This window comes from Netta rufina, assembly GCF_964035555.1.
Source record: "Netta rufina genome assembly, chromosome: 31".
In the NCBI taxonomy this organism is placed as follows: domain Eukaryota; kingdom Metazoa; phylum Chordata; class Aves; order Anseriformes; family Anatidae; genus Netta; species Netta rufina.
In genome coordinates, this window is record NC_140155.1 from 2,179,839 (window position 1) to 2,316,285 (window position 136,447).

Genomic DNA, 136,447 nt, shown 5'->3' on the forward strand with positions numbered 1-136,447 from the left:
GGAACCATGCTGAGGCCAGCTGGGAGAAACTAGGAACTTCTAGGGCCAACTGGGAGCAATGGGGACCATGCTGGGGGACATGGGAGCTTGTAGGACCATACTGGGGACACTGGGAGCTTCAGGCAGCACACTGAGGGAATCTGGGCCCATGCTGGGGTCAATTATCCCTTTTAGTGGATGAGGGAAAGGATGTGGATGTTGTTTACTGGAACTGTGTTGGGTCAAATAAACCCACACGTGGGTCAACGGAGAGCAACTTGTACCTGCAGGGGGCAGCTGGGAGCCACTGGGACAATTAGGATCAATCGGCTATAAACTGGGAGCAAATGAGACCATGGTGGGGCAAACTGTAAGCGAATGGAACCTGCTGCTGGCATACTGGGCATGCTGGGACCACGATGGCACAAACAGGGAGCATCTGGGACCAAACTGGGGGCAACTAGCTCAATGCTATAGGCAAATGGGAGCAACTCATTTCATGCTGGGAGCAACTACGACTGCACTGGGGACCACTGGGAGCAACTGGGATTTGCTGGTGGCAGCCAGGAGCATCTGGGACCATGTAGGTGACAGAGTTGGGATTAACTGGGAGTCAGTTGGGATTAAATGAATCCATGCTGGGGTCATAGAATCATAGAATATCCTGAGTTGGAAGGGACCCACCATAATCATCAAATCCACCTCCTGGTTCTACATAAGACCACCCAAAAATCAGGCCCTACACCTTGAGCTGCAGCAGGCTCAGGGTTGTGGCCACGTCCCTGGGGAACCTGTTCCTGTTCCCGACCACTCTGTTGGTGACGAGCCTTTTCTGAACAGCCAGCCTGAGCCTCCCCCGCAGCACCTCCATGCCATTCCCTTGGGCCCTGTCGCTGGCCCCACAAAGATGGTGAGGGGCCTAGAGGGGAAGATATATGATGAGCAGCTGAGGTCACTGGGCCTGTTCAGCCTGGAAAAGAGGAGGCTGAGGGGAGGCCTCATCGTGGTCTACAACTTCATCACAAGGTTGAGTGAAGGGGCAGGGGCTGATATATTCTCTTTAGTGACCAGTGATAGGACAAATGGGTATGGTGTCAAGCTGAGGCAGGGGAGATTCAGGCTAGACATCAGGAAAAGGTTCTTTGCCAAGAGAGCTGTTGTACACTGACAAGCTTGGGAAGAGAGGGAAGAGAGTGAGTGTGAAGGAGCAGCAGAGACAAAGTGCTACAGACTGACTGCAAACCTCATTGTCCCATTCCCCTGCGCTGCTCGGGGGGAGGAGGAGGTGGAAGAAGGTGGATGAGGGGAAGGTATCTCTGGTTTGTTTTCTTCTCACTTTTCCAGCTTGTTAGTAATGGGTAATAAATTTCTTTAATCTCCCTATGGTGAGTCTGTTTTGCCCATGATGATAATTATTGTTTGATCTCCTGGTCCTTATTTCAATCCTTGAGCCCTTTTCATCGCATTTTCTCCCCCTTTCCCTTTGAGGAGGGGGAGTGAGAGAGCAGTTGTGGTGGAGCTCAGCTGCTCACCTAAGTTAAACCACCACACGTGATGACCTCAGCCAGTTCTCTTAGTACTCTAGGATGAATCCCATCAGGCCCTATAGTCATGAATCCATTCATCTGGAGCAGCAAATCCCACACAAATTCGGGGTTGTTGGGACTTTATCGTTCCTGCAGTCATTGTCCTCCAGCTCAGGGCACCTGGGGTCCCACAGCCCAGCATCAGTGTTGAAGGCAAAGGCTTTAAACATCTCCGTGAAGTCGACGACCCTGTTTGAGCATCCCCATCAAGGAACAGACCAATGTTTTCTCTAATCCTACTTTTGCTGTTAAGATAGTTTAAAAAAAATAATAATCCATTGTATTGCACTTCACAGTACTGTCCAGCTTCAACTCAAATTGGGCTTTGGCCATAAGAATTTTCTCTCTACAAAGGCAAACAGTACCTCTGTAGTCCTTCCATAATGCCTGAAATCTCTTCCAGCAGACAGAAACTTTCTTTATTCACCTAAGCTCTAGAAGAAGGTCCCTGCCCATCTGAGCCAACCTTCTGCCATGGCTGCTTTACTGGGGCCGGGATCGGGGCTGGCACTTTGCCTTCAGCACCCTGGGCAAAGGGTGGCAGCTCTGGGCTCGGCACCCAGCCATGCCCCATTCCCTGCAGCCTCCAATCCTGATCAGGTCTGCTCTGCCATCTCTACACATTGTCCCATTGCTAACCGATTCCTTTTAAGATGGTTGGAGATGAATGAGTTTAGACAGTGTTTTTTCCTGGAGCTCTGCAGCCCTGTGGAGCACCTCAAACACTCAGACACAGCCCCAGGGGCGGAGCTGCTCCAGGAGGGTTATTGCAGCCAGGAACTGGGCAAAGGTTGGGAAAGTTGGGCGGAGCCTTGTACTTTCTGCAGCTCTGCTGGGTGCTGTGAAGTAGTCCTTCCTGGTGGGGCTCCCTGGGAGAAGAACCCCTGGGGGACTGCTTGCCCCCGGGGGGACCTCTCTCTCAGATGGGGCTCCCCTTGGGCTGCAGCCACCCCAGCCTCACCGGCCATGCCAGGGGCCTCCTGACTTCCCTCGTCACTCTGCTCCTCCTCCAGCTGGGCTCAGGTAGGACCCTGAGAGGCTGCTGGGGGCTCTCCCCCCTGGGCCGGGCAGACTTGCCGCTGTAGGGCAGGGGAGTGGCTGTGGGAAAGGGGGGACCCGAGCACACAGTTCGGCCCCCGATGAGTTTCACTTTCACTTTGGTTCTTTCACACAATACGGGTGCTGCCTTGGCTGCCCTTTCTGGCTCTTCTTCACCTGCCCGAATGCTGCAGAGAGGGCTCCCACTCCCAGCACACCTCCTTCTCCTGCACGTCCTCCCTCTCCCTCTCCTGTTTCCCCAGTGGTTTCCCATGGGGCACGGGGAACACAGCACGCACCAACTCACACACAGCTCACCCTTTGTCACTCACTGACCCTAAATTTACAATGGCAAAATCTCACCACCTCTCTGTGCCCTTCTCCATTGCCCAGCCCAGCTCACAGTGGAGGGACCAGGCCACCCTCTCACTGCCACCGTCGGGAAGGATGTCCTGCTGCCCTGCCACTTGTCCCCTCAACGCGATGCTCGCAGCTTGGAGGTCAGGTGGATCCGGGACAGTATCTCTGAGACAGTGCACCACTACCGCAATGGAGAGGACCTGTACAGGGAGCAGATGGGGGCATATGCCGGGAGGACAGAGCTGGCCAGAGATGGTCTCTCTGCTGGAAGCCTGGACTTGCGAATCACGAGGCTGAGACCTTCTGATGATGGCCGGTACATCTGCACTGTGGAAGATGCTGATGCTTATAATGAAGCAACAGTGACACTAGAGGTGTCAGGTTAGTGTCTGGAGTGATGGTTCCAGGGCAGAGTTTACGTGTCCTTTGAATGTTTCAGCTGTTTCACAGCATGGAGCTTGCCCATAGATGTGGAGGTAATATTTGGGGAGAGAGCTCCCTGGAGAGTTTTCTCAGTTTTCACTGGTGTTCTTGAAGACAATAATCATAATATTGTGAGGGCACTGGGCACAGGCTGCTGAGCAGCACCTTCAGCTGTGTCAGCAATGGGACCAAACAGCACATAGGGAGAATCACAGAGTCCTCTGAACAGCCGGGTGTCAGCTTTACTTCTGCTTTCTGTGCTGGGGGAGACCTGAGATGTTTCCTGGAAGTCTCGGGACTTCTTGACCCAGCACAGCATGGTGCAGAGATGCTGCCTGGAGGTGCTGAAGCTTGGCATCTGCATTTTCCGTGTGATTTGGGGACAGTGGCACTCTGCGGCCCTGCTCTCTGTTTCTGCCGTTGCCCAGGATGGTCTGGGGTGAGGGTGGTTGCGTGTAGTACCCAGCCCCTGAGCCCCTGGGGACATGGCTGTGCCGGGCTGTGTCGGGCATAGGAGCAGATGGGGTCTTTGCCTTCAAATGAATCCCACCCAAGTCAAGCACCAGCCACACGCTCTTCCCCCAGCCACAGGCGCTGACCCCCACCTCTCCCTGGGGGGCTACGAGGCCGGAGGCGTCCGGGTGCTGTGTCGATCAGCCGGCTGGTACCCGCTGCCGCAGCTGCTGTGGAGGGATGCTCGCGGGCAGCACCTGCCCTCGGTCTCCCAGACACATTCCCAGGACCGGGAGGGGCTCTTTGAAATCGAAGGTGCCGTCATCGTGACCGGGAGCGTGGAGGGGACCTTGTCCTGCGTGGTCAGGAGCAGCCGCCTCCAGCAGGAACGGGAATCGTCCCTGCACATCGCAGGTACAAATGGCACAGCCAGGGTGAGGTGTTCCTGGCCCCTGCTCTTCCCCTGAGCTGGGAGAAGTCTGGGTCTTTCTTTTCCACACATGGGCATGTAAAAACAGCCCTTTTCCTGGTGCTTTTTCTCAGCTCCCTTCTTCCACAACGCCCAGCCCTGGAAGGTGGCTCTGGCTCTGGTTCTTGTGGTTTTTGTGGTGTCCATTGGCCTGGGTGTTTATCTCTTCCGAAAGCAAGGTAAGCTGGCAGCGCAGGGATGGAGCAGAGGGAGGTGTTCTGCAGGGACCTGCGTGGGTGTGGAGCAGGGCTGAGCCCTGGCCCAGGGAGGTGCGTAAGAGGAGGAAGGGAATGTTCTCCTGGGGATCCCAAAGGCCTTAGGATGGTCTTGGGCCTCTGCCTTGGGCAAGGAAGGCAGGGGAGAAGGCAAGGGGCCTTGGGTGGGAGGCCAGGGAGCATGGCTGCAGCGTGGGGCTGGTGGCAAGGCGCAGCCCCCCTGCACATGTTCCCACCCAGCAACCAAGCTGCTCTGCTCACCACCTCTTCCTCCGCCTTTGCTTTTCAGCGGCACAGAGCCGAGAGCTGGGTGAGTCCTTGCAGTCCCTGCCCCCAGCCCCTGGGGAAGTGGTGTCCCTGCGGGAGGGAATGGGCCTGGTCTGGGTGGGCTCTGGGGGCTTGTGTGCTGGTGGCTCGGGGGTGCTGGAGGAGCAGCTGGAGCCTGGGGTGGGAGTGGGGAGTGCTGGGGCTGTGGCTGCCCTGGGCACAGGACACGGCCGGGATGGCTGAAAGGAACGGGGATCAAGGTGGGGGTGGGGAGTGAGGTGTAGGGCTGCCCTGCTCTGCACTGATGCATCTGGGACAGGGACATCCTCCACCCATCCCCATTCACTTCCCCGTGTGTTTTGGTGGCACGGTGCAGAGAGCTGCACAAGGGTCTGTCTTTACTGCTCCACGTACACAAGCCTTACTCAAAGCTGGGTCTTGCTCCCTGTTAGTCTGGTCCCTCCCAGTCTGAGAGCAAGACTGTCTGTGCCCATTCACCAGGACAAATAAATTTGGGGTCTAGCCATGGAATTAGTCATGGAATCTGAAACACTCCTCTCTGATCATGCATTGCTTTCGCTTTTCTTTTCCAGTGAGAAAAGATATAAAGATTGGTAAGACTCCTTTCATAAACCCAAAGATTTGGCATCTTTCCATGGCAGCAGCCACGGGCTGAGCAGCTCCCCCTCTCATCATGCCTTGCTTTTCTCCCTTTTCCAGTGGAACAAGCTGCAGAGCTGGGTGAGTGTCACAGAGCTTGGGCCCCAGGACAATGCTAAGGCGATGTGCAGGGGAGGGTGGGCAGCTGGGACAGAGCAGCCCAGGGCTGGCCCCTCACGCGGCCAAACCCACTGGGCACCAGCCATGGGCTGTGACCAGCTCTCCCCTCTCCTTCCAGCATGGAGAAGGTGTCTGCTGCCTCAAAATAGAGGTAGGTGTGCATTGGGTTGCCCTCTGTGGTACTTCTCCTGCCCTTGCTGGGCCATGTTCAGGAGCCAAGAGGTGCCCCATCTCCTGCCCTGTGGGGCAGCTCCTGGCCCTGAGCTGGGGAAAGCCTGCCCAGGGCTGAGCTCTGCCCCTGATGGCCTGGCTCCTTCTGTCCCTGCAGTGAAGGTGACCCTGGATCCAGACACGGCTCATCCCATGCTTGTTGTGTCTCTGGACAACTGCAGTGTGAGATGGGAAAACATATGGCAGCAGGTGCCTAACACGCCAGAGAGATTTGACTCATGGTGCTGCGTACTGGGCTGTGAGAAGTTAAGTGAGGGGAGGCACTGCTGGGAGGTGGAGGTAGAGGTCGAGGGAGAGACCGGAAAGAGTGCACGGTGGGCTGTGGGGGTGGCCAGGGCATCTGTGAAGAGGAAGGGGTTGTTCGACATAATCCCTGAAGAAGGGGTCTGGGCTGTGCGGTATCAACAAGGGCAGTTCATGTCTCTCACATCTCCTCGCACCCCCTTGTCCCTGTCCCTTGTACCCACGAGGATCTGGGTCTGTCTGGACTGTACCCAGGGGCAGGTGTCTTTTATCAACGCTGACAATGGGGTTGAGATCTTCACTTTCACAGCAGCCTCCTTCAATGGGGAGAGCATCCGCCCCTGGTTCCTGTTGTGGACTCAGGGAATTCAGCTGTGCCTGAGGGACAGCACCCCCCAGACCCCAGCCCCAGCCCTGGGGGGCTCCTGCCCTTCTCCAGCCACTCATCGAACACCTCTCCTTGGTGCTGCAGGAGCAGCACAAGAATGAGGGGCAGTGGGGCCAGGGGCTGCTCCTTTATTCCTCCCTGCTGCTGGAGGAGGGCTGGGATGCTGCAAGCAGGGGCCAGGCCCCTTGCAGCCCCTGGGCTCTGCCCTGCATGCGGCTTCTGTGCTGGGGCACAAGCCCTGCTGGCACCCACGGGTCTCACCCTGCCTCTGAGCCCCAGCAGGCAGCACAGGGGCTGCAGCAGCTCTCCACGCTCCTCTCCCCTCTGCTTGCACTGCTTGCAGACCCCAGGGCAAGGGATGTGGTCACCGTGTGCTGCTGGCCAGTGCAGGCCACCTTTGCCTCCTAGTTTGGGGTTGATCTTTGCTCTGTGCCTGGTGCTGAGCATGAGCAGCCTGTGGGGGCTCTTTGTTCCCTCCTCTGGAGCACATCAAGGCCCAGCAGCAGCAGGACTGTGTCAAATAAAGCTTTGCACAGGAAGATGGAGTCTGGCAGTGGCATTTCTTGGGTGCTTTCTTTCATGAGGCTTTGCTGCCTGGGAAGACATCTTGCAGCACACCGTCTCCTTGGTGTTGGTCCTGGGAGTCAGAGCCAGGAGGAACCAAAGCTCCAGCTGCCCCCAGTTCCCCAGCTGGTGCCACGAACCCACTTGTCCCAGTTGGGTCATGGCCCTGCCCTGGAGCCACCCAAAGAGCTTACAGCCTCCCATCACACAGGCTCTGCAGAGGCTGTGCCCACAGGAAGCATCACCGGCTCCTGGAAGTCCTCCTGGAAGACCTCCAAGGTGGTCTTAGCCTTCAGCCCTAGATCACAGAATCAAAGAAAAGCCCCAGTTGGAGGAAACCCAACAGGACCATCCAGTCCATCTCCTGGCCCCACACGAACCACCCAAAAATCAGACCCTGTGCCTGAGAGCCCTCTCCAAATGCTCCTTGAGCTGCAGCAGGCTTGGGGCCATGGCCACGTGCCTGGGGAACCTGTTCCTGTGCCCAACCACCCTCTTGGTGAAGAACCTTTTCCAAACAGCCCACCTGACCCCACCCAGTGGCAGCTCCATGCCGTTCCCTCAAGCCCTGTCGCTGTCCCCAGAGAGCAGAGCCCCTCCGCTCCCCTCATGAGGAAGATGTGGGCCGCCACGAGGCCTCCCCTGCGTCTCCTCTGCTCTGGGCTCAACAAGACAAGCGCCTTCAGCCGCTCCTTACACGCCTTGCCACACATGATGACCTCAGCCAGTTCTCTTAGTACTTTGGGATGAATCCCATCAGGCCCTATAGTCTTGTATGCATTCATCTGGAGCAGCAAATCCAACAGAAATTCGGGGTTTGTTGGGACTTTAGTATTCCTGCAGTCACTGTCCTCCAGCTCAGGGCACCTGGGATGCCACAGCCCAGCATCAGTGTTGAAGGCAAAGAAAGCATTAAACATCTCTGTGAAGTCGATGACCTTAGTTTGAGCACCCCCATCAAGAAACAGACCAATGTTTTCTCTAATCCTACTTTAGCTGTTAAGATAGTTAAAAAAAATAATAATCCATTGTATTGCCCCTCACAGTACTGTCCAGCTTCAACTCAAATTGAGCTTTGTCCATATGACTTTTCTCCCTACAAAGGCAAACAGTACCTCTGTAGTCCTTCAATAATGCCTGAAATCTCTTCCAGCAGACAGAAACTTTCTTTATTCACCTAAGCCTCTAGACAGGTGGAGAAGAACGAGCTCAGAGAGTGGGTTTCTCTGGATAGGCCCCTCCTGGGGACAAGCCTCTCATGCTGGCTGAAGGCCCTGGGCTGGGCACCCAGCTGTGATGGGATGGTGGTGCCAGCCCTGCAGAGCTCCCCAGACATTGCCCTAGGGGCACAGTTGCTCCAGGAGGGTTATTGCAGCCAGGAACTGGGCAAAGGTTGGGAAAGTTGGGCGCAGCTTTGTGCTTTCTGCAGCTCTGCTGGGTGTCGTAAGGGATCTCCCTCCTGGTGGGGCTCCCTGGGAGAAGAACCCCTGGGGGGCTGTCTGCCCCCCTGGGGACCTCTCTCTGAGATGGGGCTCCCCTGGGGCTGCGGCCACCCCAGCCTCACCGGCCATGCCAGGGGCCTCCTGACTTCCCTTGTCACTCTGCTCCTCCTCCGGCTGGGCTCAGGTAGGATCCTGCGGGGCTGCTGGGGGCTCTCCCCCCTGTGCATGCAGACTTGCTGCTGTGGGGCAGGGGGGATGCAAGCCCACAGCTTGACCCCAGCTGGGTTTCACTTTCCCTTTGGTTCTTTCACACAATATGGGCGCTGCCTTGGCTGCCCTCTCTGTGTCTCCTTCACCTGCCCAAATGCTGCAGAGAGGGCTCCCACTCCCAGCACACCTCCTTCTCCTGCATGTCATCCCTCTCCCTTTCCTATTTCTCTGCTGGTCTCCAATGGGACACGGGGGACGCAGCACGCACCAACTCACCCACAGCTCACCCTTTGTCACTCACTGCCCCTAAATTTACAATGGCAAAATTTCACCTCCTCTCTGTGCCCTTCTCCATTGCCCAGCCCAGCTCAGAGTGGTGGGACCAGGCCACTCTGTCACTGCCACCGTGGGGCAGGATGTCGTGCTGCCCTGCCACTTGTCCCCTCAACGCGATGCTCGCAGCTTGGATGTTAGGTGGATCCGGGACCATATCTCTGAGACAGTGCACCACTACCGCAGTGGAGAGGACCTGTACAGGGATCAAATGGAGGCATATTCTGGGAGAACAGAGTTGGCCAGAGATGGTCTCTCTGCTGGAAGACTGGACTTGCGAATCACGGGGCTGAGACCCTCTGATGATGGCCAGTACGTCTGCACTGTGGGAGATGCTGATACTTATGAGGAAGCCATTGTGGAGCTGAAGGTGTCAGGTTAGTGGCTGGGGTGATGCTTCCAGGGCAGAGTTTACGTGCCCTTTGAATGTTTCAGCTGTTTCACAGCATGGAGTATGCCCATAGATGTGGAGGTACTATCTGGGGAGAGAGCTCCCTGGATATTTTTGTCAGTTTTCACTGGTGTTCTTGAAGACAATAATCATAATATTGTGAGGGCACTGGGCACAGGCTGCTGAGCAGCACCTTCCGCTGTGTCAGCAATGGGACCAAACAGCACATAGGGAGAATCGCAGAGTCCTCTGAGCAGCCAGGCATCTGCTTTACTTTTGCTTTCTGTGCTGGGAGAGACCTGAGACGCTGTCAGGAAGTCTTGAGGCTTCTTGAACCAGGATGGCTTTGTGCAGAGACACTGCCTGAAGGTCCTGGAACTTGGCACCTGGGTTTACAGGGTGATTTGGGGCCACTGGCATTGTGCAGCCATGCTCTCTGTGTCCAGAAGCACCAGAGGTGGTTTTGTGGTGAGGGTGAGTGCATGGTCAGAGAGCATCCAGCCCCTGGGGCTGTGGTTGTCCTGTGCTGTATTTGGCATGGGAGCAGATGGGGTCTTTGCCTTGGAACTCAATCCCTCCCCAAGTCAAGCCCCAGCCACACGCTCTTCCCCCAGCCACAGGCGCTGACCCCCACCTCTCCCTGGGGGGCTACGAGGCCGGAGGCGTCCGGGTGCTGTGTCGATCGGCCGGCTGGTACCCGCTGCCGCAGCTGCTGTGGAGGGATGCTCGCGGGCAGCACCTGCCCTCAGTCTCCCAGACACATTCCCAGGACCAGGAGGGGCTCTTTGAAATCGGAGGCGCCGTCATCGTGACCGGGAACGTGGAGGGGCCCTTGTCCTGTGTGGTCAGGAGCAGCCGCCTCCAGCAGGAGAGGAAATTTTCCCTGCACATCGCAGGTACAAATGGCACAGCCAGGGTGAGGTGTTCCTGGCCCCTGCACTCATCCTGACCCAGGAGAAGTCTGGGTCTTGCTTTTCCACCTGTGGCAACGTAAACACAGACCCATTCCTGGTGCCTTTTCTCAGCTCCCTTCTTCCACAACGCCCAGCCCTGGAAGGTGGCTCTGGCTCTGGTCCTCGTGCTTTTGGCTGTGTCCATTGGCCTTGGTGTTTATCTCTTTCGAAAGCAAGGTAAGCTGGCAGCGCAGGGATGGAGCGGAGGGAGGTGTTCTGCAGGGACCCCCCTGGGTGTGGAGCAAGGGGCCTTGGGTGGGAGGCCAGGGAGCATGGCTGCAGCGTGGGGCTGGTGGCAAGACGCAGCCCCCCTGCACATGTTCCCACCCAGCAACCAAGCTGCTCTGCTCACCACCTCTTCCTCCGCCTTTGCTTTTCAGCGGCACAGAGCCGAGAGCTGGGTGAGTCCTTGCAGTCCCTGCCCCCAGCCCCTGGGGAAGTGGTGTCCCTGCGGGAGGGCCTGGGCCTGGTCTGGGTGGGCTCTGGGGGCTTGTGTGCTGGTGGCTCGGGGGTGCTGGAGGAGCAGCTGGAGCCTGGGGTGGGAGTGGGGAGTGCTGGGGCTGCCCTGGGTACGGGACACGGCCGGGGTGGCTGAAAGGAACGGGGATCAAGGTGGGGATGGGGAGCGAGCTGCGGGGCTGCCCCGCTCTGCACTGACGCTTCTGGGACGGGGAAGTCCTCCCCCTGTCCCTATTCACTTCCCCTTGTGTTTTGGTGGCACGGTGCAGAGAGCTGCACAAGTGTCTGTCCTTAATGCTACAAGTCTTGCAAAAAGCTGGGCCTCGGTCCTTGTTAGTCTGGTCGCTACAAGTCCTGGAGCAGGGTGGTCTATGCACATGCATGAGAGCAAAAAAATTTAGGGTCTAGCCATCTAGCCATGGAAGCAGCATTGGATTGAAAGTCTCTCCACTCTGACCTTTCATTCCTTTTGCTTTTCTATAGCAGAGAAAAAGGATGCAAAGCTGGGTAAGTCTCCTTCCCCAAAGAGAAGGTATTTGGTGTCTTCCCACAGGCATACTCCCCTCTGAACAAACATTGCTTTTCTCTTTCTTTTCCAGCAAAACAAGCTGCAGAGATAGGTGAGTGTCCATCCCTGAGCTGGAAGTATTTGCAGTGTAGACAATGGATGAGAAATTTTTTCCCTCTGATCATGGATTCCTTATGCTTTTCTTTTCCAGAGGAAAAAGATGCAAGACTGGGTGAGTCTCTCTTCCCCCCCACAACTGAAGTAATTTGGGATCTTTGGTTTGTAGCAGTCATTGATGAGAAACTGACTCCTCTCATCGATTCGTTGCTTTTCTCTTTTCTTTGTAGATGAACAAGCTGCAGAGCTGGGTAAGTCTCACTCTCTAAACAGAAAAAAAGAAAAACAAACAAACAAACAGAAAAAAAACAACAACAACAACAACAAAAAAAAACAGTGTCAAAGTGAGAGCTATGAGCACCACCTGTGGGCTGTAACCAGCTCTCCCCTCTTCTTCCAGCATGGAGAAAGTTTCTGCTGCCTCACAATACAGGTAGGTGTGCATTGGTTTGCCCTCTGTGGTGCTTCTCCTGGCTTCTCCTGCCCTTGCTGGGCCATGTTCAGGAGCCAAGAGGTGCCCCATCTCCTGCCCCGTGGAGCAGCTCCTGGCCTTGAGCTGGGTAAAGCCTGCCCAGGGCTGAGCTCTGCCCCTGATGGCCTGGCTCCTTCTGTCCCTGCAGTGAAGGTGACCCTGGATCCAGATACGGCTCATCCCCAGCTTGTTGTGTCTCAGGACAAGAGCAGTGTGAGATGGGAAAGTGAAGGGCAGGAGGTGCCTGACACACTGGAGAGATTTGACAATCGCTACTGCGTGCTGGGCCATGAAGAGTTCAGAGAGGGGAGGCACTGCTGGTTGGTGGAGGGGGAGGGTGAGAGGGGAGAATATTCTTGCTGGGCTGTGGGGGTGGCCAGGGCATCTGTGAAGAGAAAAGGGTGGATCGACATGAGCCCTGAAGAAGGGATCTGGGCTGTGCAATACTATGAGGGGCACCTCACGTCTCTCACATCTCCTCCCACCCCCTTGTCCCTGTCCCCTGTCCCCACGAGGATCTGGGTCTGTCTGGACTATACCCAGCAGCAGGTGTCTTTTATCAATGCTGACAATGGGGTCGAGATCTTCACTTTCACAGCAGCCTCCTTCAATGGGGAGAGCATCCGCCCCTGGTTCTGGCTGGTGCCAGGCAGTGTCCAGCTGTGCCTCAGGGACAGCACCCCCCAGACCCTGTCCCCAGCCCTGGGGCACTCCTGCCCTTCTCCAGACACCCCTCAAACACCTCTCCTTCATCCTGCAGGAGCAGTACAGGAATGAGGGGCAGTGGGGCCAGGGGCTGCTCCTTTATTCCTCCCTGCTGCTGGAAGAGGGCTGGGATGCTGCAAGCAGGGGCCAGGCCCCTTGCAGCCCCTGGGCTCTGCCCTGCACAGGGCTCCTGTGCTGGGGCACAAGCCCTGATGGCACCCATGGGTCTCACCCTGCCTCTGAGCCCCAGCGGGCAGCACAGGGGCTGCAGCAGCTCTCCACGCTCCTCTCCCCTCTGCTTACACTGCTTGCAGACCCCAGGGCAAGGGATGTGGTCACCGTGTGCTGCTGGCCAGTGCAGGCCACCTTTGCCTCCTAGTTTGGGGTTGATCTTTGCTCTGTGCCTGGTGCTGAGCCTGAGCAGCCTGTGGGGGCTCTTTGTTCCCTCCTCTGGAGCACATCAAGGCCCAGCAGCATCAGGACTGTGTCAAATAAAGTTTTGTACAGGAAGATGGAGTCTGGCAGTGGCATTTCCTGGGTGCTTTGTGTCCTGAGGCCTTGCTGCCTGGGAAGGCGTCTTGCAGCAGACCGTCTCCTCACACGCCTTGCCCTGCAGAGCCTTCGCTGTCCTCGTAGCCCTCCCTTGGAGGCTCTCGCACAGTTTCACGCCCTTCGTCTGCTGCAGTGCCCACAGCTGCACGCAGTGCTCGAGGCGAGGCCTCAGCAGGCCGAGCAGAGCGGGACGAGAGAACTGGTCCTAAATCGGAGCCCTGGAGATCCCCACTAGTGTCTGGCTGCAAGCCTAATGTAACTTCATTTACTCTAATCCTTTGAGCCTGACACGTCTGCCAATTGTTCACCCACCATATTTTGCATTTAAATACCACAAAGGGGCAACTGGACCATGCTGGGGTGGGCTAGAATCACACTGGTAGCAACTGGGAACTTCTGAGACTATGCTGAGGGTAACTGAGAACACGCTAGGGTCAACTGGGATGACAGTTAAGTCATCTGGGATTGACTGGGAGTGAAGTTGGAGCAACTGGGACCGTGCTGGGGTCAAGCTGGACATATGTGGGTCCATATTGTGGGTAGCTGGGACCATGGTGGGGCCAGTCGGGAGCAACTGGGACCTACTGGAGGCAACTGAGACCACCGTGGAGTGAATAGGGAGCAACTGGGACCACAGTGAGAACAATGGGGAACCACTAGGACCTGCTGGGGACAAGCTGGGAGCAACTGGGACCATATTGGGGGGCCAACTGGGAGCGTTTGGGACCATGCTGGGGCCACCTGGAACCATTTTGCAGGCAGGTGGATCCTTGGTGGGGGCGTCTGGGATCTACAGGGATCACACTGGAGCCAACTTGGGCCGCCTGGGACCACATTGTATCCTACTGGGATCAAACTGGGAGGGTAATTGGTGCCAACTGGGACCATTTTGTGGCCAACTGGGAGCATTTGGGACCTTACTGGGGCATAGTGGGGGCATAGTGGGGATCATACTGGGGCCAACTGGGAGCAACTGGGATCCACTGGGAGTACGTGGGGCCACAACCGGGGCCTCCAGAGCTGTACCGGCCCCTTGAGCCCCCAGCCAATGGAGCAGCGCCATTGCGGGGGGGGGGATGCAAATTTATGCAAACGAGCCGCGGTCCTCCCAGCCACCATCGAGACGAGCCCTCGGGCGGACGCAGAGCGGCTCTGCCCCGCCGGATGTGACGTCCCCGCTTCGCGGCGGGAGCTTTGAACGGGGAGGAGGCGGCGGCGGCGGTGGCGGCGGTGGCGGCGGGGGTCCCGAGCGTGACGTCATCACGCCCCCCCCCCCCCCCGTTATGCCACGCCCCAAGGACCGCGCCCCCCGGCGCCGCGGCTCCCCCCCGGTCTCCCCCCGGCGCTCCCCGAGGCGGCCGCGGGCGCCTTCGCCCCCGCGCCGTGAGTGCGACCCCCGAGCGTCGCCCCCGGTGTCCCCCCCCCCCCCGAAATCGTTGTGACCCCCCCCCCCCCCACCCCCGGTTGTCGTCTCCTGTCGCAGGGCGGCGGCGGTACCGGCCGGGCCAGCTGGCGCTGAGGGAGATCCGCAAGTATCAGAGCACCACCAACCTGCTGCTGCGCCGCCAGCCCTTCTGCCGTGTGGTGAGAGACCCCCCCCCCCACACCGGGACACCCCCCGGGACAACCCCCCCGGGATTCCCGAACCACTCCCAGGAAGCCCAAACCCCGCCCCGGGACCCCTGAGCCCCCACCGGGAACTCCCTGAGACCCCTGAGCCCCCCCCGGGACAACTCCCCGAGACCCCCGACCCCCCCCCGGGACACCCCCCGGGATCCCCGAACGACCCCCGAGAAGTCTCCCGGGACCCCCAAGCCCCCCTGACACCCCCAAATCTTCCTCGGGACCCCCCCCCAATACCCCCTAAACCCCCCCCCGATACCCCCAAAATACCCCCGGCACCCCCCCAGCACCCCCAAACCACCCCCACGACCCCTCTGGGACCCCCAACCCCTCGGGACACCCCCCGGGATCCCCGAACGACCCCCGAGAAGTCTCCCGGGACCCCCAAGCCCCTCTGACACCCCCAAATATTCCTCAGGACCCCTCCCCAAGACCCCCAAACTATCCCCAGGACCCCCCCGGGACCCCTCTGGGACCCCCGAACCACCCCTGGGACCCCCAATTCCCCCCTGACACCCCCAAAATCTTCCCTGGAAGACCCCTGAACCTGCAAACCACCCCCGGGACACCCCCCCCCCCCCCCTCGGGACACCCCCTCGGGATCTCCAAAAGACCCCCGAGAAGTCTCCCGGGACCCCCAAGCCCCCCTGACACCCCCAAATCTTCCTCGGGACCCCCACCAAGACAACTGAACCACCCCTGGGACCCCCCCAGGACGCTCCCGAGACCCCCTAAACCACCCCCGGGACCACCCTGACACCCCCAACCCCACCCCAGGACCCCCAAATCTTCCCCGGGACCCCCCCAGGGACCCCCAAACCCTCCCTCCCAGCCCCCCCCCATTGGGATCCCACCCCCGACACCCCCAAACTGTGACCTCAAGCCCCCCTCCAAGCCCCCCCACCCATGGACCCCCTCCCAGGTCCCCCCAAACCAGCCCCCCCCAGCCCCTCAGCACCTCCCCCCCTCCTCCAGACCCTCTGAGTCCCCCCTGTGCCCCCCCCCCCCGGCGTCCTTGTCCCCCCCCCTCCCTAAATGTCCTTGTCACATCCCCTGACCCCCCCCCCAAGTGACGCGGTGGCCTTGTCTGAGACAGGATCCCCCCCACATGTCCTTGTGGCCCCCCCCGCGTCCTTGTCACCCCCCCCCCCATCCATGGCACCTCATTTATCACTATCCCATGTCCCCCCCACCCCAAAAAAAAAAATTTCCCTGTCCCCACGTCCCTGCGTGGTGACACCCCCAGGGCGATATCCTCATCCCTGGGGTGTCCCAGGTCCCCCCTCCATGTCCTTGTGCCCCCCCCCACGGTGTCCCCACACCCCCCGCAGTGTCCCCGTGCCCCCCCCCGTGTCCCCATGCCCCCCCCCCCCCGCTGTCCCCCTGTCCCCAGGTGCGAGAGATCTGCCTGCTCTTCACGCGGGGGGTGGACTACCAGTGGCAAGCCATGGCACTGCTGGCCCTACAAGAGGTGGGGGGGGCACCCTTCAACTTTGGGTGCTGGGGGGGGGCACCTCTTGGCCATTTTGGGGGTGTCTTTCACTTTGGGGGGGGGGACGTGGGGGTGCCTGATGGATTTGGGGGGGTCCTGCTGCTTTGGGGGGGTGTCAGGCACCCATGAGGGTTTGGGGGGGGGCTGTAACCCCCCTAAATTTGCTCCTTTCCCATACCTTTGTGTTTTTTTTTGTTTTGTTTTGTTTTTTTTGGGGGGGGGGGGTGGTTTTTGGGGTGCATTGAACGTGGGGGGGGGGGATTTGTACCCCTTGGGTGCGCCCCTGAGGGGAGAGGGGGGACAATTCTTGCGGGTGGGGGTATATTGAAGGAGGAAGGGGGTATCCGGGGTGGGGTGGGGATATCGGGGGGGGCACCCCCTGATGCCCCCCCCCCAAAAAAAAAGGCGGCGGAGGCTTTCTTGGTGCGCCTGCTGGAGGACGCCTACCTGTGCTCGCTGCACGCCCGCCGGGTCACCCTGTACCCCAAGGACCTGCAGCTGGCCCGGCGCCTGCGGGGGCTGGATGGGGGGGGGATCTGAGCGTGTGGCCCCCCCCTCCACCCCATAGACCCCCCCCCCTTTATTAAAATAAAGGAACAATCCCCTTTTTTTCATAAGCTGCCTCCCCCCCGTCTTAAATGGGTGGCTCAAGGGCACCTGGTGGGGGGGGGGGGGTGATGAGAGGGGGGCACCCGAGTGTGATTTGGGGGTGGGGGGGGCACCCAAGTATGATTTGGGGGTGGGGGGCATCCATGGCAGCACCCCCATCATGGGAAGGGTTTTTTTTTTTTGGGGGGGGGGAGCAGCCCAAATTTTTATTTTTTTTTTTGGGGGGGGGAGGGAGATCCAACGGGGGGGGGAGTGTGCAAAAAGGATCTGCCCCCCCCTCACTCCCCAAATACTAAGGGGGGGGGCGGAGCTTTTTGTGCCCCCCCCACCCTCCCAGTCCCCAGCATCAAGGGGCGATGGCGGCCACCCTGCTGCTGCTCCTGCTCCTGCTGCTGCTGCTGCTGCTCCTTTTTGGGGGGGGGGCGGGAGGGGTCCCCCCGGGGGGGGGCCCTGCACCTCCTGCACCCCCGGGGGGCACAGCACCTCCTCGCCCTTGCCCGCCGCCACGGGCCTGCCCTGCGCGTGCGCCTGGGGGGCCACGGTGAGTGGAAGGGGGGGCACCCCACTATCCCCCCCCCCTCAAAAACCCTTCCCCCAACAACCCGCCTTGGGACCCTAAATCTCCCCCCCCCCCCAGCCTCCACCTCCTGGGACCCCCAAATTTTGGCTGCACCCCCCCTACCTGCACCCCAGCGTTGGCTCAATAAGAGTTGTGGGGGGAGGGGGTTGCAAGGGATCCCCTCCCCCCCCCTAAAATCTCCCTTTGCTCCCCTCAACCCTTTGATTTGCCCCCCCCCCATTTTGTTCCTGGGACCATCCCCCCCCCCCCTTCTATCCCCGCACCCATTCCCCCCCCTGATTTGGAGGTCCCTGACCCCATTGGGAGGGCTGGGACCACCAAGCCCCCATATCCTGGGACTCTGCCCCCCCCCCCCAAGGGGGTCACATCCCTCCAGACCCCCCCCATTATTTTTTCCCCCCCCCCCTCCTTACCCCCAAGATGTGCTGGTGCTGAGCTCGGTGGGGACCATCCGGGAGGCTCTCGCTCGCCGCTGGGGGGACTTCGCTGGGCGCCCCCCAAGTTACCTGGGTATGGGGGGGGGGGGGTCCCACATGGGCTGGGGGGGTGCACTGGGGCCACCCCCTCCCCAAATTATGGGGGTGCAGGTGGGTTATGGGGAGCTTATGGGGCTGGGGGGGTTGTGTCGGGCACCCCAAAGTTCCCTGGGTATTGGGGAGGCCCTGTGGGGGGGGGCATCTTATGGTATTGGGGGCCCTGGGTATTGGGGGGGGGCACCTTTTGGTGTTGGGGGTGTCCTGTGGGGTGGGGGGGGCTGTGGGTTCCTCACAAGGGTGTCTGGGGAGGGGTCTCTGTCAGTGCTGGGGGGGGTCCTATGGGTGTCTGGTGGGTGGGGGGAGGTCCCTAGGGGTCTCCAGGGTTTTTTGAGGGGTGGGGGGGAGGCAGGGGGGTCCTCATGGGTGCTGGGGGGTGCCGGTGGTGACGCAGGTGTGGTGCAGGGGGGCTGGTGTCGCGGGGGGGCCAGGACCTGGCGCTGGGGGACGTGAGCCCGGGGTGGCAGCAGCAGCGGGGGGCGACGCGGGGGGCGCTGGCCCGGGCCCAGGGGCGACTCGAGCCCCTCCTGGCGCAGCAGGCGAAGGCGCTTTGCCAGGTGAGTACCCCAAACCTGGGACCCCCCCAAAAAAAAAATAAAGCACCTCAAACCTGGGGACAACCCCCCCATCCCCTTCCAGAACTCCAAACCAACCCTGGGACCCCCAAATCGCACCAGGGTGCCCCCAAAAAATCAGCCCCAGCACCTCATAGCTGGTCAGGGGGTCCCTGTGGTATACCAGTAATCCCTTGGGGGCCACCCGATAGCCTTTATGGGACCCTCGTTATCCTTTTAGGGCAGCTCTATACCCCAATAGGGGGGTATTCCTTGCACCGCCCCCCCAGGGAGCCCCATTGTCTCTTGGGACACCACTTTGTCATGTAGGTGTCCCTAATATCCTTTCTGGGATCCCTGAATCTCCCTGGGGCACCCCAATGCTCCATTTATGCTCCCCAGTACCTCCCTGGTATGCCCCAGTACTCCCCTTTATCACCCAGACCCCTTTAATAGCCCCTACAGATGCCTCAATACCTGACTGTGGGACCCCAAATCCTCCCATGATCCCCTCTTCTCTCTTGGTGTCCCCTATATCCACTAGCACACCCCATTACTTCCTGGGACACCCCCCTTACCCATTTGGGGCTCCCCAAAACCCTTTTGGTCCCCTTATATTACCCCAGTGCACCCCAATCCCCTTGTAGGGTCCCCTCCCCTCTATCACCCTTGGGTATCCCAATACCCCCTAGGGCTAGCAGTATACCCCTGGTGACCCCAAAATCTCCTTAGATCACCCCAACAACCCCCTGGGAAGCCTCATGTCCCCCAAGGCACTCCCCAGCCCCCCGTGGTGACCCCCTTTTTCCCCCCCCAGGACCTGCGTTCTTATGGGGGGGCGCCCGTCGACGTCTTCGAGGCGTTCGCCTTCCACACCTGCAGCACCATCTGCCTCCTCGTCTTTGGGGACCTGGTAGGGACCCGGGTGTCCCTTTTGGGGCATCCAGGTGGCCCTAAGGCATTTGGGGTGGGCACCTTTGGGTGGGGGCTCTCTGGGCCCGGGGGGCCACCCAGGTGTCTGGGTGCCATTCAAGGGGACCCAGGTGTCACTTGGGGTGGGAAACGACATGTCCAGGTGCCACCTGGGGGACTTGGGTGTCCTTGGGGGGGATCCAGGGGTCTACGGGGGTGACCCAAAGCATCTGGGCCCCCACAGATGCCCCCTGAGGCCGAGGTCCGGGCCTTCACCCGCTGCGTCATGGAGCTGCTGGAGGTGTGGGGCAGGGCCAGCGTCCGGGTGCTCGACCTGCTGCCGCTGCTGCGGGTGAGCCTCACCATGGGGCCAGGCCCTACAGGGCCCGTATGGCTCTGGGGACGGGGTTTATGGCATCTACGGGGGCCTGGGGGAGGCCTGCATGGGACTGAGGAAGGGTATGGGAGGGGATGTTGTAGGGTCTGTATGGGATTTGGGGCTGCTATAGGGTCCAGATGTGGGAGACTATATTGGGGAGGAACTATATTGCCCTGGAGGGGTTGTAGGGTATATATGAAGGTGTGGAGAGGCCTGTGTAGGGCTCTGAGGTGGTTATATGGCCTTGGGGAGGTTGTATAGGATCTGGGGAGGTGCTGGGGGTGTGGGAGGGTACAGGGTCTGTGTGGAGATGGGAGTTATATATGGGGTTGGGGGGGGGGGGGGTCTGTATGGGGCTGGGGAGGGGGTTAAATGGTCTGTAAGACTTTGGGGGAGATGTTAAGGGGTCTACACAGGGTTGAGAGAGTCTGTAGGGACTGTGTGACCGGGGTGGGTCTATAGGGCCTATATGCAGCTGGAAGGGGTTATATAGCCACTGTGGCGCAAAGTGGGGGGCTCTATAGGGTCCTGGGGGCTCTTTGTGGCCCCTGGGGTGCCTACGGGCCCCATACGGTCCCAGGTGCTGCCCAACCCAGGGCTGCGGCGGCTGCTTAGCCTGGTGGAGTCCCGTGACGCCTTCGTGGAGGCCCAGATCCGGCGTCACAAGGTGGGATGGGGACATGGGACCGGGGCAGGAAGAACCCGGGGAGGGGACACAGGGAGGTGACGCGTGTCCCCCTGCAGGCCTGCGCCTCGCCCCCAGAGGACACAGTGCTGGGGGCACTGCTGGGGGAGGACCCCAGTGTCCGGGGGGGGCCGCTGGGCCCCGATCGGCTGCACATGGCCCTGGTCGACCTCTTCATCGGTGGCACTGAGACGACAGCGGCCGCCCTGGCCTGGGCCGTGGCCTTCCTGCTGCATCGCCCTGAGGTGCCACCTCCATGTCACATCTGTGTCCGTGTCCCCATGCAGGTCCCAGCTGGGGGGTCTTGCATGCTCACGTCTGTGTCCAGTGTCCTGCAAATCCCGTGTCTTCATCCCCGTGGCCGTCACTGTCCCCTTGCACCACCCTGCAGTGCCACACGTGTCACGCTCACGTCCATATCCCCAGGCGGGTCTCGCATCCCCAGGGTGTTCCCACCCATGTCCTGGGAATCCCTCGTGTCCCCCACACCATAACCACCGCCCTGAGGTGCTGCATGCATGCCATGTCCACGTCATGTCCGTGTCCCTGGTCAGGTCCTGGGGAGGGTTCCACGTCCTGGGTGCCCCTGATGACCCCCTCCCGTGGCCATCACCACCACCCCTGCACTGTCCCTGGGTGCCACATACATCATGTCCATGTCACACGCATGAGGGACAGCCGTGCATGACATGGCGTGACATGTGTCGTCCCCCCCCCCAGGTGCAGGAGTGGGTGCGTGCAGAGCTGCATCAGGAGCTGGGCCCCACAGGCACCCCCCAGGTGGGGGACATGGGACGCCTGCCCCTGCTCCGCGCCACCATCACCGAGACCCTGCGCCTGCGGCCACCTGCACCCCTGGCCCTGCCCCACTGCACACGCCGCCACACCAGGTACAGCCAGTAAAAACCAGTATGGACCAGTATGGGTCTGTACGGACCAGTATTGACTGGTATAGACCAGTATGGGTTAGCAGAGCCCAAAAGGCATCATAAAACCCAGAAGCACCTGGTAGAGCCCAGTAGGCTGCAGTGTAGACCAGGAGAGCTCCAGTAGGGCTCAGTAAAGCCCGATGGTCCCAGTAGGTGGCAGTAGATACTACTGGGACTCTGCAGGCTCCAGTCTGTCCCAGTCCATCCCAGCAGCACCTTGTCCTGTTCTAGTGTTGGGGGTGTCCCTGTGCCAGCTGGCTCCATCGTCATCCCCAACCTCTTTGCTGCCCACCACGACCCTGAGACCTGGCATCGTCCTGACGAATTCCTGCCAGGTACGTGTGGACCCTGAAGTTCCCTGGACATTTGGGCCCGGTTTGGACACCCGGGTCCCTGCTCCAGATGCTTGGGTCCCCTCCCTGCTTGCCAGGGTATCTGATGCTGTTGGGATGATCACCAGCCTGGACATCTGTGTCCCTGGCCCTCATGGTGGGTTCCCTCCCCGCTCATTTTCCCCCTCCAGAGCGGTTCCTGGAGCCAGGGGCACCCTGGCGAGCGCTGGTACCTTTTGGCTGCGGGGCCCGATCCTGCCTGGGTGAGGCACTGGCACGAGCTGAGCTCTTTGTTTTCCTGGGCCACATCCTTCATCATTTCCGCCTGGAACCACCAGTGCCTGGTGCCCTGCCCAAGCTGGGGGTGACAGCTGGCACCGTCCTGCGCTGCCCCCCATTCTGTGTGCGCCTTGTGCCCTGCCAGCCCCCCACCCCCTGAGCCCCGATGCCTGGGGACACATGGAAGCCTGGGCTCGCTTGCTGGTTGCTCGCAGCTTTTATTGACCCCATAAAGGCTTCATCACCACTGCCCCTGGCAGCCCTGCCTCCTCTCTGGGTGCTCTCAGTCATGCTGTGGCCGCAGCTTCATCTCCGTGAAGGGGATGGAGAACTCGAAACCTTTCCAGGGAAACCAGTTGATGCCCTGGGGAGAGTGAGATGGGGCCTTGTCGGCGTACTACAGGGGCCCTACAGACCCGTATAGGGCCTGTGGGCACCATACTGAAGCCCTGAAGAACCCACTCCCCTGCCCCAGGCCCTATCCCTCCTATAAAGCCCCATGCCCACATAGGGGAGATCTGGAGCTGGGGCAGGAGGGGTCCCGTATGGTGTCTTGCACTCTGTAGAAGGTCTGTAGGACCTCAGAGGTGTGCATAACCATATGGCTCTCATAGCCCCCCAAAGAGCTCCTGGCCCCCATCGTTCCCCATAGGGCACCAATCCCTATAGATGCGAAATCCCATATTTACCTTCTATGTCTCCTGTAGGTAGCCCCCCAAGGCCCCTATAGACCCCATCAAGTCCTCTTTTGCTGTTTCTGTAGTGCCCGTAGCCCCCCTTTATGGCCCCGATACCCCCTCCCCATCACCCCTACATCCCCCCAACGTGCCTGATGGTCGTAGGGGGTACCGTAGCGCCCATTGAGGTTGGCGTAGTGGCAGTTGCGGTACCACCAGGCCCCTGTGTAGGCGACGGCGCAGGGCCGGGGTCGGCGCCGGGGGTCACGGTCCCGTGTTGAGAAGGGGCTGCCAGCGTGGTAGGACATTGCGTCCCCTGCAGGACTCACATTAGCACTCTGGAGATTCTAGCACCCCCAGAGAGCTTTCCAGAACACCCTCAATAGGTCAGAGAACCACAAGATGTTCCCTAAGATACCCCCCCACTCCCCTCCAGGATAAGTCACAGCCCCCCAGGGACCTCTGTGTTCCATATCAGGGAGCACCATGGACCAAAGACTCTCAAGACCTCTTAGGGACTCCCCAGGACCACCCCATGGGCTGGTGATCTGTACTAGGCCCCCAAAGCCCCCCCACCCATGAGTCATGGACTCCCAAAACCACTCCAAGGACTGCCTCTCATTGGCAAAAGGACCTCCCCCTACCAAGGCCTCCTCTAGGTACCCTCCTATGGGTCAAGAGGCCCTCAATAACCCCCAGAAAATACTCTCCCAGGAATCCTCTATTCCTGGATTCCAGGAATCCCCCAAACTACCGTGCCCCCCACCCCCCATAAACCATCACTATTCCAGGACCCCACCCTCTCCCCCCCCAAGATTTCCCCTAAGGACACCCATGGGCTAAAGGACTCCTCTAAGACCTTCTGTAGAGAACCTCCATGGGCCAAGGCACCCCCGAGATTCCCACAGGGCTCCCCAGAACCCTCCCCATGGGCCAACAGCCCTCCCCTAGGGCCCTCCCAATGCCCCAGGGGACCCCCCAATACCCTCCCCCAAATACCCTCGGCCCCTTCACGGGCCAGAAACCCCCCGCACCGGCGGTGCCGCTGTAGGCGCCGAGGTGGAGGCGGTAGTGCTCCTCGGGGCCAGCAACGGCGAAGTCACGGTAGTGGGCAAAGGCGGCGTCCAGCGGCGTCCGTAGGTCCACCCGCAGCTCCGTGGGGCCAGCCGCCGTCAGCGCGTGCAGCGCCTCGTTCCCTGCACCCAGACACCTTGGGGCCTTCAGCCACTGCAGCCCACCCAGGGCCACCCAGACACCAGGGTCCCTCCCCTGGAGACCCACCTGGGGCCACCTGGGTGTCCCCCTGGGGTCCCCTTGGGTGCCTTTGTCCCCCTGCCAGAACCCTGGGTCCCCCCCCAGATGCAGTGGTCCTCACCAAGCCAGAACTCCTGGGAGACGTTGCCAAAGCCGTGGGCGTACTCTTCCCATCCCCTCCAGAAATCAGTGGCCCCATTCATGCGTCGCTGGAACACCTGGGAGTGGAGAGTCAAAGGAACCCCCCCTGCCCACCCCCACCTCCCATTACCTCCCCCTGAACCCCCAGCTCCTTCCATTGCCCCTCATGGTCTTCCCCAGTGCACCCTGAGACTATCTAGGCTCCCTCGGACCCTTGCTGCTCCCCAGGACTCCCCATCGCACCCCCAGATCTGCCACAGACCCACAGGATGATCCCCCATTATCCCTCCCCAGTTCTCCCCCTGCCCCCCATAGAAACATCAAGAAGACCACAATAACGCCCCTCAGTGACCCCCAACTGTCCCCCAAGAGCACCCCCAGGGACTCCCATTGACCTCAGTCCCCCCCACACACAGTGCACCCCACAGCCCCACCCATTGCCCTCTAAAGACCATCTAGAGGACACCCCCTCTGCCCTCAGGTACCCCTTCAGATCTGTCAGGACACCCCTTGTCCCCCAAACCTCTCTACTGCCCCCCAGAGAACACCCACTACCCATTTACCCCTAAATGCCCTTCAGTGTACTTCTTGGACCTCCTGGGACCACAGATACCCCCACTACCCCTCATAGAACCCCCTCACTGCCCCCCATTGCCCCCCAGGCCCCTCAATGCCCCTCACTGAACCTCCCAGACCCCCCAGTTCCCTATAATGACCCCAGTTGCTCCACGGGCCCTTCCCATTATGCTCCAGGTTTGCCAGCCCCCCCCCCCCCCTTGCTTACTCCCTGCCCCCCTACTGCATCCCACAGAACCTCCCGAGATACCCCAAATGTCCACAATTACACCCCCAGGGCCATACCTATTGCCCCCAGACCCCTGCACAATATCCTCCATAGAACCCACCAGACACCCCCAATGCTCCCCCAGTGACCCCAGTTGCCCCTCCCCCCGTTACCTCTCCAAATTTGTCAGGGAACCCACTGCCCTCATTACCTCCCTAGAGGTACCTCCTGCTATTGCTCCCCACAGAACATCCCCTGACACCCCCAATGCCCCCTACTGCCCCCCTGCCCGCACCAGCCAGCCGCCGCCATCGGTCTCCATGTCGCAGAAGACACGCAGGGGCCGCTGTTGGTCCCCCCCGAGGAAGATGAGGGCCTCGCGTGAAGGCCTTGGTCCGTTGAGCTGCTCCTCAACGCAGTCCCGGGGGTACGGGTGGAGTAGGGGCGCTGGGGACAGGGTGCAAAATGTGGGGACCAGGTGAGGTACCTCCAGAACCCTCCACCCAGGGGGTCGAGGGACCCAAATGTGTCCACCTGTAAGGCATCCAGGTACCTGGGGATCCCCCTGGCCCCAACACCCCACCCTCAAGGGACCCACGTGCCCAACTCACGGGTGTCGAAGGTGGCCTTGAGGGGCACGGGGGCCGGCTCCAACCCCTGGCTCTGCAACTGCACCCAGTAGTGGCCCATGGGCTCCAGGCCCCACAGCTCCTTCGATGTTGCCTCAGGGGGCAGCTGCAGTGTCTGTTTGTGTGGGGAAGGGTTATTGGGGGGTGCAGGGGGCTTCTAGGGTCCCTAGAGGCATTATAGGGGCTGCATGGGGGGTCTTTTAGGTATCCAGGGAGCATAGGGTGGGCCTCGAAGGTGTACTGGAGTGCTGGAAAGGAGTATTGGGGACCACAAGGAATACTGGAGTGAACAGAGGTACACTGGGGAGGTACCAGTAGGGTTCCTAGGGTGTTACTGGTGTGCCTGGTGTGTGTGGGGGTGTTCTTGGGTTCCCCAGGGTGGTATAAGGGTCCCCCGTGAGGTTATTTGGGTCTCCAGTGGATACTGGAGTCTCACAAGAATTACTGGAGTCTCACGGGGCTGGGAGGTTTTGGGGTGTTTGGGGAAATTACCTGCAGGGGGCCACCAGGGGGGCCGTAGACAAGGATGTAGCCATCAGGAGGGACTTGGGGGGGCGCCCAGTGCAGACGAGCACTGCGGGGCCACAGGGACCCCACCCACAGGGTCCCTGGGGCACCTGCACAAGAGATGGTGACCACTGAGGCCCACACCAACCCCCCAGCCCCCCATAGACCTTCCCACTGACTCTCCCCACAAACCCCTTTTGGACTCCCCCAAGGGTCACCACAGCACCTTCTCACCACCATAGCTCCCACTGACCCCAAAGACACCCCCATGGTCTCCACCCCGAAGACCCCTTGTAGTATCCCAGTGACTCCCATCCACAGTACCCCGCACACAGAGTGTCTCTGGGAGCATCCAGGGACTCTTCCATCCATCCTTCCTTCCATCCCTCGCTCCCTACCTCCCTGTTTCCCTCCTTCCCTCTCTTCATTTACCCCTCAGCCATCCATCTTTTCATGCATCATTTCCTGAAACCACCCTTCCACTGAACTTTGCCTCCATGGCTCCAATTCATTTATTCTACCGGCAAAACACAAATCCAACCAGCTATCTGCCTGTACATGCTTCAGTCAATCCTTCCACAAAAAAATGGGTTCATCACACCATCCATCCCATAAGGAGCCACAGTCCGACCCAACCATTCAACAGCTTGTCCATCTGTCCATCTGTCTGTCCGTCCTTCCATTCAACCAACTATTCAATCAAATAATTACAGAGCCATCCATGCATCCTACATCCATCCATACACCCAACCGTCCAAACAAGTAAACATATGTCCCTCCATCTTCCACACGTCAACCTCTAGCTCTCCAAATCTCTCTGCTCTTGCCTGAAATCATCCCTCAATCAGTCACCCAATGAGCACAAAAACTTGTTCCTATTGCTTGCAAAGCCATGATCCAGCTAACCACCTAACAATACACCCATCCATAGAGCCCCCCAAACAGCCAGACAGTCATACAAGCAACCAACTTTCATCCATCCGCTCCTCTCTCCAAACTGGCACGCACCCATCCCATTTGGCCTTTCCCTGCCACATCCACTCAGTGCTGAAATGTGATAAGAAAAGGGCCCACAGTCACTCTCACCTGTGACAGCATCAGTGGAGATGGGGCCCAGACGTTTCCGCCCCCACATCCCATACAGGTTGAACTTGTAGCGGCGCGATGGTGACAGCCCTGGCACGGTCACTGTGCGGGAACCACCATCAACGGGCAGCACCTGTGGCTGGCCTTGTGCATCCTTGTACTGCACTGTGAAGGAGTCAAAGGTGCCCTCAGGGACACTCCATTCCAGCTGGACAGAGTCAGGGGTGATGTGGGAGGCCGTGAGCTCGCCAAGACGGGGCTGGGATGGTGGTTCCTCCTCTGCTGGAGGTGGGGCTGCAATATGGAGACCACAATGCAGGGCATAAACATCCCCACGTACAACTATCCATCTGTTCAACAACCAACCAACTATTCATCTAACCATCTCTCTGTCCTCTCTGCAAACAGTTGTCTGTCCATCCGTCCATCTGTCCCTCCGCCCGCCCATCCATCCATCCATCCATCCATCCATCCATCCATCCATCCATCCATCCATCCATCCATCCATCCTCTACTCCTGCTAATCTTGCATGCTCTTGGCCTTCGTACATTCCCCAGTCAGCACCAAAAATTTCCCCATTTTCGTTAAGACCCAAGTGACCAGGACAGGCTCTAGGAAGGCTCCTGACACAGTCCAAACTCACAGCCCACCAAAGGACACATACATGGCATTCAGCAGCCCTCACCTGTGACAGCATCAATGGAGATGGGGCCCAGACGTTTCTGCCCCCACATTCCGTATACGATGAATGTGTAGCGTTGGGATGGAGACAGCCCGGGCACAGTCACTGTATGGGATCCACCATCCACAGGCAGCACCTGCAGTTGGTCTTGTGCGTCCCTGTACTGCACCACGAAGGAGTCAAAGGTGCCCTCAGGGACACTCCATTCCAGCTGGACGGAGTCAGGGGTGATGTGAGAGGCCGTGAGGTCACCCAGGCGTGGCTCGGATGCTGGTTCCTTTTCTAGTTCATCCGCAGCTGCAACACAGAGGGCACAATGCCGCCTATAAATATCTCCGTCTGTTCTTCCTTCCATCCATCCATCCATCCATCCATCCATCCATCCATCCATCCATCCACCATTGCATATTCCCATCCCTCCAACCCTCCATCCTGTTCAGTAACCAGGAGATGTTCCCATTTTCCATAAGGCCCAAGGGGCTCAGGACAGATCCTGTCCTGGTTCCTATCCTGGTCCAAACCCTGGGCTTGCAAGGGACACAGATACAGCATGCAGCTGCTCTCACCTGTGACAGTGTCAGTGGAAATGGGGCCCACACGTTTCTGCCCCCACATCCCATACAGGTTGAACTTGTAGTGGTGAGATGGTGACAGCCCTGGCACGGTCACTGTGCGGGAATCTCCATCCACGGGCAGAACCTGCAGCTGGTCTTGTTCATCCTTGTACTGCACTTTGAAGGAGTCAAATTTCCCCTCGGGGACACTCCATTCCAGCTGGACGGAGTCACGGGTGACATGGGAAGCTGTGAGTTCACCCAGGTATGGCTGGGATGGTGGTTCCACTTCTGACTTGACTAGTGCTGCAAAAGAGAGGACACGATGCAGGGCAGAAACATCCCCTTGTTCATCCATCCACCTATTTATCTCTCTATCGGTTGGCATACCCAACCTCCCTTCCTTCCTTCCATCCATCCATCCACCCATCCATACACCTTTGTGCTCATTATACTGTGTCAAGCTGTGATCGAGTGAATTCATCTTTCCCAGAGTAGGACGTGTAGTGCTGTGCTCTGCACTCGCAGGTAGAAGAGCAGTGATGTTACACCAATTTTATGTCTTTTGTTGAGCAGTGCCGGCACAGCATCATGACTCTCTCCAACCCCAGTCAAAGCCGGTAGGCCGGAGTGTGCAAAAGGTGCAGAGGAGACATTGCCAGGGCAGCTGACCTAAAATGGCCAAAGGGATATTCCACACCACATGATGTCACACTCAGGAATAAAAGCTGGGAAAGGGGAATGAAAAGGGGAGGATCTTGTTATGAACAGGGATGTCCTCCCAAACATCTGCCATGCAGACTGAGGCCCTGCTTCCCAAAATGTGGCCAGATATCACTTGCTAATATGAAGTAGAGAATAATTGTTTTAAACTTTGGCTTCCATGTGACATTTGCTTATTTATTTTTTATTTTCCTTTAATTAAACTGCTCCTCATTTCAACCCCTGAGCCTTTTGTCATCATATCTATGTTCTTGCTCTTTTCAGGAATGCAAATTTGCTTAGCAAGCTACCACACTCATCTGTCTGTCCAGCCATTCATCCAGATAATCATTCCCTCACCGGCGACCTTCACGAACCATCCAACCAAATCCAGTGATCTAGACTTTCATTTAACACTTTGCTCACCCCTATCCTCCCCCACTTTGAAGTGTTTCATACTCCTTAATCCAATGATCCACTTATCCAGCTATCCATCTGTCCATCCATCCATCCAACTGCCCTTTTTTCCTGATTCTATTTCCCATTTATCACCCCTTTATTTCATCCATCTGTCCAGCTTTTCACCCACGAAGCCATTGATGCACTCTTAGGTACAGACAGACGGACACCCACAACAAAATATCTTTCCAAAAATCCATACTACCAAACGTCCTGCCACTTATTTTTTAATCTTGCCAATAAACACCATCTCCATATCGATGACTTTCCTTCCCCCCGTCCTACTATCCATCCAACCATTCACCAGGAACCACCAAAGAGATGCACCCATTTCCAAGAAGGGCCAAAGACCCTGGGTGGATGTGGTCCCCACTTCTGATGTGCTCTAAAACCAAGGCATGCAAGGAATGGATAAGTGGCATGCACCAGAACATACCTGTGACAGCATCAGTGGAGATAGGGCCCAGACGTTTCCGCCCCCACATCCCATACAAGTTGAACTTGTAGCGGTGAGATGGCAACAGCCCAGGCACAGTCACTGTGCGGGAACCTCCATCCACACGTAGCGCATGTGGCTGGCCTTGCACATCCCTGTACTGCACCGTGAAGGAGTCAAAGGTGCCCTCGGGGACACTCCACTCCAGCTGAACAGAGCTGGGAGTGATGTGGGAGACCGTGAGCTCGCCCAGGCGTGGCTGGGATGGTGGTTCCTCCTCCGTCTTGACTGCAGCTACAACAGACAGGGCACAAGACATTACATAAACATCAGTCCATCTCACCCACCCTCCCTCTCTCCATCCATCCATACAGACAGACAGACAACCACCCATCCATCCATTGTTTCAACCAACATCGATCCATCCATCCATCCTTCCATCCATCCATCCAAACAAACAAAGTAAACATCCATCTTTCCATCTTCCACACATCCACCTCTAGCCCTCCAAATCTTTGCTCTTGCCTTCAACCATCCCTTGGCCAGTCAGCACAAAAATTTGTTTCCATTGCTCATGAGGTGATGATCAAGCCAACCATCCAATGATCCATCCATCCAAAAAGTCCCCCAAATTGCCAGTTATACAAGCAACCAACTTCCATCTATGCATTTCTCCCTTCAAACTTGCACACTTCCACCCCTCCATCCACACTCTTTTTAGAACTCAGATGATGTTCCCATTTCCAACAATGCCCAAGTGACTCAGCATGAGCTCTTCCAAACACAAACCTGCCACATCCACTCAATGCTAAAAGGTGATAAGAAAAGGGCACACAGTCACTCTCACCTGTGACAGCATCAGTGGAGATGGGGCCCACACGTTTCCGCCCCCACATCCCATACAGGTTGAACTTGTAGCGGCGCGATGGTGACAGCCCTGGCACAGTCACTGTGCGGGAATCTCCGTCCACGGGCAGCACCTGTGGCTGGCCTTGTGCATCCTTGTACTGCACTGTGAAGGAGTCAAAGGTGCCCTCGGGGACACTCCATTCCAGCTGGACTGAGTCAGGAGTGACGTGGGAGGCTGTGAGGTCGCCAAGACGGGGCTGGGATGGTGGTTCCTCCTCTGCTGGAGATGGGGCTGCAATATGGAGACCACAATGCAGGGCATAAACATCCCCCCATACAACTATCCATCTGTTCAACAACCAAACAAACATTCGTCTAGCCATCTATCTGTCCTCTCTGCAAACGGTTGTCTGTCTGTTTTTCTGTCCATCCGTCTGTCCATCCATCCCTCCACCCATCCATCCATCATCCTCTACTCCTGCCAATCTTGCATGATCCCAGCCTTCATACATTTCCCAATCAGCACCAAAATTTTCCCCATTTTCGTTAAGACCCAAATGACCAGGATAGGCTCTCGGAAGGCTCCTGATAAAGTCCAAACTCACAGCCCACCAAAGGACACGTATATTACATGCAGCAGCCCTCACCTGTGACAGCATCAATGGAGATGGGGCCCAAACGTTTCTGCCCCCACATCCCATACAGGTTGAACTTGTAAGGGTGGGATGGTGACAGCCCTGGCACGGTCACTGTGTGGGAACCACCATCCACAGGCAGCACCTGTGGCTGGCCTTGTGTATCCATGTACTGCACCACGAAGGAGTCAAAGGTGCCCTCGGGTATGCTCCATTCCAGCTGGATGGAGTCAGGGGTGACATGGGACACAGTGAGCTCGCCCAGTCGTGGCTCTGATGGCAGTTCCTCTTCCGACTCCACTGCAGCTGCAACACAGAGGGCAGAATTCAGGGTATGAACATCCCCCAGTCCATCCATCCTTCCGTCTCTTCGTTCATCAATCCATTCATCTATCCAAAGATGTGGTCCCATTTTCCACAGGGCAGAAGAAACCCAGAACAGGGACTTGCAAGGCTACCGTCATACTCAAAACACATGGCCCATAGCAGACATGTACCTGTCACACATCAGGACACACCTGTGACAGCATCAGTGGAGATGGGGCCCACACGTTTCCGTCCCCACATCCCATACAGGTTGAACTCGTAGCGGCGCGATGGTGACAGCCCTGGCACGGTCACTGTGCGGGAATCTCCTTCCACAGGCAGCACCTGCGGCTGGCCTTGTGCATCCTTGTACTGCACTGTGAAGGAGTCAAAGGTGCCCTCAGGGACGCTCCATTCTAGCTGGACTGAGTCAGGAGTGACGTGGGAGGTTGTGAGGTCGCCCAGACGTGGTTCAGATGGTGGTTCTTTTTCCGGCTCTACTGCAGCTAGAACATGCAGGACACATTGCAGGGCATAAACATGTCTAAATCCATCCATCCACCTAGTCTTCCCTTCACTCATCCATACAACTATCTATCAATTTATTATTCCATCCCTCCATCCACTACAAAGGTACCACATAAGATGCACCTGTTTCCCAGAAGTGCCAAGGACTTTGGAAGCAGCCTACCTCTGCTCTCACTGAGAATCCAAATCAAGGCATCCATGGACACAGACACAGAACGCAGGAGCCCTCACCTGTGACAGCATCAGTGGAGATGGGGCCCACACGTTTCCGCCCCCACATCCCATACAGGTTGAACTTGTAGCGGCGCGATGGTGACAGCCCTGGCACGGTCACTGTGTGGGAATCTCCATCCATGGGCAGCATCTGTGGCTGGCCTTGTGCATCCTTGTACTGCACCACGAAGGAGTCAAAGGTGCCTTCGGGGATGCTCCATTCCAGCTGGACTGAGTCAGGGGTGATGTGGGAGGCAATGAGTTCCCCCAGCTTTGGTTCGGATGGTCGTTCCTCTTCTGGCTGGACTGTAGCTGCAATATGGAAGGCACATTGCAGGGCATAAACATCCTCCATTCCATCTGTCCAACTTACTATCCACCCATTCATGCAACTATACACCACTTTATTGAACTAACTAGCAGTTCAGAATTTCTTTCATTCTGCCATCTCTCCCCCTGACTATCCAGCTGTCTACCACTATGTCCCTTCGTCTCTCCAAACGTGCCTACACTCATCCATCTGTGCATTCCCTAGTCAGAGGCCAAGAGATGTAACCGTTTCCCTGATGGGAGAAGGACCCTGGAACGTGTCTGAACCCAAAGCCACCCAACTCTAGAACCAAGTCATGCAGGAGATACAGACATGCCACACAGAAGCCTTCACCTGTGACAGTGTCAGTGGAGACAGGGCCCAGGCGTTTCCGCCCCCACATCCCATACAGGTTGAACTTGTAGCGGCGCGATGGTGACAGCTCTGGCACAGTCACTGTGCGGGAATCTCCGTCCACGGGCAGAACCTGTGGCTGGCCTTGGGCATCCTTGTACTGCACCACGAAGGAGTCAAAGGTGCCCTCAGGGACGCTCCATTCTAGCTGGACTGAGTCAGGGGTGACGTGGGAGGCAATGAGTTCCCCCAACTGTGGCTTGGATGCTGGTTCCTTTTTGGTCTCAAGTGCAGCTGCAAGGTTTATGCAGAGCATAAATATGTCCCCGTCCATCTGTCTGTCCATCCATACATCTACCCACCCGTCCACCCATCCATCAAACTTTCTCTTCACCCATCCATGCAACTATCCATCCATTTATTGACATAAGTTCCTTCCATAGACCCTTACCCTCAATTCAGCATCACCCCAACTGTCAACTCAACCACATATCAACCTTTTATCCACCCATGCTCGTAACCAGAAAACAAACAACACTTTGAAGACATCCATCCATCCTTCTACTTGGCAGTCTGTTCAGTAATTCATCCAGATAATAATCCAGCCATCAAGCACCTTCAGCAAACTTGTAAACAAACAGTGATCTAGACCTTGACTTAGCTCTTCGCTCACTGTTTCCACCTTTTCATCCTGGTGTTTCTTACACCATTAATCACTGAATCATCGAATCATCGATTCATCAAATCATGAAACAACCACTTTGGAAAGGATACCAAATGCTCATCAGCTCCAAACTTTCCTGGGAAATGGGAGCCTAGATGATATTATTTAGTACACTTTCGAGTTGTATCTTGAATACCTCCTGTAACAGGGATTCTACCATGTCTCTGGGCAGGTAGTCCAATGACTGATTTTTCTTACTGTAAAAAAATTCTGTTTTGTATCAAGATGCAACCTATCCCAATGTTCCTTGATGCCACTGGCTCTTCTCTTCTCCATGTGGTTCCCTGAGAAGAGAGCTCTCTGTGTAGACACCTGTCTACCAGTTTATCCCTTAATCTCTCCAAACTTGCCTGTATTCACCCATTTGTCTATTCCCCAGTCAGAGGCCAAGTGGTGTTGCCATCACCCAGAAGGGCCAAGGAACTGGGAGGAAATGCCCCCACTCCCACCCTGTTCCAAAACCAAGGTATGAAAGGGATGAGAACACTACATGCAGCAGCCCTCACCTGTGACAGCAGCAGTGGAGACAGGGCCCAGACGTTTCCGCCCCCACATTCCATACAGGTTGAACTTGTAGCGGCGCGATGGTGACAGCCCTGGCACAGTCACTGTGCGGGAATCTCCATCCACAGGCAGCACCTGTGGCTGGCCTTGGGCATCCTTGTACTGCACCGTGAAGGAGTCAAAGGTGCCCTCGGGGATGCTCCATTCCAGCTGGACTGAGTCAGGAGTGACGTGGGAGGCTGTGAGGTCACCCAGGCGTGGCTCAGATGGTGGTTCCTTATCTAGCACAACTGCTGCTGCAACATGGAAGGCACAATGCAGGTGTAAAGATCCTCTGGGCTGTTTGTCTGTCCATCCATCCATAGCTCCATCCACCCATCAATTGATGCAGATGTGTATCCATTTATTCACAATACCTTCCATCTACACACCCTTAAATTCTACTCAGAATCTCCACAATTATTAACTCAGTAACATTCATCCACCTGTCTTTCCATTTATCCTTGTAACCAATCATCTATTCACTCTTCTTTTCATCCATCTCTCCAGTTAGACATCCAGATAATCATTTGGACATCAGGAACAGTCAGCAGCCATCCAAGCAACCAGCAACAGATCTAGCCTTTGATTTAGCTCTTTGTTGACTAATCCCTTACTCTATCTATTCATGGAAGTGTTTCTTACTTCAATAATTCAATTATCCATTTTTCCAGTTCTCTATCTATCCAAACTTATATCCATCCCTCCATACAATTGCCCTTTCTTCCATGTTTCACCTCCCATTCATCACCCCTAAGATCCTATCCATCCATCTGTCCATCCATCCATCCGTCCACTCACCCACCTGCCCACATTTCAAGCAATATATACTCCCTCTTATAAACATCCACAACCTAACATAATTACAAGAATCCATCCTTCAAGCCTTCAAGCCTTACCTGCTGATCCTGCCGAAAGCCATCTCCGTATTCATGACTTGTCCCTGTCCCTCCATCCATTTAACATGCATCACCCAAGAGATGCATTTATTTCCCAAAAGGGCCAAGGACCCTGGAAGGACACTCTGCATCCTTCCACTTTTCTCCAAAATCAAGATGTGGAGGGGACATGATATGCAACAGCTCTCACCTGTGACAGCATCAGTGGAGATGGGGCCCACACGTTTCCGCCCCCACATCCCATACAGGTTGAACTTGTAGCGGCGCGATGGTGACAGCCCTGGCACGGTCACTGTGTGGGAATCTCCATCCACAGGCAGCACCTGTGGCTGGCCTTGGGCATCCTTGTACTGCACCACGAAGGAGTCAAAGGTGCCCTCAGGGACACTCCATTCCAGCTGGACTGAGTCAGGGGTGACATGGGAGGCTGTCAGCTCGCCCAGGCGTGGCATGGATGGTGGTTGTTTTTCATGCTCAACTGAAAGGATACAAAGCAGGCTATAAAAAATATCTGATTCCTTTTTCTGTGCCTTATTCCCTGCATTCCTCTCTCCCTATTCACCTTTCTTTACCTATCCATCTTTCCACTGGATGTGAACCCAGCAATTCATCCTATCATCGATGAATTCAACTAATTGTTTCTCCACCTCTGAACTATATATACCCATTTATTGTCTAGTGAAGTTGTCCATGTGCTCCTTAAAATCCATGCAGTATTCCATCCGTCCAAATGACTAATCACTCATCTATTCCTCCATCCACTCTTTCATCCAAAAAGCTAAATAGATGATAATCAACTAGCCATCCACCAAGCCAAATACACACGCAGAAATCCAGACTTTTGACCATTCTACTATCTAGCCACCTATCTACACACCTGTCTTACAATCTATTCCTCCATCTCCACAACTTTGTTGGCACTCATCCATTTATCCATTCCCCTGTCATCTGCAAAGACCCTTGCAAGTCTCCCGACTTACTCCAAACACATGTCCTACAGGGGACATAGACATGGCATGCATCAGCCCTCACCTGTGACAGCATCAGTGGAAACAGGCCCCAGACGTTTCTGTCCCCACATCCCATACAGGTTGAACTTGTAGTGGCGGGATGGTGACAGCCCTGGCACAGTCACTGTGCGGGAATCTCCGTCCACAGGCAGTATCTGTGGCTGGCCTTGCGCATCCTTGTACTGCACCACGAAGGAGTCAAAGGTGCCCTCGGGGATGCTCCATTCCAGCTGGACAGAGTTGGGAGTGATGTGGGAGGCCACGAGGTCACCCAAGCGTGGCTCAGATGGTGGTTCCTTTTCTGGCTCGATTGCAGCTGCTACAGAGAGGACACAATGCAGAACACAAACATCCCCCCTTCCATCCATCAAGTTTTCTATGCACCCATCCATGCAACTATCCATCAGTTTATTGACTTAACCATCAGTTCAGCATTTCATCCATCCTTTCGTCTCTCTACCCAGCTATACACCTGTGTATCCCTCCACATCTCCAAACTTGCCTACACCCATCCTTCCCCCTATTCTCCAGTCAGTAGCCAAGAGATATTCCCGTTTCCCAGAAGAGCCAAAGAGCCTAGATGGACCCTGTCCCTGCTCCCAAGGTGCTCCAAAACAAAGCTTTGCAAGAAACACGGACATGGCATGCAGCAGTCCTCACCTGTGACAGCATCAGTGGAGATGGGGCCCAGACGTTTTTGCCCCCACATCCCATACAGGTTGAACTTGTAAGGGTGGGATGGTGACAGCCCTGGCACGGTCACTGTGTGGGAATCTCCATCCACAGGCAGCACCTGTGGCTGGCCTTGTGCATCCTTGTACTGCACTATGAATGAGTCAAAGGTGCCCTCGGGGATGCTCCAGTCCAGCTGGACTGAATTGGCAGTGATGTGGGAGGCCATAAGCTCACCCAGGTGTGGCTCAGATATCAACTCTTCTGGCTCAACTGCAGCTGAAACAATGGGTGTACAATACTGAGCATCCCTGCTCACTTTCTCCACCTTTCCATTGAAGTATTTCTTACTCCAATAATCCGGTAACACGCTTTTGCAGTTCTCCATCCATCCAAACCTAAGTCCAACCCTCCATTAAACTTCCCTTTCTTCTATGTTCCACCTCCCATTCTTTACCCCTTGATTTCATCCATCCATCCATCCATCCATCCATCCATCCATCCATCCATCCATCCATCCATCCATCCATCCTCCCATCTTCACAAATACCCTCCAACCATAAATCAACTCAAATCCACAATGGCATGCAGCACCTCTTACCAGTGATTGCATCAGTAGAGACAGGGCCCAGACGTTTCCGCCCCCAAATCCCGTACAGGTTGAACTTGTAACGGCGGGATGGTGACAACCCAGATACGGTCACTGTGTGGGACCCACCGTCCACAGGCAGTGCATGTGGCTGGCCTTGTGCATCCCTGTACTGCACCATGAAGGAGTCAAAGGTGCCCTCAGGGACCCTCCACTCCAACTGAACAGAGTCAGAGGTGATGTGGGAGGCCGTGAGCTCCACTAGGCGCGGCTTGGATGGTGGTTGCTTTTCGGGCTCAACTGCAGCTGCAATAAAAGAACACAATTCAGGGTATAAACATTCCACAGTGCTCCATCCCTGTCTCCCTCACTGCTTTTGGCCGTCTCCATCAGTTTCTGTACACCACAAGCCATTCTTCTATCCAGTTAAACCCAGTTGGAGGCTGGTCACTAGTGGAGTCCCTTGGGGCTCAGTATTAGGGCCAGTTCTCTAATATCTTTATCAATGAGCTGGATGAGGGGATTGAGTGCACCTTCAGTAAGTTTGCAGATGACACCAAGTTAGGTGCATGTGTTGATCTGCTCGAGGTTAGGAAGGCTCTACAGGAGGATCTGGATAGGCTGAGGTCAACTGTATGAAATTCAACAAGGCCAAGTGCCGGGTCCTGCACCTGGGGCACAACAAACCCAAGCAGTGCTACAGGCTGCGAGATGAGTAGTTAGAAAGCTGCCTGGCAGAGATGGACCTGGGAGTATTGGTTGATAGTTGGCTGAATATGAGCCAGCAGTGTGCTCAGGTGGCCAAGAAGGCCAACAGCATCCTGGCTTGTATTAGAAACAGTGTGAGCAGCAGGGCTAGGGAAGTGATTGTCCTCCTTTACTCGACTCTGGTTAGGCCGCACCTCGAGTACTGTGTTCAGTTTTGGGCCCCTTGCTACAAGAAGGACATCAAGGTGCTCAAGAGAGTCCAGAGAAGGGCAACAAAGCTGGTGAGGGGTCTGGAGAACAAGTCTTAGGAGGAGTGGCTGAGGGAGCTGGGATTGTTTAGCCTGGAGAGGAGGAGGCTCAGGGGCAACCTTATCACTCTCTATAGTTACCTTAAAAGAGGCTGTAGCAAAGTGGGGATTGGTCTGTTCTCCCACGTGCCTGGTGATAGGACGAGGGGGAATGGGCTAAAGTTGCACCAGAGGAGGTTTAGGTTGGATGTTAGGAAGAACTTCTTTACCGAAAGGGTTGTTAGGCATTGGAACAGGCTGCCCAGGGGAGTGCTTGAGTCACCATCCCTGGAGGTCTTTAAAATGTGTTTAGATGTAGAACTTAGTGATACGGTTTAGTGGAGGACTTCTTAGTGTTAGGTCAGAGGTTGCACTAAGTCATCTTGGAGGTCTCTTCCAACCTAGATGATTCTGTGATTCATTAAACAGTTCATCCTTCCATCTCTAAACTGTTAACCCATTTTATGTCTACTGAAGCTGTCCATGTAAGTACTGATCTAATTATCCATCCTTCTCTGCACACATCCATTATTCATCCATCTATCTATCCATTCATCAGAAGAATCATCCAACTATCAATCAACCAGCCATCTCTTTATCCTTTGTGGTACATGTACATCTATCCATTCAACCATTTGTCCATCTGATTCTGAGTACATACAAATGCTTTTTTTTTTTTTTTCCTATCTCATCTTCCAAACATCCATTCATCTATATATCTGTCTAACCATTCTGGCTTCCACTCATCCATCCACCTATTTCCAGATGACTCTTAGCATTCAGAAGACCATGCAGTACTCCATCCATCCAAATGACTAATCACTCATCTATTCCTCCATCCACTCTTTCATCCAAAAAGCTAAATAGATGATAATCAACTAGCCATCCACCAAGCCAAATACACAGGCAGAAATCCAGACTTTTGCCCATTCTACTATTTAGCCACCTATCTACACACCTGTCTTACAATCTATTCCTCCATCTCTACAACTTTGTTGGCACTCATCCATTTATCCATTCGCCTGATCTCAATTCCCACAGGGCAGAAGGGGCCCTGCAAAGACCCTTGCAAGTCTCCTGACTGACTCCAAAGTCAAGTTCTACAGGGGACATAGACACGGCATGCATCAGCCCTCACCTGTGACAGCATCAGTGGAAACAGGTCCCACACGTTTCTGCCCCCACATCCCATACAGGTTGAACTTGTAGTGGTGTGATGGTGACAGCCCTGGCACAGTCACTGTGTGGGAACTACCATCCACGGGCAGCATCTGCGGCTGCCCCTCTGCATCCTTGTACTGCACCACGAAGGAGTCAAAGGTGCCCTCAGGGATGCTCCAGTCCAGCTGGACAGAGTTGGGAGTGATGTGGGAGGCCACGAGGTCACCTAGGCGTGGCTCAGATGGTGGTTCCTTTTCTGGCTCGATTGCAGCTGCCACAGAGAGAACACAATGCAGAACACAAACATCCCCCCTTCCATCCATCCAGTTTTCTATGCACCCATCCATGCAACTGTCCATCAATTTATTTCCTTAACCATCAATTCAGCATTTCATCCATCCTTTCGTCTCTCTACCCAGCTATACATCTGTCTATCCCTCCACCTCTCCAAACTTGCCTACACCCATCCTTCCCCCCATTCTCCAGTCGGTAGCCAAGAGATATTCCTGTTTCCCAGAAGAGCCAAAGAGCCTAGATGGACCTTGTCCCTGCTCCCAAAGTGCTCCAAAACAAAGCTTTGCAAGGAACATGGACATGGCATGCAGCAGCCCTCACCTGTGACAGCATCAGTGGAGATGGGGCCCAGAGGTTTCTGCCCCCACATCCCATACAGGTTGAATTGGTAGCCATGGGATGGTGACAACCCAGACACAGTCACTGTGCGGGAACCTCCGTCCACTGGCAGCACCTGTGGCTGGCCTTGAGCATCCCTGTACTGCAGTGTGAAAGAGTCAAAGGTGCCCTCAGGGATGCTCCATTCCAGCTGGATTGAGTTGGGCGTTATGTGGGAGGCTGTGAGTTCCCCCATGTGTGGCTCCGATGGTGGTTCCTTTTCCATCTGCACTGCATCTGTAAAACAGAGGGCAAAATGCAGGGCATAAGCATTTGTCTGTCCTTCCTTCCCTTCCTCCCTCACTTCATCGCTCCTTTTTTTTTCAGTTTGTTTACTCAGCAATCCATCCTTCCACGCATGAATTAAACAGATTATTCCACCATCTCTGAACTCTATATACCCATTCACCATCTACAGCAGCTGTTCATGTAAGCATTGAACTAACTATCCATCCTTCTGTCCATCACTTCTATTCATTCATCTGTCCATACATTCATCAGTAGAATTATCCAACTGATGACAAACTTAACCGAGTCATTTCTCTTTCCTTTGACATAGCTGTTTGTTCAAAACTACATCCATCCATGCATTTACCCGTTTCTGTCCATTCCATCCATACTACATACATCCAACGATCCCACCAATCATTTATTCGTCTATCAGTTCTTCCATCCAAACTACTGAACAGATTACAATCAACCCGCCACCCAAGAAGTGAAACAATCATCCAAAAATCCACCCTTTTGTGAACCATTTGAGCTAACTACCTATTTATACATATATCTAAAAATAAGTCCCTCCACCTCTCCTAAAGTACTTGCATTCATCCATCCATTCTGTTCCCCAGACAGTAACCAAGACATGTTCCCATTTCCCACAGGGCAGAAGGAAACTACCACTGGCATCCAAAAGACTCCTGCCAGAATCCAAATGCACAACACAAAAGGGACATGGGCATGAAATGCAGCAGCCCTCACCTGTGACAGCATCAGTGGAGATGGGGCCCACGCGTTTCCGCCCCCACATCCCATACAGGTTGAACTTGTAGCGGCGGGATGGTGACAGCCCTGGAACGGTCACTGTGCGGGAATCTCCGTCCACAGGCAGCACCTGTGGCTGCCCCTGTGCATCCTTGTACTGCACCACGAAGGAGTCAAAGCTACCCTCAGGGACATTCCATTCTAGCTGGATGGAGTCAGGGGTGATATGGGAGGCTGTGAGGTCACCCAGGCGTGGCTCGGATGGCAGTTCCTTTTCCGGCTCTACTGCAGCTGCAACATGGAGTACAGATTGCAGGGCATAAACATTTCTCAATCTTCCATCCACCTAGCTTTCCCTTCACTCATCCATGCAATTATCTATCAATCTATTATTCCATTCCTCCAACCACTACACAGGTACTCCACGAGGTGCACCTGTTTCCCAGAAATGGCAAAGACTTTGGAAGCAGCCTACCTCTGCTCTCACTGAGAATCCAAACCAAGGCATCCAAGGACATGGACACAGAACGCAGGAGCCCTCACCTGTGACAGCATCAGTGGAGATGGGGCCCACACGTTTCCGCCCCCACATCCCATACAGGTTGAACTTGTAGCGGCGCGATGGTGACAGCCCTGGCACGGTCACTGTGCGGGAATCTCCGTCAACGGGCAGCACCTGTGGCTGGCCTTGGGCATCCTTGTACTGCACCACGAAGGAGTCAAAGGTGCCCTCAGGGACACTCCATTCCAGCTGGACTGAGTCAGGGGTGACATGGGAAGCAATGAGTTCCCCCAGCTTTGGTTCGGATGGTCGTTCCTCTTCTGGCTGGACTGCAGCTGCAATGTTGAAGGCACGTTGCAGGGCATAAACATCCTCCATTCCATCTGTCTAACTTTCCATTCAGACTTGCATGCAACTATACACCACTTTATTGAACTAACCAGCAATTCAGCATTTCTTCCATTCTGCCATCTCTCCCCCTGACTATCCAGCTGTCTACCAATATGTCCCTTCATCTCTCTAAACTTGCCTATACTCATCCATCTGTGAATTCAATAGTCAGAGGCCAAGAGGTGTAACCATTTCCCTGGTGGGAATAGGACCCTGGAAGGTGTCTGACCCCAAACGCACCCAACTCCAGAAACAAGGCATGCAGGAGACACAGACATGCCACAGAGAAGACTTCACCTGTGACGGTGTCAGTGGAGACAGGGCCCACACGTTTCCGCCCCCACATCCCATACAGGTTGAACTTGTAGCGACGCGATGGTGACAGCCCTGGCACGGTCACTGTGTGGGAATCTCCTTCCACAGGCAGCACCTGTGGCTGGCCTTTTGCATCCTTGTACTGCACCATGAAGGAGTCAAAGGTGCCCTCGGGGACACTCCATTCCAGCTGGACAGAGTCAGGAGAGACATGGGAGGCTGTGAGGTCGCCCAGACGTGGTTCAGATGGTGGTTCTTTTTCCGGCTCTACTGCAGCTAGAACATGCAGGACACATTGAAGGGCATAAACATTTCTCAATCCATCCATCCACCTGGTCTTCCCTTCACTCATCCATACAACTGTCTATCAATTTATTATTCCACTCCTCCATCCACTACGCAGGTACCACACGAGGTGCACCTGTTTCCCAGAAGTGCCAAGGACTTTGGAAGAAGCCTACCTCTGCTCTCACTGAGAATCCAAACCAAGGCATCCAAGGACATGGACACAGAACGCAGGAGCCCTCACCTGTGACAGCATCAGTGGAGATGGGGCCCACACGTTTCCGTCCCCACATCCCATACAGGTTGAACTTGTAGCGGCGCGATGGTGACAGCCCTGGCACAGTCACTGTGCGGGAATCTCCATCCACAGGCAGAACCTGTGGCTGGCCTTGTGCATCCTTGTACTGCACCACGAAGGAGTCAAAGGTGCCCTCAGGGATGCTCCATTCCAGCTGGACTGAGTCAGGGGTGACGTGGGAGGTGATGAGTTCCCCCAGCTTTGTTTCAGATGGTCGTTCCTCTTCTGGCTGGACTGCAGCTGCAATATGGAAGGCACGTTGCAGGGCATAAACATCCTCCTTTCCATCCGTCCAACTATCTATTCACCCTTTCATGCAACTATACACCACTTTATTGAACTAACCAACAATTCAGCATTACTTCCATTCTGCAATCTCTCCACCTGACTATCTAGCTGTCTACCAATATGTCCCTTCATCTCTCCAAACTTGCCTACACTCATCCATTCATGCATTCCCCAGTCAGAGGCCAAGAGATGTAACCATTTCCCTGATGGAGAAAGGACCCTGGAAGGTGTGTGACCCCAAATCCACCAACTCCAGAACCAAGGTATGCAGGAGACACAGACATGGCACACACTAGCCTTCACCTGTGATGGTGTCAGTGGAGACAGGGCCCACACGTTTCCGCCCCCACATCCCATACAGGTTGAACTTGTAGCGACGTGATGGTGACAGCCCTGGCACGGTCACTGTGCGGGAATCTCCGTCCACGGGCAGCACCTGCGGCTGGCCTTGCGCATCCTTGTACTGCACTGTGAAGGAGTCAAAGGTGCCTTCGGAGATACTCCATTCTAGCTGGACTGAGTCAGGGGTGACGTGGGAGGCTGTGAGGTCACCCAGACGTGGTTCAGATGGTGGTTCCATTTCCGGCTCTACTGCAACTGCAACATGAAAGACACATTGCAGGGAATAAACATTTCTCAATCCATCCATCCACCTAGTCTTCCCTTCACTCATCCATCCAACTGTCTTTCAATTCATTATTCCGTCCCTCCATCCACTACCCAGGTACAACAAAAGAAATGCACCTGTTTCCTAGAAGTGCCAAGGACTTTGGAAGCAGCCTACCTCTGCTCCCACTGAGAATCCAAACCAAGGTGTCCAAGGACATGGACACAGAACGTAGGAGCCCTCACCTGTGACAGCATCAGTGGAGATGGGGCCCACACGTTTCCGCCCCCACATCCCATACAGGTTGAACTTGTAGCGGCGCGATGGTGACAGCCCTGGCACGGTCACTGTGTGGGAATCTCCTTCCACAGGCAGCACCTGTGGCTGGCCTTGGGCATCCTTGTACTGCACCACGAAGGAGTCAAAGGTGCCCTCAGGGACACTCCATTCCAGCTGGACTGAGTCAGGAGTGACATGGGAGGCTGTGAGCTCGCCCAGACGTGGTTCAGATGGTGGTTCCTTTACCGGCTCTACTGCAGCTGCAACATGGAGGACACATTGCAGGGCATAAACATGTCTCAATTCATCCAGCCATCCACCTAGTCTTCCCTTCACTCATCCTTACAACTATCTATCAGTTTAGTATTTAATCCCTGCATCCACTACCCAGGTACCACATAATATGCACCTGTTTCCCAGAAGTGCCAAGGACTTTGGAAGCAGCCTACCTCTGCTCTCACTGAGAATCCAAACCAAGGCATCCAAGGACATGGACATGGAATGAAGGAGCCCTCACCTGTGACAGCATCAGTGGAGATGGGGCCCACACGTTTCCGCCCCCACATCCCATACAGGTTGAACTTGTAGCGGCGCGATGGTGACAGCCCTGGCACGGTCACTGTGCGGGAATCTCCATCCACAGGCAGCACCTGTGGCTGCCCCTGTGCATCCTTGTACTGCACCACAAAGGAGTCAAAGGTGCCCTCAGGGACACTCCATTCCAGCTGGACTGAGTCAGGGGTGACGTGGGAGGCTGTGAGGTCATTCAGGCGTGGCTCAGATGGTGGTTCCCTTTCCAGCTCACTTGCATCTTTAACACAGACCACACAGTACAGGACATATATTCCAATCTGTCTGTCAAACTAAGTATTATTCCGTCCATTAATGCAACCCTCTATGAGGTTTAACATCAATCTTCAATGCATATATCGTTATGCTCAATTCAGCACCACTCCAACTGTACACTGAACCAAACATCCTCCCACCCACCCTTCGTTTGTAACCACAAGAGGCCACACTTCCAACCATCCTCTCACCCTTCTGTTCATCCATCCATTCCTCTAAACCTTCAGTCATCAAGAACCTTAACCGACAATCCAAGCAACTAGCCATTTAGCTCTTTGCCTGCTGCTCCCTTCTTCCACCTGTTCATAGAAATATTTCTTACCCCAGTAAACCTGTCATCCATTTTTCCAATCCTTCATCCATCCAAACCTAAGTTCACCCATTCATCCATCTAATCATATTTTACTTCATGTTCCGTCTTCCATTCACTATCCCTTTTTTCCAGCCATCCATCAATCCATTTATCCATTGATCCACCCACCACCCACACACATACCAAAAAATATACTCACTCTTACGGACAGACATCCACTATGAAACAACCAACCGAAAAAACATTCTTTCACCCTTTCTGCCACTTAACTGGTGATCATGCCAAAAAGGAGTATTTCCATATCCATAACTTCACTGTCCCATGTCCCTCCATCCTTCATGCCGCATTCAACAGGCATCACACTAGCTGTGCACCCATTTCCCAGAAGGACCAAGAACCCTGGAAGGTCACTGCTCCCACTCCCAACCAGTTCCAAAAAAAGGTGTGAAAGGGACATGGGCATGGCATACAGATGACATCAGTCTGTCTTACCCTGTCAGCTGATGCAGTCACACCATCACAGAGACCATCAGATTGCTCAGGCCTGATTTACCCTTGTAGAAACGATGCTAGCTATCTCGAATCAACTCTTTATTGCAAGGCTAATAAACCCACCATCCAACAAGCCAAAGAGGCAGACAAAAATCCAGAATTTTGTCCATCCAAACATCTAGACATCTATCTAAACATATGACTACTGATCTATCCCTCCTTCTCTCCAAGATGGTTGACACTCAGCCATTCATCCATTCTCCAGACAGTGACCAAGACATGTTCCCATTTCCCACAGAGCAGAAAGAACAAACTACAGGACCTCGCAAGCTTCCTGACTTAAGCCAGACACGGCACACAGGGAGAGTGCACTTCACAAAACTTGTCCTCACCTGTGACAGCATCAGTGGAGACAGGGCCCAGGCGTTTTCGACCCCACATCCCATACAGGTTGAACTTGTAGCGGTGGGATGGTGACAGCCCTGGCACGGTCACTGTGCGGGAATCTCTGTCCACGGGCAGCACCTGTGGCTGGCCTTGGGCATCCTTGTACTGCACCACAAAGGACTCAAAGGTGCCCTCAGGGACACTCCACTCTAGCTGGACTGAGTCAGGAGTGACGTGGGAGGCTGTGAGGTCGCCCAGACTTGGCTCGGTTAGTGGTTCCCTTTCCGGCTCTACCGCAGCTGCAACAGGGAGGACACATTGCAGGGCATAAACATTTCTCAATCTTCCATCCACCTAGTCTTCCCTTCATTCATCCATACAACTATCTATCAATTTATTATTCCAACTCTCCATCCACTACACAGGTACCACACAAGAAATGCACCTGTTTCCCAGAAGTACCAAGGATTTTGGGAGAAGCCTACCTCTGCTCCAATTGAGAATATAAACCAAGGCATCCAAAACATGGACATGAAATGAAGGAGCCCTCACCTGTGACAGCATCAGTGGAGATGGGGCCCACACGTTTCCGCCCCCACATCCCATACAGGTTGAACTTGTAGCGGCGCGATGGTGACAGCCCTGGCACAGTCACTGTGCGGGAATCTCCATCCATGGGCAGCACCTGTGGCTGGCCTTGTGCATCCTTGTACTGCACCGTGAAGGAGTCAAAGGTGCCCTCGGGGACACTCCATTCCAGCTGGACTGAGTCAGGAGTGACGTGGGAGGCTGTGAGGTCGCCCAGACGTGGCTCGGATAGTGGTTCCTTTTCTGGCTCTACTGCAGCTGCAATGCAGATGGCACAAAGTAGTCTATTCCCTGAGTCCTTCCATATCTTCCTTCTTTCCTCTCTCCCCCCCTTCCTTCTTCCCTTCTTCCCTTCTTCTCTTTCTTTCTCCCTTTTACCTCCCTTCATCCCTCCACCTTTCCATCGGTTTGCTCAACAATCTATCCTTCCATCCATAAATTAAACAAATAATATGACTATCTCTGAACTCTTTATCTACCCAGTCATCATCTACAGAAGCTGTCCATGTAAACATTGAAGCATCTTCATCCATCCTGCTGTCCATCCATTCTTCTATTCACCCATGTGTCCATACATTCATCAGTAGAATTATCCAACTGCCACGAAACTTCAACAAACCAGTCATTTCTCTTTCCTTTAATATAGCTGTTTGCATGAACATCTGGCCATCCGTCCGTCTGTCCGTCCATCCATCCATCTATCTATCTATCCAGTCATTTGTCCATCTGACTCTCAGTCCATGTATTCATTCCCTTCTCCATCCTATCTTCCAAGCATCCATTCATATGGTTTTCCATCTAACCATTCTATTTTCCATTCATCCAAGCACCCATTTAGGATTCCTCTTTACATGCACAAGACCTTGTTTCTATCCATTATTCCATCCATTCAATGAACTCAAAATTAGTTTATTCTTCTCTCCACTCCTTTATCCAAAAAGCAACACAGATGATAATCGGCCATCCAACAAGCCAAACGCATACATATATGCAGACTTTTGTCCATCCAAACATCTAGATATCTATCTAAACATATGACTACTTATCTATCCCTCCTTCTCTCCAAGATGGTTGACACTCAGCCATTCATCCATTCTCCAGACAGTGACCAAGACATGCTCCCATTTCCCACAGAGCAGAAAGAACCCACCACAGGCCCTCGCAAGCTTCCTGACTTAAGCCAGACACAGCACACAGGGAGAGTGCACTTGACAAAACTTGTCCTCACCTGTGACAGCATCAGTGGAGACAGGGCCCACACGTTTCCGTCCCCACATCCCATACAGGTTGAACTTGTAGCGGCGGGATGGCGACAGCCCTGGCACGGTCACTGTGTGGGAATCTCTGTCCACAGGCAGCACCTGTGGCTGCCCCTGTGCATCCTTGTACTGCACCACAAAGGAGTCAAAGGAGCCCTCAGGGACACTCCATTCTAGCTGGACTGAGTCAGGGGTGACGTGGGAGGTTGTGAGGTCACCCAGACGTGGCTCGGATAGTGGTTCCTTTACCGGCTCTACTGCAGCTGCAACATGGAGGACACATTGCAGGGCATAAACATTTCTCAATCTTCCATCCACCTAGTCTTCCCTTCACTCATCCATACAACTATCTATCAATTTAGTGTTCCATCCCTCCAACCACTACCCAGGTACCACACAAGAAATGCACCTGTTTCCCAGAAGTGCCAAGGACTTTGGAAGCAGCCTACCTCTGCTCCCACTGAGAATACAAATCAAGGCATCCAAGGACATGGACATGGAATGAAGGAGCCCTCACCTGTGACAGCATCAGTGGAGATGGGGCCCACACGTTTCCGCCCCCACATCCCATACAGGTTGAACTTGTAGCGGCGCGATGGTGACAGCCCTGGCACAGTCACTGTGCGGGAATCTCCATCCACGGGCAGCACCTGTGGCTGGCCTTGTGCATCCTTGTACTGCACCACAAAGGAGTCAAAGGAGCCCTCAGGGACGCTCCATTCTAGCTGGATGGAGTCAGGAGTGACGTGGGAGGCTGTGAGGTCACCCAGATGTGGCTCGGATAGTGGTTCCTTTACCGGCTCTACTGCAGCTGCAACATGGAGGACACATTTCCGGGAATAAACATTTCTCAATCCATCCATCCACATAGTCTTCCCTTCACTCACCCATACAACTATCTATCAATTTAGTATTCCATCCCTCCATCCACTACCCAGGTACCACACAAGAAATGCACCTGTTTCCCAGAATTGCCATGGACTTTGGAAGCAGCTTACCTCTGCTCCCATTGAGAATACAAACCAAGGCATCCAAGGACATGGACACAGAACGCAGGAACCCTCACCTGTGACAGCATCAGTGGAGATGGGGCCCACACGTTTCCGCCCCCACATCCCATACAGGTTGAACTTGTAGCGGCGCGATGGTGACAGCCCTGGCACGGTCACTGTGCGGGAATCTCCGTCCACAGGCAGCACCTGCGGCTGGCCTTGCGTATCCTTGTACTGCACTGTGAAGGAGTCAAAGGTGCCTTCTGGTATGCTCCATTCCAGCTGGACAGAACTGGGGGTGATGTGGGAGGCTGTGAGCTCGCCCAGGCGTGGCTCGGATGGTGGTTTCTTTTTCGGCTTGACTTCAGCTGCAACATACAGGACATAATGCATGCCATAAACATGCTCCATTCCTTTTGTCCAAACCTCCAGTTTTCCTTTCAGCCTTCCATGGAACTCTCCACCAGTTTACTGACTTAACATCCATTCATACACCATTATCCTCCACTCAACATTCCCCCAACTGTCAATACATCTAAACATCCACACACCCATCCCTTTATCCGTACTTGTAACCACAAAAAAAAAAAAAAAATCCACTTCCAACCATCCATCCACCCTTCTATTCAGCCATCTGTCCAGACATTCATCCAGATAATCATCCAGTCAACAAGCACCTTGATTTGACCCATCAAACAAACAGTCCATGATCTAGCACTTTGCCTGCTGCTCCATATGTTCATCCAGGTTTTTCTTACTCTATTAATCAGTGAATCATTGAATCACCATCAAATTGTCAAACAGCCACTTTGAAAAGGACATCAAATGCTCATCAGCTCCAGCCTTTCATAGAATCACAGAGTCACAGAACAGCTTGGGTTGGAAAGGACCTCAAAATCATCTAGTTCCAACCTCCCTGCCATGGGCAGAGATGCCACCCAGTAGATCAGGCTGCTCAGGGCCTCATCTAACTTGGTCTTGAACACTGGGGTATCCACAACCTCTCTGGGCAACCTGTTCCAGAGCCTCACCACCCCCTGAGAGAAGAATTTCATCCTAACCACTAATCTAAATCTCTTCTCTTTTAGTTTAGAATAATTCCCCCTTGTCCTATGATTATCTACTCAAGCAAAAAGTTGCTCTCCATCTTTTTATAAGTCCTCTTTAAGTTTTGAAAAACTACAGTAAGGTTTCCCCAGAGCCTTCTCTTCTTCAGGCTGAGCAGCCTCAGCTCTCTCAGCCTCTCTTCATAGGAGAATCCTAATTCTCTCATAAGACTACTATCTAGCCTTTCATCTAATCCTCCAACCAACCAGATATCTAGCACACTGTTACACCATCCCTCCAGCCATACACCCTTCCATCCTCTCATCTAACCATGCAGACATACAGTCATTCAAACTACCATTCAGTGCATGAATCAGTCACAAACTTATCAAAATGTCCATCCATTCATCAATTTATCCATCTGTCATCATCCTTTCATGTCTCCACTGAACTACCCATCAGACCTCTACCATCCATCCCTCCATCTCTTCAGCCAGTAAACTAGACACACATTTGTCCATCCATCCGTCCGTCCATCCATCCATTTATCCATTCATCACTACAACATTGCATGTTCCAATACCTCCATCCCTTCATTGTATTCAGCACCCAAGAGATGTTTTGTTTTCCCACAAGTCTCAAGAGATTCATTCCAGAACCTTGCCTAGCTCCTGCACTGATCCAAACCCAGGGCTCACAAGGGGATGCAGGTGCAGCAAACAGCAGCCCTCACCTGTGACAGCATCAGTGGAGATGGGGCCCACACGTTTCCGCCCCCACATCCCATACAGGTTGAACTTGTAGCGGCGCGATGGTGACAGCCCTGGCACAGTCACTGTGCGGGAATCTCCATCCACGGGCAGAAGCTGTGGTTGGCCTTGCTCATCCCTGTACTGCACTGTGAAGGAGTCAAAGGTGCCCTCAGGGATGCTCCATTCCAGCTGGACGGAGTCAGGGGTGATGTGGGAGGCAGTGAGGTCGCCCAAGCGTGGCTCAGATGCTGGTTGCTCCTCAGGTATGACTGCATCTGCAACACAGCACAATACTGGGCATACATATCACCCCATCAGTCCACCTAGACATCCATTCATCCATCCACCAATGCATTTGTCCATCAGTCTGTTATGCAGCCTTCCTTCCATACACCCTTAGACACAACTCAGCAGCCTTCCAACTATTACCTCAGGTACATCCAGCCACCTGTACTTTGACCCATTCTTACAACTATAAACAAACCACTTTTCCAGCCATCTACCCACACTTCTCATCCATATCTCCAGCCATTCATCCCAGTAATCAGACAACAAGGATCTTCACCAAACATGCAAGCAAACAATCAGTGATTTACACTTTCGTTTAGCTCTCTGCTCACCACCCCCTTCTTCCACCAATTAATCAGAATGTTTCTCATTCCACTATTTGATCAGATATTTCTCCAGTTCTCTATCCACCCAAACCTAGGTCCATCCCTCCAACCATCCACATACCCACCCACCTAGAAATATATCCACTCTTACAGAAAACATTCACAACCAAACATCCTTCCAAAAATCCAGCCTTTCGCCTTTTCTGCCACTTAACCAGGGATACTGCCAAAAGAAGTATCCCCGCATCTGCAACTTTCCTTGCCCCCATCACTCCATTCCTGCATCCCTTCATCCATTCGCCAGGCACAACCCAAGAGATACACCCATTTCCTAAATGGGCTAAGGACCCTGGATGGACCCCGCCCTTGCTCCCACTTTTCTCTAAAACCACGGTGTGTAAGGGACAAGGACATGGCATACAGCAGCCCTCACCTGTGACAGCATCAGTGGAGATGGGGCCCACACGTTTCCGCCCCCACATTCCATACAGGTTGAACTTGTAGCGGTGAGACGGTGACAGCCCTGGTACAGTCACTGTGCGGGAACCACCATCCACAGGCAGTACCTGCAGCTGGCCTTGTGCATCCCTGTACTGCACTGCGAAGGAGTCAAAGGTGCCCTTGGGGACGCTCCATTCCAGCTGGATGGAGTCGGGGGTTACATGGGAGGCTGTGAGCTCACCCAGGCGTGGCTGGGATGGTAGGTCCTCCTTTGGGAGTGCTGGGGCTGTAATAGGGACAGCAGAATACAGGGTACACAGGGGACAAGCACCCTTTCTTCTATCTACTCATCCATACACCTATTAATTTATATGTGCATCCATCCATCTAATCACCCACCCATCACTCAGCTCACTCATCTATCCATCTTCCCATTCCTCCATTTGTTTTCCCAATGTCATCCATCTAATTATCTTTTGCCAGTTAATCCAGCCTGCCAGCCTTCCACAAATTTGTATTTGAGTCCATCCATCCATCTACTAGTCTTTCCACCTATCCTTGTATCCTTCTGTCCAACCATCCACCGCCTTTCCATGCCTCTTCTCCCTCACATATGTTCACGGATACTTGAACACAAATAACTAAGCATGTAACCATCCATCTAGTCATTCATTAAGCAATCTGACTATTCATCCAAAAGCACATGCTTTCACCCATCTATGGTTCCATCTATTCATCTATCCATCCATTCATCAGTCCATCCACCCATTTTTCCATTCATCCAGTAATTTTTCCATTCAATCCCAACCATCTGACCCACTATCCACCCATTTATCAATTTATCTACCATCTAATCAGCCAGTCACATAATCATCTAATCATCCACCCTTTCATACAAACCTCTCCATTCCTTGGACCCTGCATGCACACAAGCCTACCACCAAAGGCTGTTCCTATATCTCTCAAGGTCAAGGACCCCACATGGAGGTCCACAGGGAACACGGATGGAGCATGCAGCAGCCCTCACCTGTGATGGCATCAGTGGAGATAAGACCAATACGTTTCCGCCCCCACACCCCGTACAGATTGAACTTGTAGCGGCGGGAAGGCAACAGCCCAGGAACAGTCACTGTGCGGGACCCACCGTCCACAGCAAGTGCCTGTGGCTGGCCTTGTGCATCCCTGTACTGCACCGTGAAGGAGTCAAAAGTGCCTTCAAGGACATTCCATTCCAGCTGGATGGTGGTGGGTGTCACGTGGGAGGCCGTGAGCTCGCCCAAACGAGGCCGCTGTGGTGGTTCCTCCTCTGACGGGGCTGCAATGGTGGTGGCACAGTGCAAGACATAAACATCTATCTGTGTGTCCATCCATTCATCGTTCCATCTGTCCTTCCTTTTTTCCTTCCTTCCAACCACACCCAACTTGGATACCAAGAGCTAGTGAGCCTGAACACTTGGGTTTTCCCCAGTGCTGCCAGGAATCACTTGGGGGTACCTGCTTTGGCCATGGCACCTTGAGGTTCAGTCAGCTCCATCTCATACAGCTGCTCCCAGTCTATCGGGGGCTCACTGGTGCCACCTACCCCTGCAACCAAGAGAGCAGTGTGGGTTATTAGATGCTCCCATGCAATGCTGTCCCCACCCCTGTCCCTGTCACCCACCTGCAGTCACCAGGGATGTGTAGGACTTGGAGACGCGCCCCTGCACCACGCCATGCACCTCCACCCGGTACATGGCCCCTGGCACCAGCCCTGGCACCCGGGCCACTGCCGTGTCCCCTGGCACCTGCAGCTCCCCCTCGGCCCCCTCCAGCTCCCCCAGGGGCCGGTAGCGGATCACCACGGTCTCTGAGTGGCCCCGCAGCCCATCCAGGTCCACAAGGGCCTCTCCGGCAGCCCCTGGCATAAGCTGGGGCTTGGGGTGGGGACTTTGGTGGAGTTGGCGGAGGAACTGGTAGCGCAGTGAGGCTGGGCTGCGGCGAAGCAGGTAGGAGAGGATGGCTCGGGCCACTGCAGGCACTGTCTGGTTACCCCGGAGAGGGAAGGCCGTGGCCCGGAGGTGGCTCTCCAGGCGCTGCAGCAATGACCCGTTGTAGGATGAGAGCTTAGCCCCCAGGTCATGCAGAGATGGAACACCTGGGAGCACTGGGGACATGGGAGATGCTGGGGAGACCGGGGACTTTGGTGATGCTGGGGACCGTGGAAATGCAGGTGACCTTGGGGATACTGGGGATGCTGGTGCCTCTGGGGACCTTGGGGACACTGGTGACCATGAAGATTCAGGGGAAGCTGGTGATGCCGGGGACACTGGTGACACTGGAGACCTCGGGGATGCTGGTGACCTCGGGGACCCTGGAGATGCTGGGGATCCCGGTGACCTTGGAGATGTTGGGGATGCTGGTGACCCCAAGGACCCTGGTAAGACCAGGGATGCATCCGGTGATACTGGTGATGCCGGGGATCCCAGGGACCCTGGTGACCCTGGGGATGCTGGTGACACTGGGGACCGTGGGGATGCTGGAGACCCTCGGGCTGATGGTGATGCTGGGGCCACTGGAGATGCCAGGAATGTAGGGGACCCCAGGGGCCCCCCGTGGGTGGGCAGGGGCTGGGCAATCACTGTGAGAGCAAAGGGGATCAGGGTCAGCAGCCTGACCTCAATAGCCCCCATCTGCCACAACCCAGGGACCCACAGAGGGACACAGGGGTGGATGGACATGGGAACAGACTAGGACACATGGACACAAAGGGGCAGACTGTGGACATCTGGGACCACAGAGAGAGACTGGGAACCCCCAGACTCATGGGGACGGACCGGGACAGACAGACTCGTGGGGGCAGACTGGAAACATCTGGACCCAGGGCACAGAGGGACGCACAGGGAGGCACCAGTAGATGTGGGGATACGTGGGCCCATGGGGACACGTGGGGATATACTGGGGTCACATGGATCCATTGGGGCAGACGCAGATGGACAGGCCTGGGGGGACACACGGACCCACAGTGACACACAGACCTCCTCTGGGCAGACAGACGCAACGTGGACCCGCAGAGCCATAGGGACATAAAGACACATGGGGACAGACAGAGGCTGCAGGCACCACCCCTGTACCCATTCCCATCCCAGTCACCATCCCTGTCCCATATCTGTCTCCATCCCCAACCCTACCCTCATGCCTCTGTCCCCATCCCTGTGGCTGTGACATCCTTGTTCCTGTCCCCGCTCCTGTACAATTCCCATCCTGATGCCCTCCCCATCCCCATGTCCATGCTTGTCCCCCACACCATCCCTGTCCTCACCCAATCCCCATGCGCATGCTGTCCCCATTACTGTGCCTGCATCATCCCTGTCCCCATGTCTGTCCTTGTGCAACTGTTCCTGTCCCTGTGCCGAATGTTGTCCCCATCCATGCATTGTTCCTGCCTCCACCCCCATGCTGTTCCCATCCCCATGTTGTCCCAGCCACCAAGGCCATGCTCTCCCCACCCCTGTCCCATCCGAACCCCTGTCCTCACCCCTGTGCCCATGACATCCCCATGCCCATGCTGTCCCCATTACTGTCCCCATGCCTGTCCCAGTCCCCAGCCCTTCCAGGCCAGGTGGCACGTACAGGTGCGGACGCGCAGGGTGCCAGGCATCCCGAGGTGCTGGTCCCGCTGGGCCTGGATGAAGAGCTCGAAGGCGCTTCCAGGTACCAGCCCTGTCACCTCGAAGGTGACAGCAGAGCCAGGCAGTTCGTGGGTGGCCATTGCTTCTGGTTCATCCTGGGGAGAGAGGACATGTCAAGGACACGTTGGGGACACTGAAGTGGGACCTGTTTCTGAGCCAGGCAGCAGGCAGGTGGCCACAATGGCTTCTCCTGGAGTTGGGGAATGTCTTGGAGTCACACTGGGGACATATTGAGGGCACCAAAGTGGGGACACAGTGGAAACAGTGGTGAGGACATCTTATCCCTGAGCCAGGTAGGTGGCAGCATATAATGGTTTGTCCTGAGGCTGGGGGACATGTTGGGGAACCTCATGGGGGGCTACTGGGGACACACTGGTGCCACCACAGCGGGGACATGTCCCAGTCCCTAAGCAGGGCTGCAGGCAGATCATTGCAGCTCATTCTGGGGATATGGGGCATGCTGGGGGCACCCTGGGGACACTGTGCTGGGGACACATCACCATTCCCAAGCCAGGCAGCAGAAGGGTGGCCACAGCTATTGGCTTATCCTATGGACAACAGATGTACTGGGGACAGGCAACAGATGGGTGACACCACTGTGGCTCACCCAGGGCACAGGGGACACAAAGAGATGTCCCCATCCCCGAGCCACAAAGCAGCATGGTGACCTGGCCCTTGGCTTGGTGTGAAGACAACAGGCACATTGGGGACATGTTGGGGATACAACAAGGACACTACCAAGGTGTCCCCAGAAGGGCTAGAAGCAGATGGCTCCAGACACCAACTCATCCTGGGGACAAGGGGACACATTGAAGACATGTTGGAGCTACACTACCACACTGGGGATACTGCTCTGCTGGGGATGCATCCCAATCCCTGTCCCCGTCCCCATCTTACCATGGGGATGAGGGCCACCTGGTAGCCATCCACGGGCATGCTCGGCCGAGGCCAGCTCACACGGAAGGATGTCTGGTTGCGCGCAGTCAAGCGTGGTGTCACTGCGGGGATCTCTGCAGGGACACAGCCTTTTTGGGAGGTGCCACCACAGGGATGCTCCAGGGCACCCCAGGATGGGACAACCACAGGTTGGGAACAACATGAGGACACCTGGGGATGGGGCACCCATGGAGTGGGGACACCCTGGGGACACCACAGGACAGGGCACCAAGGGGATGGGGACAACCACAAGGACGTGGAAGGAGTGCCCAAGGAACAAGAGTGCCCAAGCCATGGGGACACTGGGATTGTGGACACCCCCAGGGTCATGGGGACACCCAAAGCAGTGGGGGACTCTGAGGAGGGGCTGGGAGTGAAACCAGAAGCACTGAGGACCCCAGGGCACTCTGTGGGGGCCAACCAAGAGCACTGGGATGGGGACACAGAGCGAGCATTATGGAACAGCAGAAGATACTGGGGGACAGTCAGGGATACACTGATGTGGGGCATCAGGACCCAACATGGCTGTGCGGGGGGGGGAAGGTTTGGATGAGGAAGCTGGGGGGGAGTGGGGATGCTTGGGGACATATGGGGACACCTGGAGACGTACCGAGGGTGCAGTGGGGTCCACCACGGCCGGGGGGGCAGGCAGGTGTAGCACAGGATGGCCCGGTGAAGCCGGCAAAGCAGTGGCAGCGGCCAGCCCGGCAGCGGCCCTGGTCACTGCAGTCGAGGGGGCATCGGGGCTCGGGGCAGGGGAGGCCCCCCCCATCCTCCCCCAGCCGGCACCTGCACCCGCAGCCCCCTGCCTCAGGGGTGCTGCACAGTCCCCGCGCTGCCGTGCGCCCTGCAGGGATGTGCATTGTCTCCCCGGTCCCCACGTGCCCCACGTAACCCCCCTCATTCCACCCCCTGCATCCCCCATATTCCTTCATAAGCCCCCCATATCCCCCCATTTATGTCCCCCCAAACCTCCCCCTGTCCCCCATACCCCCTCATATCCCACCCCCGTTCCCCTCGTCCACCCCCCCACGTTCTTAATTTCCTCCACATTCCCCTGTACCATCCTATACTCCATGTCCCCCATCCCCTGCATATCTCCCATGCTCCCCCCCACGTTCTCCCATATTCCCCATGCCCCCAAACATATCCCTCATGTCCCTATCCCCCATGCTCCCCCCCATATCCCCCAAGTCCCCAAACATATCCCCCATGCTTCCCTCCTGGGTCCCACCCATATCCCCCGTGTCTCCAAACATATCCCCCATGTCCCTATCCCCCATGCTCCCCCCCATCATGTCCCCCACACTCTCCCATGCCCCCCCACACCTCCATATGCCCCCCATATCCCCCCACCCTCCCTATCCCCATCCCCATACCGGTGCCGGCCTGGGGCCCCCCGTTGTCCCCGCACTGTCCCTGCAGCGCCCGCACTTCTCCCTCCAGCTCCCGCAGGCGCCCCAGCACTGCCTCCAGTGCTGCAGCCCCACAGGAGAGCTCTGGGGAGTCAGGTGGGGGTCCAGCGGGGGGTCCTACCCCCCCCTGCACCCTTCGCAGTGTCAACACCAGCAGCAGTAGTGGCAGCCCCAGGCTCATGATCCTGCAGGGAGGGGATGGATGGCACCCACGGGGGAGCACGGGGTCGCATGTGGACACCCGAGTAGACCCACGGATGCCCATGGGGATGCGTGGGGAAAACATGGGACTCACAGACACCTGCAGGGACACGTGGATGCCCACAGCACCCATGGCAGACACACATGGGACACAAGGACACCCATGGAGGGCAGAGGGACACCCACGGGGGACACATGGCAGCCAAGCAGCCACACAGACCAGGGGCATCCAGGGGAACCCATGCATGGAAACAGAAATGACATCCACCCCATGGCAGCACCCACCCGTGGAACCTGCAGACCACAGCACTCATCCATAGCACCCACGGCAGCACTGCCCCACAGCTCTGACCTGTGCCACCCACAGCAGCCACCCACAGCACCAATGACCCATTCATGGCACTGCTCCATTGCACCCACGACCCACGACACCCACCCACACCATCACTGCCCCACAGCCGTGGTGTCACTCCCTGGCCTCCCAGACCCTGAGGGCCCTATTGCCCCATGGAGGCCTCGGGGAGCTGGGAGGTGGCGACTGTGGGGTGGCCCCAGGTCTTGGAGTGAGCTGTGTGCACCAGTACTGCCACCAGTACTGCCACAGTTTCCACTGACTCCAGTAGCTTCATTCCTCCAGTGCCTAGTAACTCCAATAACACCAGTAACCACCAGCAAATGCCAGTGACCCCACCCTCCAACAACCCAGCAACACCAGTAACATCATGAACTCCAGTAACGCCAGCAACACCTACAGCATTAGTAACTCCAGTAACACCAGCAGTGCCAGCAACGCCAATGATGCCAATAATTCCAGTAACTCCTGCAATTCCAATAGCTCCAGCGATTCCAGTAGCTCCAGCAGCACCAGCAAATGCAATTAGTCCAATAACACCAGCAACACCAGCAACACCAGCAATGCCAATTACTCCAGTAACACCAGCAACACCAGCAGCACCAGCAATGCCAATTACTCCAGTAACACCAGCAACGCCAGCAGCACCAGCAATGCCAATTACTCCAGTAACTCCAGCTACTCCAGGAACACCAGTAATGCCAGTAACACCAGTAATGCCTGCAGCACCAGACCCTACCAGCCCCTCTGGCCGCTCTATGACCCTGTCCCATGATACCTGCCCAGTGCCGCTGCTGCTCTCAGGTAGTTGCAGCAGCTGTGGCTGCAGCACAGGGGGGTTGGGACCCGGCCAATTGGGAGCTGGGGGTGGGGCTGGCCCAGTAGGGTTCGGCCCGGCCCAGTTGGGCCCAGTTGTGCCCAGTTGGGGCCCACTGGTTCTGCTCAGCCCAGTTTGGCTCAGCTCCGCTCAGCTCAACCCAGCCCAGCTCAGTGCAGCGCAGCGCAGCCTGGTTTAGCTCAGCCCGGTTCTGCTCAGCTTGGCCCGCTTCGGTTCGGCTCAGCCAGCTTTAGCCCAGCTCACCCAGTTCGGTTCGGTTCAGTTTGTCCCGGCACGGCGGGCGGCGGGTGCAGCAGTGCCGGAGGAGCGGGGCGGCTCCGTCCCTTTCATAGCCCCAGGCCGGGCGCTCCGCCAGCGCTGAGCTCACGGCGCGGCCCCATCGCAGGTGCCGCCGGACCAGGGCAGAAGCGGGCTGGACACTGGACAGCACCGGGTTCAGCTGAGATGTACCCGGGACAGGAACGGGGCAAGAACCCGAACAGGAGTGGGGCAGAACCAGGCTGGACCTGGAGCAGAACTGAAGGGTCCAGCACTGCCCCTGCACCTGCCCCTCCTTGAGGTCCGGTAGACACCGGGGGGCCTTGAGCCCCCTGCCGCCTCCCCGTTACCCCATGGGCTGGGGGAACCAGGGTTCCCCCCCCCCTACTCCGAGCGGGGCCCCCAGCCTGGCCACGGCCCTGGGATGAGCGGGACCGGGCGGGATCGGGCGGACCCCGGGGGGGGCCTGGGATGTGTTTACGGGCAGCGGTCACCGCAGCAACCAAACATCTGGGCGGCGCGGCCAGATGTGGGGTCCAGCTGCCATAGCAGAGCGGTGACACAACGCGTGGGGGGGGGCCAAAGGAGGGGGAGTCCACAGCTCCCAGCGCTCCCAGGAAACCAGCACAGCCTGCTCCAGGGCTCCCTGTGCTCCCAGTAACCCAGCACTGCCTGCCCCAGTGTTCCCAGTAATGACAACCAGCCCCAGTGCTCCCAGTATCCTAGCATGGCCTGTCCTGGTGCTCCCAGAAACCCCAGCCCTGCCTGCCCAACAGCTCCCAGTGCTCCCAGTAACACAGCACAGCCAGCCACAGTGGTCCTAGCATTGTCAGCAAAGCCAGCCAAGCTGGCCCCAGTATCCTAGTGCAGCTTGCCCTGGTGCCCCCAGTAACTCCAGCGCTGCCTGCCCCACAGCTCCTGATGCTCCTAGTAACTCATTGCCACCTGCCCCATGGCTCCCAGTGCTCCCAGTAACTGCAATCCCCCCTCCCTCTGTGTACCCTCAGCCCCAGCCACCCCATGGCTCTGAATGCCATCCCACAGCTCCAGGACCTAGGGCAGTGCTGGCTCAGCGAGGCACAAACACGAAGCGGGGCTTGCTGGGCCTGTCCCTGTCCCATCCCCAGTGCAGTGGTGCAGTGGGGCCAGGCCATGGGGCTGTGCTGTGGGACCAGCCATGGGCAGGGGGCACCATGCTCTGGGGGCCACGCTGTGGGCTTGGCTGCAAGAGTGTGACAGGGGTAGAGGGGGGGAGAGCTGGGCTGTGCTGCAGTGCTGTGGGGCTGCAGAGCTTTGCTATGGGGCCGAGGCTTGGGGCTGTAGGACCGAGCTGCAGGGCTGTGCTATGGGGCTATTCTGGGGGGGCTGGTGGAGGGGGGCAGACTGTGGGACTGTGCTGTGGGACCATGCCGTGGGGCTGCGCCACAGACGGGGCCGGGTGGGGCCATGACTCAGCTTGGCCCTGGGCTCCCCCCTCTCCATGTTCCCCCCCCCCCACTGCTGTTGTTGTTGTTGCTGCGGGACACGGGGCAGGGGGAGTAGGCTCGGCTTGGGTCCACTGCGTGGGGGCTGGAGACACCCAGGCGCCTGGGTCCCTGGGGGACAGTGGGGTGTGAGGTGCAGGGCAGGGTTCTTCGCATGCCTGCGTCCCCCAAGGCTGGAGTTGTGGGGCAGAGCGGGGTGGGGGGAGGCTGGATGTCTGGCTCCCTAGGGCCTGGGGGTGTGGGGTAGAGCCGGGGGGGCCGGACGCCCGCGTTTGCTGGCTTGAAATCGTGTTTTGCTCTTCGCCTCCGGCCGGGCGGGCCCAACCCGGCGGGGCTGGGGGTCACGTGTGGGGCTGGGGGGGTTAAGGGGGGGCATAGGACATGTGAGGTGCTGGGGTTCACGTGCAGGGCTGGTGAGTATAGGATGTGGGGAGGGCAGGGGGCTAAGATGGGGCTAGGAGCTGGCATGGGGCACATGGGGCTTGGGAGGACGCATGGGGCTTGTGTGGGGCTGGAGGACACGAGGGAAGTTGTAGGGCATGGGCACATATGGGGCTGGGGGGAGAAAGAGAGGCTGAGGGGGTAGTAACACATTTGGGGCTGGGTGCACGTGGGCATGTGAAGAGCTGGGGGCAATGGGGCTTGCGTGGAGCTGGTGAGCACAGTGTAGGGGGGGGCATGGAACGCATAGGAGGCTGTAGGGCAGATGTTGAGCTGGGTATGTTGGGGGAAGAGGGGGGTGCAGCCCCATGTTGTGGGAGAGAGACTGCTCCAGCCCAGCCCCACTGCGCTTTCTGAGGAATTTCCTTGGCTTCCACCAACAGCCTGAGGGCAGGTGGCTGCTGGAGACACTTCGGGGTCATGGAGTGACCCCAACCCTATGGTACCCACAGGATTACACCACAATTCTCGCCTCTATGCCTCAGTACCCCCCATCCTGCTCGTTCCTCCCCAGTGACACCCAACACGGCAGCGCGGAGCAGAGCCCAGCGCCCTGCTGCATGGACGGGACACATTGCCCCTGTGAGTGACGGGAGGGTGTGAGTGGGGAGACTCACCCATACTGGGAGGCTCTGGAAGATACCCCACACCCCTCAGCACCACAGGGCCCTGGCCAAGCTGCCCCTTGATCCCACATGTTAGGACAGGGACCTGGTATGGTTCCAAGCACCCCCAGGGCAGGGGATCCCTGCTCTAGGCTCAGGGAACCCTTGGTCCCCACAGCCCCCATCACCCTCCAGGCACAACTGGGGCTGGTAGTCCCTGCTTGGATGTCCCCTGCTGTGCTGCTGGCACAGGGACAGCCCATCCAGGGCTTCTGCGGGCTGAGCCCTGGCACCCTGTGACACTGAGTCAGGCCCAGGAAGGGGGATGCTGTGGTGGCCCTGTGGGCTCAGACATGGCTTCAAAGCTCCCGCTTCCTCCAGGGCTCACTCACTGCAGTGTTCCCCAGGGGATGGCCGTTCCTGCAGTGTCCCAGTCCCTCCTGACAGGGCCACCAGTGCCTGTCAGGGAGGAGACAGAGCAGCTGCTGGGATGCGAAAGGGCAGCCATGGTGCAGCTGGTGAGGGAGGAAGCATGGGGACCGTGGTCCCTGCAGTCCCCTCATGTAATGGCTGGTCTTCAAAGCTGCCCTTCAAGCGGCCACCGGTCCCCTCGGTCCCCTCAGGGCCTCAAAGCCTCAGCTCAGGTCCCTGCTGGTTCTTGAAGTCCCCTCAGGTGACCGGCAGTCCCCACAGGACCTCTTCAGTGACCGTTCCTCTTCGCATTGCCCTCCACTCCCCACTGCTCCCCACAGTCCCCTCTGGGTCCTGTGGTCCCCACATGGGCCACAGTCCCCCCTCTTCCTCCAGGCACCCCTTCCTACCAGGTCTCTCAGTGGTCAGGGCCCTGCGTGCCCCGTGCTACAGCCTCCCAGCCCCACGGGGAGGCCAGCCAAGGCCCAGGATCCCCCTCCCAGCCGCAGAATCCATGGCCCCGCAATGCCTGTCAGAGCTCGGCTCCCTTTTTCTACTGCTTCTCTTAACTAGCCTGAAGCCCTGAATTTAGAGCTGATAATTTCAGCAGTGCTGCGCTCAAGCTGGCCAAACCCTCCCCGAGCCCACAGAAACCGTTATAAAAGGCACGTGATCTTAGCAAAAACATCAGTGGTTTATTTTTGTTTTATCCATGCCTGCAGCTCCCTCAGATCACCTCAGAGTGCAGTGCTACTTGGTGCCATAAACACAACTTGTGTGTACTTACCCTGTGTGTAACAGGTCGGATTAATCACAGCTATTTCTGGAATATGGTTAATAAAAGCAGCTTTTAAGAGAAATATCTAGAAAGGTACAATGGAAGGGGTGCAGCATACTGCCTGCTGACAGTACCGTTATCATACTGGACCTGAAAGAAATTGCTACAGGGGACTGGTGTGCCTGAAGAAGCCTCAGCAGGTGCATAGGTAGTGCCATGAGGCACAAAGTGATTATGTGTAACAGGTGAGGACTTGCATCCCTGTCCATAATGCAAATAACAGCAGGGCTTGAGTACCACATCTTTCCCAGCTGTGGCTCCCTGATGAGATGATCTTGCTCCTGGTGGTGCCTGGAGCTTTGTCACAGCAGAGGCAGATGGAGGCTGTGCCCAAGGTGAGGGTTTGAACCAAACAGGGCTGCTGTGCTCAGGAGAAAGCTGCTGGGCCTCATTCTTCCATTTAATGGCGCTTCCTAAAACAGGAGAGGATGGTGGGATGGCTCTGGGGAGCTCCCTAGCAGGGATTTCCCAGGTACACAGCAGGGCAGAAGGGGCCTTACCTGTATCTCCACACCCAAAGTGCACCAACCACAACCACAGCTGCCAGCAGAGCAACCACAAGCCCTGCGATCAGCCCAGCGTTTGATTGCCCTGAGGAACACAAGCCCGTCAGCTTTCCTACTCTGCTCCATCAGCACGGCTCAGAATCCCCATCCCAGAGGCACCTACCCCAGGGGATGAGGAGGCTACGGGTGCCCAGGCTGCGGTGGCGAACGCGGCAGGCGTAGCTGTGCCCATCACGGGGGGCCACGGTCAGGCCGCTGTAGACCTGGTAGGTGAGGTCGGCGTTGGGCAGGACAGCGCTGGTGTTCAGGGCCGGGCCCGGTGGCACCTCGTGGCCGTCCCGCAGCCAGGCCACACTGATGGGCCGTGGGTAGAAGCCGGTGATGCGGCAAACCAGCAGGAGCTGGGCTGGGCCAGCTTTGCGGGCAAAGACGGTGGCAGTGGGCAGCTCTGTGGGGTGAGAGTGAGGGCCAAGGGGAGCCTAGCAGGAATACTGCTTGGCTCCCTGTTGTCAAAGGGGGGACTTTCGGGTGGCTGTGCCAGGGTTGAGGAGGGTCTTACCATGTCTCTCTAGAGATGCCCTCCCGTACTCAATGAACCTTTCCAAAATGTCAACACAGGTGACATTGAGGAGCACTTGTATCAGCTCATTGAGGGTGGTGGCATTGTTCAACAAATGCTCAGCGGTTGCTGACATCTCATTATCTGGCACCCGATCCCAAGTTCCCTTGTTCATGTGGAACTGGAGCAAGTCCTCGCCCTCGTAGGCAATGGCAAGGACTGTCCTGGTAGTCCCGTTGGGCTGGAGCTTGCAGCATATGGATGACTGGAACACAAAAGGGTCTGGGGGGAGACAGGATGTGGAGGGTGGAGGGGATATGTGGGGTGTTCAGAATTGCGTCCCCTCGGGAGCCTTAGGGGGTCCGCTTGAGTTGCGTCCCCATCCGAAAGGGCTCTGCAGAAGCCTGGCCCATGGAGGTGCCCACCAGCCTTGGCTCATGCCCGAGGGGTCACCTGGAAATGGAGGGGGGACTGTGGGCACGTACAGGACACCCTGATGTGGTTGGTGAGCTTCTGCACCAGGCTGTTGAAATCCCGCAGGTATGACTTGATGGAGCTCTCAATGACATCCCAGTCACCTTTGGGCAGGGCTGGACGCAGCCAGGGCTGGTGGTAATGGATGTCCCCGGTGCGTCTGTCCAGCGAACCAATTTTGATGTCCCCCACGAGGCCAAGGCCCCCCACTTGCATGGACGTGGCATTTTGGAAGGTGACGAAATGGCGTAGCTGGAGCATGTGAGAGCCTGCTGGAGAGGGGGGAGAGAGCTGGGGAAAGTGATGCCACTTTTGTCAGGCCCTGACAGCTTCTTGGGGTCCCCTGCACCCCAAACCACTTCAGTAGCCCCAGCTCTGGCCCCCCAGCTTGACCATGGCCCTGTGAAGGAGGGTATGTGGAGCAGGGGGGAGAGTAGAGGAAGGGGAGCAGATTGGGGTGAGCTTCTACTTACCCTCCAGCTCTGCCCACGTCCCAGGAAAGAAGAAGAAGAAGGGGAAGAGGAGAAGGCAACAGGGCTGCATGGTATCCACAACAAGGCTACAGGCAAACACAGCAGTTGGAAGATGGAGCTGTGTGGGCTGCTTACTTCTCCCCAGGGTGACTCTGACATCGGTGGTGGCACTGAGTGCCCTGACAGCCAATGGAGCTGGCGTTGAGGTTTTGGGGTGGGCCCTAAGGTGCCCCGTGTCAAGAGCTGGGCTGGGACACCCAGGGCTGCCAGGTCTAGGGGGCTGGGTGGGTTCTCCTAGGGCTGCACTTGCACCCCAAGACAATGAGGGAGACAAAGCTTGGCCTTGTGTCAAGGGTCCCCAATCCCCTGAGCTAAGCACTGAGGGGATTGTGGGCAGCAGCGCTCAGCGGAGGGCAATGCAAAGAGGAACGGTCACCAAGTCCTGTGGGGACTGCTGGTCACCTGAGCTGAGGGTCTGAGGCCCCAAGGAGACTGGCCCTCAAGGGGGCCACCGCAGCATCCCCCCATCCCGGGCCTGACTCAGTGTCACAGGGTGCCAGGGCTCAGCCCGCAGCAGCCCTGGATGGGCTGTCCCTGTGCCAGCAGCACAGCAGGGGACATCCAAGCAGGGACTACCAGCCCCAGTCGTGCCTGGAGGGTGATGGGGTACCCTGCCTGCAGGCCGAGCTTCCCGGGGGCACTGGTGCCACACTAGAGCTGTTCACAGGAGCCCAGCAGTCCCTTAGGGATCCAGGTGGTTCCCCCAGGGCACCAAGGGGTCTTGGGGGGTGACAGCATTAGGACCACCCACCCTCAGCTGGAGCGGGACAAGCTTCTCCTTGCCTGTGTTTCAGTTCTGCTTTTGCCCCCAGCATGGGGGCCCGGGAAAGGGGAAGAGAAACTGCAAGCTGGGGGAACGTGCCTGGGGTTGAGCAGTGGGGGAGATGGGCTGGGGGTGAGGCTGTCCCTTCTCACTGCATTGTCCCCATGCCCAGCACCCAAGAGGTGCTGCAGCACCCCACTTTTGGCATGGGTGCCCTGACCCGAGTGGGGACCCTCTGCCACCGGTTGGGGTGTGTGGGTGTGTGAGGCTGTGGTTGTTCATCACCCCCTCCCCGGTCAGCCCCATTCCCAGGGTGAAGCAGGTGGCACAGGACTGCCCCCCTCCACCGGGGGTACAGATGGAGCAGGGGGAACCCAAAATGGAGGCGTTTCAGCTCCGCTCCATCCTGTACTCCCTGATCTCCAGCCAGGGCCCTCCCTAAAACCCCTACCCCAGCCCCATTGGTGGAGCGCTGCTGCTAGGACCCCATAGGTGCTTCCTCCTCCCGCCGCCCGGACTGCTTCAGCCTCACCCCAGCACTATGCGGCCGCATCGCCTCCTCTTCCTCCTCCTGCTTCTCTTCCACAGGACATGGGCAGAAACAGAAGGTAAGTGGGAGCTCTGGGACACCCCCACCCACCTGTCCCTCCGCTACCGGACTCCACTGGTAGTCCTGGCAAGGGGGGCATGGCTAAGACCTTCCCCTACATGGGGAGGACAGTCTGCAGCACTAAGGGGTTGCCCCCCACCCCACAGCACCCAGAGGTGCCTGCGGGTCAGGGCTCACTGTCCTGCCCAGCACTGGTGTAGGGGCTTATGTGCCTGAGCAGCCATGGGGCTGGGGACTCTCCAGGCAGGCTTAGGGGGCCGGAGTGCCCCCAAAGGTGTGTGGGGAGTCTACACTCCCCCAACACGTACACACGAACATCAAACATTCTGAAGTTGTAGAACATAGCTTTTACATAGTAAACCCGAGTATGCCTATACAATCAGAAAAGGTAACAAACAATCCATAAGTTCCATGACTTACTAAACTCGAGTACGCCTATAAATATGTACAATCAAAAAAGGTAACAAACAATCCTTTAAGTTCCATGACTTAACAGTCTCCATTTTCCCTTCCTTTTATTGATTACAAACAAGTCTCCATTTTCCATCCCTTTTGAGCAATATGTCTCGCTTTAAGCTGTGAAGCAATTCAGTCTTTGGGCCTTATGTATCCCGTTCTTCCCGAATGGAAGAAAAGCATATCCTTCTCCTTTTCAAGGCCAATAGGCCTGGGTCAAAAGGCACATCCAGGTCACCAGGGGGCCTAACAGCAAAAGCCTTGGACGGCTGTAGCATCAGGTCGGCCCATGGCGTAGCAGTCGGATCAGTAAAGAAGCCCACAGCTCCCTCACTATCTGGCAAACCACACGTTTGTGATTGTGGCCCCACATGGCTCTTTAAGGCCTCAGAGATTGCTCGCCAGGTGCCGAGCAATCCCACTGCAACCTTGTCGGTTTTAGTTGCAGAGTCCCACACCTTGACCTCAATTTGGTCCCATATTTCAGGATAATAAGCTGTCCGATTGTTAATAAGGAGAATAAGCTGTAAGGTTACCAGGACGGTCTTTGTTCCTAAGGACATATGATTCCCCATAATGCACAACTGCTTACCAGCGAGAGGCAGTTGTGTGCACAGGTCCGCTTCTCTCAGCTCGAGCTTCTCTCCAGCTCCGGTGTGCCTGTTTCCAGCGACTTTCAGTACAAGATTCTCTGAGTGATTTGCTGAGTTTGGCCGAACCTATCTTCATGATGAAATTAATGTGCCTGTTCCCGTCCTGGTCTCCATTCTGACAGCCTGTTCCTTTTCATTCCTTCTTTCTGCTTCTTTATTGATGACATAGGGGGTTCTTCACAGAGAGGGTGGTTGCACACTGGAACAGGCTCCCCAGGGAAGTGGTCACTGCACCGAGCCTGTCTGAATTTAAGAAGAGATTGGACTGTGCACTTAGTCACATGGTCTGAACTTTTGGGTAGACCTGTGTGGTGTCAAGAGTTGGACTTGATGATCCTTAAGGGTCCCTTCCAACTCAGGATATTCTATGATTCTATGATTCTACATAACTTCATCACATCGTGTTGCTTTTTTTTTTTTTTTTTTTTTTTTTATTATTATTATCTTGAGGGCAGGCTCCCCTCTTATACCCTTCTCTCCACAGCAGTTCTTTTCAAAACAACTTTTCATTGGTCAAACAACTTTGCATAAAACAGCAACAGCAAACACCCAGAAACTTCCGTGCCGCAATGGCTGGAGAACAAGAAACCTGAGACTGCATGGAGTCTCCTGATTCACCTTTCTTTGTTCCCTCTAAACTCTTTTACATTCCTGACGGTCTCATCTTTAAGAGTCTGATGTTACCATCAACCACGGGGCTTTCCAACCCCCATGGCCACACTCCCACATCTCCCCCTTCTTTATTAATATCAACCAACTTCTTGACATGAATTACCACTCCATATATAACAAAACTATCTAGAAATTGCATATAAGGTTCATTGACTCCTTGTCCTATGCTAGCAAAAGAAGGCTGGCTCCTTCCCGCTTCTGGCAGTCTCAGCAAGGCTTGTAATGCTAGTTGGGCTGACTGTTGCAAGATGGCATCGTTGAGCCAAGTTTGTAGTCGTGGGTCTATTAACGGCTCAGTCCCCATAAGCTGAGGAAGCCCTGCACCCATAAGAGGGTTGTCTAATGTTCTTTCTAAATTCTGCAGTGCTGCTATCTCCCACAGTTCTCTTCATTTCTGTTCCCATAACAATTTTTAAGTTGGAGTGAGGATCATAGCGGCTATTTGGCGACAATCATACGGAACCAGCAACTGACCTCTTATCACATTTTCTAATAATGATTGGGTGAAAGGCACATGCAATACGTAGGTCATGACTATTTTTCTCAGTTCCTTTATCAAGTCCCACTGAAAAGCTTTATACTCGTTGGGCCCATTAATCCGTACTGTTACTGGAAAGGCTGTGCCCATCGGGTCCCCATCTCTTAATGCCTCTTGGAGTATATCGTCCCAGCGCTTGCAAGGGTCAAAATCTTTACTTGATCGAGGGGCCTCACTTTGGGAAGAGATGGGGGGCATAGAAATATCTCCCATCAGGGGCGCTGATGGTGACAAAGCTGGAGGGAACAGGCTAGGGCTTGTTTCTGCCTCCTTTTCAAAATCAATCAGGTTGGTCTTTTCTGTCGGTGCACAAGCGCCATCTTGTGCTTCACTTGCCTGTGCCACTGCAGTTTGTAGCTTTTTTTCTGCCTGCCAAGCTCTTAATGTTTCAGTTACTAAACACCAAGGTGCCATTACCTTCACCACTGTGGACAATTCTGTGATTCTGAGCCCTGACACCCTGTGACACTGAGTCAGGCCAGGGATAGGGGGATGCTGCGGTGGCCCTGTGGGCTCAGACATGGCTCCAAAGCTCCCGCTTCCTCCAGGGCTCACTCACTGCAGTGTTCCCCAGGAGATGGCTGTTCCTGCAGCGTCCCTGTTCCTCCTGACAGGGCCACCAGTGCCTGGCAGGGAGGAGAGAGAGCAGCTGCTGGGATGCCAAAGGGCAGCCATGGTGCAGCTGGTGAGGGAGGAAGCAGGGGGATGGTGGTCCCTGCAGTCCCCTCATGTAATGGCTGGTCTTCAAAGCTGCCCTTCAAGCGGCCACCGGTCCCCTCAGTGTCCTCGGGGCCTCAAACCCCCAGGTCAAGTCCCTGCTGGTTCTTGAAGTCCCCTCAGGTGACTGGCATTCCTCACAGGACATCCTCAGTGACCGTTCCTCCTCGCATTGCCCTCCACTCCCCACTACTCCCCGCAGTCCCCTCTGGGTCCTGTGGTCCCCACATGGGCCACAGTCCCCCCTATTCCTCCGGGTGCCCCTTCCCACCAGGTCTCTCAGTGGTCAGGGCCCTGTGTGCCCCGTGCTACAGCCTCCCAGCCCCACGGGGAGGCCAGCCAGGGCCTGGGATCCCCCTCCCAGCTGCAGAATCCATGGCCCCGCAATGCCTGTCAGAGCTCGGCTCCCTTTTTCTACTGCTTCTCTTAACTAGCCTGAAGCCCTGAATTTAGAGCTGATAATTTCAGCAGTGCTGCGCTCAAGCTGGCCAAACCCTCCCCGAGCCCACAGAAACCGTTATAAAAGGCACGTGATCTTAGCAAAAACATCAGTGGTTTATTTTTGTTTTATCCATGCCTGCAGCTTCCTCAGATCACCTCAGCGTGCAGTGCTCCTTGGTGCCATAAACACAACTTGTGTGCACTTACCCTGTGTGTCAGGTTAAGCACAATTATTTCTGGAATATGGTTAATACAAGCAGCTTTTAAGAGAAATATCTAGAAAGTGACAATGGAAGGCGTGCAGCATACTGCCTGCTGACAGTACCGTTATCATACTGGACCTGAAATAAATTGCTACAGGGGACCGGTGTGCCTGAAGAAGCCTCAGCAGGTGCATAGGTAGTGCCATGAGGCACAAAGTGATTACGTGTAACAGGTGAGGACTTGCATCCCTGTCCATAATGCAAATAACAGCAGGGCTGGAGTACCACATCTTTCCCAGCTGTGGCTCCCTGATGAGATGATCTTGCTCCTGGTGGTGCCTGGAGCTTTGTCACAGCAGAGGGAGGTGGAGGCTGTGCCCAAGGTGAGGGTTTGAAGCAAACAGGGCTGCTGTGCTCAGGAGAAAGCTGCCGGGCTCCATTCTTCCATTTAATGGCGCTTCCTAAAACAGGAGAGGGTGGTGGGATGGCTCTGGGGAGCTCCCCAGCAGGGATTTCCCAGGTACACAGCAGGGCAGAAGGGGCCTTACCTGTATCTCCACACCCAAAGTGCACCAATCACAACCACAGCTGCCAGCAGAGCAACCACAAGCCCTGCGATCAGCCCAGCGTTTGATTGCCCTGAGGAACACAAGCCCGTCAGCTTTCCTGCTCTGCTCCATCAGCACGGCTCAGAATCCCCATCCCAGAGGCACCTACCCCAGGGGATGAGGAGGCTGCGGGTGCCCAGGCTGCGGTGGCGAACGCGGCAGGCGTAGCTGTGCCCATCACGAGGGGCCACGGTCAGGCCGCTGTAGACCTGGTAGGTGAGGTCGGCGTTGGGCAGGACAGCGCTGGTGTTCAGGGCCGGGCCCGGTGGCACCTCGTGGCCGTCCCGCAGCCAGGCCACGCTGATGGGCCGTGGGTAGAAGCCGGTGATGCGGCAAACCAGCAGGAGCTGGGCTGGGCCAGCTTTGCGGGCAAAGACAGTGGCAGTGGGCGGCTCTGTGGGGTGAGAGTGAGGGCCAAGGGGAGCCCAGCAGGGGCACTGCTTACCCCTGTTTTCAGAGGGGAGACTTTCGGGTGGCTGTGCCAGGGTTGAGGAGGGTCTTACCTTGTCTCTCCAGATTTGTCCTCCCGTACTCAATGAACCTTTCCAAAATGTCGACACAGGTGACATTGAGGAGCAATTGTATCAGCTCATTGAGGGTGGTGGCATTGTTCAACAAATGCTCAGCGGTTGCTGACATCTCATTATCTGGCACCCGATTCCAAGTTCCCTTGTTCATGTGGAACCGGATCAAGTCCTGGCCCTCGTAGGCAATGACAAAGAAAGATCTGGCAGTCCCGTTGGGCTGGATCTGGCAGCCTTTGGAGGTCTGGAAGACGAAAGGGTCTGGGGGGAGACGGGATGTGGAGGGTATATGTGGGGTGTTCAGCATTGCATCCCCTCGGGAGCCTTAGGGGGTCCGCCTGAATTGCGTCCCCATCCGAAAGGGCTCTGCAGAAGCCTGGCCTGTGGAGCTGCCCACCGGCCTTAGCTCATGCCCAAGGGGTCACTTGGAAATGGAGGGGGGACTGTGGGCACGTACAGGACACCCTGATGTGGTTGGTGAGTGTCTGCACCAGGCTGTTGAAATCATGCAGGTATGACTTGACGAAGCTGTCAATGACATCCCAGTCACCTTTGGGCAGGGCTGAACGCAGCCAGGGCTGGTAGTAATGGATGTCCTTGGTGAGGCTGTCCAGCGAACCAATTTTGATGTCCCCCACGAGGCCAAGCCCCCCGACTTGCATGGACGTGGCATTTTGGAAGGTGACAAAATAGCGTAGCTGGAGCATGTGAGAGCCTGCTGGAGAGGGGGGAGAGAGCTGGGGAAAGTGATGCCACTTTTGTCAGGCCCTGACAGCTTCTTGGGGTCCCCTGCACCCCCACCACCACTTCAGCAGCCCCAGCTCTGGCCCCCCAGCTTGACCATGGCCCTGTGAAGGAGGGTATGTGGAGCAGGGGGGAGAGTAGAGGAAGGGGAGCAGATTGGGGTGAGCTTCTACTTACCCTCCAGCTCTGCCCACGTCCCAGGAAAGAAGAAGAAGAAGGGGAAGAGGAGAAGGCAACAGGGCTTCATGGTATCCACAACAAGGCCACAGGCAAACACAGCAGTTGGAAGATGGAGCTGTGTGGGCTGCTTACTTCTCCCCAGGGTGACTCTGACATCGGTGGTGGCACTGAGTGCCCTGACAGCCAATGGAGCTGGCGTTGAGGTTTTGGGGTGGGCCCTGAGGTGCCCTCTGTCAAGAGCTGGGCTGGGACACCCGAGGCTGCCAGGTCTAGGGGGCTGGGTGGGTTCTCCTAGGGCTGCACTTGCACCCCAAGACAATGAGGGAGACAAAGCTTGGCCTTGTGTCAAGGGTCCCCGATCCCCTGAGCTAAGCACTGAGGGGATTTTGGGCAGCAGCGCTCAGCAGAGGGCAATGCAAAGTGGAACGGTCACCAAGTCCTGTGGGGACTGCTGGTCACCTGAGCTGAGGGTCTGAGGCCCCAAGGAGACTGGCCCTCAAGGGGGCCACCGCAGCATCCCCCCATCCCGGGCCTGACTCAGTGTCACAGGGTGCCAGGGCTCAGCCCGCAGCAGCCCTGGATGGGCTGTCCCTGTGCCAGCAGCACAGCAGGGGACATCCAAGCAGGGACTACCAGCCCCAGTCGTGCCTGGAGGGTGATGGGGTGCCCTGCCTGCAGGCCGAGCTTCCCGGGGGCACTGGTGCCATACTAGAGCTGTTCACAGGAGCCCAGCAGTCCCTTAGGGATTCAGGTGGTTCCCCCAGGGCACCAAGGGGTCTTGGGGGGCGACAGCATTAGGACCACCCACCCTCAGCCGGAGCGGGACAAGCTTCTCCTTGCCTGTGTTTCAGTTCTGCTTTTGCCCCCAGCATGGGGGCCCGGGAAAGGGGAAGAGAAACTGCAAGCTGGGGGAACGTGCCTGGGGTTGAGCAGTGGGGGAGATGGGCTGGGGGTGAGGCTGTCCCTTCTCACTGCATTGTCCCCATGCGCAGCACCCAAGAGGTGCTGCAGCACCCCAGTTTTGGCATGGGTGCCCTGACCCGAGTGGGGACCCTCTGCCACCGGTTGGGGTGTGTGTGAGGCTGTGGTTGCTCATCGCCCCCTCCCCGGTCAGCCCCATTCCCAGGGTGAAGCAGGTGGCACAGGACTGTCCCCCTCCACCGGGGGTACAGATGGAGCAGGGGGAACCCAAAATGGAGGCGTTTCAGCTCCGCTCCATCCTGTAGTCCCTGATCTCCAGCCAGGGCCCTCCCTAAAACCCCTACCCTAGCCCCATTGGTGGAGCGCTGCTGCTAGGACCCCATAGGTGCTTCCTCCTCCCGCCGCCCGGACTGCTTCAGCCTCACCCCAAGCACTATGCGGCTGCATCGCCTCCTCTTCCTCCTCCTGCTTCTCTTCCACAGGACATGGGCAGAAACAGAAGGTAAGTGGGAGCTCTGGGACACCCCCACCCACCTGTCCCTCCGCTACCGGACTCCACTGGTAGTCCTGGCAAGGGGGGCATGGCTAAGACCTTCCCCTACATGGGGAGGACAGTCTGCAGCACTAAGGGGTTGCCCCCCACCCCACAGCACCCAGAGGTGCCTGCGGGTCAGAGCTCACTGTCCTGCCCAGCACTGGTGTAGGGGCTTATGTGCCTGAGCAGCCATGGGGCTGGGGGCTCTCCAGGCAGGCTTAGGGGGCCGGAGTGCCCCCAAAGGTGTGTGGGGAGTCTACACTCCGCCAACACGTACACACGAACATCAAACATTCTGAAGTTGTAGAACATAGCTTTTACATAGTAAACCCGAGTATGCCTATACAATCAGAAAAGGTAACAAACAATCCATAAGTTCCATGACTTACTAAGCTCGAGTACGCCTATAAATATGTACAATCAAAAAAGGTAACAAACAATCCTTTAAGTTCCATGACTTAACAGTCTCCATTTTCCCTTCCTTTTATTGATTACAAACAAGTCTCCATTTTCCATCCCTTTTGAGCAATATGTCTCGCTTTAAGCTGTGAAGCAATTCAGTCTTTGGGCCTTATGTATCCCGTTCTTCCCGAATGGAAGAAAAGCATATCCTTCTCCTTTTCAAGGCCAATAGGCCTGGGTCAAAAGGCACATCCAGGTCACCAGGGGGCCTAACAGCAAAAGCCTTGGACGGCTGTAGCATCAGGTCGGCCCATGGCGTAGCAGTCGGATCAGTAAAGAAGCCCACAGCTCCCTCACTATCTGGCAAACCACACGTTTGTGATTGTGGCCCCACATGGCTCTTTAAGGCCTCAGAGATTGCTCGCCAGGTGCCGAGCAATCCCACTGCAACCTTGTCGGTTTTAGTTGCAGAGTCCCACACCTTGACCTCAATTTGGTCCCATATTTCAGGATAATAAGCTGTCCGATTGTTAATAAGGAGAATAAGCTGTAAGGTTACCAGGACGGTCTTTGTTCCTAAGGACATATGATTCCCCATAATGCACAACTGCTTACCAGCGAGAGGCAGTTGTGTGCACAGGTCCGCTTCTCTCAGCTCGAGCTTCTCTCCAGCTCCGGTGTGCCTGTTTCCAGCGACTTTCAGTACAAGATTCTCTGAGTGATTTGCTGAGTTTGGCCGAACCTATCTTCATGATGAAATTAATGTGCCTGTTCCCGTCCTGGTCTCCATTCTGACAGCCTGTTCCTTTTCATTCCTTCTTTCTGCTTCTTTATTGATGACATAGGGGGTTCTTCACAGAGAGGGTGGTTGCACACTGGAACAGGCTCCCCAGGGAAGTGGTCACTGCACCGAGCCTGTCTGAATTTAAGAAGAGATTGGACTGTGCACTTAGTCACATGGTCTGAACTTTTGGGTAGACCTGTGTGGTGTCAAGAGTTGGACTTGATGATCCTTAAGGGTCCCTTCCAACTCAGGATATTCTATGATTCTATGATTCTACATAACTTCATCACATCGTGTTGCTTTTTTTTTTTTTTTTTTTTTTTTTATTATTATTATCTTGAGGGCAGGCTCCCCTCTTATACCCTTCTCTCCACAGCAGTTCTTTTCAAAACAACTTTTCATTGGTCAAACAACTTTGCATAAAACAGCAACAGCAAACACCCAGAAACTTCCGTGCCGCAATGGCTGGAGAACAAGAAACCTGAGACTGCATGGAGTCTCCTGATTCACCTTTCTTTGTTCCCTCTAAACTCTTTTACATTCCTGACGGTCTCATCTTTAAGAGTCTGATGTTACCATCAACCACGGGGCTTTCCAACCCCCATGGCCACACTCCCACATCTCCCCCTTCTTTATTAATATCAACCAACTTCTTGACATGAATTACCACTCCATATATAACAAAACTATCTAGAAATTGCATATAAGGTTCATTGACTCCTTGTCCTATGCTAGCAAAAGAAGGCTGGCTCCTTCCCGCTTCTGGCAGTCTCAGCAAGGCTTGTAATGCTAGTTGGGCTGACTGTTGCAAGATGGCATCGTTGAGCCAAGTTTGTAGTCGTGGGTCTATTAACGGCTCAGTCCCCATAAGCTGAGGAAGCCCTGCACCCATAAGAGGGTTGTCTAATGTTCTTTCTAAATTCTGCAGTGCTGCTATCTCCCACAGTTCTCTTCATTTCTGTTCCCATAACGATTTTTAAGTTGGGGTGAGGATCATAGCGGCTATTTGGCGACAATCATACGGAACCAGCAACTGACCTCTTATCACATTTTCTAATAATGATTGGGTGAAAGGCGCATGCAATCCGTAGGTCATGACTATTTTTCTCAGTTCCTTTATCAAGTCCCACTGAAAAGCTTTATACTCGTTGGGCCCATTAATCCGTACTGTTACTGGAAAGGCCGTGCCCATCGGGTCCCCATCTCTTAATGCCTCTTGGAGTATATCGTCCCAACGCTTGCAAGGGTCAAAATCTTTACTTGATCGAGGGGCCTCACTTTGGGAAGAGATGGGGGGCATAGAAATATCCCCCATCAGGGACGCTGATGGTGACAAAGCTGGAGGGAACAGGCTAGGGCTTGTTTCTGCCTCCTTTTCAAAATCAATCAGGTTGGTCTTTTCTGTCGGTGCACAAGCGCCATCTTGTGCTTCACTTGCCTGTGCCACTGCAGTTTGTAGCTTTTTTTTCTGCCTGCCAAGCTGTTAATGTTTCAGTTACTAAACACCAAGTGTCATTACCTCCACCACTGTGGACAATTCTGTGATTCTGAGCCCTGACACCCTGTGACACTGAGTCAGGCCCGGGATGGGGGGATGCTGCGGTGGCCCTGTGGGCTCAGACATGGCTCCAAAGCTCCCGCTTCCTCCAGGGCTCACTCACTGCAGTGTTCCCCAGGGGATGGCTGTTCCTGCAGCGTCCCTGTTCCTCCTGACAGGGCCACCAGTGCCTGGCAGGGAGGAGAGAGAGCAGCTGCTGGGATGCCAAAGGGCAGCCATGGTGCAGCTGGTGAGGGAGGAAGCATGGGGATGGTGGTCCCTGCAGTCCCCTCATGTAATGGCTGGTCTTCAAAGCTGCCCTTCAAGCGGCCACCGGTCCCCTCAGTCTCCTCAGGGCCTCAAACCCCCAGGTCAAGTCCCTGCTGGTTCTTGAAGTCCCTTCAGGTGACTGGCATTCCTCACAGGACATCCTCAGTGACCATTCCTCTTTGCATTGCCCTCCACTCCCCACTGTTCCCCACAGTCCCCTCTGGGTCCTGTGGTCCCCACATGGGCCACAGTCCCCCCTCTTCCTCCAGGCACCCTTTCCCACCAGGTCTCTCAGTGGTCAGGGCCCTGCGTGCCCCATGCTACAGTCTCCTGGCCCTGCAGGGAGCCCAGACCAGGGCCCAGCCTCCCCCCTCCCAGCCACAGAATCCATGGCCCTGCAATGCCTGTCAGAGCTCGGCTCCCTTTTTCTACTGCTTCTCTTAACTAGCCTGAAGCCCTGAATTTAGTGCTGATAATTTCAGCAGTGCTGCGCTCAAGCTGGCTAAACCATCCCCGGGCACACAGAAAACTTTATAAAAAACACATGATCTTAGCAAAAACATCAGTGGTTTATTTTTGTTTTATCCATTCCTGCAGCTCCCTCAGAGCACCTCAGAGTGCAGTACTCCTTGGTGCCATAAACACAACTTGTGTGCACTTACCCTGTGTGTAACAGGTCAGATTAAGCACAGCTATTTCTGGAATATGGTTAATAAAAGGAGCTTTTAAGAGAAATATCTAGAAAGTGACAGTGGAAGGAGTGCAGCGTACTGCCTGCTGAGAGTACCGTTATCATACTGGACCTGAAAGAAATTGCTACAGGGGACTGGTGTGCCTGAAGAAGCCTCAGCAGGTGTATAGGTAGTGCCATGAGGCACAAAGTGATTACGTGTAACAGGTGAGGACTTGCATCCCTGTCCATAATGCAAATAACAGCAGGGCTGGAGTACCACATCTTTCCCAGCTGTGGCTCCCTGATGAGATGATCTTGCTCCTGGTGGTGCCTGGAGCTTTGTCACAGCAGAGGGAAGTGGAGGTTGTGCCCAAGGTGAGGGTTTGAAGCAAACAGGGCTGCTGTGCTCAGGAGAAAGCTGCTGGGCCTCATTCTTCCATTTAATGGCGCTTCCTAAAACAGGAGAGGATGGTGGGATGGCTCTGGGGAGCTCCCCAGCAGGGATTTCCCAGGTACACAGCAGGGCAGAAGGGGCCTTACCTGTATCTCCACACCCAAAGTGCACCAATCACAACCACAGCTGCCAGCAGAGCAACCACAAGCCCTGCGATCAGCCCAGCGTTTGATTGCCCTGAGGAACACAAGACCATCAGCTTTCCTGCTCTGCTCCATCAGCACGGCTCAGAATCCCCATCCCAGAGGCACCTACCCCAGGGGATGAGGAGGCTGCGGGTGCCCAGGCTGCGGTGGCGAACGCGGCAGGCGTAGCTGTGCCCATCATGAGGGGCCACGGTCAGGCCGCTGTAGACCTGGTAGGTGAGGTCGGCGTTGGGCAGGACAGCGCTGGTGTTCAGGGCCGGGCCCGGTGGCACCTCGTGGCCGTCCCGCAGCCAGGCCACGCTGATGGGCCGTGGGTAGAAGCCGGTGATGCGGCAAACCAGCAGGAGCTGGGCTGGGCCAGCTTTGCGGGCAAAGACGGTGGCAGTGGGCGGCTCTGTGGGGTGAGAGTGAGGGCCAAGGGGAGCCCAGCAGGGGCACTGCTTACCCCTGTTTTCAGAGGGGAGACTTTCGGGTGGCTGTGCCAGGGTTGAGGAGGGTCTTACCTTGTCTCTCCAGATTTGTCCTCCCGTACTCAATGAACCTTTCCAAAATGTCGACACAGGTGACATTGAGGAGCAATTGTATCAGCTCATTGAGGGTGGTGGCATTGTTCAACAAATGCTCAGCGGTTGCTGACATCTCATTATCTGGCACCCGATTCCAAGTTCCCTTGTTCATGTGGAACCGGATCAAGTCCTGGCCCTCGTAGGCAATGACAAAGAAAGATCTGGCAGTCCCGTTGGGCTGGATCTGGCAGCCTTTGGAGGTCTGGAAGACGAAAGGGTCTGGGGGGAGACGGGATGTGGAGGGTATATGTGGGGTGTTCAGCATTGCATCCCCTCGGGAGCCTTAGGGGGTCCGCCTGAATTGCGTCCCCATCCGAAAGGGCTCTGCAGAAGCCTGGCCTGTGGAGCTGCCCACCGGCCTTAGCTCATGCCCAAGGGGTCACTTGGAAATGGAGGGGGGACTGTGGGCACGTACAGGACACCCTGATGTGGTTGGTGAGTGTCTGCACCAGGCTGTTGAAATCATGCAGGTATGACTTGACGAAGCTGTCAATGACATCCCAGTCACCTTTGGGCAGGGCTGAACGCAGCCAGGGCTGGTAGTAATGGATGTCCTTGGTGAGGCTGTCCAGCGAACCAATTTTGATGTCCCCCACGAGGCCAAGCCCCCCGACTTGCATGGACGTGGCATTTTGGAAGGTGACAAAATAGCGTAGCTGGAGCATGTGAGAGCCTGCTGGAGAGGGGGGAGAGAGCTGGGGAAAGTGATGCCACTTTTGTCAGGCCCTGACAGCTTCTTGGGGTCCCCTGCACCCCCACCACCACTTCAGCAGCCCCAGCTCTGGCCCCCCAGCTTGACCATGGCCCTGTGAAGGAGGGTATGTGGAGCAGGGGGGAGAGTAGAGGAAGGGGAGCAGATTGGGGTGAGCTTCTACTTACCCTCCAGCTCTGCCCACGTCCCAGGAAAGAAGAAGAAGAAGGGGAAGAGGAGAAGGCAACAGGGCTGCATGGTATCCACAACAAGGCCACAGGCAAACACAGCAGTTGGAAGATGGAGCTGTGTGGGCTGCTTACTTCTCCCCAGGGTGACTCTGATATCAGTGGTGGCACTGAGTGCCCTGACAGCCAATGGAGCTGGCGTTGAGGTTTTGGGGTGGGCCCTGAGGTGCCCTCTGTCAAGAGCTGGGCTGGGACACCCGAGGCTGCCAGGTCTAGGGGGCTGGGTGGGTTCTCTTAGGGCTGCACTTGCACCCCAAGACAATGAGGGAGGCAAAGCTTGGCCTTGTGTCAAGGGTCCCAGATCCCCTGAGCTAAGCACTGAGGGGATTTTGGGCAGCAGCGCTCAGCAGAGGGCAATGCAAAGTGGAACGGTCACCAAGTCCTGTGGGGACTGCTGGTCACCTGAGCTGAGGGTCTGAGGCCCCAGGGAGACTGGCCCTCAAGGGGGCCACCGCAGCATCCCCCCATCCTGGGCCTGACTCAGCATCACAGGGTGCCAGGGCTCAGCCCGCAGCAGCCCTGGATGGGCTGTCCCTGTGCCAGCAGCACAGCAGGGGACATCCAAGCAGGGACTACCAGCCCCAGTCGTGCCTGGAGGGTGATGGGGTGCCCTGCCTGCAGGCCGAGCTTCCCGGGGGCACTGGTGCCATACTAGAGCTGTTCACAGGAGCCCAGCAGTCCCTTAGGGATCCAGGTGGTTCCCCCAGGGCACCAAGGGGTCTTGGGGGGCGACAGCATTAGGACCACCCACCCTCAGCCGGAGCGGGACAAGCTTCTCCTTGCCTGTGTTTCAGTTCTGCTTTTGCCCCCAGCATGGGGGCCCGGGAAAGGGGAAGAGAAACTGCAAGCTGGGGGAACGTGCCTGGGGTTGAGCAGTGGGGGAGATGGGCTGGGGGTGAGGCTGTCCCTTCTCACTGCATTGTCCCCATGCGCAGCACCCAAGAGGTGCTGCAGCACCCCACTTTTGGCATGGGTGCCCTGACCCGAGTGGGGACCCTCTGCCACCGGTTGGGGTGTGTGGGTGTGTGAGGCTGTGGTTGCTCATCGCCCCCTCCCCGGGCAGCCCCATTCCCAGGGTAAAGCAGGTGGCACAGGACTGTCCCCCTCCACCGGGGGTACAGATGGAGCAGGGGGAACCCAAAATGGAGGCGTTTCAGCTCCGCTCCATGCTGTACTTCCTGATCTCCAGCCAGGGCCCTCCCTAAAACCCCTACCCCAGCCCCATTGGTGGAGCGCTGCTGCTAGAACCCCATAGGTGCTTCCTCCTCCCGCCGCCCGGACTGCTTCAACCTCACCCCAAGCACTATGCGGCTGCATCGCCTCCTCTTCCTCCTCCTGCTTCTCTTCCACAGGACATGGGCAGAAACAGAAGGTAAGTGGGAGCTCTGGGACACCCCCACCCACCTGTCCCTCCGCTACCGGACTCCACTGGTAGTCCTGGCAAGGGGGGCATGGCTAAGACCTTCCCCTACATGGGGAGGACAGTCTGCAGCACCAAGGGGTTGCCCTCCACCCCACAGCACCCAGAGGTGCCTGCGGGTCAGGGCTCACTGTCCTGCCCAGCACTGGTGTAGGGGCTTATGTGCCTGAGCAGCCATGGGGCTGGGGGCTCTCCAGGCAGGCTTAGGGGGCCAGGGTGCCCCCGAAGGCATTGTTCTGCAGGCACCAGGGGAGGGTCTGGGCCCCTTGTGGTACTGTGGGCCCCTTGCAGCAGTTGCCTGTTTGCGGGGGAGCTGCCCCGGTGAGAAGTTGCTTTGGGTGCTGCTGTCACCTGGAGCGTTTTGCCACAGCACCAGGACACCCTCCCATGACAGCAGGGAACCAAGTGGGACCAGAGGGGTCACTTGGGCATGGGGGTCACTGTGGTGTGGGGCACAGTACATCCTTCATTTCCCCTCCCCCCCCCTTCTCTTGAAGCCCCATCTCCTCTCCCAGCAGAATCAAAGCTTTTCCAGCTACTCCAGACCTTCCTCCTCCCCAGTGCCAACTCCACCAAGGTGGCTGGGGTGGCTGTGCTGACAGACATGTTCGTCTACGTGCTGGACCCGGACACCTGGAACCTCCGCATCTGCTACCCCTGGGTCCACCAGGCCATGGCTGAGGGTGACCTGGTGAAGCTTCTGTCCTCCTTCAAGCTTGCCGTGCGCAATGTGATCCGATTCATGCACGAGATGGCCGTTCAGGTGCAGGCGGAATGTGAGTATGGGGAGAGCTTCAGACACAGCACCCTTTCCCACCAGGGCAGGGTTGGCAGGGTCTTGGCAGGGGGTGACAGCCTCCAAAGGGCAAAGGAGGCTCCAGCTACTTGGTGGGTGTGGAGGCAGTGTACTGAAATGCCCTGTGTACTGGGGAGCTGCTGTCAAACTTGGCAGGGCTGCAGGACCTGCACAGCACTGATGAGGGAAGGAGAAACATGGACGGAACGTTTGTGGGCAACATGGAAGTAGAAACTTGGGGTAGCACTCTGGGGGGCACAGTGGTGCTCAAACGCCCAGCCCTTATGCTTGATCTACCCTGACAACTCATAGGGTGCGCAGGGTCCTGGAAGCACAACCCCACTGCCAATGGTGCCCCTGCCCACACCTTCCCAGCTGCCCCCACCTTGGGCCACCCCTGTCCCCGTGCTCACAGCCTCCTTCTGCTACCTCTGCTCCTTGCAGACCCTGTGGTGTTCCAGCTCCATACAGGCTGTGAGCTTCACCCCAATGGGACGAGCCGCGCCTTCGCCAAAATTGGGGAGGGCGGCAGAGACCTGGTAGAGTATGAGGCGGGAAGAAGGTACTGGGCTGTCCAGCAGTCGAACCTGCTGGCCAAGCTGGTGGGCAAGTCCCTCAATGGGATGATGGCTGTCACAGAAATGGTGGAGCACCTCCTTTACAAAACCTGCCCGAGCCACGTCCGTGCCCTGTGCAGGTATGGGAAGGCAGACCTGGAAAGACAAGGTGAGAACCCTGTGGCCTCAGCACGGCCACACCAATGCATCCCCCATTCTGGGGCCAAGTGGTGCCCTTGCTGGGCTCCCCTTGGCCCTCACTCTCACCCCACAGAGCCGCCCACTGCCACCGTCTTTGCCCGCAAAGCTAGCCCAGCCCAGCTCCTGCTGATTTGCCGCATCACCGGGTTCTACCCACGGCCCATCAGCGTGGCCTGGCTGCGGGACGGCCACGAGGTGCCACCGGGCCCGGCCCTGAACACCAGCGCTGTCCTGCCCAACGCCGACCTCACCTACCAGGTCTACAGCGGCCTGACCGTGGCCCATCATGATGGGCACAGCTACGCCTGCCGCGTTCGCCACCGCAGCCTGGGCACCCGCAGCCTCCTCATCCCCTGGGGTAGGTGCTAGGGACGGGGCGTGGGGGTGGCTTCCTCTCTGGTGCTTCCATGTGCTCACGTCTGCCGTCCACTCTCTCCCCGTACCAGAAAACCGCATTGTGACTCCCGCCGTCATCATTGTTATCGTGGTGCTGGTCCTTGCTGTTGCCATTGCCATTGGTGCTGCTTGGTGGTGGAGGTACAGGTGAGGGCTCCAGCCAAAGGGAAAGAGTTCCCTTGGATAGTAAGCACAGCTCACGCTGGTCCCCCCTTGCAGGAAAGGTGCCGTGTCCAGGCAGGATCCCCGGGAATCCCTCATCTGATGCCCGCCCCCGTGCTGAGACCCCCTGCTCCCTGCTCTGTCCCCAACACACCTGCATTAACAGAGGTGACAAAGTGGGGCCAGGCCAGTGGGGCACAAGCAGGCCACATAGGAGCAAGAGAGATGGAAGGATCTGGTGGACAGTCACCCCTCAAGGCACATGGAGCACTGTGCCCCCCAAAGGCTGGTCACAGCCCCCAGTGCTCCCTACCAGTGGGTGCAGAGCAAACCCCATTGCAAGGGAAGGACACGAAGGCCACCAGCCCCTGGATGTCAGAGAAAAACTACAGCTGTGGGTGCCCACACCTGCTGCAGGAGGGGACAGCCAAGAGCTGCCCCAATTCCCCAGCACTCAGGGTCCCTGCAAACCCTCCAAGACACCCTATGGCCAAGGGGCATCCCATTCCCAGCCTGTCCTGTGTGCTCACCCCCACACATGTCGCTGCCCTGCCTCGTGGCCCCAGCCCAGTCCCTGGGCTTATCACCAAGCTCCCCTCTCCTCCTCTCCTGCTGGAAGCGGCGTGGGGCAACGGTGGCACGGCCAGGGGAGCCCCAGGCCTGGGACCTCCAGGACCCCAAACACCCTCACAAAAACACAGGATGATAGAGGTTGGAAGGAACCTCTGGAGACCATCCAGTCCAACTCCCTTGTTAAAGCATGGTCGCCTAGAATATGCTGTGCAGGGTCACATACAGGTGGGTTTTGAATATCTCTACAGAAGGAAACTCCACAATCTCTCTGGCAACCTGTTCCAGTGCTCTGTCACCAGCACAGTAAAGAATTTTTTCCTCATATTCAGATGGATTCAGTTTCAGTTTGTGCCTCTTGGTTCTCTTCCTATCACTGGGAGCTGCTGAATAAGAGTCTGGCCCCATCATCTTGACACCCTCCCTTAAGATACTGATATATTAGGATATTGATATCCTCTTATCTAGGCCAAACAGGCCCATCTGCCTGTACAGTGCTGTGCTCTGCACTTGTAGCTAGAAGTGTCACACCAATGCTTTGTTTATTGCTGAGCAATACTGGTACAGCATCAAGATTCCCTCCAGCCCCCAGAGCCAGAAGGCTGGGGCTGGGCAAGAGGTGGGATGGGGACATCACCAGGGCAGCTGACTTAAACTGACCAAAGGGATATTCCATACCATATGATGTCATACTCAGCAATAAAATCTGGAAAAGGAGACGGAAGATGGGTAACTCTTGTTACGAAAACATGATACTTCCACAACACTGCTATGCATATTGAGGCTCTGCTTACAAAGACATGGCTGAACATCGCTCGTTGATGGGAAGTAGAGAATAATTGTTTTCTCTCTTTTCTTCTGTGCAGCCTTTGCTTGTTTGTTTCTGTTGTTGTTTTCCTCTTTCTTTTCCCTTTAACTTATCCTCAACCTGTGAGCACTTTTCTTTGCCATCATACTTTCTCTCTGCCCTCCCTTTGAGGAGGAAGCGTGAGAGAATTGTCACCACAGTCCTTTTTGGTGCCCAACATGTGACTCAAAGAATTAAGATAACAATCGATTTGACCAGAGCACTTTAGAGGGAATTTACAATTATCATATTTGACCAGGAGCTCTTGTTCATGATATTGACCAGTTTGCTCTTAATATTGTTCTGTGTTTATCCTGTCTGATGTGAACTGTGCCACATTCTCTCTTTAGCTACTTATCAAATCCGAGAGCCTGTTAAAGGTCGTGTGTTTTGTTGTTGTTGTCTGTTTTTTGTTGTCATTATAGTGGTGATGGTTTATTTATTTATTCAGTTCACTGTGCTTTAAAGCACTGGTCTTGAGCCTGATCTGGTATCCAGGCCCTGCATTACTATCAACTCTGTACTTCAGGAACCACCTTTTGGAGAATATTAACTGCACTCTTTTTTTACCTCTGGAATCAATCTGTGGAGAATATAAGGTATGGGACCTCTTCCTCCTTATCCTATGGGCTAATCACAATAGCTTTTGAATATTTTGAGTGTCCTTGCATAACCAACATACTCCTATTTCTAAGTCTCCAGAATATGTTTCTGTTATTTCCTAAGGTTAAACAATTATTTAAGAACACCACCCAGGAATCTTCCCCAAGGCAGTGTGATGGTGGGTGGCAAGAAGGATATGTGCAGGTACCTGTCATAGGATCATAGAATGCTTTGGGCTGGAAAGGACCTTAAAGATCACCTAATTCCAAACCCTCTGCCATTGGCATGGACAACTTCCACTAGAAAAGGTTACTCAAAGCCCTATCCAATCTAGCCTTAAACACTTTCAGGGATGGGACATCCACAACTTCTGTCATGGCTATCTATTCCGTTGGTTTTGAGCTTCACCAGTGAACAAGTGTGGAATCCCCCCCAAATGAAAGAATGTTTAAAAGAAAGTATTCCCTGACCTCAGCAATGCCAGAGACTTACAGCTTGCTGAACTGTGCTGGGAGCTGGTCTGCGCCTACCTAACAATAGCAAACATTATTCAACACCCTCAGGGGGAGGAGGAAGTCTGAATCTGATGTTGGGATAACAGAGTAGCAAAACCAAGAGACCAATGGATGGTATTAGTCACCCCTGTAGTCAAGATGAAACAATGGAAGAGGAAGTCAGTTTATTTAGTAAGGGAAGGAACTTCTCCTAAAAGGCTCTGGGAGGGAGAAGTGGAAGGGGCAGACTGCTCTAAAACAGGGCCATCACAAAAACAGGAGGAAAAACAGACAGAAAGAGCCTCTGAAGGCAACTCCTGTCAGGCATGAAGGAAAGCTACCCCTTCAAGTAAGATGTATGTCAGCCAGGCAAGTGGACTACCATGGAGAGAGGTATCCAGTACCTGAGGCAATTAGCTGTGATGGAGGTGATTTATAGTAACCTAGAAAATGAACAGATATCCAAAGATCCAGATCAAGTCAAATGCATGCAACCCATGTGACAGAAGTTTGTACGGAGCTCACCATCATTATATGCCAAATCTTTGTCAGTAATGACCTGGAAAGACCCAGAGGAAGCCATGGTGGATGAATTGGCTAGCTAACTCCACCAGTACAAAGAAAATCTTATCTTCTTCCCTATGGCCCTGTGTGTTGACTGCTGAGAAACTTTCTCAAGCAGTCATAGAACCATAGAAATAAAAGCATTGGAAAGCCCTCCAAGATCATCTGATGCAACCATACCCCTACCACTAATATCACCCACTAAACTATGTCCCTAAGCACCATGTCCAACCTTTCCTTAAACACCCCCAGGGACAGTGACTCCACCACCTTCCTGGGCAACCCATTCCAATGCCTGACTACTCTTTCTGAGAAGAAATTTCTTCTAATTTCCAACCTGAACCTCCCCTGGCACAACTCGAGGCCATTCCCTCTAGTCCTATCACTAGTTATCTGTGAGAAGAGGCTGACTGCCAGCTCCCCAAACCTTCCTTTCAGGTAGTTGTAAAGAGCCATAAGGTCTCCCCTGAGCCTCCTTTTCTCCAGATTGAACAACCCCAGTTATCTCAGATGCTTCTCATAGGACTTGTGTTCCAGGCCCTTCACCAGCTTTGTAGCCCTTCTCTGGATGCATTTCAGTGCCTCAATGTCCTTCTTGTAGTGAGGGGCCCAAAACGCAACACAGTACTCGAGGTATGGCCTCACCAGAGCGGAGTACAGGGGGACGATCACCTCCTTGTTCCTGCTGGTTACACTATTCCTGATACAAGCCAGGATACTCTTGGCCTTCTTGGCCACCTGGGCCAAGATTTGCAGGGCTCAGTTTCTGGTGTCCACCGCTCCTGCAAGTCTTGCAATGGGTTCATGAAAGGCAAGTCCTGCCTGACCAGCCTCATCTCCTTCTATGACCAGGTCTCCCGCCTGGTGGATAAGGGAAAGTTATCTCAGAACAGGACTTGTGGTGTTCTGTCAGCTAATGGGTGGCTTGCCTTGACTTCAGCAAGGCTTTTGACACTGTCTCCCATAACATCCTCAGGAAGTGTGGGCTAGACGGAGTGGACTGTGAGGTGGATTGAAAATTGGATGAATGGCAGAGCTCAGAGAGTTGTGCTTAGCGGTGCTGAGTCCAGTTGGAGACCTAGCAGTGTCCGCCAAGGGTAAGTACTGAGTCCAGTCTTGTTCAAAGTATTCATCAACAACCTGGACGATGGAACGGAGTGCACCCTCAGCAAGTTTGCTGACCACATTAAGCTGGGAGTAGTGGCTGATACCCCAGAGGGCTGTGCTGCCCTTCAGAGGAACCTTGACAGGCTGGAGAGATGGGCTGGGAGGAACCTCCTGAAGTTCAACAAAGGCAAGTTCAGGGTCCTGCATGTAGGGAGGAATAACCCCAAGCAACAGTACAGGCTGGGGGCTGATGTGCTGGAGAGCAGCTCTGCAGAGAGGGACCTGGGAGTCCTGGTGGACAGCAGGCTGACCGAGAGCCAGCAATGTGCCCTCATGGCCAAGAAAGCCAACAGTATCCTGGACTGCATTTGGAAGAACATTTCTAGCAGGTCAAGGGAGACCAGGAGGACAGACAACAGCAGCAAAGTGTTTCAGAACCAGGAAAGCTTTACCCCAGGCAGGATCCAGGTCCTGGTTCCATCTCTTGCAGAGCAAAGCAGGTTTGTCCGGGCCAGATCAGGTACAAGGAAGCAGCTGTTTCAAGGTATGATGTAGAACAGATCTGTAATATTATATCTGGGACTATATTTCTAAGACCTTCCTCCTCTCCCCACCTGACATCAAATGACCAGAGTCCATACCTCTGCGTGTATCGATTCCTGCATGCTATAAAAATTCACCTGCCTCCTGTTGTCTCTATCAAGCTAAAACCTCCAGGTAAGGAATTTTCATCTCCTGCCCCTACATTCCTTTAGGGGATCCAGAAGGCAAGATCTTCCTCTAGTGGCTCTTCTGACGTTACCTTTTGTTCTGCCAGCACTTGGTATCCTTGCTTGCTTGTTCTGGGGCTTGTGCTTCCTCCTTAACTACAGGACTTGACAAGAAAAAACTCACAGCACATGGGTTGAGACAGAGACAGGGAGATCACTTACCAACATGAGCTCCTCAGTGCGCTGCAGTTTAGAAAAAAGGTGACATGAAAGTCAGGAATCCCAGAGAATATTTTACATAGCGATAATCAGAATAAGGAAGTGAAGAGGGGATTGGATCTGTCCAACAGCCATCGTCAGATGCCCACACTAGGAACAGGGTTTCTCTCTCTGCTCTCAGCCATATGCACCATTCCTTGATGGGCTCTCAGTGATATCTCCCAGGGAACACAGCCTGGGAAAACATCTTATTCTTACACCTAGTGCTCCCTGCTGTCTGCATGGGGCTAAACCTCGGCTTCAAGTTTCGGGGGAGGGAGTCTGATCTGCAGGAGGGTTTGAAGATGAGTTTGCCACAAGGCTCTTCCTCTGCTCACGGTATTTGTAAGGTTCTCTTCTGTGTGAATCTAGAATTGGGTGACCAGCTTCGAGCTCTGGCTGAAGCTCCTCCCACACTTAGGGCACTACTACAGCTTCTCTCCTTTGTGGATATGCTTGTGTGATCTAAGTTCAGAACTGCTTTTGAAGGCCTTTGCACAGTCAGGACACTTGTATGGTCTCTCTCCTGTGTGGGTCCCTTTGTGCCATTTGAGTCCAGAACTCGAGAGGAAGCTCTTCTCACACTGTGAGCACTTGTAGGGTCTCTCTCCTGTGTGGATCCATTTGTGCGCATTGAGTCCAGAACTCGCTTTGAAGCTCTCCCCACACTCAGGGCATTTGTAGGGCTTCTCTCCTGTGTGAAAGCGCTGGTGGTAGATGAGACCTTCTCTTCTTCTGTAGCTCTTCTCACACTGTGAGCACTTGTAGGGTCTCTCTCCTGTGTGGATGAGTTTGTGCAATTTGAGTAGAAAATTCCTTATGAAGTCCTTCCCACACTCAGGACACTTGTAGGGTCTCTCTCCTGTGTGGGTCCGTTTGTGCAATTTGAAGTCAGAACTTGTTTTGAAGCTCTTCTCACACTCAGGGCACTTGTAGGGTCTCTCTTCCGTGTGGATTCGTTTGTGCAACTTGAGTGAAGAAGTCCTGCTGAAGACCTTCCCACAATCAGGGCACTTGTAGGGTCTCTCTCCTGTGTGGATCCGTTTGTGCAATTTGAGCCCAGAACTTGAGAGGAAGCTCTTCTCACAATCAGGGCACTTGTAGGGTCTCTCTCCTGTGTGGATCCATTTGTGCCATTTGAGTCCAGAAATCGAGAGGAAGCTCTTCTCACACTGTGAGCACTTGTAGGGTCTCTCTCCTGCGTGGATCCGTTTGTGAAAATTGAGTAGAAAACTACTTATGAAGCCTTTCCCACACTCAGGGCATTTGTAGGGCTTCTCTCCTGTGTGAAAGTGCTGGTGGTAGATGAGATTTACCCTTCTTTTGTAGCTCTTGTCACACTCAGGACACTTGTGAGGTCTCTCTCCTGTGTGGATCTGTTTGTGTATACTGAGTACAAAACTCGTTATGAAGCCCTTCCCACACTCGGGACACTTGTAGGGTCTCTCTTCCGTGTGGGTCCCTTTGTGCAATTTGAGTTCAGAAATCCTTATGAAGCCCTTCCCACAATCAGGGCACTTGTAGGGTCTCTCTCCTGTGTGGGTCCCTTTGTGCCATTTGAGTCCAGATCTCGACTGGAAGCTCTTCCCACACTCAGGACACTTGTAGGGTCTCTCTCCGTTGTGGATCCGTTTGTGCAATTTGAGTTCACAACTCTTTATGAAGCTCTTCTCACAATCAGGGCACTTGTGAGGTTTCTCTCCTCTGTGAACATGATGATGGTAGACGAGTTCAGAGCTGCTTCTGAAGCTCTTCTCACACTCCAAGCACTTGTAGGGTCTCTCTCCTGTGTGAATCCGCTGGTGTATAACCAGACTGGAACTTGTTATGTAGCTCTTCCCACACTCAGTGCACTTGTAGGGTTTGTCTCCTGTGTGGATGCGCCGGTGCTTAAGAAGATAGGAATGACTTTTAAAGATTTTTCCACACTCGTCACATTGGTTCTCCAATTTCTTCTGGCAGCCTTGCTTCATTGTCAGTTCTTTAGCCTCCTTTTGACCTTTGCTGCCATCTAGGGGCTTCCGAGCTCCATTTCCCGGATGGGTTTGCAGTGGCTTCTTGAGATGCTTTCCATGCTCCAGGCCCTTTTGCACGCCCCTTCTGGTTTTTCCCACAGAGACAGCATTCAGCTGCCTTTGGGCCACGCCACCTTTCTGAAGAGTCTCCGCTGCTTTTGTGATCCTGTCACCTGCTGGATGACAGAGGAAATCCACAACCAGCCCATAGTGCCCACAATATTGCCCAGGCAGAGCTCTCTGATCCTCTGATCTTGGCTTTTGCCAACCCCTATCTCCTCCCTTCCTCCACCACCTCACCTGGGCTGAGGTCTCCTGTCACATCCTCCACGCCATGCAGATCTGGGATCCAGGGATCTTCCCCTTCTTCAAGCTGGGAGATCACCACGGGTTTAGGGGATGGAAGTAGTCCTTAAATGACATAAACAGAGGAGATGAGAGCATTTGGAGGGCTACTAAGATGATCAGAGGGCTGGAGCACCTCCCTATGCATAAAGGTTGAGGAAATTGAGCTTCTTTAGCTTGGAGAGGAGAAGGCTCCAGGGAGACCTCACTGTGGCCTTCCAGTGTTTGAAGGGAGCGTATCAACAGGAGGGGGAAAGCATGCTTGGGGGATGCAGTTAACTTCAAGAAGGTTTAGGGGAAAACCGAGGAAGGCAATGCTGAGAAGGAAGATTTACATGCAACCACCAAGAAAAGCTCTTTTGGACGCATGTATATATAACTATAATATATACATGTATATGTCTATATAGCTATATCTTTTATATATTATTGTATTATTAAATATTCTAATATACAGTATTATTTTTGCTATTATATTATGATTGTATCATTATATCATAATACATATACATTGTATTGGATAACACACTACTGTCTTCTTAACTCATCCTTATCTTTTTTGTGTGTGGTTTTAGGTTGCTGTTTTTTTTTTTATTTTTTATTTTTTTCCTTCTATATGCAGTAAATAATTGCATTGTGTTTATTATATGTCTTGCTCACAGAGGCTTCTTCTACACCACGAATGCTCCCCTACTGAGTAGAAAAAGAAGCAAAGCCCTCACTCACCCAGTGAAGTTATGGACTCATACGTCTCCAGCATCACGTCCCGGTAGAGCACTCGCTGTGCAGGATGCAGCAGCTCCCACTCCTCCCTGCTGAAATACACGGCCACCTCCACGAAGGTCACGGGTTCCTGCAAGCAAAGAGGCTCCATGTAGAAGCAGCCTGTTGATGACAGAAGCTCCAGTCCCAGTGGCTTCTCTGTGCCCAGCACACAAATGCTGGCTGACGGCACCTCACCTTCCCCCTTGGCCTCTCCTGGCTGCTTCTCCAAGCCCCTACCTCAGCTGGATGTGCCGTGGCCATTTCCTGCCCTCCTGTAGGCTGGGATAATCACAGCTGAAAGGTAGATGTCAAACTGGAACCTGCTGGGACAAGAGAAATGGCAGGGTAGGTTTGGGGGAATGCAGCAGTCCCTGTCCCTGTCCCTCCCCAGCGCCAGCCCAGCTGCAGGCCATTGATTGGGGGTGAAAGCCAGCTGGGACACAGGTTTAAGAAAGGAAAAAGCTGCTGCACATCAGCAATCGTCAGAGAGGAGTGAGAAAATGAGATGAAAACAACCCTGCAGACACTAAGGTCAGTGACGAAGGAGGAAGGAGGTGCTCCAGGCACCTGGACAGAATTTCCCCTGAAGCCTGTGGCCAGGACCATGGGGAAGCAGGCTGTTCTGCTGCAGCCCACAGTGTGGCAGAGTGGATCAGATCTCTAAACTGCAGCCCACTGAGGAGCTCATGTTGGGGCAGGTGGATATGGCCTAAAAGGGGGTGCAACCCACAGAGAGCTGCCCTCTGCCCCCTCTTGTTTGACTGTGATGTTTATTGGAAAGTGATCACCCCTGACCCTGTCTCAACCCGTGAGCCGGCCCTGTCTCAACCTGTGAGCAGTGAAGTTGTTCTTGTTTCAGAGGATTTTCTTCCCCTGACCCGTTCAAGAGGAGCCCTGAGTGAGTCCAGTGCTGGTGAAAATGCTGACTATGCCTGAGGGAGGACCAGCAGCTGCCTGTAAAATGGGTCTTCAGTTACAGGCAGATCCTGAACAACAGACTTAGGAAGCATTTGCAGAACAAAGAAAGCCAAGTCCTGTAGGTAAGGAGGTAGCACAAGCCCCAGAACAAGCAAGCAAGGAAACCAAGTGCTGGCAGAACAAAAGGTAACATCAGAAGAGCCACTAGAGGAAGATCTTGCCTGCTGGATCTCCTAAAGGAATGTAGGGGCAGGAGATGAAAATTCCTTACCTGGAGGTTTTAGCTTGAGAGACACAACAGGAGGCAGGCGAATTTTTATAGCATGCAGGAATTGATACACACAGAGGTAAGGACACTGGTCATTTGATGTCAGGTGTGTGCGCGTCTTAGAAATGTAGTCCCACATATATTATTACAGAGCTTCAACAGGTCAGCAAAGCATGCTGATCGTCTCTGCTCACTTCTTGATTTTCCCAGCTCCAACCCCGTCCTGTGTCCCCTCAGAAACCTCAGCAACAGAGTCTAAGCCACGGCTCAGGAAACAACACTGCAGATCCAGAGCCTTCCTGCTGAGAACTTGCATACTCTGTCACAGAGCCCAGCTCATTTCTTGGCTGCAGCCAAGAGAGGAGCAGTGAGCAACAAGTTGCATGCTTTGGGTCCCGACAGCTATCTCCCACCCTTGAACAGCAACATGCATCAGATCCTGCTTTTCCTTTCCCCTTTTGCATGACCTCCCAAGTCTGGTGCTGAGCTTTAGGTGCTCAGGCCCTGTCTCAAAGGGGGCAATCATGTGAAAAAGGAAAATCCTGCCTCTTGTCTGCATAAGCAATGAAGAGTACCTACCTCGAGTCCACAGTAGGCTGCTCCCACCCTCCTTGCAGGCAGCCTGGCTCCTCTGAGTCATGTAGGCTGGAGGATGCCAAGTGTTCTGAGGCTGGACCCAGCTGCAGGATGGCCACGGTGCACCTCCTGCAACCAAGACACTGCCTGGGTGGCTTCCAATCAGGCTCTCGCTTGCCTTACAGGGTGCCCCTCTGAGGTCTGCTGGTGGGCAGGGAGCTGGGAGCTGCACCTAAGGCTTTACCCCCCCACCCCAGCCTCCCCGAGCACCCTGGCAGAGCCCAGACTCTCATGCTCTTCCTCTGTGGGGGTATTTCCACGCCGTGGGGCTCTATTCAGGCCCAGCCCAAGGTTCTTAACCCCTTATCAGCTCTGTAGGAGGTGCTCTGGGCTACAGCTCAGCCTTAGCCATGGCTCCTCCTGATGTGCAGTGTTATAAATTCCCAGTCTATTTAGCTTTATATGATTTATTTATAGGGTTAATAAAAGGCAAGTAAACAGTGCTGGGTGTGCTGGGGAGTCCGGGCTCCTCCCACACGCATACGTCTTACATCAGGCGGCTCGGTTTTATGTTGCTAGGCTAATACATATTCATCACTACTTCTAGAAAAGGCAGGGTTATTATAGTTAGTTCCTAGAAGCCGAACCCTCCCAAGGGCACCCGCATACCAGTCTCCAGTGGTCCCTCGGGGGTCGGGTGTCGTTATTGCTGAAGGCTCGTAGTCTTCCTCCCAGGCTTTGTCCTTCCGCTTCCTCTCTCTCTGTATTTGGTAGCGGCTGGGCCGGATGTCAGAGACTTGCACAGCCTCCACTGCAATAGTCAGCAGTTCTCTGCAAACCCCTTTGTTCTCTTATCCCCTAGACCTGGCCTCAACATTAACCCTTCAGATCCTCTATTGACACAAATTGCGAATTCCTTACATGCAGTGTGAAATGTGTTCATCTGATTCGTGTCAATATGGAACAATGCTAGGGTCGCATGATGAAGTGTGACCTTCTGTCTTACATACCACTGTATAAACACAAGTCTAAGAAAAACAGTGTGGTTAATGTATATAGTTCTGGTATCTTGCAGAGGAATGGTCTAGCAATTCGTGTCAATAGAGGGTTTGAAGGGTAAACCTTGAGACTCGGGTCTAGGGAATAAGAGAACAAAGGAGTTTTCAAAAAATGCTGATTTTTGCATGGGCCGTTGCAGACGGATGTCTCTGAGATCTGGGATAAGAGATTCACAAATAAGGAGAAAGGGGAAGCTGAAGGACGACTGAAGGACAAAGCCTGGAAGGAAGACTACGAGCCTTCAGTACGAGCAACCCCCCAGAGGGACCACCAGAGACTGATACGCATGCGTCCGTGGAGGGTTTGTATCCCGGGAAATTAATTATAATAACCCCGCCTTTTCTGGAAGTAGTGATGAATATGCATTAGCCTAGGAGCATAAAAACCAGCCGCCTGACGCAATAGGGGTGCATCTTGGTGGAGCTGAGACTCCCGGTGCACCCAGCGCTGTTTGCTTGCCTCTATGCGTTTAATACATTGTAAACTTGCAATCCTATTTGGGACTCAGTCATTTATTTCACACAGCATGGCTTCCTGGCCACAAACCAGAATGTGTTGTGAAGCTGCAGCACAGAAAATCAAAGAGGTTGGTTAGGGATTGACCTCGGCGCCTTCTCTGTTGGCTCACCTAGAGCGTGCCACTGTGTGAGGAAAGGGTTAAGTGCTCTGCTCAGCCTTCCGTGCTCTGCAAGGAAAGAGTTAACTCTGCTAGCAGCAGGCCACTGATGTGCTCAGGCCTTTGATAGCAGCTCTGGGCAGAGACAAAGGAAAGGCACCCACAGAGGAGGAGCCTGAGAGTTTGGGCTCTGCCAGGGTGCTCAGTGGGGGGAAAAGCCTTAGGTGCAGCTCCCAGCTCCCTGCCCACCAGCAGACCTCAGAGGGGCACCCTGTAAGGCAAGTGAGAGCCTGGCTGGAAGCCACCCAGGCAGTGTCTTGGTTGCAGGAGGTGCACCATGGCCATCCTGCAGCTGGGTCCAGCCTCAGGACACTTGGCATCCTCCAGCCTATACGACTCAGAGGAGCCAGGCTGCCTGCAAGGAGGGTGGGAGCCTGATTTGTCCCAGAGCTTGTGTTTTCATTGGGGCCTGCTTTCTTAAAATGAAAAACGGAAGGACAGGAAAGGTGCAAGGGGGCTTTGTTTCTGGTGTCAGTTCCATGAGCTCCAGCTGAAGTTCTTCCTGTAATCCCTGCAGACATGCTTTCTTCCTTTCTTTCTGTAGTGCTTTAACCCGGCCAGCAGCTAAACACCACACAGCCATTCGCTCACCCTCCCACTTCCCTCTCTGGGATGGGGGAGAGAAAAGGGAAAGTAAAACCCGTGAGTTGTGATAAAGACAGTTTATTAAGACAGGAAAATAATAATAACAATAAAAATAATAACAACAATGATAATAATAGTACTACTAATAATAATGTGTACAAACAAGTGATGCACAATGCAATTGCTCACCACCTGCTGGCTGATGCCCAGCCTAACCCCGAGCAGTCCGGCCACCCTTCCCCGGCTAGCCACCCCTATATATTGTTTAGCATGACGTCAGATGGTATGGAATACCTCTTTGGCTAGTTTGGGTCACCTGTCCTGGGTCTGTCCCCTCACAGCTCTTGCCCGTTGGCAGGACAGAGCAAGAAGCTGAGACGTCCTTGGCTTGGTGTAAGAACTGCTCTGCAACAATTAAAACATCGGGGTGTTATCAGCACTCTTCTCATCCTAAGCCAAAACATAGCATTCTACCAGCTACTAGGAAGAAAATTAACTCTGTCCTAACTGAAACCAGGACACTTTCCAGCCAAGTTTTCTTTTGGATCTTCATGCACTCACCCACAGCAGATGGGTTTATCCAGGGGTTTATCCAGAGGTGACTTTCCTGGGCTGAGTGAAGAGTCACTTTCCTGGGTGACTTTCCTCATACACATCCCTGGGAGAAATGTGCTTCTGATCCACCTACCAACATCCCAAGGGCTTCCAGTGGCTTCGCCACAGCCAGCTCTGCACTCTCCTTTGGGTGGTCACTTGGCACCCCATCTCCAGTTTTTCAACTTTGATAGCAGCTCTGGGCAGAGACAAAGGAAAGGCCCCCACACAGGAGGAGCAATATGGGTAATTGGGGAGCAATTTGGGGAGCCATATTGCTTTTGTCCCCAGACATTGCTTTGTCCCCGGTGTGGGAATTATTGCTCCCCCAAAGGGGGAGCAATATGGGTAATTCCCACACCGGGGACAAAGCAAGAACAGGATATATTTGTCCCAGAACACCCACCACAACCTAAGGCCAGGAAGGGTGATATGCTCCAGCCAAAGGATGGGAAAACTCCAAGGCATGCCGGTCACAAGCCAAAATGGGGTCTGCCTTGTCCAAGTGAGCCAAAGTGAAACTGGGAGCATTTCCTTATGCAGAGGTGTGGGAATTGTGACTTTTTTTCTGTGCCTTGATGTGTCATTTGTGAATCTTGGCAGGATGCTGCTTACTCAGGTGGAGATTGGAAGTGTTGCCTGCCTTGCTTTGGGATGAGCATCACCAAAACTCTGGACTCCTTACCCAGCACTGCTCTGACTTCTTAGCTCTCCTAACATCTCCTTGACATCTCCCAAAGGTTCACTTGCAGCTGGCCAGCTGGTCCCCATGGGCTCTTGTGGGAGGAGCAGTGAGCTGGCCACTGCCAAAATATGAGCCCGGCTACAAGCGTAGAGGACAACACAGAGCATCAGCTGGCTTTTCCTGTTTCCCTTTTCCTTTCCAGACTCTATCAGCAACCCTACACCCTTTGCATCCCAGAGGGGGTGAAGGCACTGGGGAATCTGCTAAGCTGCTCAAAGAAGATGGAGCAAATGCATCATTCCTTGCTGGACTCACAGCAATATCTCCCAAGAAAGGCACCAGCAAATATCTTGACACCCAGAGCTCTCTTTTGTCTGCACCAGGATAAACCACGGCTTCAAGGCTCAAGGATGGAAGTTTGCTCTTTGTGGGGTTTTTATGCTGGGTTTCCCGGTAGGAATTTAAATGTCTCTGTCACGGCTTCTGGGACTTGGTATTTACTGCTGTTACCAAACCATTGGGCAGCAAGTCCCTTAAAGGTGAGGGGAAAAAAGGTGACGTGAAAATCAGGAATCCCAGAGAATATTTTACGCAGTGATAAACAGAACAAGGAAGGGAAGAGGGGATTGGATCTGTCCAACAGCCATCATTGGATGCCCACACTAGGAACAGGGTTTCCTCTCTCTGCTCTCAGCCATATGCACCATTCCCTGATGGGCTGTCAGTGATATCTCCCAGGGAACACAGCCTGGGAAAACATCTTATTCTTACACCTAGTGCTCCCTGCTGTCTGCATGGGGCTAAACCTCGGCTTCAAGTTTCGGGGGAGGGAGTCTGATCTGCAGGAGGGTTTGAAGATGAGTTTGCCACAAGGCTCTTCCTCTGCTCACGGTATTTGTAAGGTTCTCTTCTGTGTGAATCTAGAATTGGGTGACCAGCTTCGAGCTCTGGCTGAAGCTCCTCCCACACTTAGGGCACTACTACAGCTTCTCTCCTTTGTGGATATGCTTGTGTGATCTAAGTTCAGAACTGCTTTTGAAGGCCTTTGCACAGTCAGGACACTTGTATGGTCTCTCTCCTGTGTGGGTCCCTTTGTGCCATTTGAGTCCAGAACTCGAGAGGAAGCTCTTCTCACACTGTGAGCACTTGTAGGGTCTCTCTCCTGTGTGGATCCATTTGTGCGCATTGAGTCCAGAACTCGCTTTGAAGCTCTCCCCACACTCAGGGCATTTGTAGGGCTTCTCTCCTGTGTGAAAGCGCTGGTGGTAGATGAGACCTTCTCTTCTTCTGTAGCTCTTCTCACACTGTGAGCACTTGTAGGGTCTCTCTCCTGTGTGGATGAGTTTGTGCAATTTGAGTAGAAAATTCCTTATGAAGTCCTTCCCACACTCAGGACACTTGTAGGGTCTCTCTCCTGTGTGGGTCCGTTTGTGCAATTTGAAGTCAGAACTTGTTTTGAAGCTCTTCTCACACTCAGGGCACTTGTAGGGTCTCTCTTCCGTGTGGATTCGTTTGTGCAATTTGAGCCCAGAACTTGAGAGGAAGCTCTTCTCACAATCAGGGCACTTGTAGGGTCTCTCTCCTGCGTGGATCCGTTTGTGCAATTTGAACCCAGAACTTGAGAGGAAGCTCTTCTCACAATCAGGGCACTTGTAGGGTCTCTCTCCTGCGTGGATCCGTTTGTGAAAATTGAGTAGAAAACTACTTATGAAGCCTTTCCCACACTCAGGGCATTTGTAGGGCTTCTCTCCTGTGTGAAAGTGCTGGTGGTAGATGAGATTTACCCTTCTTTTGTAGCTCTTGTCACACTCAGGGCACTTGTGAGGTCTCTCTCCTGTGTGGATCTGTTTGTGTATACTGAGTACAAAACTCGTTATGAAGCCCTTCCCACACTCGGGACACTTGTAGGGTCTCTCTTCCGTGTGGGTCCTTTTGTGCAATTTGAGTTCAGAAATCCTTATGAAGCCCTTCCCACAATCAGGGCACTTGTAGGGTCTCTCTCCTGTGTGGGTCCCTTTGTGCCATTTGAGTCCAGATCTCGACTGGAAGCTCTTCCCACACTCAGGACACTTGTAGGGTCTCTCTCCGTTGTGGATCCGTTTGTGCAATTTGAGTTCACAACTCTTTATGAAGCTCTTCTCACAATCAGGGCACTTGTGAGGTTTCTCTCCTCTGTGAACATGATGATGGTAGACGAGTTCAGAGCTGCTTCTGAAGCTCTTCTCACACTCCAAGCACTTGTAGGGTCTCTCTCCTGTGTGAATCCGCTGGTGTATAACAAGACTGGAACTTGTTATGTAGCTCTTCCCACACTCAGTGCACTTGTAGGGTTTGTCTCCTGTGTGGATGCGCCGGTGCTTAAGAAGATAGGAATGACTTTTAAAGATTTTTCCACACTCGTCACATTGGTTCTCCAATTTCTTCTGGCAGCCTTGCTTCATTGTCAGTTCTTTAGCCTCCTTTTGACCTTTGCTGCCATCTAGGGGCTTCCGAGCTCCATTTCCCGGATGGGTTTGCAGTGGCTTCTTGAGATGCTTTCCATGCTCCAGGCCCTTTTGCACGCCCCTTCTGGTTTTTCCCACAGAGACAGCATTCAGCTGCCTTTGGGCCACGCCACCTTTCTGAAGAGTCTCCGCTGCTTTTGTGATCCTGTCACCTGCTGGATGACAGAGGAAATCCACAACCAGCCCATAGTGCCCACAATATTGCCCAGGCAGAGCTCTCTGATCCTCTGATCTTGGCTTTTGCCAACCCCTATCTCCTCCCTTCCTCCACCACCTCACCTGGGCTGAGGTCTCCTGTCACATCCTCCACGCCATGCAGATCTGGGATCCAGGGATCTTCCCCTTCTTCAAGCTGGGAGATCACCACGGGTTTAGGGGATGGAAGTAGTCCTTAAATGACATAAACAGAGGAGATGAGAGCATTTGGAGGGCTACTAAGATGATCAGAGGGCTGGAGCACCTCCCTATGCATAAAGGTTGAGGAAATTGAGCTTCTTTAGCTTGGAGAGGAGAAGGCTCCAGGGAGACCTCACTGTGGCCTTCCAGTGTTTGAAGGGAGAGTATCAACAGGAGGGGGAACGCATGCTTGGGGGATGCAGTTAACTTCAAGAAGGTTTAGGGGAAAACCGAGGAAGGCAATGCTGAGAAGGAAGATTTACATGCAACCACCAAGAAAAGCTCTTTTGGACGCATGTATATATAACTATAATATATACATGTATATGTCTATATAGCTATATCTTTTATATATTATTGTATTATTAAATATTCTAATATACAGTATTATTTTTGCTATTATATTATGATTGTATCATTATATCATAATACATATACATTGTATTGGATAACACACTACTGTCTTCTTAACTCATCCTTATCTTTTTTGTGTGTGGTTTTAGGTTGCTGGTTTTTTTTTTTTATATTTTTTTTTTTCCTTCTATATGCAGTAAATAATTGCATTGTGTTTATTATATGTCTTGCTCACAGAGGCTTCTTCTACACCACGAATGCTCCCCTACTGAGTAGAAAAAGAAGCAAAGCCCTCACTCACCCAGTGAAGTTATGGACTCATACGTCTCCAGCATCACGTCCCGGTAGAGCACTCGCTGTGCAGGATGCAGCAGCTCCCACTCCTCCCTGCTGAAATACACGGCCACCTCCACGAAGGTCACGGGTTCCTGCAAGCAAAGAGGCTCCATGTAGAAGCAGCCTGTTGATGACAGAAGCTCCAGTCCCAGTGGCTTCTCTGTGCCCAGCACACAAATGCTGGCTGACGGCACCTCACCTTCCCCCTTGGCCTCTCCTGGCTGCTTCTCCAAGCCCCTACCTCAGCTGGATGTGCCGTGGCCATTTCCTGCCCTCCTGTAGGCTGGGATAATCACAGCTGAAAGGTAGATGTCAAACTGGAACCTGCTGGGACAAGAGAAATGGCAGGGTAGGTTTGGGGGAATGCAGCAGTCCCTGTCCCTGTCCCTCCCCAGCGCCAGCCCAGCTGCAGGCCATTGATTGGGGGTGAAAGCCAGCTGGGACACAGGTTTAAGAAAGGAAAAAGCTGCTGCACATCAGCAATCGTCAGAGAGGAGTGAGAAAATGAGATGAAAACAACCCTGCAGACACTAAGGTCAGTGACGAAGGAGGAAGGAGGTGCTCCAGGCACCTGGACAGAATTTCCCCTGAAGCCTGTGGCCAGGACCATGGGGAAGCAGGCTGTTCTGCTGCAGCCCACAGTGTGGCAGAGTGGATCAGATCTCTAAACTGCAGCCCACTGAGGAGCTCATGTTGGGGCAGGTGGATATGGCCTAAAAGGGGGTGCAACCCACAGAGAGCTGCCCTCTGCCCCCTCTTGTTTGACTGTGATGTTTATTGGAAAGTGATCACCCCTGACCCTGTCTCAACCCGTGAGCCGGCCCTGTCTCAACCTGTGAGCAGTGAAGTTGTTCTTGTTTCAGAGGATTTTCTTCCCCTGACCCGTTCAAGAGGAGCCCTGAGTGAGTCCAGTGCTGGTGAAAATGCTGACTATGCCTGAGGGAGGACCAGCAGCTGCCTGTAAAATGGGTCTTCAGTTACAGGCAGATCCTGAACAACAGACTTAGGAAGCATTTGCAGAACAAAGAAAGCCAAGTCCTGTAGGTAAGGAGGTAGCACAAGCCCCAGAACAAGCAAGCAAGGAAACCAAGTGCTGGCAGAACATCAGAAGAGCCACTAGAGGAAGATCTTGCCTGCTGGATCTCCTAAAGGAATGTAGGGGCAGGAGATGAAAATTCCTTACCTGGAGGTTTTAGCTTGAGAGACACAACAGGAGGCAGGCAAATTTTTGTAGCATGCAGGAATTGATACACGCAGAGGTATGGACAATGGTTATTTGATGTCAGGTGTGTGCGCGTCTTAGAAATGTAGTCCCACATATATTATTACAGAGCTTCAACAGGTCAGCAAAGCATGCTGATCGCCTCTGCGCACTTCTTGATTTTCCCAGCTCCAACCCCGTCCTGTGTCCCCTCAGAAACCTCAGCAACAGAGTCTAAGCCATGGCTCAGGAAACAATACTGCAGATCCAGAGCCTTCCTGCTGAGGACTTGCATCCTCTGTCACAGAGCCCAGCTCATTTCTTGGCTGCAGCCAAGAGAGGAGCAGTGAGCAACAAGCTGCATGCTTTGGGTCCCGACAGCTATCTCCCACCCTTGAACAGCAACATGCATCAGATCCTGCTTTTCCTTTCCCCTTTTGCATGACCTCCCAAGTCTGGTGCTGAGCTTTAGATGCTCAGGCCCTGTCTCAAAGGGGGGAATCGTGTGAAAAAGGAAAATTCTGCCTCTTGTCTGCATAAGCAATGAAGAGTACCTACCTCGAGTCCACAGTAGGCTGCTCCCACCCTCCTTGCAGGCAGCCTGGCTCCTCTGAGTCGTGTAGGCTGGAGGATGCCAAGTGTCCTGAGGCTGGACCCAGCTGCAGGATGGCCGCGGTGCACCTCCTGCAACCAAGACACTGCCTGGGTGGCTTCCAGCCAGGCTCTCGCTTGCCTTACAGGGTGCCCCTCTGAGGTCTGCTGGTGGGCAGGGAGCTGGGAGCTGCACCTAAGGCTTTACCCCCCCACCCCAGCCTCCCCGAGCACCCTGGCAGAGCCCAGACTCTCATGCTCTTCCTCTGTGGGGGTATTTCCACGCCGTGGGGCTCTATTCAGGCCCAGCCCAAGGTTCTTAACCCCTTATCAGCTCTGTAGGAGGTGCTCTGGGCTACAGCTCAGCCTTAGCCATGGCTCCTCCTGATGTGCAGTGTTATAAATTCCCAGTCTATTTAGCTTTATATGATTTATTTATAGGGTTAATAAAAGGCAAGTAAACAGTGCTGGGTGTGCTGGGGAGTCCGGGCTCCTCCCACACGCATACGTCTTACATCAGGCGGCTCGGTTTTATGTTGCTAGGCTAATACATATTCATCACTACTTCTAGAAAAGGCAGGGTTATTATAGTTAGTTCCTAGAAGCCGAACCCTCCCAAGGGCACCCGCATACCAGTCTCCAGTGGTCCCTCGGGGGTCGGGTGTCGTTATTGCTGAAGGCTCGTAGTCTTCCTCCCAGGCTTTGTCCTTCCGCTTCCTCTCTCTCTGTATTTGGTAGCGGCTGGGCCGGATGTCAGAGACTTGCACAGCCTCCACTGCAATAGTCAGCAGTTCTCTGCAAACCCCTTTGTTCTCTTATCCCCTAGACCTGGCCTCAACATTAACCCTTCAGATCCTCTATTGACACAAATTGCGAATTCCTTACATGCAGTGTGAAATGTGTTCATCTGATTCGTGTCAATATGGAACAATGCTAGGGTCGCATGATGAAGTGTGACCTTCTGTCTTACATACCACTGTATAAACACAAGTCTAAGAAAAACAGTGTGGTTAATGTATATAGTTCTCGTATCTTGTAGAGGAATGGTCTAGCAATTCGTGTCAATAGAGGGTTTGAAGGGTAAACCTTGAGACTAGGGTCTAGGGGATAAGAGAACAAAGGAGTTTTCAAAAAATGCTGATTTTTGTATGGGCCGTTGCGGACGGACGTCTCTGAGATCCGGGATAAGAGATTCACAAATAAGGAGAAAGGGGAAGCTGAAGGACGACCGAAGGACAAAGCCTGGAAGGAAGACTACGAGCCTTCAGTACGAGCAACCCCCCAGAGGGACCACCAGAGACTGATACGCATGCGTCCGTGGAGGGTTTGTATCTCCGGAAACTAATTATAATAACCCTGCCTTTTCTGGAAGTAGTGATGAATATGTATTAGCCTAGGAGCATAAAAACCAGCCGCCTGACGCAATAGGGGTGCGTCTTGGTGGAGCTGTGACTCCCGGTGCACCCAGCACTGTTTGCTTGCCTCTATGCGTTTAATACATTGTAAACTTTAATTGCAATCCTATTTGGGACTCAGTCATTTATTTCACACAGCATGGCTTCCTGGCCCCAAACCAGAATGTGTTGCAAAGCTGCAGCACAGAAAATCAAAGAGGTTGGTTAGGGCTTGACCTCGGCGCCTTCTCTGTTGGCTCACCTAGAGCGTGCCACTGTGTGAGGAAAGGGTTAAGTGCTCTGCTCAGCCTTCCGTGCTCTGCAAGGAAAGAGTTAACTCTGCTAGCAGCAGGCCACTGATATGCTCAGGCCTTTGATAGCAGCTCTGTGCAGAGACAATGGAAAGGCACCCACAGAGGAGGAGCCTGAGAGTTTGGGCTCTGCCAGGGTGCTCAGTGGGGGGAAAAGCCTTAGGTGCAGCTCCCAGCTCCCTGCCCACCAGCAGACCTCAGAGGGGCACCCTGTAAGGCAAGTGAGAGCCTGGCTGGAAGCCACCCAGGCAGTGTCTTGGTTGCAGGAGGTGCACCGTGGCCATCCTGCAGCTGGGTCCAGCCTCAGGACACTTGGCATCCTCCAGCCTATACGACTCAGAGGAGCCAGGCTGCCTGCAAGGAGGGTGGGAGCCTGATTTGTCCCAGAGCTTGTGTTTTCATTGGGGCCTGCTTTCTTCAAATGAAAAACGGAAGGACAGGAAAGGTGCAAGGGGGCTTTGTTTCTGGTGTCAGTTCCATGAGCTCCAGCTGAAGTTCTTCCTGTAATCCCTGCAGACATGCTTTCTTCCTTTCTTTCTGTAGTGCTTTAACCCGGCCAGCAGCTAAACACCACACAGCCGTTCGCTCACCCTCCCACTTCCCTCTCTGGGATGGGGGAGAGAAAAGGGAAAGTAAAACCCGTGAGTTGTGATAAAGACAGTTTATTAAGACAGGAAAATAATAATAACAATAAAAATAATAACAACAATGATAATAATAGTACTACTAATAATAATGTGTACAAACAAGTGATGCACAATGCAATTGCTCACCACCTGCTGGCTGATGCCCAGCCTAACCCCGAGCAGTCCGGCCACCCTTCCCCGGCTAGCCACCCCTATATATTGTTTAGCATGACGTCAGATGGTATGGAATACCTCTTTGGCTAGTTTGGGTCACCTGTCCTGGGTCTGTCCCCTCACAGCTCTTGCCCGTTGGCAGGACAGAGCAAGAAGCTGAGACGTCCTTGGCTTGGTGTAAGAACTGCTCTGCAACAATTAAAACATCGGGGTGTTATCAGCACTCTTCTCATCCTAAGCCAAAACATAGCATTCTACCAGCTACTAGGAAGAAAATTAACTCTGTCCTAACTGAAACCAGGACACTTTCCAGCCAAGTTTTCTTTTGGATCTTCATGCACTCACCCACAGCAGATGGGTTTATCCAGGGGTTTATCCAGAGGTGACTTTCCTGGGCCGAGTGAAGAGTCACTTTCCCGGGTGACTTTCCTCATACACATCCCTGGGAGAAATGTGCTTCTGATCCACCTACCAACCTCCCAAGGGCTTCCAGTGGCTTCGCCACAGCCAGCTCTTCACTCTCCTTTGGGTGGTCACTTGGCACCCCATCTCCAGTTGAAAAGGGGAGCAATATGGGTAATTCCCACACCGGGGACAAAGCAAGAACAGGATATATTTGTCCCAGAACACCCACCACAACCTAAGGCCAGGAAGGGTGATATGCTCCAGCCAAAGGATGGGAAAACTCCAAGGCATGCCGGTCACAAGCCAAAATGGGGTCTGCCTTGTCCAAGTGAGCCAAAGTGAAACTGGGAACATTTCCTTATGCAGAGGTGTGGGAATTGTGACTTTTTTCTGTGCCTTGATGTGTCATTTGTGAATCTTGGCAGGATGTTGCTTACTCAGGTGGAGATTGGAAGTGTTGCCTGCCTTGCTTTGGGATGAGCATCACCAAAACTCTGGACTCCTTACCCAGCACTGCTCTGACTTCTTAGCTCTCCTGCATGACATCTCCCAAAGGTTCACTTGCAGCTGGCCAGCTGGTCCCCATGGGCTCTTGTGGGAGGAGCAGTGAGCTGGCCACTGCCAAAACATGAGCCCGGCTACAAGCGTAGAGGACAGCACAGAGCATCAGCTGGCTTTTCCTGTTTCCCTTTTCCTTTCCAGACTCTATCAGCAACCCTACACCCTTTGCATCCCAGAGGGGGTGAAGGCACTGGGGAATCTGCTAAGCTGCTCAAAGAAGATGGAGCAAATGCATCATTCCTTGCTGGACTCACAGCAATATCTCCCAAGAAAGGCACCAGCAAATATCTTGACACCCAGAGCTCTCTTTTGTCTGCACCAGGATAAACCACGGCTTCAAGGCTCAAGGATGGAAGTTTGCTCTTTGTGGGGTTTTTATGCTGGGTTTCCCGGTAGGAATTTAAATGTCTCTGTCACGGCTTCTGGGACTTGGTATTTACTGCTGTTACCAAACCATTGGGCAGCAAGTCCCTTAAAGGTGAGGGGAAAAAAGGTGACGTGAAAATCAGGAATCCCAGAGAATATTTTACGCAGTGATAAACAGAACAAGGAAGGGAAGAGGGGATTGGATCTGTCCAACAGCCATCGTTGGATGCCCACACTAGGAACAGGGTTTCTCTCTCTGCTCTCAGCCATATGCACCATTCCCTGATGGGCTGTCAGTGATATCTCCCAGGGAACACAGCCTGGGAAAACATCTTATTCTTACACCTAGTGCTCCCTGCTGTCTGCATGGGGCTAAACCTCGGCTTCAAGTTTCGGGGGAGGGAGTCTGATCTGCAGGAGGGTTTGAAGATGAGTTTGCCACAAGGCTCTTCCTCTGCTCACGGTATTTGTAAGACATATAAATATATTTGTGTGCATTTAGAATTAGGTGACCATGTTTGAGCTCTAGTGGAATCTCCTCCCACACTCAGGGCACTGCTACAGCTTGTCTCCTTTGTGGATGCACTTGTGTGATCTAAGTTCAGAATTGCTCTTGAAGGCCTTTGCACAGTCAGGACACTTGTAGGGTCTCTCTCCTGTGTGGGTCCGTTTGTGCAATTTGAGTCTATATCTCGACTGGAAGCCCTTTCCACACTCAGGGCACTTGTAGGGTCTCTCTCCTGTGTGGATCCGTTTGTGTAATTTCAGCCGATAATTCGACTGGAAGGTCTTCTCACACTCAGGGCACTTGTAGGGTCTCTCTCGTGTGTGGATCCGTTTGTGCAGATTGAGTTCAGAACTCCTTACGAAGCCCTTCCCACACTCAGGGCACTTGTAGGGTCTCTCTCCTGTGTGGATCCGTTTGTGCAATTTCAGCCGATAATTCGACTGGAAGGTCTTCTCACAATCAGGGCACTTGTAGGGTCTCTCTCCTGTGTGGGTCCCTTTGTGCCATTTGAGTCCAGAACTCGAGTAGAAGCTCTTCTCACACTCAGGACACTTGTAGGGTCTCTCTTCCGTGTGGATTTGTTTGTGCAAATTGAGTAGAGAAATCTTTATGAAGCCCTTCCCACAATCAGGGCACTTGTAGGGTCTTTCTTCCGTGTGGATTTGTTTGTGCAAATTGAGTAGAGAAATCTTTATGAAGCCCTTCCCACAATCAGGACACTTGTAGGGTCTCTCTCCTGTGTGGATCCATTTGTGCACATTGAGTGCAGAACTCCTTATGAAGCCTTTCCCACACTCAGGGCACTTGTAGGGTCTCTCTCCTGTGTGGATCCGTTTGTGCAAATTGAGTCCATAATTCGACTGGAAGGTCTTCTCACACTCAGGGCACTTGTAGGGTCTCTCTCCTGCGTGGATCCGTTTGTGCAAATTGAGTGCAGAACTCCTTATGAAGCCCTTCCCACACTCAGGGCACTTGTAGGGTCTCTCTTCCGTGTGGATCCATTTGTGCAAATTGAGTACAGAAATATTTATGAAGCCCTTCCCACAATCAGGGCACTTGTAGGGTCTCTCTCCTGTGTGGATCCATTTGTGCCATTTGAGTCCAGAACTCGAGTGGAAGCTCTTCTCACACTCAGGGCACTTGTAGGGTCTCTCTCCTGTGTGGATCCGTTTGTGCAAATTGAGTCCAGAACTCGAGTGGAAGCTCTTCTCACACTCAGGGCACTTGTAGGGTCTCTCTTCCGTGTGGATTCGTTTGTGCAAATTGAGTACAGAAATCCTTATGAAGCCCTTCCCGCAATCAGGGCACTTGTGCGGTCTCTCTCCTGTGTGGATCCATTTGTGCAAATTGAGTCCATAATTTGACTGGAAGCTCTTCTCACAATCAGCGCACTTGTAGGGTCTCTCTCCTGTGTGGGTCTGTTTGTGCAGTTTGAGTTCAGAACTCGTTTTGAAGCTCTTCTCACAATCAGGGCACTTGTAGGGTCTCTCTCCTGTGTGGATCTGTTTGTGCCATTTGAGTCCAGATCTCGAGTGGAAGCTCTTCTCACACTCAGGGCACTTGTAGGGTCTCTCTTCCGTGTGGATCCATTTGTGCAAATTGAGTAAAGAAATCCTTATGAAGCCCTTCCCACAATCAGGGCACTTGTACGGTCTCTCTCCTGTGTGGATCCATTTGTGCACATTGAGCCCAGAACTCGTGTTGAAGCTCTTCTCACAATCAGGGCACTTGTAGGGTCTCTCTCCTGTGTGGATCCGTTTGTGCACATTGAGCCCAGAACTTGAGAGGAAGCTCTTCTCACAATCAGGGCACTTGTAGGGTCTCTCTCCGTTGTGGGTCCGTTTGTGAAATTTGAGTTCAGAACGCGTTTTGAAGCTCTCCTCACACTCCAAGCACTTGTAGGGTCTCTCTCCTGTGTGAATCCGCTGGTGTATAGCAAGACTGGATCTTTTTATGTAGCTCTTCCCACACTCAGTGCACGTGGGATTGTCTCCTGTGTGGATGCGCCGGTGCTTAAGAAGATAGGAATGACTTTTAAAGATTCTTCCACACTCGTCACATTGGTTCTCCAATTTCTTCTGGCAGCCTTGCTTCATTGTCAGTTCTTTAGTCTCCTTTTGACCTTTGCTGCCATCTAGGGGCTTCCGAGCTCCATTTCCCGGATGGGTTTGCTGTGGCTTCTTGAGATGCTTTCCATGCTCCAGGCCCTTTTGCACGCCCCTTCTGGTTTTTCCCACAGAGACAGCATTCAGCTGCCTTTGGGCCACGCCACCTTTCTGAAGAGTCTCCGCTGCTTTTGTGATCCTGTCACCTGCTGGATGACAGAGGAAATCCACAACCAGCCCATAGTGCCCACAATATTGCCCAGGCAGAGCTCTCTGATCCTCTGATCTTGGCTTTTGCCATCCCCAATCTCCTCCCTTCCTCCACCACCTCACCTGGGCTGAGGTCTCCTGTCACATCCTCCACGCCATGCAGATCTGGGATCCAGGGATCTTCCCCTTCTTCAAGCTGGGAGATCACCACGGGTTTGGGGGATGGAAGTAGTCCTTAAATGACGAAAACAGAGGAGATGAGAGCATTTGGAGGGCTACTAAGATGATCAGAGGGCTGGAAAACCTCCCTATGCATAAAGGTTGAGGAAATTGAGCTTCTTTAGCTTGGAGAGGAGAAGGCTCCAGGGAGACCTCACTGCGGCCTTCCAGTGTTTGAAAGGAGCGTATCAACAGGAGGGGGAACGCACGCTTGGGGGATGGTTTTAAACTAAGAGGGGAGATTTAGGTTGGAAATGAGGAGAAAGTTTTTCACTCAGAGGGTGGCGAGGCACTGGAACAGTTTGCCCAGGGAGGTTGTGGATGGCCCAGCCCTGGAGGCATTCAAGGCCAGGCTTGATGCAACTCTGGGAAGCCTCCTCTGCTTGTTGGCAACCTTGCCCAGAGCAGGGGGGTTGAAACTGGAAGATCTTTAAGGTCCTTTTCAATGCAGGCCGTTCTATGACTCTATGATTTCCATGGTTTTGACACAGCTGCTAAGTGTCCACGTGTACTATGTAATCACTCCCGTCCTGTAAAGCCACTTTTACGGCCCAGTATCATTCAGGTCAGCAACATAGACTAGCTTTGTTTGAAGACAGCACGGCTTTTCTATCTCTGAAAATACTACAGGGACTTATTTATTTGCCTTACCTTTTACCTACTTATTCAGTGCAGTTGACTTCAAGAAGGTTTAGGGGAAAACTGAGGAAGGCAATGCTGAGAAGGAAGATTTACATGCAACCACCAAGAAAAGCTCTTTTGGACGCATGTATATATAACTATAATATATACATACATATACATGTATATGTCTATATAGCTATATATTTTGTACATTATTATATTATTAAATATTCTAATATACAGTATTATTTTTCATATTATATTATCATTATGATTGTATCATTATATCATAATATATATATTACAATGGATAACACACTAATGTCTTCTTAACTCATCCTTATCTTTTTTTGTATGTGGTTTTAGGTTGCTGGGTTTTTATTATTATTATTTTGTGCTTCTGTATGCAGTAAATAATTGCATTGTGTTTATGTCCATATGTCCTGCTCACAGAGGCTTCTTCTACACCACGAATGCTCCCCTACTGAGGAGAAAAGGAAGCAAAGCCCTCACTCACCCAGTGAAGTTATGGACTCATACGTCTCCAGCATCACATCCCGGTAGAGCACTTGCTGTGCAGGATGCAGCAGCTCCCACTCCTCCCTGCTGAAATACACCGCCACCTCCACGAAGGTCACGGGTTCCTGCAAGCAAAGAGGCTCCATGTAGAAGCAGCCTGTTGATGACAGAAGCTCCAGTCCCAGTGGCTTCTCTGTGCCCAGCACACAAATGCTGGCTGACGGCACCTCATCTTCCCCCTGCATTCACATCCCTTCCCCCTTGGCCTCTCCTGGCTGCTTCTCCAAGCCCCTACCTCAGCTGGATGTGCCGTGGCCATTTCCTGCCCTCCTGCAGGCTGGGACAATCACAGCTGAAAGGTAGATGTCAAACTGGAACCTGCTGGGACAAGAGAAATGGCAGGGTAGGTTTGGGGGAATGCAGCAGTCCCTGTCCCTGTCCCACCCCAGCGCCAGCCCAGCTGCAGGCCATTGACTGGGGGTGAAAGCCAGCTGGGACACAGGTTTAAGAAAGGAAAAAGCTGCTGCACATCAGCAATCGTCAGAGAGGAGTGAGAAAATGAGATGAAAACAACCCTGCAGACACTAAGGTCAGTGACAAAGGAGGAAGGATGTGCTCCAGGCACCTGGACAGAATTTCCCCTGAAGCCTGTGGCCAGGACCATGAGGAGCTGCCCTTTTCCCCCATCTCGTTTGATTGTGATGTTTATTGGAAAGTGATCTCCCTGTCTTAATCTGTGAGCTGTGAAGTTGTTCTTGTTTCAGAGGATTTTCTTCCCCTGACCCATTCAAGAGGAGCCCTGAGTGAGTCCATTGAGATGGGGAAGATGCTGAAACCTATCTCGATTAGTATTTAGCTACAGATATGGTAAAATATTTTAATTATTGGGGATGTGGATGGGAACCTAAAAATAGCCTAATTATAGGGATGTAGATGAGAAGTAGATGTAAAAAGAAGATATCGTTCAAGGCCAACGGATGAGGGAAGAAGGAACACCTCGGTAAGAAAGAATGAACAACTTGCTGGCAGGAAACAAGGCAAAGGTAAGCAAAAAAAAACTAAACTGTTCAACAGAAGGTCAAAGTCCACAAAGGTAAAGAGAGTTTAACCTCCTCTTCCTTGTTGCCTTCATCCTGAAAGGCCTCTGCCCACGACCACCAGGCTACATTGCGCAGGCCACCAGGCTACATTGCGCAGGCGCAACTGGAAGGAGCAAGGAAGAATTTACCACCTAATTGGAAGGGTCATTGTATAGGGGGATACTTGGCACTTCACAATTCTTTTTATAATGGGCCTACAGTACCTTTTGGGATATTAAGGTCCCCATGGAAATGCATTAACTCGAGCAATCCCACTGAATCCTTTGATAGAAAGGCCTACAGGATACCATAGTTTTGTTAGATGGTTAATTTCTAGCTTGGGAGTGAGCGATTTGGAAAAGGCAATAGTAAATATTTCAGCCGAATTAGAACGGGTAGAGAATTCCACCACAGATGTGATAAAAGCACCAGAGGTAGAAGTATCATCTCTCAGTAGGGTAGTTTTACAAAATTGAATGGCTTTAGATTTATTAACAGCGAAGGAAGGAGGAGTGTGCACTGTAAGAAACCAGAGTTGCTGTACGTATATTGATCAAATATACCAAAGAGTAGAAACCGATTTAGAGGAGATACGGAAACATACTCACCAATTGCATGAGGTGTCACGGGATGACACCTCGCTTGGGTTTACTGAATTATAGGAAAAAATAACCAGTTGGTTACCAAATTTGACATGGTTAAAACAATTGTTTACTACGTGTTTAACCTCCTCTTCCTCGTTGCCTTCATCCTGAAAGACCCCTGCCCACGAACAACAGGCTACACTGCACAGGTGCAACCGGAAGGACCAGGGAGTATGGAAATGAGTACTTGGAAGAGGTCCGCCTTTTCAGGGAAATTAATGAATATGTATTAGAGCTCATGTAATATGTAACAGTATTCGTGTATAAAATTGTGAGAGACGACCGGGCAGGTGCGCACTTTTTGAGGGAAGCTATTCCCAGTGCACCCGGTGCACCACAATAAAGAAAACCTACTTTACAACCCTCTGGTTGTGGACTCTTTTCTGCGCGTATGGAATGCTGGTGGAAATGCTGACTATGCCTGACCAGCAGCTGCCTGTAAAATGGGTCTTCAGTTACAGGCAGATCCTGAACAACAGACTTAGGAAGCATTTGCAGAACAAAGAAAGCCAAGTCCTGTAGGTAAGGAGGCAGCACAAGCCCCAGAACAAGCAAGCAAGGAAACCAAGTGCTGGCAGAACAAACACAACAGGAGGCAGGCAAATTTTTGTAGCATGCAGGAATTGATACACGCAGAGGTATGGACACTGGTTATTTGATGTCAGGTGTGTGCGCGTCTTAGAAATGTAGTCCCACATATATTATTACAGAGCTTCAACAGGTCAGCAAAGCATGCTGATCGCCTCTGCACACTTCTTGATTTTCCCAGCTCCAACCCCGTCCTGTGTCCCCTCAGAAACCTCAGCAACAGAGTCTAAGCCACGGCTCAGGAAACAACACTGCAGATCCAGAGCCTTCCTGCTGAGGACTTGCATACTCTGTCACAGAGCCCAGCTCATTTCTTGGCTGCAGCCAAGAGAGGAGCAGTGAGCAACAAGTTGCATGCATGGTCCTGACAGCTATCTCCCACCCTTGAACAGCAACATGCATCAGATCCTGCTTTTCCTTTCCCCTTTTGCATGACCTCCCAAGTCTGGTGCTGAGCTTTAGGTGCTCAGGCCCTGTCTCAAAGGGGGCAATCATGTGAAAAAGGAAAATCCTGCCTCTTGTCTGCATAAGCAATGAAGAGTACCTACCTCGAGTCCACAGTAGGCTGCTCCCACCCTCCTTGCAGGCAACCAGGTCTCTCACTTGCCTTACAGGGTGTCCCTCTGAGGTCTGCTGGTGGGCAAGGAGCTGGGAGCTGCACCCCCCACTGCTTTTCCCCCCACTGAGCACCCTGGCAGAGCCCAGACTCTCAGGCTCCTCCTCTGTGGGGGGCATTTCCTTTGTCTCTGCCCAGAGCTGCTATCAAAGGCCTGAGCATATCAGTGGCCTGCTGCTAGCAGAGTTAACTCTTTCCTTGCAGAGCAGGGAAGGCTGAGCAGGGTGGAGCGCTGAACCCTTTCCTCACACAGTGGCACGCTCTGGGGGAGCCAACAGAGAAGGCCGAAGTCAATCCCTAACCAACCTCTTTGATTTTCTGTGCTGCAGCTTCACAACACATTCTGGTTTGGGGCCAGGAAGCCATGCTGCACATCAGGAGGAGCCATGGCCAAGGCTGAGCTGCAGCCCAGAGCTCCTCCTACAGAGCTGATGAGGGGTTAAGTACCTTGGGCTGGGCCTAAACAGAGCCCCAGGGCATGGAAATGCCCCCACAGAGGAAGAGCCTGAGAGTCTGGGCTCTGCCAGGGTGCTCAGTGGGGGGTAAAGCCTTTGGTGCAGCTCCCAGCTCCCTGCCCACCAGCAGACCTCAGAGGGGCACCCTGTAAGGCAAGTGAGAGCCTGGTTGGAAGCCACCCAGGCAGTGTCTTGGTTGCAGGAGGTGCACCGCGGCCATCCTGCAGCTGGGTCCAGCCTCAGGACACTTGGCATTGACTCAGAGGACCTGGTGTGTACCTCAAGGGGATTTAATACTGTGTGAGAATAGTCCATGAGTAGAATTGTATCATGTTAATTACTATATAATACTGTATGTTATCACTACCATGACTACTATATACCCTAGATGAAAATGGTGATTAATTAGAATGTATGGGAAAAAGTGGAACCTGAGCATGACATAAATAGTATGGAATAAGGGGTGGATAGATGTCCTGGTTTTAGTTAGGACAGAGTTAATTTTCTTCCTAGTAGCTGGTAGAATGCTATGTTTTGGCTTAGGATGAGAAGAGTGCCAATAACACCCCGATGTTTTAATTGTTGCAGAGCAGTTCTTACACCAAGCCAAGGACGTCTCAGCTTCTTGCTCTGTCCTGCCAACGGGCAGGCTGGGGGTGCAGAAAGAGTTGGGAGGGGACAGACCCAGGGGAGGTGACCCAAACTAGCCAAAGGGGTATTCCATACCATCTGACGTCATGCTAAACAATATATAGGGGTGTCTAGCCGGGCGAGAGGGGTCGGACTGCTCAGCATTAGGCTGGGCATCGGCCAGCAGGTGGTGAGCAATTGCATTGTGCATCACTTGTTTGTACACATTATTATTAGTAGTACTATTAACATCATTGTTGTTATTATTTTTATTGTTATTATTACTTTCCTGTCTTAATAAACTGTCTTTATCACAACTCACGGGTTTTACTTTCCCTTTTCTCTCCCCCATCCCAGAGAGGGAGGGGGGAGGGTGAGCGAACGGCTGTGTGGTGTTTAGCTGTGTGGGTTAAAGCACTACAGAAAGAAAGGAAGAAAGCATGTCTGCATGGATTACGGGAAAAACTTCAGCTGGAGCTCATTGCCTAGAAGATAACAGCAACCCCCCAGAGGGGAGAGCGCCTTGATTTCAGGAAGAGGTACATCCAGAGCTAGGAGATCCTCACCCATGACAGACTGCATGCTGGGGAGAAGGGCTACAAACGCCCCAAGTGCAGGAAGAGCTTCAGCCACAGCATGAACTCCTTAAATATCAGCGAATCCACGTGGGAGAAAGACCCTACAAGTGTCTTGCCTGCAGGAAGAGATTTTTTCAGACCTTGCACACTGGGAGAGACCTTGAGAATGGAGGAGTCCCCAGAGGCTTCTCATGACAAAGGGAGAGCTTCCAAAGGAGAAGGCATCCATGGCACCACCCAGATAAGGGTCTTACACCCATGGGCTTTGGATGCTCTTTCCTTGCTGACAAAAGAAAATCTCTCACCATGCTTAGTTTTCTCTTTCCACTCTTGCAGCAACCAGCTTTTAAAACCCATTTCCTGAGGAAACTGCAAAAACATTGTGTGTGTGTGTGTGTGTGTGCATGAGTTCCTCTCTCAGTAATTTCTGAGAAGGCCTGTGGAAGAGACTACCCTCATAAAACTGACCATTTCGTCCCTTGTCTGGAAAATGCCTTTTCTTGGGGGTGTGAAAGGGGAAAGGGAAGGGGAAGAATAAAATACCTGATTTGTCCCAGAGCTTGTGTTTTCATTGGGGCCTGCTTTCTTAAAATGAAAAACGGAAGGACAGGAAAGGTGCAAGGGGGCTTTGTTTCTGGTGTCAGTTCCAGCCCAGTGCTTGCTTCGGGGGGGGAGGCATGTTCAGCACACAACCCCACCACCCTTCCTAAATGTGCTGCTACACCTGTTTAGGAAACCTATGTGCCTATGAAGACAACAAGCTGAGGGAGTTGGTGGTGTTCAGCCTGGAAAAGAGAAGGGTCCAGGGAGACCTCGTTGCAGCCCTCCAGTACCAAAAGTGGGCCTACAAGAAAGCAGGAGAGAGACACTTTATTAGGGAGTGTATTGATGAGACAAGGAGGAACGACTTCAAACTCAAAGAGGGTAGGCTCAGATTAGATATTGGGAAAAAAATCTTTCCTGTGTGGGTGGTGAGGCACTGACACGCGTTGCCCAGAGAAGTTGTGGATGCCCCATCCCTGGAGGTGTTCAAGGCCAGGTTGCATGGGGCTCTGAGTAATCTGACCTAGTGGAAATTGTCCCTTCGCATAGCAGGAGGCTTGGAATTCGATACTCTTTACGGCAACCCAAGCTGTTGTATGAGTATGATGCCTCTCCAGTGAAGCTGGTTGTGACTGTGTTGGTTTTCTCACGTTGCTCCCCCCTCACAGCATCGATTTCCTGGTAATATGTACTGCAAAATGCTGCTGACATAATAAGTAGTCACCAGTGCTACCAGCCTCACTCCTCATTCCTTTGAGGAATCTGCCATCACCCATGAGCAGGGGTTGCTCTCGCCATGTGGGGTGGAAAGGCAGAAGGTACAGAGGAGAAGAGACCAGACCCATCTTTGCAAAGTGGTGCTGCTAAGCTGACTGGTAATATAGACCAGTTCTATAAAGGGCCTGCATGTTCTCACCTTGCTGGCCCACAGTGAAGGCATCACCCAAGAAGGGCTACTGCTGAAGACATTAGTGTGTTATCCACTATAACATATATATTTTTGATATAATGATATAATAACAATTTCCTCGTAACATATAATCTAATTCTCTCCTCCTACAGTTTTAAACCATTCTCCCTTGTTCTGTCACTATCCGCCCCTGTAAAAACTCATTCCATCTTTTTTTTTTTTTTTTTTTAAGCCCATTTTAAGTACTGAAAGTACCTTAAAAAGTACATAAAATCTATCACCATGTTTGGTTCACCCTTCTTGTTGCAAGCAGCTTTCTTCATCCATTTCCTAAGGAAACTGTAGGAAAATTTTGTGTGCACATGCATGTGTTCCTTTCTCAGTAATTTCTGAGCCCACTGATCAATCTGATGCAAGGGTCAGAGCAGTAGTGCGGCTCTTGGAGGCTTACTGAAAATTCCCTTCAAGCAGAAAAGAAAACCCTATGTACAAACTTTACCTGAGCTAACAGCCAGTCGATTCACCTTTTGATTAGCCATTGGAGAAGGCATGTGGAAGAGACCAACCTTTGATCAAAGCTTGATTTGCTCTGCTGGAGGGAACCCGGGTGGGACCAGGGGCGGCACCTGAGCACGGGGGTCACCGTGGTGTGTGGCATCCCTCATCTCCTCTCACCCCTACCCCCTCTCCCAGCAGAATCGCAGCTGTTCCAGGAGGTGGCTGGGGTGGCTGTGCTGGTAGACTTGCCCACCTCTGTGCTAGGCACCTGGAGCCTTCCCTCCATGCCTCTCTCCCTGCCTCCATTCTTTCACCCTTTATCTGTCCCTTCATCCATCACACCCTCCCTCTGTCCAGCCCTTCACATGCCTGTCCCAACATTTGAGTCCTAGCCTGAAATTCGGGAACCACCAAGATGATTGTGTGATGGGGTACAATCCCAAGCCAGACAAAGACCCATTGGCAGTGGTGACCCTCTGTTATCCAGCACACTGAAGGACTTTTTACCCCCCAGGTTCTTGTCATACCATTGTCCAGCCCCAGAGAGGTAAGACTAGAGATGTCTGACAACAGCACCCTTCATTTTTCCCATTAAATTCCCATCATGCTGTTGACTGACCAAGGGCTATCAAGATTAGAAGTAGGCAATGCCAGCCATTTTTGCTCTGCTGCTTTTAGAAGGAAAGGATGAGAAGGTGGATTAACCATGCCTGCAGCCATGCAACCTTGCATACACACAACCCTACAGCCATGGAACAAGCAGACAGCCTCTCCCGGAGGGCCTTTGGAAGGGTCTTTCTACCTGTTGGCAATGCTGCTGGTGGTGTCATCCCCTCCTGCTCCTGTCCAGGCAGGGGAAAACTAAGGCCCAGTGTCACTCTTCTTCACGTGCCCCTTTCCTGTCTGTGGTTTCCCTGCCTTCTTCCTCTTGCGTGAGTGTTTCCTGACTGGGGCTGAGTGGAGGGGAAGTAGCACCCAACCGTTGTGGCCACTGCTGGCTACAGGGGCACCGAGGACGTACCACCCCCGCCAGGGACTGGGGAGGGACATGTGAGGCGCTGAGGTACTGGGGGGGTGGGAGGTCTGGGGGGCCACTGAGCACTCTTGAGATGACTGGGAGGTATGGGTGGACAACTAAAGTTCTTGAGGATCACATGGAATATCCGTGAGGTGGGGGTACTCGCAGGTTTGGAATGTGACTGGGAGGTTTATGGGAACTGGAAGGGTGGGGTGGAAAACTGGGACGTCTAAGGGGTCAACTGGGATGTTTGGGGGAATAACTTTGGTGGTGTGGCTGGCCACTGGGAGGTCTGGGAGTCAGCTTGGAGGTCTGTGTGATGCCAAGATATAGGGGAGGAGATGAGAGTAGAAAGGAAAGAAGAAGAGGAGGTCTCAGAGGGTGGGGAGAAGGAAAGAGGGACAGATGAGGAAGGGAGGGGCTCTAGGGAATGGCAGTATTGGAGGAGGGGAATGGAGAGATGGGGAGATGCAGGGATGGCTGAGTTTGCTCTGGGTGACACCGGTTAACTCCATCCCCACAGCTCCCACTGCGATGTCCACACCCTCCTCCAATGGGACAGCCACCCCCATCCCCAGCGCAGCAGTGGGACTGACCCTGCTGTCCGCAGCGATGGTCATAGGGCTGCCAGGGAATGCCCTTGTGTTGTGGAGCTGCGCAGCCACCCGTCGCCGTGGCATCCCCATGCTGCTGGTGTTCCACCTGGCTCTGGCCGATGTGGCCACCCTCCTAACCGGCCCTGTCTACATCCGCTTCCTGAGCACCGGTCGCTGGGACCTGGGCCTGGCTGCTTGCCGTGGCTGCAACTACATCTGTGCTGCCGCCATGTATGCCAGCGTCTTCCTCATCGCCCTGCTTGGCCTGCACCGCTGCCTGGTGGTGTCCCGGCCATCGGCGGCAGTAGTGGCGGGTGACCGCGCTGCCCAACTGGCCCACGGGGCCGCGGCGGTCACCTGGCTGGTGGCATTGATACTGGCTACTCCTTCTATCGCCTTCCGGCATGTGGAGGATGGGCACTGCAAGCGGAAACACAGCTCCACTGCTTGGCTGGTGACTCACAACCTGCTGGAGACAGGGCTGGGCTGGGCCCTGCCACTGACTGCTGTGGCTGCTGGCTATGGGCTGCTGCTGCAGCGGCTGCGGCGCACACGACTGGCACGGCGGGGCCGCACGCTGGGGCTTGTGGCCGCTGTGGTGGTCGCCTTCGCTGTCACCTGGGGACCCTACCACATCGCCAGCCTGCTGGAGGTGGTGGCAAAGCTGCAGAAGGGCAATGGGCCCCTGAACAGGGTCGCCAGGGCCATCCGCCCACCAGCCACTGCCCTGGCCTTCCTCAGCAGTGCCTTAAATCCCCTGCTCTACGCCTGTGCTGGCCGGGGGCTGTGCCACACTGCTGGGACTTCTCTCCTGCCCCGGCTTCTGGAGGGCTCCACGGTTTTCCACAGCTCCCGTAAGACCACGGCCAGGGCCACCCACAGGGCAAGGAGCACACAGAAAGACAAGGAAAAGGGGTGCCAGGATGTGACAGTGGAGGACACAGGGACAGGGGATGGGGGAGCAGCAGTGGAAATCATGGGGATGGGGGATGTGGGGACAGTAGTGGAGGACACAGAAACAGGGGACAGTGGGATAGGAAGGGCATGATGGTGGAGAAGGCTGTGGAGAGGAGATGGATTTTGTGGTGGCCCTAACACAAACCCCTCCCTCTGTTCATGCCTCTCTCCTTCTCTCCTTCCAACCATTCCTCCCTCCCTCCTTCCATGTCTTCATCACTCCCCCCACCCCATGGTCCTGGTGAGGCCTGAGCAGGACTGTAACCAATACAAGAGGGATGAACAAGAAAGAAAACAATTTGGTATGTTCAAGGGGGCCTCTGGGATGATGCAAAATTTGCCAATGCATGCCATGCGTCTGTGTCCGTCCATCCATCCATTCATCTGTGCCAGCATCCAGGAAGGGACCCAGGCATCCAGGGCAGGGGAACCTGGGTAGGTGTAGACGAGTGACATGGGTGGAGATACAGTGTGTGTGTGTGTGGGGGGGGGGGGGGGCACTGTGTGTGTGCTTGTGGGGAGTGCTGGCAGGGGTCAAATACCCCAAAATGGGCTCTTGTGGGGGGTCACAGGGAGATCTTGGGATAGCTGGGGAGGTCTTAGGTTGTGCTTGGTTGTGCTGGGAGGAACAACCCCAGGCACCAGGACATGCTGGGGGCCACCCAGCTGGAAAGGAGCTCTGCAAAGGCCCTGGGGGTCCTGGTGGAAACCAAGTGAAAGAGGAGCCAGCAATGCTGGGGCAAAATGCTGGGACTGGAACACAGAATCCCAGAATCATTCAGGTTGAAAAAGACCTCTAAGATCATCTAGTCATACCTTTAAATCTTTAACCTCCTCATCTCTCCTGTGAAGAGAGGATGAGAGCTGGAAGAGGAAGGGTCCCCCTGGCAAAGGCTTCTGCCACAGAGCTCCCTGAAATAATTGGAGGCCCAGGCTCTCTCCTCAAGCTGCTCTCTGGTGCATCCTCACTTTCCTCCTGACCTGCCAGGCATGGGGGTGTCAGGGATACCGCCACAATGGACAGTGGGAATGGCATGCCTGGTACAGGGGGCCCCAGGTAGATGGACGCTGGGAATGAGGAACATGAGAAAAGTGCGAGAAGAACTGTAGAGAGATGTGGGGCACTGGACAGTTGGGTTCTACCTGGAGCAGGGGAGTTGCAGGACGCCCTACCCTTGCAGATGTGCAGTAAAAGAGACTTCAAAGATGATGGGGAGAGGACATCACCAGGGCAGCTGACCTAAACCGACCACAAGGGTATTCCATGCCATATAATGTCACACTCAGCAATAAAAAGTGGGAAAGGGGAAGGGGAGGGGGGTGCTCTTGTTGTGGAAGTGTCTGTTCTCCTGAACAACCGCTACGCATATTGAGGCCCGGCTTCCCAGGACATGGCCGAATGTCACTCACTGATAGGAAGTAGAGAGTAATTACTTTTCTTTCTCTGTGCTTCTGTGCTGCCTTTGCTTTTTTTTTTTTTTTTCCCTCCCCCCCCCCCCTTTTGTTTCCCTCTCCCTTTTCCCTTTAATTAAATCATCCGTATCTCAAACTTTGAGCTCTTTGTGTCCTATTTTCTCCCCCTTCCTCTTTGAGGAACGGGAGTGAGAGAGCGGCCGTGGTGGAACTCAGCTGCCCACCTAAGTAAAACCACCACACACTAACACAGATGTATTTTGTAAATCAACCACAAGGACAGGATTGAAACAGGAAGTATGTTGTATACTGACCACAAGAACAGGATGACCCTAAAGGTAACCAGCAAGAACTGACCTGGACTGCTGAAGTCTGTAAATGACAGGAAGGGTCAAAAGTTTAGCAGTGAGAAAGACTTCTGGCCTTTATCAAAAGACCACCAGAGTATGCTGGATGACCACCCGAGGACTCTAGGGTGCATGCAAATAGGGGCAGGAACCTGTGTTAATGATTCTTTGGATAAGTAATGAACATACAAGAGATTTACATGTGTGTGGGGTGAGGTGAGGTGGGGGGGAAGTGAAATGAATATGTATATATCTCATCAATATAAGCACCCTGGTAGTAACCCTTGGTGTGCAAGTTAGGAGGAGTGATCCCCCTTGCACCCAGTGCTGAAATAAACATACCTGCTTTATAACTCTCCTCGAGCTGTAAAATTTGTTTCTGTGTGTCACAGGAAAAGCAAAGGGAAACAAAGCAAAGCCGAGCCAAGAAAACCAAGGAAAGCAGGGCCAGGAAAGGCAAAGCAGAGCCAGGAAAAGCAAAACAAAGCAGGGCCAGGGAAGACAAAGCAGAGCAAGGCAAAGCAAAGGAAAGTAGCACAAGGAAAAGCAAAGCAAAGGATGTCCTACAGAGTCTCCTCTTGCACCTTCGAGGCAAAATAAAGACACTTCCAGGAATCTAATGGCCTCTGGAGGCCTTGCAGGGCTCTCTAGTGCACTCTCGCGCACACTGGAGGGCGCCTGTAGTCCTCCCCTGCACTTTAGATCATCTGTAGGTCTACCAGTGCCCCCCAGTGCCCTCTAGCTTCCCCGGAAAGCCTCCCAGTGACCCCCAGTTCATTCTAGGATGCCCTAGAGTCCTCCGAGGACACTCTAGGATATCATATGAGCCTCCTCTTCCACCCTCGAGGCAAAATAAGGACTCTTCCTGGAATCTAGTGGATTCTAGCGGCCTCACAGTAGGCCAAAAGTAGTGGCTGCACTTGTGGCACGTGAAGGTCTTCTCCCCAGTGTAGATCCTCTGGTGGGGGACGAGGAACGATCTCATGCTGAAGGTTTTCCCACAGTCTGCACACCCATAGGAGGCTCTGTGTGCCATGCCTCCTGGCCTTCTGGCCTCACTGCTGCTGTAGGTTCTCCCCACTGTGGGATCCCCTCGGCAGCCTTTTGGGCTTTCACCTGTCCTCAGTGACCAGTGGCCATGGGGCTCCGGCCTCACTTCTCCACGTGGTTCCTTGGAGCTTTCCTGTGGTTGACACTGTAGTGTTGGGTTTGCCTTCTGGGCTGAGTTCCCCTTGGATCATCCCGAATGTATCTCAGCTCCGTTCGGTGTCTCTGTTTTTTCCCCCTTCTCATCCTCCGGGCTGTCGTCAGCTGTAGGAACAAAGACAGAGATGCAAGAACCCCATCCCACAAAGTTTAGCTGCAGATCCCTGAAATATGGCATTAGAAATTAGAGAGCGATTAAGAATGAATATGTAGGCAACACTCATTGCTTAATATGTGCTACATGTGCCTGTGCTGCGCTTAGGCCTCCAGATAACAGGAACTCCTGGGACCCCAAGAACCAGATCAAACCAACCTTATGGTTAGGACTCCTGCTCCCAAATCCAGACTGCCCTTCAGCCCCAGGTGGTGCCACTGCAGCAAGGAGCAGTGACAACGATGGGCAGTGCCTTGGGGTTGAGGCTCCATCATCCCCGTCCCCCCCCACTATCCATCTGCCCGAGGGGCTTCTGGCCAGTGCCTCCTCTTCCTCCCCATCTGGGAGAGAAGACCTTATGGGAGAAAGCATGCGTGCTGCTGGGCTCCCACCTTCAGCTTCAGGGGATGTGTGGGCTGCAGGGAGCTGGGTCTGTGCTCTGGGGGTCCTGGGGTGCTCAGTGGGGGCTCTCTGCTGCCCACCTCCCAGGCAGCTCCTCCTCCTCCTCCATCCCCCTTTTCTCCTCTTCTTCCTCCTCTTCTCCTCCTCCCCCACCACCACTCCCTCCCACTCCTCCTCTTTCTCTTCCTTCCTCCTCCTCCTCCACTACCCCCCCTCCCCCCACAGCAGATTGACCGCATCCCACCCGGGGCCAAGATAAAAATAGCTCCATAAGGAAAGGAGAAGCGGAAGAAAGAAATTAAAGAAACTAGGAAAAAAAAAAAAAAAGGCAGAAGAAAACTGTTGCGAAGGCCACTCACCGCTTCCCATGGGTAGATGTGTGCCTGGGCAGCTCTCAAGCAAACTTTGCCCCTCTAAAACTCCTCCTCTCTGTTTCAAAGCTGAGAATGATATTTCTGTGGTTAGCTCAAGCCTGCTTGCATCCCCTTGTTTAAATGAGAATCAAAGGAGACCTTGACACAGTGCAAACAGCCTATCCAAGCATTATCAGCACTGATTTACCCCAGCACAGCACCATGGGGCTGCTGGAAGATAATTAACTCCAACCCAGCTGGATCCCAGTGCACCACCCCTGATACCCCCCATGAGCAGCATCCCCAAAAGAACAGGAGGGTGTTTTTGGGGACAGCAGGAGTGTGAGGTTTTGGAGTGTGCAGGAGACCCAAGTTGGCTGCATCCCTAATATTTGTAGCTCCTGGGTTGTGCACATACACATGGGTGCACCCAGGCACTCATAGAAGCACATGTGCATATGCATCCCAGCATTATTCTCTGCAAAAGTGTCACCTAGGTGTTAATGCATCACTTTTGGCTGTGCATTTTTACTGCACCAGTGGCAGGCACGAAGATGTGTGCAAAGCACTTGCTGCAGTGCATGAGGTTTCCGGCACCTTGGGAGGGTGTCTCTGAGGCTCCCATGCAAGCCATGGGTTTCCGGCTCTCGGGTTCAGCTCCACCCTTTGTGCTCAGAAAGTAGGAAGCAGAGGGTAATTTTGGTGAGCTGGGGAAGCTGGCAGGAACTTGCCTATGTCCTCACTGCCTCGGGGGTTTTCTGACCCATCCCACCCCCCCTTCTTAGCCCCCAGCAAGCTGAAAGCGGGGCAGGGCTGCGGTACAAAGCTGCGATGCTTCCTCCACCCCGGGGAGCAGCGGTCTGGATGGGTTCAGGAGAGGTATGGCAGGGTCCTGGGGTTTGGATTACCCCCTGCTTCTTATGTAGGATTGGGGGGAGGGGGGAGGTCAAGAAGCTATGGGGGGCTTGGGGATCCCTAGCAATACAGGACCCCAGCTGGGCCTGAATCTGGGATGAGTTATTTTCAAGCTGCAGCCAATTAGGTCCCCACCTGTGGCATCCATCATGGGTCACCCTCCTTCTGGGTGCCCCCCCCCCCAAAAAAAAAATGTGACCCCTATTTTGCAGCTTTACCTGGTGTCACCACATCCTGGAGACATACAGGAGCAAGAAGAAGGCTTTTTCTCTCTGTATCCCCCACCCTCTTAAAGAGTATTTCAATTTCAGGTTTTCCCCCTTGTTCTAAGGAGCATCACAGACTGGAGAAAATGTCTTTTTTTCCCCCAAAAAAAACTCCCTTCCAAGGGAGGCTGAGCCCTTGCAGAGATGTGAGAGCAGTGCCCAGTCTGCAGGACCAGGAACATCGTGGACACCAAATTTTTTTATTTTTTTTTTCCCTTGGAAAGTTGGGAATGGTGCCCATACAGGAGGAGCTACCTGACCTTCAGTCTTTTTTTTTTTTTTTTTTTTTTAACTATTGCCTCATTCTGCAGGTTCTCGCAATCAAGTTTCCCCTAGGAAAACCTTTTCATATTGATGTTCTTTGCACCATGCTCATCTTTATACTCATTTCACTGATTTATATATATATATTTTTTTGCTGTTCGTCTCTTCCCAGTGAAGGTGGATGTGAAGATGTTGGTTTCCTCCTGCCTCCTTTGCAGCAGCTTTGTCCTGGCTTGTGCCACAATTTTCTTTGGTTTTCATGTTCACAAGCTGGATTGTGGTAAGGATCTCCTTCTGCCTCTTTTATGGAATCTGTCATTTGCTATATATTTTTATATCTATAATTGGCTTGATAATACTACAGAAAAGTGATATACACTGAGAAGTTGCCCGTGGGAACAGTTTGTTAGGTAGACATTAAGAAACCAACAGTGCTTCTAGCCCTGCTCTGTAACTCAGGGCTTTTGACCCCAACCAAATATGACTTAAACCTTCCATCGAGGTCATTTAGGAGGAGACAGTGAGAATCATAAGAGGTTGGAACAGACTTTCAGGATCATCAAGTCATCAGCATGACCCCCTGTGTCCCACCACTAAACGACGTCTCCTAGTGCCATATCCACGTATCTCCTAAATAGCCCCAGTGACGGGGAAGAAGAAGCTGTGCACCTTATTGAAAGCCCATTTTAAAAGCTAGGTGGGATAAATAGCAAATCTGCTGGGGTACAACTCTGGGGAGCATCACTTCAGATGTGTTTAGGGGAATCCACCATCATCAGTGGGGGATGCCCTCCATATGGGGCAGGAGGGTGGAGGGTGTGGAGAAGTGAGCATCCCCAAAGAGCAGACACTAAGCTCTGTCTTTATTATTCCTGTGCCCCCAAACCTGTCCTTTCTCCCTCTTTTATGTTCTCTCCAATGTTTGTGGAGCTTTCAGCTGGATGCTTCATCTCACATCAGCATGTGCTGGTGTTTTCATTTCAGCAGGCTTAATTCCATCTTTTTAGGCTGCTTTCCAGCCCCACTTTTGATGGCAGGTGTATGCTGGGTGCCCCAATCCTTGCACCCATCGTGTTGCTGCCTTATGCTTGATTGCTGATTGCTCCTGGATGTGCCAACACCACCCCAAACAGAAGCCTTTAAACTTGTTGTTTGCAGCCCAGTTCCAAGTCCTGGGGTCTGATCACCCCGTCACGGCCACCGTGGGAGGGGACGTCGTTTTGCCCTGTCACCTCTCCCCCAGGATGAACGCCGAGCACATGGAGGTGAGGTGGTTCCGCTCCCGGTTTTCCATCTATGTGCATCTCTACCAGAGTGGGCAGGACCACTTCTCCTCCCAGATGCCCGAGTACCAGGGGAGGACAGAGTTTTTGAAAGGGGGTGTCTCCAATGGAAACGTTTCCTTGCGGATCCTCAGGACCAGGCTGAGCGATGAGGGACAGTACCAGTGTCTCATTAAAGATGGGAATTTTTATGAAGAAGCCACTCTGGAGCTGAAAGTAGCAGGTAAGACCCCAGAGGCAGGATTGCCTATGCGAAAGGCTTCTGGATTCAACCATTTTCCCTATGAAGACTTAGAAATCCTTTCTATTTCCCCTGTATAATAGCCCAGCTCCTAATGAGCAGCTCCCCAACCTACATGGCCTAAAATCCCCAGACAAGGGACTTTTCCCAACACCAGACCCCTGAAACCTCACAAAACCAGCAGCACCATCCTCAAACGCAGCAGCTAACACTGGGCTGCCCCAGGCCAAGCATCTCACACCACAGCCCTCCAGCTGGTTTGCTTCAAAAGAGATCCTGTGGAAGAAGCAGGAGAGTTATTTGACAGCACAGCTGTAGCCAAAGATAAATTCTTGTGCAGATTGTCCTATGAGGGACATGGTCCACAAATTGACTCAAGGTGGGACATGACCTAAAACATCGCTCCCAGGGAAGGCTGGGATAAGCACCAAGCTGTTTCCAGCTCAAGAGAATTGCTATTGCAAGCAGAGAGGAGCCAAACACCTCTCTTCTGTGTCCCAGATAGAGATTTTTTTCTCCTGAACCCAACAGGTCTTGCATTTCTTAGTATGCAGAAGACTCGCAAAGAGGATGAGCATCTATCCGTCTGGGTGCAGATCCTGGGTACAGTCCATCTGCTGCATCCTTCTGCCATTGCTCTCTGTAGGATGGACTGAACCAGAAGGTTGGCCTGATTTCACGGCTCTTTTCTGACCACGAGGATGATGCTGGGGGTGAATAGGTCAGCCTTGAACCTTCCCTGAAACCAAAAGTTGAAAAGGTGTGGGTTCCTTTGTTTCCCCTGAGGAAGGAGGACAATAGGAGTAAAGAACATAATTGGATTCCACCCCAAGCTCAGAAACTACAATGGGTGTCTTTTATCAGTGCTGCCTTATTTTTGCAGCAGTCAAGAAAAGGGAAAAGCTTTCAGGGTTTTGAAAATCCCTTCTCTGGGATGGGCACTCCTTGTGTTTCTGTTGGTCTGGCTGATGCCTGCTTCATGCTAGTTTCAGGTTCCAGCCCACTTTTGTCCGTGGAGGATTACCAAGATGGGGGAATCAGAGTGGGATGTCGAGCAGCTGGCTGGTACCCAAAGCCTGAGATGCTGTGGAGAGATTTCCAGGGACAGCAGCTTCCTTCCTTTACTGAATCTACCTCCCAAGACAAGAACGGCTTCTTCCAGGTGGAAAAGACAATCATCATCCACAAAAACTCAAAGCAAAACCTGTCCTGTTCTGTCCAGAACACTCGACTTCCGCAGGAGAAGGACTCCTCAATTTACATATCAGGTGAGCTGCCGCCAGAATTAAAGCTTTAAAAACTCAAACCAGGTTTTTCTTCCCTTAATTTTACACACAGGGGACCAGTTTCTCCCCTATTCTGGTGCCTATAGGTGCAACACTCCATACACAAGAGTGTGATGGAGAAGGAAAGGACGAGATAGAGGAGGAACTGAACTGGGGTTTCTGAACCACAAAGGATCAAATCAGGGATTTTCTGAACTTTTTAAATAAAATGTCCATTTCAGCTAAGTTTTCTTCAGAGCCAGCTCTGAAGCAAAGATTTTTTATAAAAGTATGGCAGCCTCTGGTCTAAATATTTCAACAAAGATGATGGTGCACAAAGGAGAAGGAGAATGAGCACTTGCAAGATACCACTATTCCATGTATTCAGGACATTAAATACAAAAATGTTTTGGATCATTTTTTAAAGATTTTTTCCCATTTGTATTTGTTATGGTCTCACATTACACTAATTGTATGTAAGCACATAGCATGACCGTGTTTGTGTAGCTGCATTCACACCCACGCACATAAATGCATTCCATGTCTGCACTAACTCCACCTTGGCCATTTTCCCTTTCAGATGCTATTTTCCCAGAGGTCTCTCCCTGGATGGTAACTTTCTTTGCTATCCTGGCCGTCTGCTTGGCTTTGCTGATTTTCTTGCCATTGATATTTTATCGGCTACAAGGTAAGGCATTAGGAAACTGCAAGAAGGGGTTGTGGCTCCTAAGACCAAACTGAAATGCCCTATACCTTTGAGACACTACTTGCTAGACCCCTCTCCTGTGGAAATATTCTGAAAATGCCACCCTTCAGGTGGCACTATAAGCCCGCTGTAAGACTACCGGAGTCCCTTATGTAAACCATGGGGAGGCAATGTCACAATAAACCACACCAGTGCTGGCTGAGAAAAAAACAATACAAAACAAAACAAAACAAAACAAAACAAAACAGTCCTGATATTCAGTGCAGATCTGAACTGAAAATCTCCATCAACAGAATCATAGAATACCCTGAGTTGGATATTCTGTAATTTTGATATATTATTAAGATTATTAATAATCTTGATATGTTAACTTAATAATCAATAATCTTGATATATTATCTTGATATATTATCAAGATTATTGCATTATTATTATTGTGGAAGAAATCCTTTAATCTGTGCCACTTTCTTTGTTCTTTCTTACAGCCAAACACACCACAGAACTTGGTAAGAGAAACTGTCATTTCACATTTCAAAGGGGATGTTTTTTGTGTTTTTTTTTTTTCCACCAGAAGAGGGTTGGGCATTGCTTGGTCTTGTGTCTGTGTGCATCTCCTACATTCTGCTTTGATAACAGTGGTTGCAGGCTAATTTCACAACAAAAAGCCACGTGAAATAATTCTGAGGAATAGAGGAAATAAACTGGGCAGATTTCATTTAAATTCTGAAAGTACACTCACATAAAAATAATAGAAAAAGTCCTTTCATTTTTTATTTTTATTTTTTATTTTTTCTTCCTCTTGCAGATACCGAGATTTGTCAGATATTTTATTAATGTTAAGAAGTTTTACAATTCTCTGTACCCCAAGCAGATTTTTGTTGCCAACAGTCCCCCCATGGCTTATCTGTCAGAAAAGAAGGTTCCGCTCACATGTTTCTTTCTGCTTTTGCTTTCAGAGAAACGCAGTGCAGAAATCCGTAAGTACCATGGTTCTTCTGTCTTTGTGGGTAATCCTGCAGGGAGAATGAGCCTTACATCCGGATGCCTGTTTAATTGCATTATGAGAGTTGGGGAAAGGAAGTGGGGAGGAAGCAGTGCTTTTGCTGGTGTCTTGGGGAACAAACAAAGTGCGTGACTTCATCTGAACTGGCCAGTTTGGGTAAGTGACTTTAGGGAAGACGAGATCCCTTTTTGCTTGATATAATAAATCTCTGATTGAATGGGTTGTGGTTCCTGAAGTCCCTCTATAGCACGTCTATGGTAGTTAAATTATATCTTTGGTGAACTGTATGGTTTTCAAGAGGCCAGTTTCCTTCTTTTCAGATTAATAAAGTAAAGAGTTATACCTTGTTGCCAAAAAGCAATCCAAGAAAGCAATAAACACATGAACTTGCTTCTTTCCTGTGTTAAAGTAATAGCTAGCTTTAATGGCAACACTTCTAGCAGAAATGGCATGCAAGTGAGATAAAGAAACCCTTTCCTTCAAATTAAAGCAGGCCGTCCATCAAAATCCCACTTAGGACAGTCATATTAAGCTTTTTCCCCCAAACCTGCATAACTTTCCAACAGCTCAATTACCCATGTTTTGGGTAGGAAAAGAGCAAATTCCAGACCAGAGCCTGGATGCATTGCCAGAACCAAGTTAGTGCTTTCTAGCAATCCCATTTATTTATTTTTTTCCTGTCTTTTTTCTCCCCCAGGGGAACGTGATATGGAAATACGTAAGTGTTCTTTTGCTTCTTCCACCAACTAAAGCCCTAGGACAAGGGAGAAGAGCTTTCCCTAACTTTCTTCATCTAAGTTTAATTTCTCAGAGGCCGTCAAAGAGAAATGATGGTGGCACCAACCCCGCCAATTGCTTCCATCCCGGTGGGGTGCACAAAATCCTTTCTTCAAGTCAATTTTACATATAGCTATGTCTCATCTGCTTTTCCCTGGCTCTGTGTCTCTGCCTGGGCAGATATGGGAGGTCTAGCACTGTAAAAGCACCTCTGAACATACCCCTGGGTTTGGTGGATATGTAGGGATCCATGTGTAGGGTTTTGACCCAAATGCTTCTACTAACAACATGCTCATTTTGTTTTTCTGTTTTAGAGAAACATGCTGCAGAACTACGTAAGTTTAATCCTTGCTCTTCCCCCCCATCATAGCATCAGGCTATCTCAAACAGCATGTTTGTGGGTGGAGGGATTTACTCAATTTTAGTACCATGACCCCACCAACGCTGCTTACAAAACACTACCTGGGGGACTGAAAATGATGAATTGATGAATTCAAAAAAAAAAAAAAAAAAAGATGAATTATGAATTGGACCAGAAAGGAGAAAGCACTGTTCTCATTTTGATACATCCCCACACCGTGTAGGCTGCACCAGTTTTGCAAATGAAATCACATTCAAGTAAATGAACCTGAAGCATGCCTGGGGCTGTTGTGCAGCCCTGGGAGCCAGTGGTCCAAAGCCTCCAACATCCCTCTCCACCAAAGAGCCCACTTGTGATCATGTGTGTTTCGTTTCAGGGTGGAGAAATACTATTGTCCCAGTGGAAGAAGGTACCTTGGCTTCATGCTTTGCCTGTCCTTGAGTCTCTGCCTCCACACCATCGTTGGTCTGATGCTTTCTGTGTCCTTTCCCACCTCTTCTGTCCCACTAAATAAGTTCCCTTCCCTTCCCTTCCCTTCCCTTCCCTTCCCTTCCCTTCCCTTCCCTTCCCTTCCCTTCCCTTCCCTTCCCTTCCCTTCCCTTCCCTTCCCTTCCCTTCCCTTCCCTTCCCTTCCCTTCCCTTCCCTTCCCTTCCCTTCCCTTCCCTTCCCTTCCCTTCCCTTCCCTTCCCTTCCCTTCCCTTCCCTTCCCTTCCCTATAGGGTTGCAGAATGGGTAAACTCATTGCATCTCCAACCAGACCCACTGGGTCTTGGTTCCTCCCTGAGAGACAGACCCAATTATTTATTAAGGCTACCCCTAAATTAATTGTGTTTGGGTTTGTGGCCAACATTCACACTGCAAACTCAGCTCCTGAGAGGGGGCAGCCACATCCCACCCACCCACCAGAAGCAGCTCCCAAAGAGCACCCAGGAACCACGCTGGAGTTAAGACAGACCACCAAGCTTTGACCATTGAGCATGTGAGGTCTCAACGCATTTCTGCAAGGGGAAAGATCTTAGCTCGGAGCCACTCTGGATACATCCCAAAGGCTCATCTGACTCTCTCCCTGCAGTGCACGTCACTCTGGATGCGGACACGGCACACCCCCAACTCATCCTCTCCACGGATGGGAAGAAGGTGCGGCGAGGAGACGTGCGGCAACCCATGCCTGATAATCCTGAGAGATACGACACCTACCACTGTGTCCTGGGCCAGGAGAGATTTATCTCGGGGAGATGCTTCTGGGAGGTGGATGTGGGGACAGAGAAAGGGGGGGTCTGGGCAATGGGGGTGGCCAGGGAGTCCATGAAGAGGAAGGGGTGGATCAACCCCGCTCCGCAAGATGGTATCTTGGCCCTCTTCCACTGCAATGGCAAGTACTGGGCTCTGACATCTCCTGACCACACAGCTCTCACCCTCACCCAGGTGCCCCGGATGATTAGGGTTTACTTGGACTTTGAGGGACAGAAAGTAGCCTTTTTCAATGCTGACAACCAAGACCTGCTCTTTAGTTTCCCGCTGGCCCCGTTGAGCGGGGAGAAGATCCGTCCCTGGTTCCGCGTGGGACCAATTGCCCAACTCAGCCTGATGTCACCTCTTCCAGCCCCGCATGTCCCCGGCATGGAGGAACCTCTGCTCCCTTCATGCTTCCCCTTGAAGAGCCTCTCCACAGGGCAAAAGACCTCATGCACACCAGAGGGCAGGGTGTGACCAAGGTTGTGAAATCCCTGCTGTCGTCTATAAGTGCCCAAGACTCTTCCAGTTGTATCGTGCTACTGTGGTGGCCCAGGAGTCTTCCATCCATGATTGCACATCCCCATCCACCTCAGCAGAACTATCTCAGCTCCTGCTCTGCATAGTAACAGTAGCTAAGGGTTTTGCTGCTCCTAAGCTGGCGTCCCCAAGCCAGCTGCTTCCTCCCAGAAGTTCTCATTTGCAACCCTTGGCTATGCATGGATACTAAACCAACAAGGGTGCTGGCACCCACCTGATGTATGGAAGGAAAACCCCACCATGCCAATGGCAGGTTGTGAGGCTGAGAAGAAGGAGCTGTGCACTTCCACCTTCTTTTTCAAGTTGTCTCCATTCCTGCCAGTCCTGTGAAATGTGGCCTCTTGAGTGGGTGGTGGTGGTTATTGTGCATTTCCAGACAATTTCTGCACCATTCTGACACCTGCTGCTCCTCCAAGCGTTGCATTGAACTCACCTGTGTGTACGAGAGATGCTACTTAGATAAAGGTGTCCTCATGGCGTTTTTGGCTGGTGACACCTTTGTGGGTGATTTAGACGGGGAATTTTACTCTCCCTTTGTTGAAAAGGGAAAAATGAGAGGAAAGCATCCAGAAGGAGCTGCCGGTGGCTCACGCTGGGTTGCAAATGGAGAAGACAGAGGTCAAGCCATGATCCATCACTTTGAGTTTATACACTGCAGCTTCAGGTAATATGGTTAGTATAGTTAATGGCATTTTTTAACGTAAACAGTCATTCTCTTTGATCTGATTGTCTCCCATCCCTCTTTCCCCTTAAATTCCTCTGCCTCCTAACTCTTTTATTGGGAATGGGATGGGGCTATGGCTGGGTTATTGTTCTTGGCTCCCCAATCCTTCAGGAGCTGCTGCTCCATATTGCACCCTATTAACTCCCCCCCTCAAAAGCTTTGCAGTTAGTGCCAGCTTCACAGCCAAGCAAAAGCTGTGTGCAAAGGGGGCCTTCATTTGCAGGGAAAATCCTCAACCAAAACCCTGGGAGGTGTTTGCAGAACAAAGAAAGCCCAGTCTTGTAGTTAAGGGGGTAGCAAAAGCCTCAAAATAAGTGAGCAAAGAAGCCAAATGCTAGCTGAGCAACAGGTAGCATTAAAAGAGCCACTAGGGGAGGATCTTGCCTACTGTATTCTCTAAAGAAATGGAGGGGGGGGGGAACAAAAATTCAATTATAGGCAGGTTTGGGTGGGGAGAATCAATGGCATACAAGATTATGCACTTGCAGAGTCATGGGGCATCCCATCTCCTCAGATGCAAAGTGTCCCCTTGGCACTGGGACATGTCCAGAAAGCTTCCATAAATGGCTACAAACAGAGAAAACAATGAGGAAATAAAAGAGGAAGTTTTTTCTTTTTCTTTTCTTTTCTTTTCTTTTCTTTTCTTTTCTTTTCTTTTCTTTTCTTTTCTTTTCTTTTCTTTTCTTTTCTTTTCTTTTCTTTTCTTTTCTTTTCTTTTCTTTTCTTTTCTTTTCTTTTCTTTTCTTCAGCTGAATGGTTCTGTGTTTTGTCATCAAATCATGGGAAAACGGCTGATTTTCACTCCAGGCTCCATCTTCTGCACCAAAGGGTGCACCAAAGGGAAAGTACTGGTGTGGGGTTAGAAAAGGAGCTGGAGGCAGTGGGGAGAAGCCCAAATAAAGCTGTTTGGGCAGATGAACCTATATTTGAGGGAGTATAGATGAGGTTCCAGTGATGACATAGTTTTAACTCCTTGACACGAAGATAAGCACCTTGAAGAGTCTTGAGAAAGCTGGAAAAAAAACAAAATGTTCATGGCTGGCAAAAAACTTAATTTGGGAAGAAAATGGATTTTGGGGACTGCGGTTTGTGCTGGAGAAGGTGCTGCCTCTGGAACATTTTGGGGGAAGAAAGTTATTTTGGGAGGGGGTTGGGGGGTGGGTTGTGCATGCACATGAATTTGCAATGACGGCAAATGTCCTGGATGAGTTTGGGAGGAAAGGGTTAAGCCCCTGGGCAGCTGCCTGGATGGGCCATCGGGAAGTTAATGGGGCCGGGATGGCCGGGGCTGACACAATGGGCAGAAGCATCCCTCCGGGGGGCCCTACACAAAGCCCCAGCCCCCCCCAGCACCTACCCATGGCAGATCCCTGCAAGGCCAGGCCGGGAGGAGAAACCGTTCTGATCCCAATCTTTGGCTTTGCTCTTGAGATGCAGCCTTGTGCATGGTCCTTGGCATCCTTTTTTTTTTTGTTTTTCTTTTTTTTTTGACTTAGTACATCTTGCAAAGAGACACCCCCCCACCCCCAACAGCAACAACAACGATAATTATAATAATAAATCCCAGGGTTGTATTCAAACTTTACAGCAACCCCCAGGGTTTATTCCCAATATACAGTCTAGTTGCATTAACCCTATTCTGGAGGGACTGAGGATTTTAAAGAATGTGTCCTTTGGGTTCACATACAGGAAATGGATCCTAATGCTAATTTTAGGAGCATAAATGTGCCCTTCAGCCCCAGTCTCATGGGAAGGGGTTTTGCATGTAGTCTTCCCCCCACTAAGTGTGCATCTTAGATGCATTCTCCTGGGCAAGAGATGCCCCAAGGGACCATCAGTGGGTACCAGCCCCATATCCCACTCTGGAGCAGCCCCTACACATCACACCCCCTTGGAAAATCCTATTAAAACCACAAAGCACCTCTTTCGACTGAAGTTTCTGAATCCATCCAGTGTCCAAAACTGAGTCCAGGGTGGCTGGTTCATATTTTAGCTAAACAAAATTGATGACCATCCGATGACCATCCAATGGATTCTCCTTAAGCTGGTCTGGATATCCAAGAACTACATTCCCCGATGATGTTATATAGGCTTAGAGGTTATAGGGTTACACGGGCTCAGCAACTTAATATGATAAAATGCCCAGGTTTTACTATTTTAGCAAAGCAGAGGATGTCTTTGTGCTTTGAGGGGCCTTGGGGATGTTGTGATAAGGAGGCAGTGCGAGGCAGGTGGTCGAAAAATTGAGCCCTGCGTGCTACTGGGAAGGCAAACCAAAATTTATGACTTTTTCAGCACAGAAGGAGGTGATAAGGGAGAGTTGTGAGGAAGTCTGTGAAAGCTGTGGGGCCCGAGCAGGCACGGGGATAGAAAAAGGGGCCAAAGAAGTATTGAAAACTCTTAGCACAAGAAAGTGTGCAAGGTGTTTTGGGTTGCTCACGTCTGAAGCTGGCATTGCAGCCATTAAATGCGATGTCCCTCCAAGAGGAGTTCCTTTTTTTTTTTTTTTCCCTCCTTTTGGGCAGTGCAAGCTGAGTTTCTTTGGGCATGAGAAAGATTCCTCGAGACCAGAAACAGCGGAGGAACCACAGGAGGTGGGTGCAGACTGGGTCGCCAGCCAGGTGTTGAGACCACCACTATGGAGGTACTTTTGGGGTTCACCTCCAGGCCATGGACACTCATGATGGTGACCAGACCAGAGCTAAAGGCTTGTCAACATGGGAATCTCCTCCGTTCCCAAATGGGTGATGGGCTTAGAGTAGTGCAAGAATGGTGTATCCTTGGCTATGCAGGTGATTGTAGGTCCCATGAGAAGGTCGTGGTGGTTCTTGCAGAAGGAAGGGTGGTTTTGCCTTTTGGGAGATGCTTTCTGAGAGATTTGACCTCTTCCATTGCAACTGGGGAGCCTGTTTTTCCGTGCACCCAAACCAGGCCACTGGATGGAGCGAGGTCATCTTTTGGGGGGTAGAAGTCCTTGAAGCAGCTCAAATTCCTTTGTATGTTATCTGCAGAGCTGCAAAGAAATTTAGATAGGAGGGAAGAGGAAAAAAATAAATAAAACAACACTATTTCTTGGCCCACTTGAGCACATAAAGTAGCAGAAAACTGGGAAGAAAAAAAAAAAAAAAAAAGAGAGAGAGAGAGATCAAGCAGCATGCAGGCTGGAAGGCTGCTGTGCATTTTCCTAAAAAAAAAAAAAACATTTGTTTGCACATGGAGAATAGCAAATGTCCCTTCCAGCCATCCTGTGCTGCTTTGCAGGCTTTTATTCCCTGTGCTGGAATAGCAGGCACACACAAAAAAAGTGTTCCCCGGGACCAGAAATAGCCTGGGGAAGGCTTTCCAAGCTGAATAGCAG

General features: G+C 53.4%; 14 protein-coding genes across 22 annotated transcripts; 7 read left to right on the forward strand and 7 right to left on the reverse strand.

Annotated features, from left to right (window-relative positions):
* Nucleotides 1-2,488: 2,488 nt before the first annotated feature.
* Nucleotides 2,489-5,719, forward strand: LOC311220354 (butyrophilin subfamily 3 member A2-like; the record flags this gene model as incomplete). Its single annotated transcript, XM_084303861.1, has 7 exons — nt 2,489-2,588; nt 2,997-3,344; nt 3,972-4,253; nt 4,383-4,487; nt 4,813-4,907; nt 5,511-5,587; nt 5,689-5,719. 7 exons carry the CDS (start codon nt 2,489-2,491, stop codon nt 5,717-5,719), a joined length of 1,038 nt encoding a protein of 345 aa, XP_084159987.1.
* Nucleotides 5,720-8,297: 2,578 nt separating this feature from the next.
* Nucleotides 8,298-12,658, forward strand: LOC311220355 (butyrophilin subfamily 3 member A3-like; the record flags this gene model as incomplete). Its single annotated transcript, XM_084303862.1, has 11 exons — nt 8,298-8,388; nt 9,011-9,358; nt 9,987-10,268; nt 10,398-10,502; nt 10,706-10,726; nt 11,268-11,291; nt 11,384-11,404; nt 11,504-11,524; nt 11,640-11,660; nt 11,810-11,842; nt 12,030-12,658. 11 exons carry the CDS (start codon nt 8,298-8,300, stop codon nt 12,656-12,658), a joined length of 1,596 nt encoding a protein of 531 aa, XP_084159988.1.
* Nucleotides 12,659-14,214: 1,556 nt separating this feature from the next.
* On the forward strand, nt 14,215-16,793 carry CENPA (centromere protein A; the record flags this gene model as incomplete). Its single annotated transcript, XM_084303863.1, has 4 exons — nt 14,215-14,521; nt 14,622-14,722; nt 16,155-16,232; nt 16,659-16,793. The coding sequence occupies 4 exons, from the start codon at nt 14,215-14,217 to the stop codon at nt 16,791-16,793; spliced, it is 621 nt and encodes a 206-aa protein (XP_084159989.1).
* Nucleotides 16,794-17,218: 425 nt separating this feature from the next.
* On the forward strand, nt 17,219-22,205 carry CYP21A2 (cytochrome P450 family 21 subfamily A member 2; the record flags this gene model as incomplete). Its single annotated transcript, XM_084303865.1, is given in 11 exon segments — nt 17,219-17,290; nt 17,292-17,403; nt 17,863-17,952; nt 18,381-18,532; nt 19,347-19,442; nt 19,686-19,793; nt 20,401-20,487; nt 20,565-20,750; nt 21,226-21,395; nt 21,666-21,769; nt 21,958-22,205. Coding segments are annotated over 11 exon segments (1,425 nt in total).
* A 50-nt stretch (nt 22,206-22,255) lies between these two features.
* Nucleotides 22,256-52,235, reverse strand: TNXB (tenascin XB). 4 transcript variants are annotated; one of them, XM_084303917.1, is made up of 37 exons: nt 52,086-52,235; nt 51,020-51,313; nt 49,314-49,607; nt 48,765-49,058; nt 48,217-48,510; nt 46,953-47,246; nt 46,406-46,699; nt 44,880-45,173; nt 44,329-44,616; nt 43,780-44,073; nt 43,135-43,428; nt 42,588-42,881; nt 41,942-42,235; nt 41,396-41,689; nt 40,361-40,654; nt 39,723-40,016; nt 37,602-37,895; nt 36,989-37,279; nt 36,351-36,647; nt 35,509-35,796; nt 34,383-34,676; nt 33,153-33,446; nt 32,507-32,800; nt 31,960-32,253; nt 31,454-31,747; nt 30,805-31,098; nt 29,958-30,251; nt 28,373-28,666; nt 27,810-28,103; nt 27,124-27,417; nt 26,023-26,147; nt 25,513-25,645; nt 25,197-25,348; nt 24,098-24,194; nt 23,757-23,918; nt 22,875-23,038; nt 22,256-22,409 (listed from the first exon to the last, which is right to left on the reverse strand). In XM_084303917.1, the coding sequence occupies exons 1-37, from the start codon at nt 52,132-52,134 to the stop codon at nt 22,329-22,331; spliced, it is 9,477 nt and encodes a 3,158-aa protein (XP_084160043.1). In that variant the 5' UTR covers nt 52,135-52,235; the 3' UTR covers nt 22,256-22,328. The 4 variants fall into 4 exon arrangements, with proteins under 4 accessions (XP_084160043.1, XP_084160041.1, XP_084160042.1 ...); XM_084303915.1 differs by having other exon boundaries at nt 36,351-36,644; nt 44,329-44,622; XM_084303916.1 differs by having other exon boundaries at nt 34,383-34,673; nt 44,329-44,622.
* Nucleotides 52,236-52,984: 749 nt separating this feature from the next.
* Nucleotides 52,985-57,433, reverse strand: LOC311220405 (uncharacterized protein). The gene is made up of 6 exons (XM_084303919.1): nt 57,308-57,433; nt 56,659-56,771; nt 55,703-55,856; nt 53,754-54,710; nt 53,588-53,677; nt 52,985-53,408 (listed from the first exon to the last, which is right to left on the reverse strand). Exons 2-6 carry the CDS (start codon nt 56,695-56,697, stop codon nt 53,062-53,064), a joined length of 1,587 nt encoding a protein of 528 aa, XP_084160045.1. The 5' UTR covers nt 56,698-56,771; nt 57,308-57,433; the 3' UTR covers nt 52,985-53,061.
* Nucleotides 57,434-57,969: 536 nt separating this feature from the next.
* Nucleotides 57,970-67,064, reverse strand: LOC311220359 (antigen-presenting glycoprotein CD1d-like; the record flags this gene model as incomplete). Its single annotated transcript, XM_084303866.1, has 7 exons — nt 57,970-58,175; nt 59,747-59,942; nt 61,721-61,800; nt 64,210-64,494; nt 64,606-64,887; nt 65,091-65,348; nt 67,016-67,064. The coding sequence occupies 7 exons, from the start codon at nt 67,062-67,064 to the stop codon at nt 57,970-57,972; spliced, it is 1,356 nt and encodes a 451-aa protein (XP_084159992.1).
* A 2,114-nt stretch (nt 67,065-69,178) lies between these two features.
* On the reverse strand, nt 69,179-72,554 carry LOC311220360 (antigen-presenting glycoprotein CD1d-like; the record flags this gene model as incomplete). Its single annotated transcript, XM_084303867.1, has 4 exons — nt 72,255-72,554; nt 71,777-72,058; nt 71,383-71,667; nt 69,179-69,603 (listed from the first exon to the last, which is right to left on the reverse strand). The coding sequence occupies exons 1-4, from the start codon at nt 72,502-72,504 to the stop codon at nt 69,179-69,181; spliced, it is 1,242 nt and encodes a 413-aa protein (XP_084159993.1). The 5' UTR covers nt 72,505-72,554.
* A 5,050-nt stretch (nt 72,555-77,604) lies between these two features.
* LOC311220335 (antigen-presenting glycoprotein CD1d-like) lies at nt 77,605-79,731 on the reverse strand. Its single transcript, XM_084303843.1, has 5 exons — nt 79,425-79,731; nt 78,947-79,228; nt 78,553-78,837; nt 78,384-78,474; nt 77,605-78,296 (listed from the first exon to the last, which is right to left on the reverse strand). The coding sequence occupies exons 1-5, from the start codon at nt 79,672-79,674 to the stop codon at nt 78,284-78,286; spliced, it is 921 nt and encodes a 306-aa protein (XP_084159969.1). The 5' UTR covers nt 79,675-79,731; the 3' UTR covers nt 77,605-78,283.
* Nucleotides 79,732-81,248: 1,517 nt separating this feature from the next.
* LOC311220361 (antigen-presenting glycoprotein CD1d-like) lies at nt 81,249-83,583 on the forward strand (the record flags this gene model as incomplete). The annotated part of the gene is made up of 6 exons (XM_084303868.1): nt 81,249-81,320; nt 81,866-82,144; nt 82,609-82,890; nt 82,996-83,280; nt 83,369-83,465; nt 83,538-83,583. The coding sequence occupies exons 1-6, from the start codon at nt 81,254-81,256 to the stop codon at nt 83,581-83,583; spliced, it is 1,056 nt and encodes a 351-aa protein (XP_084159994.1). The 5' UTR covers nt 81,249-81,253.
* A 2,603-nt stretch (nt 83,584-86,186) lies between these two features.
* Nucleotides 86,187-94,249, reverse strand: LOC311220408 (uncharacterized protein). Of its 4 annotated transcripts, none has more exons than XM_084303925.1 (7): nt 94,190-94,249; nt 93,524-93,649; nt 91,996-92,078; nt 91,720-91,846; nt 90,949-91,059; nt 88,598-90,821; nt 86,187-88,199 (listed from the first exon to the last, which is right to left on the reverse strand). In XM_084303925.1, exons 3-6 carry the CDS (start codon nt 92,017-92,019, stop codon nt 89,062-89,064), a joined length of 2,022 nt encoding a protein of 673 aa, XP_084160051.1. In that variant the 5' UTR covers nt 92,020-92,078; nt 93,524-93,649; nt 94,190-94,249; the 3' UTR covers nt 86,187-88,199; nt 88,598-89,061. The 4 variants fall into 4 exon arrangements, with proteins under 4 accessions (XP_084160051.1, XP_084160048.1, XP_084160049.1 ...); XM_084303922.1 differs by having other exon boundaries at nt 88,598-90,824; XM_084303923.1 differs by having other exon boundaries at nt 88,598-90,824; nt 93,524-93,667; nt 94,190-94,217.
* A 3,841-nt stretch (nt 94,250-98,090) lies between these two features.
* LOC311220416 (uncharacterized protein) lies at nt 98,091-102,585 on the reverse strand. Of its 3 annotated transcripts, none has more exons than XM_084303935.1 (5): nt 102,469-102,585; nt 100,951-101,033; nt 100,675-100,801; nt 99,903-100,013; nt 98,091-99,778 (listed from the first exon to the last, which is right to left on the reverse strand). In XM_084303935.1, the coding sequence occupies exons 2-5, from the start codon at nt 100,972-100,974 to the stop codon at nt 98,100-98,102; spliced, it is 1,941 nt and encodes a 646-aa protein (XP_084160061.1). In that variant the 5' UTR covers nt 100,975-101,033; nt 102,469-102,585; the 3' UTR covers nt 98,091-98,099. The 3 variants fall into 3 exon arrangements, with proteins under 3 accessions (XP_084160061.1, XP_084160062.1, XP_084160060.1); XM_084303936.1 differs by having other exon boundaries at nt 98,091-99,775; nt 100,951-101,036; nt 102,469-102,545; XM_084303934.1 differs by having other exon boundaries at nt 100,951-101,036; nt 102,469-102,545.
* A 13,238-nt stretch (nt 102,586-115,823) lies between these two features.
* On the forward strand, nt 115,824-119,726 carry LOC311220364 (leukotriene B4 receptor 1-like; the record flags this gene model as incomplete). Its single annotated transcript, XM_084303870.1, has 3 exons — nt 115,824-116,037; nt 117,579-117,611; nt 118,606-119,726. 3 exons carry the CDS (start codon nt 115,824-115,826, stop codon nt 119,724-119,726), a joined length of 1,368 nt encoding a protein of 455 aa, XP_084159996.1.
* A 4,623-nt stretch (nt 119,727-124,349) lies between these two features.
* Nucleotides 124,350-132,647, forward strand: LOC311220365 (butyrophilin subfamily 1 member A1-like). The gene is made up of 10 exons (XM_084303871.1): nt 124,350-124,389; nt 125,128-125,235; nt 126,114-126,461; nt 127,466-127,747; nt 128,325-128,432; nt 129,407-129,427; nt 130,151-130,171; nt 130,545-130,565; nt 130,968-131,000; nt 131,665-132,647. The coding sequence occupies exons 2-10, from the start codon at nt 125,145-125,147 to the stop codon at nt 132,300-132,302; spliced, it is 1,563 nt and encodes a 520-aa protein (XP_084159997.1). The 5' UTR covers nt 124,350-124,389; nt 125,128-125,144; the 3' UTR covers nt 132,303-132,647.
* The last annotated feature ends 3,800 nt before the right edge of the window (nt 132,648-136,447 follow it).

Bases quoted from the DNA above. Each gene is read 5' to 3' on its own strand.
- LOC311220408 (XM_084303922.1), bottom strand. From the start codon at position 92,019: ATGGCCACGGCACATCCAGCTGAG. The intron at 91,847-91,995 runs GTAGGGGCTTGG...CTTTGCTTGCAG, and splicing joins CCACGGCACATCCAGCTGAG to GAACCCGTGACCTTCGTGGA. The intron at 91,060-91,719 runs GTGAGTGAGGGC...ATGTCATTTAAG, and splicing joins TGAGTCCATAACTTCACTGG to GACTACTTCCATCCCCTAAA.
- LOC311220405 (XM_084303919.1), bottom strand. From the start codon at position 56,697: ATGCCCGTGGATGGCTACCAGGTGGCCCTCATCCCCATG. The intron at 54,711-55,702 runs GTACGTGCCACC...TTGCTCTCACAG, and splicing joins CACCCTGCGCGTCCGCACCT to TGATTGCCCAGCCCCTGCCC. The intron at 53,409-53,587 runs GTACCCCCAAGT...CCACCATTGCAG, and splicing joins AGGTGCCATGGCCAAAGCAG to CCCCGTCAGAGGAGGAACCA.
- LOC311220365 (XM_084303871.1), top strand. From the start codon at position 125,145: ATGTTGGTTTCCTCCTGCCTCCTTTGCAGCAGCTTTGTCCTGGCTTGT. The intron at 125,236-126,113 runs GTAAGGATCTCC...TGTTGTTTGCAG, and splicing joins TGTTCACAAGCTGGATTGTG to CCCAGTTCCAAGTCCTGGGG. The intron at 131,001-131,664 runs GTACCTTGGCTT...CTCTCCCTGCAG, and splicing joins TATTGTCCCAGTGGAAGAAG to TGCACGTCACTCTGGATGCG.
- LOC311220416 (XM_084303935.1), bottom strand. From the start codon at position 100,974: ATGGCCACGGCACATCCAGCTGAG. The intron at 100,802-100,950 runs GTAGGGGCTTGG...CTTTGCTTGCAG, and splicing joins CCACGGCACATCCAGCTGAG to GAACCCGTGACCTTCGTGGA. The intron at 99,779-99,902 runs GTGAGGTGGTGG...TCTGTCATCCAG, and splicing joins GACAGGAGACCTCAGCCCAG to CAGGTGACAGGATCACAAAA.
- TNXB (XM_084303914.1), bottom strand. From the start codon at position 52,134: ATGTGGGGGCGGAAACGTGTGGGCCCCATCTCCACTGATGCTGTCACA. The intron at 45,174-46,405 runs GTGAGGACAAGT...TCTGTGTTAAAG, and splicing joins CTCCACTGATGCTGTCACAG to ATGCAAGTGAGCTGGAAAGG. The intron at 35,797-36,350 runs GTGAGGGCTGAT...GTATCCTTTCAG, and splicing joins TTCCACTGATGCTGTCACAG to TTGAGCATGAAAAACAACCA.
- LOC311220335 (XM_084303843.1), bottom strand. From the start codon at position 79,674: ATGCTCCAGCTACGCTATTTTGTCACCTTCCAAAATGCCACGTCCATG. The intron at 79,229-79,424 runs GTACGTGCCCAC...GTCTCCCCCCAG, and splicing joins CAACCACATCAGGGTGTCCT to ACCCTTTCGTCTTCCAGACC. The intron at 78,838-78,946 runs GTAAGACCCTCC...CTCACCCCACAG, and splicing joins GACAAATCTGGAGAGACAAG to AGCCGCCCACTGCCACCGTC.